This window comes from Oncorhynchus kisutch, linkage group LG4, assembly GCF_002021735.2.
Source record: "Oncorhynchus kisutch isolate 150728-3 linkage group LG4, Okis_V2, whole genome shotgun sequence".
NCBI lineage: Eukaryota > Metazoa > Chordata > Actinopteri > Salmoniformes > Salmonidae > Oncorhynchus > Oncorhynchus kisutch.
Genome location: NC_034177.2, coordinates 72,067,047 through 72,211,225, shown reverse-complemented (window position 1 = coordinate 72,211,225; position 144,179 = coordinate 72,067,047). Strand labels below are relative to the sequence as shown.

The 144,179-nt window shown below is 40.9% G+C and overlaps 2 protein-coding genes and 1 long non-coding RNA gene across 4 annotated transcripts; 2 read left to right on the top strand and 1 right to left on the bottom strand.

Annotated features, from left to right (window-relative positions):
• The first annotated feature begins 2,546 nt into the window (after positions 1-2,546).
• On the top strand, positions 2,547-5,510 carry LOC109888796 (uncharacterized). Its single transcript, XR_002255209.2, has 7 exons — positions 2,547-2,767; positions 3,828-3,982; positions 4,099-4,232; positions 4,401-4,539; positions 4,771-4,934; positions 5,024-5,139; positions 5,238-5,510. It is a non-coding gene; the product is annotated as an uncharacterized LOC109888796 (long non-coding RNA).
• A 21,388-nt stretch (positions 5,511-26,898) lies between these two features.
• LOC109888983 (VPS10 domain-containing receptor SorCS1) lies at positions 26,899-77,954 on the top strand. Its single transcript, XM_020480128.2, has 27 exons — positions 26,899-27,891; positions 34,416-34,483; positions 36,246-36,345; positions 36,731-36,889; positions 37,759-37,832; positions 40,570-40,634; positions 41,673-41,791; positions 41,993-42,082; positions 51,024-51,203; positions 52,303-52,449; positions 52,544-52,646; positions 53,307-53,383; positions 53,816-53,907; positions 54,305-54,412; positions 56,088-56,205; positions 56,549-56,682; positions 64,625-64,738; positions 64,874-65,045; positions 67,201-67,387; positions 67,567-67,700; positions 68,159-68,282; positions 68,785-68,897; positions 69,661-69,795; positions 71,471-71,570; positions 72,648-72,756; positions 73,762-73,916; positions 74,716-77,954. The coding sequence occupies exons 1-27, from the start codon at positions 27,112-27,114 to the stop codon at positions 74,772-74,774; spliced, it is 3,816 nt and encodes a 1,271-aa protein (XP_020335717.2). The 5' UTR covers positions 26,899-27,111; the 3' UTR covers positions 74,775-77,954.
• Positions 77,955-79,375: 1,421 nt separating this feature from the next.
• Positions 79,376-133,133, bottom strand: LOC109889959 (VPS10 domain-containing receptor SorCS3-like). 2 transcript variants are annotated; one of them, XM_020481822.2, is made up of 27 exons: positions 132,259-133,133; positions 111,140-111,207; positions 102,754-102,847; positions 101,867-102,025; positions 101,596-101,669; positions 100,135-100,199; positions 99,469-99,587; positions 97,077-97,166; positions 96,635-96,814; positions 96,223-96,369; positions 95,298-95,400; positions 94,473-94,549; positions 94,258-94,352; positions 92,856-92,957; positions 92,404-92,521; positions 91,989-92,122; positions 91,391-91,504; positions 91,044-91,215; positions 89,885-90,068; positions 89,461-89,594; positions 89,197-89,320; positions 87,765-87,877; positions 87,421-87,552; positions 87,083-87,182; positions 86,102-86,207; positions 85,762-85,922; positions 79,376-81,205 (listed from the first exon to the last, which is right to left on the bottom strand). In XM_020481822.2, exons 1-27 carry the CDS (start codon positions 132,970-132,972, stop codon positions 81,141-81,143), a joined length of 3,744 nt encoding a protein of 1,247 aa, XP_020337411.1. In that variant the 5' UTR covers positions 132,973-133,133; the 3' UTR covers positions 79,376-81,140. The 2 variants fall into 2 exon arrangements, with proteins under 2 accessions (XP_020337411.1, XP_020337412.1); XM_020481823.2 differs by having other exon boundaries at positions 87,427-87,552.
• Between the last annotated feature and the right edge of the window lie 11,046 nt (positions 133,134-144,179).

Genomic DNA, 144,179 nt, shown 5'->3' with positions numbered 1-144,179 from the left:
AATTTTGGTTTGGTCAGGGCGTGAGTTGGGGTGGGCATTCTATGTTTTGTGTTCTATGTTTTCTATTTCTGTGTGTTTGGCGGGTGTGGTTCTCAATCAGAGGCAGCTGTCTATCGTTGTCTCTGATTGAGAACCATACTTAGGTAGCCTTTTCCCACCTGTGTTTTGTGGGTAGTTGTTTTCTGTTTTGTGTCTGCACCAGACAAGTGGTGTGCACAAATTTGTTTACATCCCTTTTAGTGATAATTTCTCCTTTGCCAATATAATCCATCCACCTGACAGAAGAGCCATATCATGAAGCTGATTAAACGGCATGATCATGAAACAGGTGTGATGGGGGATAATAAAAGGCCAGTCTAAAATGTGCAGTTTTGTCACACAACACAATGCCACAGATATCTCAAGTTTTGAGGGAGTGTGTAATTGGCATGCTGACTGCAGGAATGCCCCCAAGAGTTGTTGCCAGATAATTGAAAGTTAATTTCTCTACCATAACCCACCTCCTACGCCGTTTAAAGAATTTGGCTGTACGTCCAACCAGCCTCACAACCCGCAGACCATGTGTAACCACGACAGCCCAGGACCTCCACATCCGGCTTCTTCACCTGCTGCATCATCCAAGATCAGCCACCCCAAAAGCTGATGAAACGGTGGGTTTGCACAACCAAAGAATTTCTGCACACAGTAAGAAACCATCTCATGGAAGCTCATCCTTATCAGGGTCTTCACCTGACTGCAGTTTGATGTTGTAACCGACTGCAATGGGTAAATGCTAACCTTTGATGGCCACTGGCATGCTGGAGAAGTGTGCTCTTCATGGATGAATCCCGGTTTCAACTGTCCCGGGCAGATAGCTGACAGTGTGTATGACATCGTGTAGGGAAGCGGTTTGCTGACATCAACATTGTGAACAGAGTGCCCCATGGTGGCGGTGGGGTTATGGTATGGGCAGGCATAAGCTACAGACAAAGAACCCAAATGCATTTTATCGATGACAATGTGAATGCACAGAGATATGTTGACGAGATCCGGAGGCCCATTGTCATGCAATTATTCCGCAACCATCACCTCATGTTTCAGCATGATAACGCATGGACCCATGTCGCAAGCATCTATACACAATTCCTGGAAGCTGAAGATATCCCAGTCCGTCCATGGCCTGAATACTCAATGTCACCAGTGACTATGTTTGGAATGCTCTGAATCTGTGTTCCCACCAATATCCAACAACTTCACACAGCCATTGAAGAGTGGGGCAACATTCCACAGGCCACAATCAACAGCCTGATCAACTCTGTGCGAAGGAGATGTCGCGCTGTATGAGGCAAATGGTGTTCAAACCAGAAACTGCCTGGTTTTCTGATTCATGCCAATACCTTTTTTGGTATCTGTGACCAACAGATGCATATCTGTATTCCCAGTCATGTGAAATTCATACATTAGGGCCTAATTTATTTATTTCATTTGACTGATTTCCTTACATGAAATGTCCCTTAGTAAAATCTTTGAACTTGTTGCATTTGCATTTACAGTTGAAGTCGGAAGTTTACATACACCTTAGCCAAGTACATTTAAACTCAGTTTTTCACAATTCCTGACATTTAATCCAAGTAAAAATTCCCTGTCTTAGGTCAGTTAGGATCACCACTTTATTTTAAGAATGTGAAATGTCAGAATAATAGTAGAGAGAATGATTTATTTCAGCTTTTATTTCTTTCATCACATTCCCTGTGGGTCAGAAGTTTACATACACTCATTTAGTTTTTGGTAGCCTTTAAATTGTTTAACTTGGGTCAAACGTTTCGGGTATCCTTCCACAAGCTTCTGACAGAGCTGGTGTAAATGAGTCAGGTTTGTAGGCCTCCTTGCTCGCACACAATTTTTCAGTTCTGCCCACAAATTGTCTATAGGATTGAGGACAGGGCTTTGTGATGGCCACTCCAATACCTTGACTTTGCTGTCCTTAAGCCATTTTGTCACAACTTTGGAAGTATGCTTGGGGTCATTCTCCATTTGGAAGAGCCATTTGCGACCAAGCTATGGCTTGGAATAGCAGATCCAGAGTAGTCAAGTGAGGTGATTGGTGGGAATGAGGAGGACCCATGATTGTACAAAAACAATACTTGAATTTATTACAGATCCAGGGTCTCAGGATACATGGCTTGTCTCGATAAACAGTTGTCAATACTCACAAAAATGACAGATGACGGCGAGTCTAAAGTTCAGCCCCTCAAGAGGGTTCATACTGCAGCTAAGACTAAACTTAAATGTTAAACAGCATAACTAGGGATTACCCCTTTTCCAGCTCTAAGCAGAACCTACTCTACCCTTACTGGTACTAAAGAGAGTCTACCAGAACAGCCTAAATAAACTGCCTGTACACACAGGACACAACAAACAAACTGCTATGGAGCACATCGTAAAATGATGTTCAACCCTAAGCTGGGAGAAGAGGACAGCATTTATCCCTTTGCGCCTCAACTCCACCCACACTTATTAAATTGACCAACGAGAATGAGCATTTTATTAGAATAACTTTACTTTGTTAATTAGACCATGTAAAATTGGCCAGTGTAAACAAATGTTAATTTTCTTGGTGTCAAATTGTTTGTGTTAAGAGGTGTTGATTTAAGAGTTGTTTTTACACCCTGTGCTAATATAACTCCCAATTGAGAGTTACTGTACAGAGGTTGGGCAGTGGCACTGAGCAGTCTTTTCATCTAATTGCCGATGATGCAAGGGCAGCTGGAATTGTGACGTGTGAAAGGTAAGTAATATGTTTATGTTTTAATATATTTTTTAATAAGTTAGCTGGTGGCCAAACTTGTTATATCAGCTAAGTGAATGGTCAAAATCTTTGTTTGTAAATTTGTCTACATCTGCGATGTTTAGATTTAGAAAGTTTATAGCTAGCTAATGTGGTTAGTTAACATTTGCTCTAGATTAATTAGCTATCTAGCTAAATGTTAGCGGGGACTTTGTCTCAACTTCATTAGTTCGTTAAAATTAGCAAACCATTCTAATTAAGACAATGAATCGAAATCAAAAAGGATCAGAGTTGGGCTGTACAGTTACTGTAGGTGATTTCAATCATGTGCATGTTGAGTTTTGGCCAGTTTCTTTCCTATATATAGGAGTGGTGATGGTAACTGTTTGTTAGCTTGCTAGTTTGGTTGGTTGATTTCACTGAAATATTGCCTTGCCAAGCCTGGGGTCTGTAGGCACCTGTTATATCATTAAAGTGGCATTCGGAAACAAAGGGTTGATCCACTGCAGGGAAGACAAAGGGTATAAGGGGTCATTTTGTGTGATTGTTTCTATATGTACAGCTATACCATAAAATGTTTGCAACCAAATTTAACTTAAATACGACATTGTGTGTAATTGCAGTGTAACAGGTTGGAGAATGTCCAATGCCAAAAAATGCAAGAAGTTCATGAAGTTGCAGCCTGGGTTCTCTTATGGAGATTTCATCAATCAAGTTGAATATATGAACTGTCTGATGTGTTTTCTTAATTGAACCCTTGGGCTTGATTTGGGTCAGACTCATTCTGTAGCCCCCTAGGTGACTTATCTCCCTGTATTCTGATTAGTCTCTCTTTTTGTAGACCAAAATAGGTTTGGACTGCCCTTTGCAGCACACATACACAATTTGATGATTCCCAAACAGAGGTGGAGGATGTCCTGCTGGACCTGATTGAGGCCAATCCAGACCTGTGCCTCACAATCAAATATCTTGATGAAGGCATCTTTCTACAGTCTCAAATAATGATATCAAATAACACGAATGTATAGATTGATTGCTTTGATCCATTGTTTGTGTTCAGACTTTTCTCCTACAGTCTGTTCGACACCGAGTGTGTGCACAGACACATTATCCCTCTTGTCAAGTGACTTAGACCTGAGATCTTCAGAAAGACTGTCTAAAAAGGCCCACTCAACATTAGGAGACGAGGCCATTGACTCCGCAGCAGCAAAATAGGTATAATTACAACTCATATTGGAGGTTGATAATCCCATTTTTGTGTTTGCTCTTCATGGAGATTCTGACAGCATAAACCAACCCTAAATTATTGAACTTTTCTCTTGTCTTAACAGAGGGTCCGAGATGCCCTGACTAGTAGACCTGGCGGGCAAGACGTATTAGAAGAATACCAGACAACTAAAACATTGGACCACAGAACCAGGAGAGAGATTGCCATCTTAGTCAGCCGCATGAAAGAGATGCATGAGTAAGCTTCTCATTAGCCAATCTGGCCACAAACAATGGATCAAAACAATCAAACTATACATTGTTATTTGGCATCATTATGAGACTGTAGAAAGATGCAGTACCGTCATCAACAAAACTATGGTTAAACATATATTTGCTGTGTGTATGCTTTATTGTTTTTGAGCAGGAGGCTTCCCACTCATCAACAGAGAGAACGTAATGCTCTTGCAATTCAGGAGGCCCAACCCATAGGAGGAAAACTGACCTGGACCATCAGCTTGTTGGTGATGCCTGCAAGGAGGCCATATCATTCCTTGTCCACACAGGTAATGAAAAACAAATCTATCAGAAGATGTAGGAGGTATTCCAGTATCGCCAGGAGCTAGTTTATAGTCCAGACAGAAGCACAGATGTCCTCAATCTTTCCCAGGTTTCTGGGAATCATACGATTGGTGAGTGATTTAGTATGTATTGGAATCAGAACTACAGACTATTTGTCTGACTGAGAACATTATTTTGTGTTGGTCATAAAGTTGAGTTGATCCACTTTGTTTTAGGTGAATCAGGACTTATTGCTGATGTTCGACGATGAAACGTCCTCTAAGCTCCTTGAAAAATGGGACACTGTATTGAAGCCTAAAGTCATCAAACTGGCAAAATCCCTAACTACCACAGCTCCTGAAGTCTGCAGAAAAACTGCTGGAGAATGACAGCAAAACCAGTTAGTGGATTCTCGTGGGTAGTGCAATATTTCAAATTCAGGATATTGTTTTATGTGATTTGGGGTTGTTTGCTTTTTCTTTCCCTCAGACTGTCACAATATGTCCTCCCTGATGCTGCTTCATCTCCTCCCTCCACCAGCAGGAGGGAAGAGGACCAAACTCAGTGCCAGTGATGCTGTCGGCAGACTAATGCACTTTCATAAGGTAAGATGATACAGTAATTGTTGTGTCATTTCTTTTTGGGTTGTCTCTTCATTGTCTTAACATGTGGAGTGTGACTTAAGACCCTTTGTGTGTTGCAGTCATGCTGCAGCATTGAAGACCATCTTGCTGGGAGCCATGGTCGACAGCCATACCTCCTTGGCGTCGAAAGAAGACAGAGCAAGATTGACAACTACTACATCGTGGTGGACAAGAGGCTAGTTCCCTGCCAGGCAACTAGTGATCTGTGTGCGTTTGATGAACTATTCAAAGTCCACTTTGTCTTTGTCTTTAACCTGACAAACTCAGTAAAAAAAGAAACGTCAACTGCATTTATTTTCATCAAACTTAACGTGTGTAAATATTTGTATGAACATAACAAGATTCAACAACTGAGACATAAACTGAACAAGTTCCAGAGACGTGACTAACAGAAATGGAATAATGTGTCTCTGAACAAAGGGGGGGTCAAACTCAAAAGTAACAGTCAGTATCTGGTGTGGCCACCAGCTGCATTAAGTACTGCAGTGCATCTCCTCTTCATGGACTGCATCAAGGCATCTGCAAGTTCCCAGACATTTCTGGAGAGAATGGCCCTAGCCCTCACCCTCCGATCCAACAGGTCCCAGACGTGCTCAATGGGACTGAGATCCGGGCTCTTTGCTGGCCATGGCAGAACACTGACATTCATGTCTTGCAGGAAATCACACACAGAACAAGCCGTATGACTGGTGGCATTGTAATGCTGGAGGGTCATGTCAGGATGAGCCTGCAGGAAGGGTACCACATGAGGGAGGAGGATGTCTTCCTGTAACGCACAGCGTTGAGATTGCCTGCAATGACAACAAGCTCAGTCCGATGATGCTGTGACACGCCGCCCCAGACCATGACGGACCCTCCACCTCCAACTCGATCCTTCTCCAGAGTACAGGCCTCGGTGTAACGCTCATTCCTTCGACGATAAACACGAATCCGACCATCACTCCTAGTGAGACAAAACCGCGACTCGTCAGTGACGAGCACTTTTTGCCAGTCCTGTCTGGTCCAGCGACGGTGGGTTTGTGCCCATAGGCGACATTGTGCCAGTGATGTCTGGTGAGGACTTGCCTTACAACAGGCCTACAAGCCCTCAACCCAGCCTCTCTCAGCCTGACGAGGACAGTCTGAGCACTGATGGAGGGGCTGTGTGTTCCTGGTGTAACTCAGGCAGTTGTTGTTGCCATCCTGTACCTGTCCCGCAGGTGTGATGTTCGGATGTACCGATCCTGTGCAGATGTTGTTACATGTGGCCTACCACTGCAAGGATGATCAGCTATCCGTCCTGTCTCCCTGTAGCGCTGTCTTATTGCCCATGCCACATCTGCAGTCCTCGTTCCTCCTTGCAGCATGTCTAAGGCACGTTCACGCATATGAGCAGGGGCCCTGGGCATCTTTCTTTTGCTATTTTTCAGAGTTAGTAGAAAGGCCTCTTTCGTGTCCAACGTTTTCATAACTTATCTTAATTGCCTGCCGTCTGTAATCTGTTAGTGTCTTAACAACTGTTCCGCAGGTGCATGTTCATTAATTGTGTATGGTTCATTGAACAAGCATGGGAAACCGTGTTTAAACACTTTACAATGAAGATCTGTGAAGTTATTTTGATTTTTATGAATTATCTTTGAAAGACAAGGTCCTGAAAAGGGGACGTTTCTTTTTTTGCTATGTTTATGATGATTCTCGTCAACTTCTACATTGTGCAGACAATCCTTTGTTTGACATGATTGAGTAATAGTCAGATTATTGCCAACTTTGTCAAGAAAATTGCAGAATTAGTCTTAGGAGGACTTCCACTTGTGTTAAATAGTAACTGCAAATACTTGTTCGCATATAATACATGTACTGATGTGTCTGTAATGCACTGATTTCATTCTGATGCATCCTCTCTTTGAAACCTAAATAAATTAAACAAAGCATTACTCTTGTAACAAATCATTTTATTGCTCATGTTTAAATCCCCTACAACTTGCAGGCTTGATTTGAGTGGGAGAGAACCAGACACAAAAAATGTTATTTCATAGTGTGAATATTTAGCACTTCCTGGTGTCAATTCAGCTACAGGATGACTTCTCTGGAGTTGATCCTCAACACTGAAAGGTGTTGCTTAATACTGAGGGTGTTGAAAAAACACTCCCATGGGTCATTTGAACAACAGTGTCATATTTTAACACTCCAAGTGTTTCAATATGAACACTACCAAAAGTGTTAAATTTACACTGATGGGAGTGGACCTATAAACCCTGGACAAGTGTATAAAATTAACACTTTCAAATTTGCTGTTTAGAAAACATGATTTAAGTTAATTGCATTCATTAGTTTAAATTACCATATTTAGCCTTTTACACTTTAGTTTAAAAGACAGCTACATCAACTAGAACATGATTAGAACTACTACTCATGGAGACTGAAAGCATGATGTGTGAACTACATGCTAATTATATAACTCCCCACAACTGGCTTAAACCTGAGCGACCAACTCTGTAGCAAACGATTAAGGACAAGCACACCTAAACTGGTATATACAGTGCATTCAGAAACTATTCACACCCCTTGACTTTTTTCAACAATGTATGTTACAACCTTATTCTAAAATGTATTAAATCGTTTTTTGCCCTTATCAGTCTACACACATAACAGGTTTTTAGAAATGTTTGCAAATGTGTATATTTTATAAATACAAATTAAATCTAACATTTACATACCGGTAAGTGTTCAGACTTTGTTGAAGAACATTTGGCATTGATTACAGCCTCGTGTTTTCATGGGTATGATGCTACAAGCTTGGCACACCTGTATTTGGGGAGTTTCTCCCATTCTTCTCTGCAGATCCTCTCAAGCTCTGTCTGGTTGGATGGGGTGTGTCGTTGCACAGCTATTTTCAGGTCTCTCCAGAGATAATCGATTGGGTTAAAGTCCAGGCTCTGGCAAACCCACTCAAGGACATTCAGAGACTTGTCCCAAAGTCACTCCTGCGTTGTCTTGGCTGTGTGCTTAGGATTGTTATCCCGTTTGGAAGGTGAACCATCGCCCCAGTCTGAGGCCCTGAGAGCTCTGAAGCAGGTTTTCATCAAGGATCTCTCTGTACTTTGCTCTGTTCATCATTCCCTTTATCCTGACTAGTCTTCCAGTCCCTGCTGGTGAAAAACTCGGCCAACTTCTCCCCCAATTGCTCAGTTTGGCAGGGCGGCCAGCTCAAGGAAGTCTTGGTGGTTCCAAACTTCTTCTATTTAAGAATGATGGAGGCCCTTGTGTTCTTGGGGACCTTCAAAGCTGCAGATATTTTTTGGTACCATTCCCCAGATCTGTGTCTCAACACAATCCTGTCTCGGAGCACTACGGACAATTCCTTTGACCTCATGGCTTGGTCTGACATGCACTGTCAGCTGTGGGAACTTATATACAATAGACAGGAGTGTGCCTTTCCAAATCATGTCCAATCAAATGAAATGACCACAGGTGGACTCCAAACAAGTTGAAGAGCTCAATTTCGAGTCTCAGCTCAATTTTGAGTCTCAGCCGAAGGGTCTGAATTCTTATGTAAATAAGGTATTACTGTTTTTATTTTCGAATTAGTTGTACACGGACACAGATCTGTGGTCACAACTCCCAGGTCAGTTTCTACCTGACACTGCATAATTTGTCATAAACAGACATCAATGACAGACAACCCCCACACACATCTCATTCACTCTAATTTATAGTCTTAATGAACATAATTAAAGCCCACAGCCACAGGAGAACAAATCCCTACCTAATTACCAACCCCCGACATCAGTCCCCCACAAACTGGATGTTTACAACCATGGGTGAAACCACATGGATGAAAAAAACACATTCTATTACCTCCTGCCAAGCTCCCCTCATAAATCATGAGGTGTGAAAAACAGTTTGTCAGATTAAACCCTACTGATATGTTTAAAGATGAACATCTCCACATGGTCAACCATCCCTATAGGCTTGGCCCATCTCCACATGGTCAACCATCCCTATAGGCTTGGCCCATCTCCACATGGTCAACCATCCCTATAGGCTTGGCCCATCTCCACATGGTCAACCATCCCTATAGGCTTGGCCCATCTCCACATGGTCAACCATCCCTATAGGCTTGGCCCATCTCCACATGGTCAACCATCCCTATAGGCTTGGCCCATCTCCACATGGTCAACCATCCCTATAGGCTTGGCCCATCTCCACATGGTCAACCATCCCTATAGGCTTGGCCCATCTCCACATGGTCAACCATCCCTATAGGCTTGGCCCATCTCCACATGGTCAACCATCCCTATAGGCTTGGCCCATCTCCACATGGTCAACCATCCCTATAGGCTTGGCCCATCTCCACATGGTCAACCATCCCTATAGGCTTGGCCCATCTCCACATGGTCAACCATCCCTATAGGCTTGGCCCATCTCCACATGGTCAACCATCCCTATAGGCTTGGCCCATCTCCACATGGTCAACCATCCCTATAGGCTTGGCCCATCTCCACATGGTCAACCATCCCTATAGGCTTGGCCCATCTCCACATGGTCAACCATCCCTATAGGCTTGGCCCATCTCCACATGGTCAACCATCCCTATAGGCTTGGCCCATCTCCACATGGTCAACCATCCCTATAGGCTTGGCCCAAAATTAAAATGCAAACAATACAGTTCTAAAAATGTAATAGTTTGGTTTATATCGTAATTTGTTTGTTTTATCTCGATTGCCCACTGGAGTATATATTTGACCCATTACCTACTTTTCTGTACCACTACATCACTGATTTTGATATGGAATAGTGAGTCGTATTCTAATGATTCATGTGAATGTGATAAGACAATCATCTGTGGGCTCCATCGATGTCTCTTTGTGCAGAAATGGATTAGTAATGCCTAAGAATACAAATATGAACGCTATGTAATTTGAAAAAATACATTTTTATGTAAAGAGTTCATGATTTTATGCAATTCATCATTACAACTGACTGAACAGTCACTGATGCTACGTGTCAGTGTGAATCATTTCGCATATTTCCCCCAGTTCAGGGGTATAACATTACAATTGTATAGATATTAGCTATGTGTTTGTAGATCTGAGGTGAATGAATCTACAGCAGCCAAGGTGATCATGGCTGGGGCCATTTTTGCCTGTTTTTGCTGATCTCCGAATAGAATTTGAACGTTTTTTTATTGTATAGAAATGCAGTAAATGAGCTTCAATATAAAACAAATCGTGGACCTCAATAAAACTCAAATGCTGGTTACGGCCCTGCACTGAACCATTAAAAATTAAAGTTGACAAACCTGAGAGGGAGTCAATGACCTTCCGGTTTGAAAAATGAAGCCAATGAAAACTGTGTGGCAAACATCAGTCTCCTGAGTTTGAACTACACTTAACTTTGGCCGCTGCAGATGATTTGGATGCACAGAAACAAGTTATTTTTGGCAATATAGTTCCACACACACCCAGGGTGAACTAGAAAATAGACTTAATGACTTTTGGACTATGAAAGGATTGTCTAGTCAAGTGTTAATCCAATGTGAAGATTCTGGATACATCCATTATTTAACAGGTAATTGTTGTTGCAGTTAAGTTGTCCATGGACAGAACATCCCAGCTAGCACATTTGGTTCCTTTGAAGTTGTGGGAATGCATGTTTTTGGCTTCACGTTAGTTGTTGGTACGAAGCCATACGTTTCTGAACGGCAAAAGGGAAAGTTTTTTAAATGTTCTGAGAACAGAAGTGAAAATGTTGCTTGTTCTGCAAACATTTATTTTTAGGTTGCAGGGATGTTCTGAGAACGTTTTACTCTGCTTCCTTGAAAGTTTTCCTGGGAGGTTTTATTAATGCTCTGAGAATAGAAATTATAGGTTATTAGGAGGTTTTTGAATAACTTCCTTAAAACTTTTACTGAATATTTCAATAAGATTTTCAAGCTGAAAACTGTAACTAGGCCACTTAGGAACATTCAATGTCGTTTTGGTAAGCAACTCTGGTGTAGATTTTGCCTTGTGTTTTAGGTTATTGTCCTGCTGAAAGGTGTATTAATCTCCCAGTGTTGTAAGGAAGTCTGTGTGTAGCTGATGTATAGGAGTCAGGCGCAGATATGACAGCAGACATGAGTAAATAAACATATTTTACTCAACATAATAATAAATGCAATACAAAAACAGAGCCCACAATAACAGACCTTTCTACATAGAAACAATCACTCACAAACAAACATGGGGGAACAGAGGGTTACATAATGAACAGGCAATTGGGGGGTTGAAACCAGGTGTGTAAGACAAAGACAAAACAAATGGAAAATGAAAAGTGGATTGGCGATGGCTAGAAGGTCGGTTACGTCAACTGCCAAACACCGCCCGAACAAAGAGAAGGACCAACTTCGGCGGATGTCGTAACAAGTGTCTGATGGAAAGCAGACTGAACCAGGTATTCCTTTAGGATTTTTCCTGTGCTTATCTCCATTCCTTTTATTTGTTATCCTGAAAAACTCCCCAGTCCTTAAAAGCATACCCATAACATGATGCAGAAACCACTATTTTTGAAAATATGAAGAGTGGTACTCAGTAATGTATTGGATTTGCCTCAAACATAACACTTTGTAATCAGGATAAAAAGTGAATTGCTTTCCCACATGTTTTACAGTATTACTTTAGTGTCGTGTTGCAAACAGGATTCATATTCTGTCCAGGTTTCCCTCTTTTAACTCTGTCAATTAGGTTACTATTGTGGAGTAACTACAATGTTGTTGATCCATCCTCCGTTTTCTCCTATCACAGCCATTAAACTCTGTAACTGTTTTCTTAAAGTCACCATTGGCCTCATTGTGAAATCCCCGAGTCGTTTCCTTCCTCTCCAGCAACTGAGTTAGGGAGGACACCTGTATCTTTGTAGGGACTGGGTGTATTGACACACCATCCAAAGTGTAATTTATAACTTCATAATTCTCAAAGGGATATTCAATATCTGCTTGTTTTATTGTTACCCCTCTACCAATAGGTGCCCTTCTTTGCGAGGCATTGGAAAACCTCCCTGGTCTTTGTGGTTGAATCTGTATTTGAAATTCATTGCTTGACTGAGGGACTTTATAGATAATGGTATGTGTAGAGTACAGAGATGCGGTAGTCATTCAAAAATCATGTTAAACACTATACAACTTGTTATGTGACTTGCAACTTATTATGTGACTTGTTAAGCAAATGTATACTCCTGAACTTATTTAAGCTTGCCAGAACAAAGGGGTTGAATACTTACAGACTCAAGACATTTCAGCAAAAAAAATGTAGTAATAAAATAAAGCAAAAACATAATTCTACTTTAAGATTATGGGGTGTTGTGTGTAGGCCACTGACACAAAATCTCAACTTAATCCGTTTTAAATTCAGGCTGTAATACAACAAAATGTGAAAAAAGTCAAGTGGTGTGAATACTTTCTGAAGGAAATGTGTGTGCTAGCTGAGCATGTCCTTGCATTATTACTATAACACAGGACCTAAGTAATCTCATACAAAGACAGAAATAAACTTTGATGACAACACATAATAAATGACATATGGAGCAAAGAGCATCAACAACACCTCTAAGTTGAATCTAGTTTTGTAGTAATTTTCATTTACTTTCTCCAGACTGTTTTTGTCTTTCTCTAATGAGTTATTTGTCTCATAGCCAAGCCTTCTCTTGCCCTGTAGGGTTCTATTCAAGTGTGTCTGCTAATGTTGTTTTGGAGTTACCTGAGGGTATGCTCTTGCCAAATCTATTCTCTCTTTCTGTGCCCTAGATAGGTTGTGACGTACTCAAGGGTTGCATCGCAATAGTTTAAAATGGCTTTCTCGCCATTCTTCTCTAGACAATGCACTTTAGATTGTTTAACTTTATTGGGAAGTAGGGTCATTGTAACACTTGATTTTAACACTTGATTCAAAGCACATGTCAAACTCATTCCATGGAGGGACGAGTGTCTACGGGTATTTCCTCGACCCTTGTACTTGGTTGACGAATTAAGGTCACTAATTACTAAGGAACTCCCCTCACCTGGTTGTCTAGGTCTTAATTGAAAGTGAAAACCAGACACTCAGCGGAGAGATTTTCACAACTCTGATTCAAAGCATATTGCTCAATGACATCAACAAGGTGTAATTCTAGCAGACACTCTTATCCAGAACAACTTATAGTAGTGCATACATTTTCTTACTGGTTCCCTGGTGGACACAAACCCACAACCTTAGCATTGCAAGTACTGTGCTCTACCGGCTGAACCACACAGGACCCGATTTGAGAAATAAGGGGATGCAACCTCAGTGTCTTGGCTACCGATCCCATACAACCCTAATCCCTGGGCCATTTAATGATAGTACTTTAGCCCTTTAGCCCTTTGACAAAATGGCTACCTTCAATCATCCTAATGAGAGCCTCCCATTGAGGGTGGATGAGATGTGATTGAGATCTGATGACAGGAGCTGTAGACATGCAATTCATCATGCTAATTATTGATTTGTCCCTTTTTGTCTTGCATTTGATTTAAGTGAACTGAGTCTATGGTATATTATAAACTGGCTAGTTTGAGCCCTGAATGCTGATTAGCTGGTAGCCTAAGAACAGCCCTTAGCTGTGGTATATTGACTTATATACCACACTTCCTCAGGCCTTATTGCTTAAGTATATCACACAGGCAATTACATGCCGTTTTAAGATCATTCAGGAAGTTTTAAAAGCAGTTAGCAGATTTCTGATGAGAGCAAACTTTTTTTTGCTAAACTCAGTACTTCGTTTATGACACATTTAATTTGCATTGCATTAGCAGCGGTTGGATATCCATTTCAATATTGGCATGGCTATTGCCATAATTGCGACATTTTTATGAAAATAATTAATGACATGCCCACCAGCTTTGGATGGCTTTATCAATTACAGACCTATCTAGCAAACAGAGAAATGAATTCTGACTGCATTATAGCTCAATCAAGTCATTAGGCATCCAATTCACAGCGCTTCTGTTGGCCAAACACACAGTCATCTCGGAAACTTCACTTTTGATTGATGTCAGAGCAATTTTATGAGGAAGTCTTGACCACTCTAGGGAATGTAATCATATGAGAATTTTTCATTTATTAAAATAAAAAAATATCCTAAACTAAAGCTCCATTTGAAATCGTTGACAGCTTCTCTTTTTGTTGTTTAAGCAGACCCATGTGAGGGCCATATTTTATTCATAAGTCTGGAAAGTGTGCCACAGAGAAGGCTTGTATGCTCAATGGGTGGATGGCGCTCATAAAAGATTTACCAGCTCCTCTCAGAAAGAAGAGTTCAGACATGGTATTTTTAATTATTTCATTTCACCTCGGAAGTTTGGGAAAAATGCACTTTGTATCCTAGAAATGGATTTTTATGGTGCACTCCACTGACCTGTATCTCCATTTATTAAATATATGAGCTAAGAGACGGTTTGTCACTTCTAACCTGGTCTGACTGGTTTGCCTCTGCAAGACTCCTTCCTGACATATTTTTGGACAGCATCCTAGGTAGCTAAAGGGAGAGAATCCCTGTGTCTTTCAATATGCCAGCAGCTTCAGATACTTTGCTTACAGGAACTATTATCTTCACATTGGTTAGAAAAAAACATGTCAGTGTTTAAACATCAGGAGCAAAAATGGACTGGTGTGTAGGCAGAAACATTTGGGCTTGGCACTACTGATAACGTTCTCTCAGAATGATCATGAATCTCTCCTAATATTCATATCAGAATATCCAATAGTATAAAAGGTGACTAGTAAGGTATAAAGCTGATAGGAATTTTGAATTATACATCAAAGTAAAACATTTCTTATTTAAATCTCATCCCACAGCATCAGGGACATGTTCTTTAAGTGATACCTCATTATTGTTGTACCATGACAAGCATATATTTTTTGCATATAGTATTTTTCTCAATCAGAGTTTCCAAGTTGTCACTTTCTGGAGTCTGAAATTAATGGTATTAGTTTTTGGTTTTGATCTTTACAAAAATACATTTTAAAAAGTGTTACATTTGATGTTAGCAATAATTCCAATGCAGTCACAACTAAAATGTACAACATAGATTAAGACTCTCTATACTTCCTCTGTTTTAGTGTGCCATCATTGGAAATAGCTGAGGCTATGACTCATAATTTACTTGATCCTGCTGTATATCTCAGAAACAATGTTTTAAGTATACATTATATCAATGCTTTTATGTTTATTTGTGTCTCTTCTGTTGTGACCTGATTAAATCCTGGGCAAATAGAGATGCTATATTAATTATATTGTAACAATAATGTCTGTGGATGACACAAAACATAGAGCTAATTTAAATCATATGCAAGGTTTTAGACTGCTATATTCTCATTGCCTTGAAAACTGTATTTTTTCCAAAGGCCAAAAAAGCTCCTTTATATACAATACTTTTCACAACAACAATTATCTAAGGAGAAGCAACTCTTAGTTTCTCTCTCTCTCTCTCTCTCTCTCTCACTCTCCTCAAAACAAGCAAAGACCTTCTAATTCAGAAGCGCTTTTGTGACAGCGACAGAATACAGTTTACAATTCACTGCTAATTTATTGACAATTCAGTCGCTGCTAAAATATTAGTGTGCCGTATTATAATCCACTCAATTTGAGGTAAGCAGAAGTGATGATTGAGGTGACATTGACGTGCCAAAGGTGGCCTCATCTAGTGAGAGCATCTGTCCACAGCACAATGGAAACTCAGCTGAAATGGTTGCCATGGTGCCAGGGATGTGTTGCAGTCATGAAACACAGGTGGCCATCGGAGGCTGGGCGAAAACCTCTCCAGCTTGGCAGTGGGCTGAACGGATGGGGGTATGGAGAGGTAAAGCGAAAGTGGTACTCTCCAAAGATGCAGCGGCCTCCAGGATTTTGGTGTTCAAACATGTGCACTCGGCAGAAAGAATGAATCAGCCTACATTAAAAAAACATATTTCTGTACAGTATGAGTTCCCTTCAGTTTCACATATTCAGCATCAGTTTATTGATTACCATAAATCAATATGAGTCACACTGTGAAGGAATCATTTACTTTTAACTTATCCAGAAACCTCAGGACACCCGTTTTGATTGAATAGGGCCCTAAATAAAAAGTAATTCATTGTACCTCACAGCCAGTGGCGTTGGTAGAAAAATAAGTATTGATTTCTCATAGTAGCTTTAATCTGAAAGGACTTCCCTATATGAGAGCCATTATGTTGAGGCTATACCAATGGACTCCATTGATTAATTCCGTCTTTTGAAACGGCAGCTCATGCTTTCAATCTATGCCGAAACTCTCAGTCAATTTGATAGCTTCTGCCACTGTTCCAGGTTTTATACTAGTTTTTTTTTCGTTCTGTCTGAGTGACGCCAATGGAACACTGCCTGAATGTCCGTCAGATGAATGTAGGGTGACATGTTCTCAATACTATCACGTCCTTTCTCTCTCAGTATGGGATTGAAACTGTCCCATCTTCTTTTCTCTGTTTCACTCAAGAAAGACAACTTGTTTACTTGCTCCTGCTGTATTCTGATAAAGGCAAGCACATAGCTACATATTATATACGTTATTTTCTATATTCAGTGTAACATTCAAACTAACGGAGGGTAACCACAGGCTAAAAGTATCTCTGTTGTGTAAAACAAATCTTTCAACAATAAAGCGTTTCAAACATTCATAACTGAAGATTGACACTTAGCCCTCACTGGCTATTGGCAGTGGTGTGTTCTGGCATCCTTGCAGCCTACTGCTGAGTCTCTGTCTCTGAGCTGCAGTACAGGGTCAGAGCTGGAGATGGCCACCTGAGCTGTGTGTAAAGTGGGCCGTAAATCACAGGGGTGTGTGTGTGTGTCTGTCTGTTCGTGTGTCTGTGTATTTATGTGTTGGCTGTAAATCACAAAATATTATATGTATGTCTGTGCATTGGTTTCTCTGTGTATGTGGGGAGGCACTTCCTTGGTGTCTATGCAGCTTTGTGTATTCTACATTATGTGTATGTGTGAGTAGGTATGGACCTGTATGCATAACTTTGCATGTGTTAGGGGCGATGTATGTGTGTGTGTGTGTGTGCGCACAGGTCACCCTGGAGCTGCCAGACCAGATGTGCAGGAGACTGGATTGGGTGGAGTGATGAGTGGCTCCCTCGCTGACTCTGCAGACTTGGAACAATGCACACAGGTCTCTCTGACTAATGAGCTCCTATAAAGAGAGTAGCCACTCTGACTAGATTTTCAATCAGGACCCCCATCATATCATGGGGCCAAGGCTTTTTATCCTCTTACTGGCATCGGACCAAAGAACCTGACATAAAATGCAAAACAGAATAGAGTACTGTGGGCGCCTGCAGCAGTGTTTGTGTCACAGGGTGAGAAGTGACAGGTTCCTTGGATCTTGGTGGAGCAGGCATTGTGAGGTAGAAGCCAGACAAAAGGAGCAGTTTGATCTATGCATGGTTTTGAAGAATAGGCTATTCATTTTCAGATTTCCATGAGACATTTCAAGGAGCAAGAGAATTATATAATTGTTTGAATTGGTTCACTGTTTTGGAAAGCCCTGTTCCCCCACGACCTACTGAAGGTCACTCAACACATTAAACATAGGATACTGAAACAGCTCACATACCTCTAAGAGCAAGGTACATAATCTGTGTTATTCCTTTCGCTACAACATTTTGAGTCTAAACAAAAACCATGCTTATCGCAACATGGACCAAAAATATAAAAGACAGCATCACTAGCTGTGGATGGTAGCCAATACTTAATCACAGGGAGTTACATTGGATGTTTATTTAATCATCCAGTTAAGCATAAATTAACAAGAATAGACTGACGAGTTTCAGAAGAAAGGTCTTTGTTTCTGGCCATTTTGAGCCTGTAATCGAACCCACAAATGCTGATGCTCCAGATACTCAACTAGTCTAAAGAAGGACACGTTTTATTGCTTCTTTAATCAGTACAACCGTTTTCAGCTGTGCTAACATATTTGCAAAAGGGTTTTCTAATGACGAATTAGCTTTTAAAAATGATAAACTTGGATTAGCTAACACATCGTGCCATTGGAACACAGGAGTGATGGTTGCTGATAATGGGCCTCTGTACGCCTATGTAGATATTCCATAAAAATCTGCCGTTACCAGCTACAATAGTCATTTACAACATTAACAATGTTTACACTGTAGTTCCGATCAATTTGTTGTTATTTTAATGGACACACTTTTTTCCTTTTCTTTCAAAAACAAGGACATTTCTAAGTGACCCCAAACTTTTGAACGGTAGCGTATATGGAGCTTGCCCACAGCACAATCACTACCATTTTTGAACATGGAGGAACATCCCACCCCTGAACAGCAGCTTCATGCTCGTGGAAGAGAAATAAGACGATGTGTAAGAATGTGTGGTAGTGGTGGTGTTAGTGGAAGACATAATAGAGGAATAGGTAGAAGACAATGAATAAGAGTCCCCATGGTCTTACAATGGAAGACCATCAATCTGGCCAAAGGCAGGAGGCGTGGCCGCAATCTCATTGGACACCGAGCCACAATTGGCACACCAGGCCAACGTGGGGGCAATATTACAATGTGTACTGCCATTTCTGAGAATGGTGTGAGCACACATGTTCCAGACATTGGGCCTAAGAACACCCAACTTCTCCTGGCCTTCCTAAATACACTAATACTTGTAATACCAGAACACCAAAGAGGTTTAGTTAGACCAGATTTGCCAAATTATGTAATTGTGTGGGATAATGTCAGCTTCCACCAAATCAGCATTTTTAGGGAAAGGTTTGCTGCGCATGAAAGGATAACAATGGAGTTCCTTCCACCATCCTCCCCAATCCTGAATCCGATAGAAGAGGTTTGTTCAGCATGGAGGTGGAAAGTATACGACTATCGGGCACTAGATCAGATGTCTCTGTTAGATGCCATGAATGCTGCTTGTGAGGACATCACAGGCGATCATTGCAGGAGATTTTCTGTTTACATGCAACACATTGCTACAAAAATAAATGTACTGTATACATACAAATGTGCATATTCTTTAACTGTGTACTACAGTATTGTACAGCATTGACTTTTCCCAGTAAACTTTTACCTACTGTTGAAATTGGGATCTAAAAAGCTCTGTGTGATACACAATAGCATTCAGCTCGACACAACTGACATTCTGGTATAGTACAGTAAGCAGTCAGTGTCAACAAAAAAGTAGAACAAAACTGACATTTGTATATAACAAACATTCCCAGGGTTGACTGCCATGGTGAAAAAACATCTTAACATTTTGACCAGTACGGCTCACACGATGACAACAAAAGCTTTTCCTTTTGGTGGCATTGGCCAATTTACTGACACAATAACTAGGTTTTGAAGCGTGAATTATATGTTTTGGGTGAGTTACTACATTTTGTGGACATGCAGTAGAGTTGTGATGTCCCATAAAACAGTTGTGACAATTGCACTTACAGTTTAGAGAATGTTAAGACTGTTTAAAAAAAATTGCCAAAGCGATTGAGAAACTGTAAAAGAGTGTCAATATTTTTGACCTGCCTTGACAGACAGTAACATGCTATTCTACAGCCCCTAGGAGCAGAGTAGGCATTAACACTGGCTGTTAAACTTAAAGGTTGATAATGATGAAAGTTCTGCTCAAGAGGCGGTTATGAATGCTAATCCGCTCATGCTTCCAATCATAGCCTGCTAGCAATATCATTAAATATTCATTTTCACAGGAACCCTATTCTGTGTGTTGGTGCAAAATCCTCAGCCTCTTGGAGAGGTACAAAGATAGATTCATATACCCTACAGTGCTCCTCTGCCATATTGTGTACCTGTCAGGGAAATTACAAAGGCTCTGTGCTTGTGTCAGATTTCAAACATCTAACCTTTCCATTTTAGATTTGTTTTGCACTTCACAGTGCTAAATATCAGAGTTGCCCCCCTGTATCTTACAAGAATGCTGTTTTGATCTCAAAGGTTGTGATATATGCTTTGTTTAATAATTGATGAATAGGAGGATGTTTCTTTCATGCCCTGTTCACAAGGCTAAAAAACGACAGTCCTGAAAATTTCAGGGGTCTCCTGGAAGATGAGATATTTTCCTTTGTGAATGACTGATGCATTGTGTGGGAGTTTTCCCCTTGTACTTGTGCAAACCTCAGTGGTTTAACTGTTGCCATGGCCTTTTGACTGCTCAGGATAAACTGGTATTACCTCATTAGAGGTCTAGCATATGGAGCTAGCAACCTGCAGGACTTTTACAGAAAAAACAACAAGAGTGACCTTCTCATTGTTTATATGTCTCATGACTAATTAGGCAGGAAAAAAAGTCTGGAAACCTCAACTGAGCCATGAGGAACCTTCTTACACCAGAGCTACACAAAACACTGAGACAATCGTAAACCTGATTCTAGGCCAGGCTAGAATTACTTCAGCTCCACAAGAAGCCCCCACCATAGTAGAATAGACAGAGCAACAGCAACACAAGCCCCGTGGCTGTTGATTTAAAGAATGGGACCCAGAGAGAGCAGAAAGGCTGGCGAACATCACACTATCATCATATAGAACTCCCACAGCTGCTACTACTGGGACACTAAGAGGGAGGGGAGAGAGTGACTGTGTTCTACCGGGAAAGAAGGGAATAGAGGGAGGACAGAGAGATGAGAGGACTCTGTCTAATCTGCGTGAAGGCAACAGACCAAAACTCAAAGACAGCATATGTGCGAAAGGCCACGATGATACTGTTAGTTTTTCTTGCATTACACTATCGCTAAAATAAGCTTCTCAGAAGTTCATATCATATTCCCTTTTAAATGTGACTGTATGTGCTGTGAAATTCATACACCTGTCTGTTATCTATTGATCCTAAACTGGTTCGACATTGATGTTTATATCTGTACAAACTGTATATCAACACATTTATAATTAATGTATCTCTTTGTGCATAGACTATCATCTCTCTGGTTTGTGATACCAACACCATAGCAGCCACTGAACCTGAAAGGCTTGCATTGTATATCCTTCTTCTTCAGCTAAATAGACCAGAGGATTTGTGCCGTCAATAGATATGGCCTATAGCATTCCACAAGGGTCAAAACACTTAACCCGCTGCCTGTATTGTCTTACAATTTATCTCTTAGTAATGTATTTGAAATGATTAGTTGAAAAGGCGATCGTCTCTTCAGCTGCCCCAGAGGTGTGCTGGGTACTAATTGAAGTGTAAGTCTCAAGCGTCCATCACTAAAATGAGCTAGCTGAAAAAACCCATCAACTCAACACTGATAGGAGTACAGTGCACGGCTGACCAAAACAGAATCAATCAACCCACACCGCAGATGGACTTTCTTTTCGTTTTCAATCAGGATTAGATAAGTAATAATCTGCGATCAAAAGGATTATCTTCCTGTGGGAGTGATATCTGTGAGTGTGGAGGTGAGGCTGAGTCTGATCCATTGCCACAGCTCCTACTGCAGTAAAGGCAGATGTTTGTTGGAGCAGAGGGGAGGCGGGGTGGACACTGTGCATAACTAATGCCCTGGCATTTCATCCTTCATTGCCTTTCTGTCTTGTCATCTTCTGTTTGGACAAATGCTATGTTTGTTTTCTCCTCTTTTGCATCGCCTTTGTTACAGAAAGGTGTGCGAGGGAAGCTAACAATTAAAGCTATTTCTAGACAGAGGAAGAGACCTTGAAAATAGGCTACAATTCTACAAAGGATTTCAAGGTCTGTTCAATTTAACTAACAGGGGAAATCAACAGCTAGGATCCATATTTTCTCCTAAGAGTGCATTCTGCAGGGCATGCTCCCAAGTCTGCAAATGAACAATTTAAGATAAAATAAAATAAAATAGTGTAAGTCATATGCTTCACAAACAACAGGTGTAGACTAACAGTTAAATGCTTACTTACGGGCTTTTCCAACAATGCAGAGAGAAAGAAAATTGAGAAATAATAGAAAAGTAAGCCGTTCTCTCCTCAGCAGCCTCCACTGATATATACAGTACATATAACTAGGAGGCATAGAGTGACTAGGCAACAGGATAGATAATTCCTCTGACACCGCCTGGTATAGAGCTACTAGATGTCAGGGAGCTCGACCCCAGTGATGTACTGGGCTGTACGCATTAACCTCTGTAGTGCCTTGCGGTTGGATGCCAAGCAGTTGACATACCAAGCAGTCATGCAGCCAGTCAAAATGCTCTCAATGGTGCAGCTGAATAACCTTTTGAGGATATGTAGGCCCAGGCCAAATCTTTTCCCCTGAGGAGGAAGAGGCGTGGTTGTGCCCTCTTCACGGCTGTGTTGGTGTGTGTGGACCATGATATATCCTTAGTGATGTGGACACAGAGGAACTTGAAGCTCTCGACCCTTTCCATTATAGCCCTGTCAATGTGAATGGGGGTATGCTCGGCCCTCCATTTTCTGTAGTACACAATCAGCTCCTTTGTCTTGCTGACATTGAGGGAGAGGTTGTTTTCCTGGCACCACACTGCAAGGTCTCTGACCTCCTCCCTGTAGGCTGTCTCACCGGTTTCGGTGATCAGCAAACTTAATAATGGTGTTGTAGTAGTGTGCAGCCACGCAGTGATGGGTGAACAGGGAGTACAGGAGGGGACTAAGCACACACCCCTGAGGGGCTCCAGTGTGAAGAGCATTTCATAGCTACAGATGTGAGTAATATGGGGCGATAGTCATTTAGACAGGTTACTTTGATGTTCTTGGGCATAGGGACTATGGTGGTCTGCTTGAAACATGTAGGTATTACAGACTGGGTCAGGGAGAGACACTTGCCAGCTGGTCAGCGCATGCTCTGAGTACACATCCTTGTAATCGGTCCTTGTGAATGTTAACCTGTTTAAAGTGTTTACTCACATTGGCTGCGGAGAGAATGATCACACAGTTGTCTGGAACAGATGGTGCTCTCATGCATTGTCCTGTGTTGCTTGCCTCGAAGCAAGCATAGAAGGCATTTAGCTCGTCTGGTAGGTTTGCGTCACTGGGCAGCTCACGGCTGGGTTTCCCTTTGTAATTCATGATAGTTTGCGAGCCCTGCCACATCCGAAGAGCATCAGAGCCGACGTAATAGGACTCCATCTTAGTTCTGTATTGATGCTTTGCCTGTTTGATGGCTTGTCGTTTGGTCCCAAAACGGGATTTCTTATAGGTGTCTGGATTAATTGTAATTACTTCGCCACTATGGCCTATTTATTGCCTTACCTCCTTACTCCATTTGCACACACTATATACAGGTTTTCTACTGTGCTATTGACTGCACATTTGTTTATCCCATGTGTAACTCTGTGTTGTTTTTGTCGTACTGCTTTACTTTATCTTGGCCAGGTCACAGTTGTAAATGAGAACTTGTTCTCAACTGGCCTACCTGGTAAAATAAAGGTGAAATAAATAAATAAAATAGTGTCCCGTTCCTTGAAATCGGCAGCTCTAGCCTTTAGTACAGATATTGCCTGTAATCCATTGCTTCTGGTTGGGATATGTACTTACGGTCACTGTGGGGATGACGTCGTAGATGCACTTATTAATGAAGCTGGAGACTGATGTGGTAAACTCCTCAATGCTACCCCCAATGTCAGGGAGAATTATGCAGTTTGTATTCAGTCTGTGTGTGTGACAGAAAGCCAGCCAAAGCTAGAGCGATCCTCTTTCTTGAAAGACAATCATACATTTTGCCATGGTGTGTGCACACCCACAGGTAGGCCCAATATGTAAGCAGTTATTAAAGCTTACACCCATATATGATAATGACACGATAAACCGAGATTGCAGTTAAATTCATGTTTCTTTTCATGTTCCCTTCAACTGTCCTTGGAACATAACATTTAATCTCCTGTTATGTATTCTTCTATAAATACTGCCAGTCTACATTATTTCACAACTTTTTATCGTACATTTAATAATACTTAAACACATGTGAAACCTTCAATACACTGATTCATGTTCTGTGGTATATTTCCGGTAATATAAAAAAAAACTTTTAGCAGTGGATCAAATGTGTTTTGTATACACACATAGGCCTAATCGTGATTGAAATTCCCAATCCACCATTCATCTGCATTAGGCAGGTTTCCTTCTTGTCTGATGCAGGATAACTGAAACAGATTGAGAGAGCTAGTGCACACTGCATTGCTAATGGCTCTGAATGAAAGACGGCCCTGTGCTGCTGACCCCTCCATGTAACAGGAACACGTCCCGGCTCACTGCAAAGCGATGGGGAGGACAGATCAATATAGAGACTCTCTAAGGCATCAGTCAAAACCAACCTCCTCCTATTGACTAAATGTTACCCAGGAATAGAATCAAATAGCTAGCATGGTGAGGATTCTAATGGTTTTCACCAATGTTGCATTCAATCCAAGAAGCCTATTGCACAGTATGAAGGATTTCATATACTGTATGCTATGGCCAATGTATTGCCATAATTTAGCATATTTTCAGCAACTTCATGCGTTACTATTCTGCTAATAAAGAGAATGATGTTGTATTACTTTCCCAGAATAGGAGGCTGGCGAAATGATTGGCCACACCTCCATTGCAACCCACTGAAATGTAGGTGAGTACCAATGCCAGCCAGAAGATAAAATTATAATATTAGCACCCCACACCGACAATTGTAACTCACAGCATGAAGGTTCTTAGAGTCTGACCTGCTCATTATTTTAGCTGTGTTGGTACGCTGACAGTGCATTGTTGTAGGTCCCTGGACACTCAATTAGATTGGCAAAAGGGACATTTTCCAAAGATGACAACAGGTCATGGGCCAATTTTGAAATGGCAACACAACAGAGCTCCCCACTGTATTTCACAGCAATATTTCAAACCTGTAATTCCTGATGGCAATAACGAAGGTGAAGGTTCAGAGAAAATGTCACGGTGAGAGCAGGATAATGTCCCAGAGTCATGATCTACATATCGCTGTCTGAGTGAATGTTTCTGCTGAATATCTGATGCTCTTTGCTCTAAGTTAACTCAGGCTCTTAGGTGGGCCTGGACCCACCTACTGAGCTCAATCAGATTGAGCAAAGAAATAAATAATTTATGCTCTCAACTTGTCAGTGTTCCAAATTGGACATTATTTTTCTTTTTACCGAAACATGCAAACACCATCAGATATAATTCATACTGTAGTCATAATCCAGTGCAATGGAATGGCATTCACTCCCATGGGATGGGTAGTCAGAAATAAGCAACTGAAAGCCACACCCCCAATAAACCACGAATATGACTGCATTGAGGCATATGTCACCGTGCTTCTATGGCTATATGCACCATGCCATTGCCTACTTCCTTTGTTCTTTTAGCAAACAAGACAGGTCATAATCCAGTGCCTTCAGCTTTAATTGGCTTTAAAAATGCAAAATGTTCTCTCAGCCTCAGGGCAAAATGTGTAGAATAGAATGAGATTAGCTATAAAACTGCACATTTTCCTCTCTACACCATGGCAAAATGTGTACAATTGCAGGAAATAAAATTGAAAACAGTAAAAGTTTTGCTCAGCCTCATGGGAAGTCATGTATAATAGCATGAGATTAGCTATAAAAACTGCAAAGTGTTCTCTTTGCCCCATGGCAAAATGTGTAGAATTTCAGGAAGTTACCCAGCTAGCATGGTGGATCTGAGCTGATTCCAGCTGAGTCGGTGAACTCGGCTGAGAAGTCACACTCGGCCGACGTCATGTGGCCCGAGTCTGGATTTATTGCTAGGATGCGGGGATTGAGCTCGGGCCAATTCCGGTGAGAGTTATCTGGCCCAAATGTATATATTACTTGGGGCTCGGCCCGATTCCGGTGTGAGTTATCTCGCCCAAATGTATTACTTGGGGCTCGGGCCGATTGAAGCTACTCTCTGGCAGATGACTTTATGGGCTGCTTTATAAAATTAACATTTCATGATTTATTTTTCTATATTTTCTCATTGTTTCTGTGAGCAAAAAAAATACAATTAACATCTAAATTAAATTATTTGATAAGCGTCCTGTGTAGTATTTTGATATTTTGTGCAAGACAATTCATAACCATTAAAATCTTTTCGCTTGAGCCTCCCCAGTGGCGCAACAGTCTAAGACACTGCATCGTAGTGCAAACTGCGTTGCAGCAGCCGCTGGTTCGAGACCCGTTCTAATGATTAGTTAATGGATTTGTAAGAAAGACATTGATCAGAGGAATGATGTTGAACAGCATTTTTAATATGTCATGTGAATATCGTTTTTATGTATACATGATATACTGTTAATTAAGATATGCCTTATAAATAATATGTTATAACTCTTACCCGTTTTTTATAGCTTACTTGCGTTTGAAAATGTAATGGGCTAATAATAAATACGAAATCATGAACACATGCCTTATAATTGGTATATTATTGACTTATTAATGACAATATAAAGTGTTACTCATTATGGACATATTTAAGGTCCCAAAGACTGAAATGTGCAAAAATAAATTCAAAAATTGCTTTGAAAATGTGGGCAACATTCATTCAGCATCATCATTCATGTGCATCAATTGGTCCTATTGAGGGCATTATTTACAAAGCATATATCAGTATGTTTTATAGGCTACTCCTTAATGAAAATATGACTGAAATAATACTCCATGTATCATTTTCCATGTTATTCAGAGAAGAACTTCCACTAAACAGTAAGACCACTTTATTATCAGGGTTGCTATCATGTTAAAGTACAGGGGATAGCTCCCTTTTCTCCTCTCTCCAAATGAACGTCTAGTCGGATTCTGGCTATTCTCTCTCCTATCATGACCGAATCCAACCGCCAGCTCCTCCTCCGGTGCATCGTTTGCATCACTACTTCTGTGAGCGCTTCTTCGCACACTGTAGCAACCTCCGTTCCCGAAGCGATTCAGCGGATAATAATCAAACCCTAAAAAGTAGTCTAATTATCTTCAGGTTATAATTCAAATCGGACTAACCTAAACTAGGGATGGAAACAACTGTCGGTTGCTGCCCTCATTGGCTCATTGCTATGTGGATGTGTCTTTTTACCTTAACTTCCACCCTGGACATGACAAAAACAAATATAAGGTGCATTCCATCAAGCCAACTCTCTGTTATCAAGCCGGCTCCCCGGGAACTCTCGAAAGTGGGATTTGATCCATTTGGAAAGGGACCAGAGGATGAAGCTGTGGGGGTTGCAGAGAAGTCACCAGGTTGTCACCCCTTTAAGAGCAGCTGTAAAAAAGCCAATGTTGCGGAATATTTAGCGCGCGTCTCCGGTGATGGCGAGGCAAGAAGTTCAGTCCCTGAATCCGAGCAACCGTTTGTAAATAAATCATACAGCCGTGGATTAGAAGAACGTCGGCTCGTGGACAGTTCTGAAGTGCTCTATCAACATAAAAGTGGCTCGGGCATCACCTCCAAACTCACAGATAGGCCTATGCCGCCACCTGCCACCCTCAATAAAGTAACCGTCAATAACACTAGACATAATACAATTAATCGTTTTGGAAGAGAAAATAGACTTAAACGACATGAGTTATCAATAAAGAAGGCCGGGGCAAGTTTGAGGAACCTTCACCGTCGACGAAAGCGCAGCTTCCAAACCGCGGAGAGCAAAACATCTTGGTCCGGATTCGGATGGAACGGTGAAGATGCGTCAAACCCCGGGCAACATGAGTTGAAACTTAGTAGTTCTACATTCGCACTCACGGGGGATTCAGCTCATAACCAAGCCATGGTGCATTGGTCCGGCCAAAATAGCAGCGTAAGTGAAACTTGGCTATGATGATTGCATCCTTGCATTATAGCGCATGGCATAATCATTTTGAATTTATAACAGTTAGCCTATAATGTTTTCTGCCTCTTAAAATTTCATTTTAGGTGGTGGACATGGTCTTCTGAAGGGTCTGATATGTAATTAATTAGTTGTGTGTAGGCCTCTAGTGTAAATCCTGGCACTTGGAAAATATTGGGAGGCATTGGGAGAGCAGTGGGCAGTGCAGACCAGTGCACCAGGCGGTTCAATGAGAGGATGCTGAAGAGCTAGATTGACGAAATAAGAAACACACATGTGCACACACACACGCGCACACACACACACACACACACACACACACACACACACACACACACACACACACACACACACACACACACACACACACACACACACACACACACACACACACACACACACACACACACGTTCACACTCTCACACATACACGTTCACACTCTCACTCACGATCAGTGTGTGATTTTTGTTATTTTACCTCTGCTGTACATGTTCAAGCTTCCATTGTTAGCCTATTTACATGCCACTTCTCACAAATCCATTTGTCAAAAGAAATGCTTAACAGCAACCCAGACCTGTATCCTCAAAATATCAGGCTAATGGGAGTTAATCCCTCATTAGATTGGCATCAAATGCAGCAGACCATTGTGGATTTCTCTTCAAAGACCGCATTTGTAGTGGAACAGTCTATTTCTTAAGGTGATGCTAGAACTGAAGCAGTGTTGTCCCCCTGGGTGTGTTATATAATTCAGTGCACATCTCATTTATATTGTTTCTATTTTGGATACTTTTGTACATACTTTATTGTTCTAATATGTGTATGATTTTCATCTTCATTTAGCAGTGGATTAGGATCATACAGAATGAGTGAGATCATACTCTACCTCCCATCAACTTTCCTTAATTGTCATGTGGATATTACAACCAATGCTTCATTATACAAGGGAGGCTATGCAACCTTTGCTTGTTCACCAGATCTGATCACGAACAGATGGCTGTCACTTACATTTGACATTTTAGTCATTTAGCAGACGGTCTTATCCAGAGCAACTTACAGGAACAATTAGGAGTAGGTGCTTTGCTAAAGGGCACATCGACAGATTTTTCACATAGTCAGCTCAGGGATTCGAACCAGCAACCTTTCAGTTACTGGTCCAACGCTCAAAAAGGGGTATGGCATTAGGTGTGATCCCAAAATACATTTCAAGGTGTAAATGGGATGTTATATGGGATATTATATTGACAGAAGCGAGGGCAACATTTGCACCTTTTTTTCCCCATCAGTCTTTACTTTCGCCTTTGCATTAGATGCATCATCCTCTTTATACTAGCTATTATAAGTCATCACCATTATTACACGATCAACCTGCATCAGCACTCATTCTTGCTTTTTCTCTTGCAACATCAATCTACCAGTCTCAACGTTACATTAGCAACACCAGAGTTGTTCAATTGACATCTTCAATGTTTTACTGTGACTCATATTTTGGAGACTTCTGTTGGACCTCAGTCCTGCACTGAGTGTGCTGCAGAGAGGGAACGCAGGCTTTTAGACCTCAGCATGTCGCCTAAGGGTCACTAGTAGGGTTGCAAAATTGAGGACATTATACAAGAGTCATTCTGACTACTACATTTGTCGTCACACAGGACCACGTGCTGACACAGAGTTTTCACAGGCTGGCAAGCTATGAGGTTAAGGTTGACTTAAGGTTGACTCTCTCAGGCAGGATGGAAACGACTACATCAACCATGATCCATTGCTAGTTACCACTTTCACCATGATCCTGAACAATGTTTTTGGTGCCATTCAGCCCCATTCAGCATTATGGCTTACTTTAAATTAAAATACTTCCGGCTTCATGCGCTATCGGGAGTTTTCCATAGGAATACATGGATGCTACTGTATCACTGTCTACTGGTTTTAATGTCTATGGTCATGGCTCATGTCCTAACCTCAAAACAAATTACGAAAGTAGATTTATAGCAGAGGTATTTCATGGACATTTGCTTTGGTTGCAGCTCTAACAAAATGTGCATCTAATTAGCATGAATTATATCAAAGTTAGACAAATGTCATTGCTGGTGATGTACAGTAGCTTAGAGTTTGTCAACAGAACACACACAACCCTGCATCTTTATCTTTAAGCATCCACATTTCAGAAGACATTTATATGAGTTAAAAGTGTTTTTTTTTAAAGCATCCTCTGCTCAGCGGGTGCTACTTTTGGGCTGGGTAGAAAACAAACTCACTCGATGTCTAATCTTGCCAGCATTGATCAGAGTTCCCTCATGCACGATGAAGTGTCTAGGCTCAGCAGGCTGCCATAGTCTGGCTGGAGAATACAGCTGCACTTCATTCTTTTTAAGAAGGAGTTACTACGGCAAAAGCATACATTCAAAGAAGAAGTGAGGGGCTTCTGATGATTTATCACGTCAAGAATCAACAACAAAAGAATGTCTGCCATAGGGGTGTTTGTAATGCCTCTTTAATTTAGGCTTTTCTTAATGGTATGATAGCATCAGGGTATCCCTAACATGGTGACTAACTATATATTCTTGGTACCCAATTAACATTATATGGTTCACTGAGATTCAGGGAAACATAGATCAAAATGGATATTCAATTGCAGATGCAGGATTTTAATTTGATCACCGTGTTGCAGAACTTTCCCGCAATGTAGGAAATTGAAAACTTGTTGTGTATTTGAGGTTTAAAAAGACTCCTGAATTCTGTAATTTCCACTTTGACAATTCAGCCTTGATTTTCCCCCATGAAAACAAAAGCCCATTAAAATCCACATAATACACATTTCCTGTCTCTGCAGGATTATGTTCCTGCTGTGGCAAACTGGCTCAAATGAAGCTCCTACATCTGTAGTGGTTGCAAATGTAATGATCGGTCATTTGGATTTTGGTGTGCAACATTATTTTAACATGTAATACATGTTTAGGGTAGATGTTTTCTTTTTATGTTAAGGCCAGTTTGAAGGAGTTTTACATGTATGTGCTGAATATCCAGCTAGTTTTACTGTATCCTGAGTAGCTACTCTCATATTTACAGATATTCAAATATCTTTTTGTTCATGATAAAGCTCACAGTTGACAGTAGTGAATGTCAGAAGATACTAATATGGTTGGAGGAGGCAGATATGACCGTGATCTAGAGTATTCTGCTGTTGTCGAGTAATCTTACCTTTAGCAGTCATGGTATGGCATGCTTTGGAAATCCTGGTGGTTATGAGAGTCATGCGAGTACATTAAATCATTTATCTTTGCAATATACAGTACTACTGTGATGTCACCTTAGAATTCATGATCCAGTTGACCTGTTATCCATGGGAGAGCAAATAGCTCTGACGTCAAACAATCCAGCCCTAGCTAACATCTGGTCTACCAGGAAACAATGTCTGTGTGGATAAAGAGATATAAATTGATGTGGCAGACAAAAGCAAGCCAATAATACATGTTGAGGTTGTATGGTTGAGAGCACTGAGCTTCACATGCTTTTGCTCGTACCAACAGACATAGCTGGAAACAGAAATGATTGTTTATGCATTTTATTCTTACAAAAGGAGGTTCACCCAGTAAAACACAGGAAATAAGTCAGATTTGAATGTATAACTGTGTGAATAGCTGATGATACGAAACTTTATACTTTCAAAATTCCTAGCTTTTAATGTTAATATCATTATGAACCAATAGAAACATCTGTTTGAAAGTTAACACCTGCTCCACTCCCAGGGAATCTGTCACAATTCTTTAGACTTATTGTGTTGGACTGCAAATGCTAATTTACATCTTATATTAATTTGCCAAAATGTACTGTACATTTCTAAGAATGCGGGTGGCTACTCAATTGCTATTAAGCACTAAATTGTATTGTGACTGCAGTGTAACAATTCACATCTGTACAGTAAGGGTTAACATGAGGGGAGAGACTTGAGCTGGCTTGTTTCATCAGCATCATTAGTGTTGTAGTAGTGGAAATAGTTTGTGAGATAAACTCTTAAAAGCCAAAAAGGGTAATGTGTTAGTTGTGCTTTTCCATTTATAGGGTACAAATAGAAAACGACCCTATTAATATTCTGATCAGTTACTTGGGTAACAATTGCTTTTATGGAGTCATCCATCTATTTAATTGCAGTGGGTAAATATGTCGACAGTTTTATTGATGATGTAACTTAATTCCTGAAGCTGATAAGGCTGGATCAGGGAGTCACTGAGTCTGGGAATGAATCGTAATGTATAGTCTGTCTTGCATTTAATTTGTCTCTTTCAGGTGCTCCTCATCCTTCACTAATAGAAAGTTCCCACCTCCACCCTCTATCCCTTATCCCTCCAACCGTCTTAATACAATGCCTTCATTCCACCATGGTAATCTCCTCATACTAAGCTCGTTTAATTCACTATAAAACCCCTTTCATGCCTCAATAATGATCAGATTCATACCAATGCATTCACTCTCCAACGGTTGAGATTTACACAGGGCTTGGAAATCATTTTTCTTATTCTCCTATGTCACATTATTTTTTTGGGAGACATTTGGCGCTAACATGGCATGATGAGTGTTCGACATGTTAAAAGCTTTCTAACATCTCATCTTTGTCAAGACGTGGAAGGGATGGATCTGTGCACTTATTTAGAAAACTGATAAAGTATAATTCCTGCCATGCCCTTTTTTATCTAGGAATTTGTAATGTATCTTTACCCCAACCAAATCCCTCATCTACACATTTTAGCTTCAGAGCATTGGTGATTTTAATAGGTTTGTATTGCTCTTGGGGGTTCAGAGTTTCTTCATGACTCTCTCTAACACTAATGTTTATGGCTACAGTAAGATAGCAAGTAAGCACCCAGCCCATACCCCCTGTTTAACACAGAACAATCTCCAAAATTAAGTATCTATGTATATTGATGCCTGGTACATTAAATATTGACAACATTTAGAGAGCTTCAGTGTGTACTTTCAACTAGCCTAACACCTCTAGTTTTACAGCTGGCACTTGAGTGGGTGCAAATGATTTGAGACTTCCACTGGACCTTCTCCAAGTAAATGGTTAAATTAATGACTATCCAGGAGACGGGAAGTAATTGGCTCTACTTTCCAAACTGCTCTAGGTCATTTTATTGTGTATGACAATGTCCAACAGATTGGGACTTTTGGAAGTTATAAAGGCCATGTTATTGGTAGACCATTAATCTCTACTTCCCAATCCGCAGGGTTCTATATTTCTTCCGTGTTTACAAGACACTGAGATTATTCCTCACTACACTTTTGCCAACCACAATATATACACGTTTTCATGAAAAGAACCATATTTCTTGGTTCATTGTATCAACTAAAAGGCCAAATAACAAAGAAAATAAATGGGTACAATTGGGAAGAAAAATGGTCCCAGAAGATAGGTCATCTCCAAGGAGTAGAAGACCTTTACACTGGTTTCTTATGCAGTGAACCATTGAGACCGTTGCATAATTTAGCATGTTTTCAAATGGCATTTTTCCATATTGTCTTCAAGTATCTAGTGCGGGAGGAAAGAGACATATCAATCCGTTAACATTGGCTGATATAATTTTAATGAAGTGATACACAGACTTTGATTTAGGTTCAAACAAACGCTGAATAGGAAAATAGTTTCTCCTTTCCAATTACAATGGGGAAAATAGACCTGTCCACAGAGAGCCATGCGTTAACATCTGGAACAATTTACGTGACGCCTCGCAATTTATGTGTCTTAATACCTATTAAGTAAAGGCTTGTATAACATCCATATAACAATGGGGTTCTTTACGATCTCCTCAAAAATGATGTCCATGATATTTACGAGGAGAGCCTTGCTGTGCCTAGGATGAACGATAGATGCATTGTTTACTTATTTATTCATTTATTTATAGACCACCGTTGGTAGTGTTTGCCATGGAAGAAACACGCTGAGCCCTAAAAAAGCACAACATAGCGCATTTTCCCTGATTTACCTTCGTACAGAAGATGCACCATCCTCATGCAAAATTATGCCTTGACAAGTCCTCAGAAGTTTGTTTGGGATTTGTTTATGTGTATGGCTGTTGACACAAGCGTCCATATTAAGGCTGATGTGTTGCTAGCTGCTGTTGTAAAAATGTATGATACACACTTCCTAAGGCCATCCTGCTCAAACCGCTTCCAATGATAAAAATAACAACATTTGTAAGTTTATTTTCTCCCTTATTTTGTATTTTAGGCTTATTTACCACCTCAATAGGGAAAGAATGCAAAATAGGCAACTCCCCACTGGGCACAGATGTCAATTCAACGTTTATTCCATGTTGGGGCAATGTAATTTCATTGAAATAATGTGGAAACAACGTGGATTTAAACAGTGTGTGCCCATTCACTCATTACTTCAAGTGCCACCATAGTGCCAGATGAAATGATGCACCTTAACAGAGGGTTGTCTATTACTAGTATTTTCTAAAACTGTACGCTGAGATGGGAACTTTGTTCTGTTTTGTAGGTGATTCTAATGCTGACTAAGTACTTTGACTTCAGCCTTGGCAGTGTCACAGAGAGCTCTCTATGGAGGTAAGGAGTGGTTCAATTAATCTCGGTCTGGCTTTGGTGTTCATGTTCAGGACCAAGAGTTGCTCTTGATCATGTGACCATGGGCCCGAGAGATTGCCTATCACATGCTTAGGAAAAACGAATGGCCCATTTGAATGTTGCATGTTGGTTATACAAGTGTATAAGAGACTGGGAAGCAGGGAGATAAGAAACAGAGACAGTACACTGGGAACATTGTGTTCAAATATTGCAAACTAGTGTTGTACTGTATGTTCCTGAATGTAACATATTAACCCTTCTGCTGTGTTCTGATCGAATTGGACCAATTTACAAGTTTTCTCTCTGAAAAATGTAGTTCATTTAATCTGATTGTCATAAGGTTCCATGACTTTGTCCACACAGAGCATCTGAACATTTTGATGATTTTCATTCAATTTTGGGTGTTTTATTTAACTTTTGTACACCTGTGTTGTTCCCAGTCAAAAATGACCAGTCATTAGAAATGAATGGGCGAGGCTACAATTAGTGTATAAAATTGAGTTCAGGCACATGCCCATTCATCAGATGGACACACTTCCTCTCCCAGACCCTCACATGCATGTGTGTTTGAGCACACACACACACCTCACTCCCCTTCTTGGCTTCCATGGCAACCCCCACGGGAACCTTTCCCCAATAGAATCTTTCCCCCACGGGAACCACACCTGTTGGCATTCTCACAAACAATCGCGACATTGTTTCAATAATATAAATACTTTTTCTTGCAGCTCTGGTATATAAAGCTTTTTTGAGGCCTTGATCACAATTCATTCTGTGGCAGCACAATGACCAAACGATATAATGTATTTATTTATTTTTATTTCAACTTTATTTAACCAGGTAGGCAAGTTGAGAACAAGTTCTCATTTACAATTGCGACCTGGCCAAGATAAAGCAGTATGTATTGATCATATCTTTGATCATGACACTGGTGAGGAGGAGAGAGTCCTTGTTAAACTTTGACACAAAGTAGTCTGTGATAAATAACACAATATGTTTCATCTCAGTATTTGTTATAGTCAAAATAATCCATACATTATGCTTTTTTTAAAACTCAAAAACAAGTTGTATGAGCTCAGTGAGGCCTACAGGCCATAAATAGCAAATAGAAGTTCAGAACTTGTAATGTTCACAAGAATTTAAGTTGATAAAAAGATCTAACACAACATTAGGTGATACTATATGTATTATTATGGATTTATAATGAGCTATAATGGGGCAGTCATTTTGGACTGGGAACACAGAATAAATGAACATGAAACAAACACAACAGGAGGGTTAAACTTGAAATATTTCTGACATCCAGAATATACCAGATGGCAATGTGAAATACACATTGCTTCTGGAGTAGCTTTTCTAATATCATTACGTAACTGTCTCCAACTCCAACACAGTTGTTTTCAAGCTTGGTTTTGAATATTAGCGAGAAGCAGGGTAGACATTTGTAATGTATATTGTGGTGTCAATGTTTTAGGACACATGTTTTAGATGAACTACAAATCATATAATTCCCTTGTGTAGTCTGTCATACATATATCCATGTTTATTATTATAATTGAACAATTCTCCATTAAACTAGCAAATTGCATCGTTCCAGTTCCAATGTTCTGCTTGCCTGCGAAAGCCTAATGATACCGTCACTGTACTGAACCATAGGTATTATTATTGATATTGCTCTGTGCTCTCAGACTCACGATTTAACAGTAGAATAACTCATTTAGTTAATCCCCTAATTGAATTCTAGGTCAACAGACTATGGAACCAGGTATGAGAAACTTGATGAAAAGGTTGGGCCAAAAACCATACTAAGCTACTTGTACGTGAGTCCGAATAACAAACGAAAGGTACGTACTCATACATGTACCTTACCATAACCATATCTGTCATGTCCTAAAAACTCTTAACAATAGTAGAATTATCAAGTTGAATCATTACGAACATGAATGGAGAATAAAAAATTATCTTTGCTAAATGTTGTGATTTATAAAACACATACATACATGCCTGTTAGATTTTAAAGATAATATCAATCTTATTCATACTCTCTTGTGTGGCAGCATTTTTATTTGAATTACTACTAATATCATCTCCGTTTATATAAAATGGTCTTCACCCTCAGAATATACAGCAGACCTAACAGACAGCACACCTAATGCCTTGTGGATGCTGTCAAAGCAGGAGGATAACTCTCCCTCCTCTCCTCTCCTGACCTGTCCTCTCTCATCTCAGATCATGTTACTGACCGACCCGGAGGTGGAGAGCAGCCTGCTCATTAGCTTTGACGAGGGCGCATCCTATCAGAGGTACCACTTAGCCTTCGACATCCTCAGCCTCCTCTTCCACCCCGAGCAGGAGGACTGGATCCTGGCTTACAGCCACGACCAGAAGGTAAGAGACTCCTGTCAATTAGAACTGAGGAGTGAGGACGGGGGAGAAAGCACACACACAAATTGATTGATTGAGCCAAGGGTCTTGTTAATGTCAGGGAGTCTATTGACTTTAACAAGATGTTTACTTCAATGGTAGCTGTATGCTCTACATGTATGCTTGTTCTTGCATTAGCATCACTTTCTCCCAGAGGGGAAAGCACCTCTTTCTATCTGTATATACATTTAGTTGTTTGCTGTATTGTACAGTGCAATAGCACTGTAGAAAATGATTGTATTGTAAAATAGTTCCTTATGTGCGATGTGCTCTCAGATGATGTAAAAGTCTTATCATTATGAATTAGGCTGAACTCTGAAAAGAGTTGACTGTTATAACAGGATGGATGACATGTCTTTCGAGAGCTTGGATAACAGCCCTACTCTGCTAAAAGAGGGAGCTCAATAGCATAATGCAAAGGGATTATACTGATGGTTAAGTGTGTCGCTGTCAATTAGGAACAAATCCTACGGAGGTAGAGAGGTACCACTGGGAGAAGCTGATCCAAACGAGCTTGTCATAATAAAAACTCTTTGAAAGTGTATTTCAAATATAAAGTACTATTTTCAAATCTTCTTTAAAGCTTCAACTGTACAGCACTCAACAGAAACATTCAAACAAAGTGCAAAAAGGGGGAGAAAAAAAATGTCAATATAATTAACATTTTGTATGGGCCTCCATTAGACTTACATGACAGTCCCTAAAATAGAGGGAAAGAGAATTCTCCAGGTCTGACATTTTCTTTGTTTTAAGTCTTAGTTTGAACTCTGGAATATTATTACATTTTTTTCTCTCCAGATTTTCTCAAACTCTGGGATGTTCTTTTCTTTCAGCTCTACGTCTCTGTTGAATTTGGAAGAAGATGGCAGCTCGTACATGACAGTGTGGTCCCCAACAGATTTTACTGGTGAGAGTATAAATGAGTCTTTTCCACCATCTTTGGACACATTCTTCAAGTAGTAGTACTACAATTTCATAAAAAGTACCAGTCTTTCCTCTACTGACAGTATTCTGAACTGATAGCCTATCAGAATTGTCGTATTGAATTTAGTCTCCTGCCGGTACCTGAGTTGAACTCAATACATGGCATATAGTATGTACAATTATGGTCCTGATGAACACATGAATAGTTGAAATAGATATTCTTACACTCTTTTATTAAGGTCCAACAGTTGTGCTTAAGAAATACTGTATTTAGTACTTGTCACTAATCTACATTATTTGCCATGACATACAGTATCTTAATGCAGTAGTCCCTGTTGCCAGATAACGATACTATGAATATGTGTAATCACTAAATCATTTATATTTACAAGGGGGCAAGGGAGATCAATACTTATTGGGTGATCGGGCAGCTTTTAACATTTTGATAAATAATGCCATTAGGACAATGTCATCTCTTAAAGTGGATGAGTCAATTAAAATACATGAATTAGGTCATATTTCACATTTACTAATATTGGGCCAAAATTTGACAAAAACTTTTTTCACAAACTGTATCACTTGGGAACAAATGATGATCAGGTGCTTTTTAGCCCAAGACAGGAGCCAAAGAAAGATGCAGTGGAAGCAATGTATCATCGAAGTAAAGTCATTATTGGTCTCTTGTTTTGAACAGTTCATATATTTGCCCTAAGATTTCCTGATGGAGTTGATACCAGAGTAGAGCTAGATTGAATATTGAGTAACACATTAGCATTTTAATTAGTTACAGGTATACGATGGATTGATACCAGTTTGCATGGAGGTTTTTGTACAGGTTGTACTGTATGGATTATTTAGAAAATTGTTGCATTCAATTCTATTCATAAAAAAAAAATAAAAAAAAATAAAGAGTTTTCCAATTGGTAGTTATAGTCTTGTTCCATCGCTGCAACTCCCGTATGGACTTGGGAGAGGCGAAGGTTGAGAGCCGTCCGTCCTCCGAAACACAACCCAGCCAAGCCGCACTGCTTCTTGACACCCGGAAGCCAGCCGCACCAATGTGTCGGAGGAAACACTGTACACCTGGCGACGTGTCAGTGTGCATTGCACCCAGTCCGCCACAGGAGTCGCTAGTGCGCGATGGGACAAGAACATCCCTGCTGGCCAATCCCTCCCCTAACCCGGATGACGGCGGGCCAATTGTGCGCCGCCCCATGGGTCTCCCGGTCGCGGCCGGCTGCGACAGAGCCTGGACTCAAACCAGGATCTCTTGTGGCACAGCTAGTACTGCGATGCAGTGCCTTAGACCGCTGCGCCACCCGGGATGCGCTCCTTTTTATATTATTGATTAAATATTTGATTTAGAGGTTTACTTTAGATGGCTTGGGTTTACGTATCTATTCTATATTTCTTTGTTGTTTACAACTTCTATGATCCTGCTATTATTGCCATCAATTATAAAACTGTCCTCTCTGAGGCAAACAAAGGTGTACACCCTCCTACCAAACATATATCTGTTTTGTTTGTGGTATGAATATTACATTCAGGTAGGGCATGCATATTTCAGCAAGGAGAAAATACAGCTCATATCTTCAGTTCATTTGACTTTTCATATGTTTTGCTGCTCCACATAACTGCAGTTTATCTACTGTTAACAGTAGACTCGCCTCGGCAGATTTACACCATCAACCTGTTAACAAGCCTTATAGATCACACAATGCAAGCATGTAGTCCATACAGTCCACAGTGATAGAGGAACATATAAGGAACCTGTTTAAGAACATGGGACTGCTGTTCTCCAATAGAAGAGGATGAAGTGTTTGACAGAAAGTCCATTAAAATAGATGGAGCAGCAAGGCAATTACAGAGTGCTGAGGGAAGCAGGATGGGACCTCTTTTATTATGGCTCAGACACTGACACAGTATAGAAAATGAGAAGGAACCCATTTTCTTCCACAATAGCTGCTATTTATACAACAAGTGGTCACTCTTGTCACTCCGCACTTAACCGCTGCCTCCCAGTTGAGGCTCAATTGAAAAAGCATGAAATGGCTCCGAGGCATCTTCCCTCTGAATTACCCCACAGGCCAAGTGATTGATGGGGCAATGTTTACGGGATTTTTTTGTTGTTGCTGTTCTTTTTTCGCCCATTTCAAGCAGCTAGGTTCCCTATTATAATTTAATTGAATCAAAATGGAAATCCCAAATATTGTCATCCTTCAAATGTCTTCCGACATGACTTTGTCCTCTCAAGGAAGCTGACGTTTTAATAGAAAGGTAGAACTAGCGTGATTGAACAGAGGGGTTGACATTTGTAAATTCATATCTCTGTTCTGAGTTCTGTTTTTGATTCATTTCTCTGTCTCTCACTTTTTTATGACTGTGAAGTACTGTTTTTGTTCACAGGATCCTTTTGGAATAGATGAGAACCAACAGAATGATTATTCATGTTTCCCATACAGTTTGATGTCAGCTTGCCTTTCTTCATCTTGTTGAACTGATTATTTATTTAGGCACACCTATGCTCTTCAATGAACCGATCATATCTAGCTCATGAGCTAAATGTACATGTCATTGATGAAAATGTTGAGATTCTATCATAAATTAACTGATACTATTATAAATCCAAACATAAGGTATTTACCATATAATGCACATATCATATTTGAAAAGATGTTCTGACTTGCAATGTTCCTCAGTTGTCTCTCCTCTCCCCACAGGTCAAAACTGGGTTTGGACAAAGAACCAGGAATGATTCACTTGGAGACAAGTGTTTCTGACAGACGTGAGTCATCATCACATCTAGGACATCACATTCAGGGATTTTATTATTGGGAATCTAGGGATCATTTACACACACAAGTGACATATTCCATCTGCGAAACAGCCTTTACAGGGTGCAAAATTGCAGAGACCTTACCTATAACCATCGTATTTCAAACAGACAGGAGGGAACTTAACACAAAATGAGTTTGGAATACTGCAGCTGTTACTATTGTTTTCAGAAGGGAATAGAATACCAAAAAAACAAAGCATAAAACACGCTTATCTATATTTACACTTATACTTATCAAATTAAATCAAAATGTATTTGTCACATGCACCGAATACAACAGGTGTAAACCTTACCGTGAAATGCTTACTTACAAGCCTGTAACCAACAATGCAGTTCAAGAAATGGAGGTAAGACAATATTTACAAATGAACTAAAGTAAAAAATAAAATATGAAGTAACATAATAAAATAACGAGGCTATATACAGGCGGTACCGGTACTGAGCCAATGTGTGGGGGTACAGGTTAGTTGAGGTCATTTGTACATATAGGTAGGGGTAAAGTGACTATGTATAGATAATAAACAGCGGTAGCATCAGTATTTACTTACAAGGGGGTGCAAAGCCCTAAGCCGTCCTCTTTTATACAATAGTCATCATGTAGAGAGGAAACTGATCTTCAAGTACACATAACTCTCACCCATGCAAATTGGCTGCATCTAGACACACTCGCTACTTTACAATTAAGTTTATTAATTTACTAAGGGACAGTTGGTCTGACTGGGCTCTTAAGTTGGACGGAGTGTTTAGAATGACTGTTCCATAAGGGCTCCAGTGTTAATGTCTTGTCCCTGAGGAGAATGGCTCATTTGGCTAGAGCTAACACAGAGGGACACATTCCATCTCTGTTAATAGTGGAAATAGAAATTGGCCTCCCTGCTCTTCTGCTTTCTACTATCAATGACATTAAATGCTAGTCTCTGATTGAATAGTCACAGAGCACTTCTTTTCTCCTGTTACATTGTAGCAATTATTTAACTTCTGTTATAGGATCCCAGTATATAACATGTAAGCTGCAGAACTGCACAGAGGCCAACAAAGGCAGGCCTTTCCCTGGGTTTATCAGCCCGGATTCCCTGGTGGTTCAGGACCAGTATGTATTCATTCAGGTGGGAATTTTGAATGTTTCTGAGGTAATAAAAAGGCACTAAAACTGCTGTGTGAAATACTATCTTAATGTAACCTTGTAAGGAATAATGACCATAAACCAACAGAGAATGGTATAAAAACGTAAAACTAAGACTGTTACATAATTAGTAGTCTGTCAGCCCAATTTACAGTGATTTACTGTAATAAATGTGTTTCTCTAGGTACCAATGGGTGGCCGGCCTGTCCATTATGTGTCATACAAAAGAAATGCTTTCTTCCCCATGAAGCTGCCTAAGTACACATTTCCAAAGGTGGGTTGGAAATAGTACTTTGACATGACAATACTTGTATTACTACTATCCTGTTATGAATCCAGTGAGCAACAGTTTCTTACCCTTTTGAACAGTTTTGATATCACAACACTGATAAAAAATGTTGTTGCTTTTCCTGCTTTCCCAAGGCCAACTTTAATGAAATAATCAGAAAGAAATTGAATAGAAAGTACACACAGAAAGAAAATATAATGTAACATGTAAAGTGTTGTTTCATGAGCTAAAATAAAAGATCCCAGGAATGTTCCATACGCACAAAAAGCGTATTTCTCTCAAATTTGGTGCCCAAATTTGGTTACATCCCTGTTAGTGAGCATTTCTCCTTTGCCCAGATAATCCATCCACCTGACAGGTGTGGCAAATCAAGAAGCTGATTAAACAGCATGATCATTACACAGGTGCACCTTGTGCTGGGGACAATAAAAAGCCACTCTAAAATGTGCACACAACACAACGCTACAGATGTTTTGAGGGGGCGTGCAATTGGCATGCTGACTGCAGAAATGTCCACCAGAGTTGTTGCCAGAGAATTGAATGTTAGTTTCTCTACCATAAGCCGCCTCGAACATCATTTAAAAAAAAATGTCAGTATGTCCAACCAGCCTTACAACCACAGACCATGTGTATGGCGTCGTGTCGGTGAGCGGTTTGCTGATGTCAACGTTGTGAACAGAGTGCCCCATGATGGCGGTGCGGTTATTGAATGTGCAGGCATAAACTATAGACAGTGAACTCAGTTGCATTTTATCGATGGCAATTTCAATGAAACATGAGGCCCGTTGTCGTGCCATTTATCTACCGCCATCACCTCATGTTTCAGCATGATAATGCACAGCCCCATGTCGCAAGGATCTGTACACAATTCCTGGAAGATGATCATGTCTGTGTTCTTCCATGGCCTGCATACTCAGCAGACATGTCACCCATTGAGCATGTTTGGGATGCTCTGGATTGACATGTAAGACAGCATGTTCCAGTTCCCACCAATATCTAGCAACTTTGAACAGCCATTGAAAAGGAGTGGGACAACATTTCACAAGGCCACAATCAACAGCCTGATCTATGTGAAGGAGATGTGTTGTGCTGCATGAGGCAAATGGTGGTCACACCAGACACTGACAGATTTTCTCATCCACGCCCCTACCTATTTTTTTAAGGTATCTGTGACCAGATGCATATCTGTATTCCCAGTCATGTGAAATCCATGGATTAGTGCCTAATTAATTAATTAAAATTCAATGATTTCCTTTTATGAACTGTAACTCATTCAAATATTTATATTTTTGTTTTATTTTCTTAGTATACAAAACATTAAGAACATAGACTGACCAGGTGAAAGCAATGATCCCTTACTGATGTCACTTGTTAAATCCATTTCAATCAGTGAAAAATAGGGGTAGGGTTGGGGAGAATTGAACCATGAATGTAATAAGAAACCTTAGGTGCTGACTTAAGGCCTGTAGCAACCACTATATACAGTACAATAGAAATTTGCCTAACACCATAAATTAGTAGTATAAATAAACGGCTAATCGCTAACAGTCATTTTTTTATTTTTTTTATTTAACCTTTATTTAACCAGGTAGGCTAGTTGAGAACAAGTTCTCATTTGCAACTGCGACCTGGCCAAGACAAAGCATAGCAGTGTGAGCATACAACAAAGAGTTACACATGGAGTAAACAATTAACAAGTCAATAACACAGTAGAAAACAAAGGGGGGGTCTATGTACAATCTGTGCAAAAGGCATGAGGAGGTAGGCAAATAATTACAATTTTGCAGATTAACACTGGAGTGATAAATGATCAGATGGTCATGTACTGGTAGAGATATAGGTGTGCAGAAGAGCAGAAAGGTAAATAAATAAAAACAGTATGGGGATGAGGTAGGTGAAAAGGGTGGGCTATTTACCAATAGACTATGTACAGCTGCAGCGATCGGTTAGCTGCTCAGATAGCTGATGTTTGAAGTTGGTGAGGGAGATAAAAGTCTCCAACTTCAGCGATTTTTGCAATTCGTTCCAGTCACAGGCAGCAGAGTACTGGAACGAAAGGCGGCCAAATGAGGTGTTGGCTTTAGGGATGATCAGTGAGATACACCTGCTGGAGCGCGTGCTACGGATGGGTGTTGCCATCGTGACCAGTGAGCTGAGATAAGGCGGAGCTTTACCTAGCATAGACTTGTAGATGACCTGGAGCCAGTGGGTCTGGCGACGAATATGTAGCGAGGGCCAGCCGACTAGAGCATACAAGTCGCAGTGGTGGGTGGTATAAGGTGCTTTAGTGACAAAACGGATGGCACTGTGATAGACTGCATCCAGTTTGCTGAGTAGAGTGTTGGAAGCCATTTTGTAGATGACATCGCCGAAGTCGAGGATCGGTAGGATAGTCAGTTTTACTAGGGTAAGCTTGGCGGCTTGAGTGAAGGAGGCTTTGTTGCGGAATAGAAAGCCGACTCTTGATTTGATTTTCGATTGGAGATGTTTGATATGAGTCTGGAAGGAGAGTTTGCAGTCTAGCCAGACACCTAGGTACTTATAGACGTCCACATATTCTAGGTCGGAACCATCCAGGGTGGTGATGCTAGTCGGGCATGCAGGTGCAGGCAGCGACCGGTTGAAAAGCATGCATTTGGTTTTACTAGCGTTTAAGAGCAGTTGGAGGCCACGGAAGGAGTGTTGTATGGCATTGAAGCTTGTTTGGAGGTTAGATAGCACAGTGTCCAAAGACGGGCCGAAAGTATATAGAATGGTGTCGTCTGCGTAGAGGTGGATCAGGGAATCGCCTGCAGCAAGAGCAACATCATTGATATACACAGAGAAAAGAGTCGGCCCGAGAATTGAACCCTGTGGCACCCCCATAGAGACTGCCAGAGGACCGGACAGCATGCCCTCCGATTTGACACACTGAACTCTGTCTGCAAAGTAATTGGTGAACCAGGCAAGGCAGTCATCCGAAAAACCGAGGCTACTGAGTCTGCCGATAAGAATATGGTGATTGACAGAGTCGAAAGCCTTGGCAAGGTCGATGAAGACGGCTGCACAGTACTGTCTTTTATCGATGGCGGTTATGATATCGTTTAGTACCTTGAGTGTGGCTGAGGTGCACCCATGACCGGCTCGGAAACCAGATTGCACAGCGGAGAAGGTACGGTGGGATTCGAGATGGTCAGTGACCTGTTTGTTGACTTGGCTTTCGAAGACCTTAGATAGGCAGGGCAGGATGGATATAGGTCTGTAACAGTTTGGGTCCAGGGTGTCTCCCCCTTTGAAGAGGGGGATGACTGCGGCAGCTTTCCAATCCTTGGGGATCTCAGACGAGATGAAAGAGAGGTTGAACAGGCTGGTAATAGGGGTTGCGACAATGGTGGCAGATAGAACAAAATGTTCATGCATTCAAATGCAAAATGCTAACGGTAGTGCTGACGCTAGCGGGAGCACGAGCTAGCTAACAACTAGTTAACAACTCAACACACAGTAATTATGCACAATAGACCAAAAAACGTAGCTCCACTTAATATGACACAGATGCACACACAATAAACATCAGACATACAGGTATACAGTCCACAGGAGGAAAAGTTCAGCAGGAGGGAAACTGTTGAAGAGCTCATCAGGATAGGGAAAGCACGTTTCTGACCACACAGCATGCTGGGGTCATAGACTAACTGAATCTGAAGTCCTGGGAACCAAGGCTATTGATAGGCTGAACTACATGTAGTGATACGTTTTTAGCGTGACCTTGACCAATAAGAAATTAACAAAACTGGAGGTCGTCTGAATAGGAGACTAAGTTGACCGACTAGAACTAACTTGAAGGGACAGCTATAATCAGCCAACTGAAGCTGACCGTTTTAACAATCAATGTAGATGAAGAGGAGGAGGAGACAGATTAAATAAGGATTTTTAAGCCTTGAGACAATTGAGATATGGATTGTGAATCTGTGCCATTTGAAGGGTGAATGCGCAAGACACAAATATTGAAGTGCCTTTTAAAGGGGTATGATAGTAGGTGCCAGATGCACCTGTTTGTGTCAAGAACTGCAACACTGCTGGGGTTTTCACGCACATCAGTTTCCTGTGTGTATCAAGAATGGTCCACCACCCAAAGGACATCCAGCCAATTTGACGCAACTGTGGGAAGCATTGGAGTCAACATGGGCCAGTATCCCTGTGGAACACTTTCGACACCTCCATTCTCCGACGAATTGAGGCTGTTCAGAGGGCAAAAGGGGGGTTGCAACTCAATATTAGGAGGATTTTCCTAACGTTTAGTATATATGAGAGAGAGAGAGCGAGAGAGAGAGAGAGAAAGAGAGAGAGAGAGAGAGCGAGAGAGAGAGAGAGAGAGAGAGAGAGAGAGAGAGAGAGAGAGAGAAAATCAGTCAAAAGTTTGGACACACCTATTCATTCAAGGGTTTTTCTTTATTTGTACTATTTTCTACATTGTAGAATAGTACTGAAGACCTCAAAACTAAGAAATAACACATATGGAGTCATGTAGTAACCACAAATGTGTTAAACAAATATATTTTAGATTCTTCAAAAAGTTACCACCTTTTGCCTTGATGACAGCTTTGCACACTCTTGGCATTCCCTCAACTAGTCTTGAAGGAATTCCCACATATTCTGAGCACTTGTTGGCTGCTTTTCCTTCCCTCTGCAGTCCAACTCATCCCAAACCATCTCAATTGAAGGTTGACTGATTGTGGAAGCCAGGTCATCTGCTGCAGCACTCCATCACTCTCCTTCTTGGTCAAATAGTCATTACTCAGTTTGGCCAGCTCTAGGAAGAGCCTTGGTGGTTCCAAACTTCTTCCATTTAAGAACGATGGAGGCCACCGTATTCCTGGGGACCTTCAAATCTGCAGAAATGTTTTGGTACCCTTCCCCAGATCTGTGCCTCGACACAATCCTGTCTCGGAGCTCTACGGACAATTCCTTCAACCTCATGGCTTGGTTTTTGCTCTGACATGCATTGTCAACTGTGGGACCTTATATAGACAGGTGTGTGCCTTTCCAAATCATGTCCAATCAATTGAATTTACCACAGGTGGACCACAGGTGGACTCATCTCAAGGATGATCAATGTAAACAGGATGCACCTGAGCTCAATTTCGAGTCTCATAGCAAAGGGTCTGAATACTTATGTAAATAAGGTATTTCTGGTTTTTTTCTGTCTAAAAACCTGTTTTTGCTTTGTCATTTTGAAAATGTAGTGGTAATATTTCATTCAGTACAGAAATTTGCAGGTGGCTTAAATGGATAGGGGAGACGCTAGCATCTCAAGTGGTCAATAGCGTGGGGAAATGCATAGCGCCAAATTCAAATAAAATGCGATAAAACTCAAACTTTCATTAAATCACACATGCAGGGTACTCAATTAAAGCTAAACTCGTTGTGAATCCAGCCAACATGTCAGATTTTAAAATGGCCTTTCGGCGAAAGCATGAGAAGCTATTATCTGATAGCATGCACCCCCCTGAAACAACTGAACGAGTTGTAAACAAAATAATTAGCATAGCCGGCGCTACACAAAACGCTGAAATAAAATATAAAACATGCATTACCTTTGACAAGCTTCTTTGTTAGCACTCCAATATGTCCCATAAACATCACAAATGGTCATTTTTTTTCGATTAATTCCGTCCATGTATACCCAAAATGGCCATTTATAAAGCAGGTTTGATCTGGAAAAAAACAGCTTTCCAAAACACAACGTCATTACAAAACATTTCAAAAGTTGCCTATAAACTTTGCCAAAATATTTCAAACTACTTTTGTAATACAACTTTAGGTAATTTTAAACGTTAATAATCGATCAAATTGTAGACGCGGCAATCTGTATTCGATAGAGAAAGTGAACAAAACATGCACCATTTTCCCTCTTGCGTAACTATCAACAGTGTAACGTTGTTCCAGGATGTGCCTCTTCTTCGTTTCACCAATGATTAACTTCAACCCAATTCCGAAGACTGGTGACATCCTGTGGAAGTCGTAGGAACTGTAAAATGGTCACTATCAAATTTCCCTTGGCAAAGACTTCCTAGAAAGGCCAGAACCTAGGAAGAAACCTAGAGAAGAACCAGTCCTTTTCTGGCTGTGCCGGGTGGAGATTATAACAGAACATGGCTAATCACCCATCTCATTTAAACTCAGCAAAAAAAGAAACGTCCCTTTTTCAGGACCCTGTATTTCAAAAATAATTTGTAAAAATCCGAATAACTTCACAGATCTTCATTGTAAAGGGTTTTAACACTGTTTCCCATGCCTGTTCAATTAACCATAAACAATTAATGAACATGCACCTTTGGAACGGTCGCTAAGACACTAACAGCTTACAGACGGTAGGCAATTAAGGTCACAGTTATGAAAACTTAGGACACTAAAGAGGCCTTTCTACTGACTCTGAAAAACACCCTGCTCATCTGCGTGAACGTGCCTTAGACATGCTGCAAGGAGGCATGAGGACTGCAGATGTGGCCAGGGCAATACATTGCAATGTCTGTACTGTGAGACACCTAAGACAGTGCTACAGGGAGACAGGACGTACAGCTGATCATCCTCGCAGTGGCAGATCACGTGTAACAATACCTGCACAGGATCGGTACATCCGAACATCACACCTACGGTACAGGTACAGGATGGCAACAACAACTCCCCAAGTTACACCAGGAACGTGCAATCCCTCCGTCAGTGCTCAGACTGTCCGCAATAGGCTGAGAGAGGCTGGACTCAGGGCTTGTAGGCCTGTTGTAAGGTAGGTCCTCACCAGACATCACCGGCAACAACATCGCCTATGGGCACAAACCCACCGTTGCTGGACCAGACAGGACTGGCAAAAAGTGCTCTTCAATGACGAGTCATGGTTTTGTCTCGCCAGGGGTGATGGTCGGATTCACATTTATCGTAGAAATGCGCGTTACATCGAGGCCTGTTCTCTGGAGCGAGATTGATTTGGAGGTGGAGGGTCCGTCATGGTCTGGGGCGGTATGTCACAGCATCATCGGAATGAGCTTGTTGTCATTGCCACCAGCCATACTGCTCATTCTGAGCGTGATTTCCTTTATTTCCTTTAGACAGGAATATCAGTGTTCTACCATTGCCAGCGAAGTGCCCGGATCTCAATCCCATTGAGCACGTCTAGGATCTGTTGGATCGGAGGGTTAGGGCTAGGGCCGTTCCCCCAAGAAATGTCCGGGAACTTGCAGGTGCCTTGGTGGAAGAGTGAGGTAACATCTCACAGCAAGAACTGGCAAATCTGGTGCAGTCCATGAGGAGGAGATGCACTGCAGTACTTAATGCAGCTGGTGGCCACACCAGATTTTGACTGCTACTTTTGATTTTGATCCCCCCTTTGTTCAGGGACACATTATTCCATTTCTGTTAGTCACATGTCTGTGGAACTTGTTCAGTTTATGTCTCAGTTGTTGAGTCTTGTTATGTTCATACAAATATTTACAGATTTTAAGTTTGCTGAAAATAAATGCAGTTGACAGTGAGAGGACATTTCTTTTTTTGCTGAGTTTATATATACTGTACTCTATACTATGCCACTTTATCTTAGTCCAATGCCACTCTGATATATATGACTCCACGGCGTCTCCAGACTCTGTCACGTCTGTCACATGTGCTCAGTGTGAACCTGCTTTCATCTGTGAAGAGCACAGGGCGCCAGTGGCGAATTTGCCAATCTTGGTGTTCTCTGGCAAATGCCAAACGTCCTGCACGGTGTTGGGCTGTAAGCACAACCCCTACCTATGGACGTCGAGCCCATACCACCCTCATGGAGTCTGTTTCTGACCGTTTGAGCAGACACATGCACATTTGTGGCCTGCTGGAGGTCATTTTGCAGGGCTCTGGCAGTGCTCCTCCTCACAAAGGTGGAAGTAGCGGTCCTGCTGCTGGGTTGTTGCCCTCCTACGGCCTCCTCCACGTCTCCTGATGTACTGGCCTGTCTCCTGGTAGCGCCTCCATGCTCTGGACACTACACTGACAGACACAGCAAACCTTCTTGCACAGCTCGCATTGATGTGTCATCCTGGATGAGCTGCACTACCTGAACCACTTGTGTGGGTTGTAGACTCCGTCTATGCTACCACTAGAGTGAAAGCACCGCCATTATTCAAAAGTGACCAAAACATCAGCCAGGAAGCATAGGAACTGAAAAGTGGTCTATGGTCACCCCCTGCAGAACCACTCCTTTATTGGGGGTGTCTTGCTAATTGCCTATAATTTCCACCTGTTGTCTATTTCATTTGCACAACAGCATGTGAAATTTATTGTCAATCAGTGTTCCCTTTATTTTTTTTGAGCAGTGTATATTTTGATTTGTTTCAAACTTTTTTGGTTACTACATGATTCCATATGTGTTATTTCACAGTTTTGATGTCTACACTATTATTCTACAATGTAGAAAATAGTTAAAATAAAAAAAATAAAAACCTTGAATGAGTAGGTGTGTCAACCGTTGACTGGTACTGTATGTAGAGACTGCATGTTTGTTAGAAAGAATACCATAATTCCCTTGATGGAGTGATGCTTAATATAAAACATGGCTTAACTTACCCCACTCTCCCCTACAGTTGTGTGCAGAATTACACCACTGGACACTAATGGGAATTCAACGTTAAAAAAACCCCACAAAAAAACATGTAGTTTGATTTAAGTTAAAAGTTGGGTGAAAAAAAGACAAACATCACAGAAATTCCCTTAAGTTGATGCATTTTTGCAAATCCGATCAGTTTTCAACATTGATTCAAAATCCTCACATTGCATTTTCTAAACGAAATAACCTGGAAACAACGTTAATTCAACCCGTTTGTGGTCATTGGGTTCCACTGCAGTCCTGAAACAAAATCCCTAAGGAAAATAACATTTGTAATTGTATGGTATAGGATCCTAACTAATAATTCATTTCCAGGACTTGCAGATAATCAGCACAGATGATAACCAGGTGGTGGCAGCAGTGCAGGATTGGCACCAGAATGACTCCTACAACTTGTACATGTCAGAGGCCCATGGTCTCTTCTTCACTCTGGCCCTGGAGAACGTAGTGAGCAGTGGGGGACCAGAGGGCAACGTTATGATAGACCTCTATGAGGTATGTAGCAACGGCTTAGTTAGAGTGCCATCCCTGTTTGTATGCACACTACCACTTCTGACAAGAGGTCTCAACCTTTATGGCACAGATGGTACTGGAGTGCCCTTGCCTTGTAACAGCCATGCATCTTTTTGAAGCCTCAATCCCGGCTGTTCCTCCTTATTTCATATGTTAGTAACTTAAGCGAACACATACTGTACATCAGTCATGAAGACCTGCCATATCCAAGTATGCAGCGTTATTAGAGTATATTAGCATACTCATACAATATCAGATCATTATAATCTACATCTATGATATATAGAGTTTTGTTAGCCATTAACTAGCAGGTCCATGCGTAACCAAGATGATCTAATTTTATAAGGTACAGTATGTAGCATTGTTACGTTAGCACATTTCCAGGTCTACACACAATAATTCTTGATTCACTTCTACTATATCAACTTCAGCTACTGTAGAACCTGCACCCATATCTGTCTTCACTGACCGCTAGGTATAGCGCTATTGACGACCTTACAAAGCAACGCCATCCCACACATGTAATCAGCGTTGATTACCTTCATCCTGAACTAGCAGTAAAAGCTACTCATATAATTATGTTAATACAACCATACAGCCTAGATAGCTATCAGCAACAATTATACTCATTGCTCATTGTCTCCATTAAAACCAGAATACTTGTTGAAGCTCACTGGACCAAACACACTGACTGTGAACCCTTTTTGTAAAGGCACTCTGAATATGTACAGGAGATGGCTTATCCAGTAATGCTACAAAAAGGTCATAGACATTTCTTGATACAAAAATGTGTGCACTCTGGATTGAGGAGCAGGATGTACTGGAGTGAGTGCTGTGTGAGTGCAGTGCATGCATCTCCGTTTGTAAATACAAAGAAATAGAAATGTCTTTGGGCTCCGCCATATGTTGTTTTCACTCTGCAGAGACCCACAGATGGTCCAAAGTAGTGCTCCCTGTCAGAAATGCTATCGCGTTCCACCTCAAAACTAAGGCTTCAGCTTTACTTATGTTTGAATCATTTACAGTTGTAGCTTTTGACCCTCGATATTTTTTCATGTCTCTGTTTCTCACGTGTTCCTAGGTAGCAGGGATAAAAGGGGTGTTCTTGTCAAATAAAGTTGTCGAGAACGAAGTGAAAACATTTATCACTTACAATAAGGGGCGAGACTGGCGTCTTCTACATGCTCCTACAACTGATCTGAGCGGTACCAGACTCTACTGTGTACAGGTGAGTCTGCATTTGCAAGTGAGCAATATCTGAAAACTTGTAACAGTTTTGTTTTATAAACCACCTTATGTCTTTTTGTTTTGGTATTTTTTAGCCCTATTGTTCATTGCACCTGCATCTCCATGTGTCTGACAACCCGTACACGTCTGGAAACATAGTCAGCAAAGAATCAGCTCCAGGAATTATAGTAGCATCAGGTAAGCACTATTTGATAACTTTAGTTTTTTTTTTAGCAATGCCCACAAGGACCTCTGCTCTCCCTCAGAGGGGTATAGAACAAAGCAGGATCAATGACTTAGCCTGCTAACTTTGATAAACAACCAGAAATAACTATAGATTTTCTGGTTCATTAAGAAAGATCAACTTAGATATGTATTTTAGGTTCTTGAGTCAATTTGACCATGCCAATTTCAAGCGTATCTTTCCAAAAAATAAAAGGTTATTTCCAACTAATTAGGCAAATTAACTGGATAACTCCTTGATCCTGCTTTGTAGTATACCCCTATGGTTCCCAATTAGCAGTTTTTACACAACTCTTTCACTTTGCTCTTTTTCCACCGTTAAAGACCCCTGTTATCTTGCTGGCATTCTGCCTTAAAACCCTTTGGTCAGATCTGGTTGCACTGTGAAATTGATCAGAGTATGCCTGCACATCTATTGGAGATTGGAATGTCTGAATGTCTCAGTAAATACTCACTTTTTAGGAGAGCTGTAGCCTGTTGCAGTGTGTATGCATCTTCATTTTTATTTAATTGTTCATTAAATATATTGTAATGTGGGTTGAGAAGGCATAAAATTAAAGTTCATAATTGTTCAATGTGTTTACACTGTAACTATGCTATACCTTCTACATCAAGGTACCATTGGGCCTGAGCTGACCGCCAATAATGTCAGCATTTTCATCACCTCAGATGCTGGCAACACTTGGAGAGAGGTACTGTGATTGAAAGAGACAGGCGCCACTGAAGTGTGACACAAAATCAAGACGACAGACACATAGAAGAAAAGATCAATCGGCTTATGACTCAATCATTTGGAGGAGGGAGCAAACTCTAAATGAATGATGCATGATATAGATTGACATTACCCTTGATCACGCGCCATGGGCAGTCATTATTATTTTCCTATACAGCTTCTTAGGAGCGTTTTTCATTTGATGAGCCCTCTTAATTTATTTTTCTATATAATATGTTGCATGTGCTATGTTGCTGTGTTTCATGTGCTATGTAGCGGTGTTGCATGATATAGTAGAATAGTAGTATAGTCATGAAATGTTATGGTCTATTACTCATCAAAAGTATACATGAACGTTATGTACATCTCTGACCTCTGTGAAAATGTGATGAAATCCTGTCCCTGTTTGTAGGTATTTGAGGAGGAGTATAGCATCCTCTTTCTTAACCAGGGCGGTGCCCTAGTGGCCATTCGACACACACCTCTCCCCATCAGACACATTTGGTATTGTTTCCTTTAACATTCAACTTCATGCACACTGTTAAATTATCAACATTGATTTACGTTTGTCTATTTAAATGTTTTATGGACTGTATTATGTACAGATGTTGGATCTTAATTTGAGCCAGTTTACTACAGCAGGAAAATAATCCTGCAGCAACATGAAATGTGAATTATTATGTGGATTGTACTGAACTTAGGTTTTTTTGTAGGGATTGATTCTTTTTCCATAAGGGAAAATCAAGTCAGAAATGACTAAAGCCTTTTAAAACCTCAAATACACTGCATTGCAGAAATGTTCTCCTGCAACAGGGTGATCAAATGAATTACAGTACAATCCTTTCTATGCACAGTGAGGGGTCCACATGTATGAGAGACAACATGTTGTTTCTCCATCCAGGTTGAGTTTTGATGAGGGAAGACACTGGAACAAATTCAGCTTTACCTCCTCTCCTCTCTATGTAGACGGAGTCTTAGGAGAGCCAGGGGAGGACACCCTCATCATGACGTAAGAATCAAAACAAATGCCATATGGATATAGTATGTATTATGCAATGCACTGAAAGTTGATTGGATGTTTGGAGAAAAAAAACGTTTGTTTCTATTTTCTCTTTGTAATCGCAAACATCCCTTGTGCCCAGCCATGGTAGCCTTTTTTCCTTGCACTTCTACAGTTGTGGCAAAAAGTTTTGAGAATGACGCAATTATAACATTTAAAAAAGTATGCTGCCTCAGTTTGTATGATGGCAATTTGCATATTCTCCAGAATGTTATCAAGAGTGATCAGATGAATTGCAATTAATTTTAAAGTCCCTCTTTGCCATGCAAATGAACTGAATCCCCCAAAAATATCTCCACTGCATTTCAGCCCTGCCACAAAAGGACCAGCTGACATCATGTCAGTGATTCTCTCGTTAACACAGGTGTGAGTGTTGACGAGGACAAGGCAGGAGATCAGTCTGTCATGCTGATTGAGTTTGAATAACAGACTGGAAGCTTCAAAAGAAGGGTGGTGCGTGGAATCGTTGTTCATCCTCTGTCAATCACGGTTACCTGCAAGGAAATACGTGCCATCATCATTGCTTTGCACAAAAAGGGCTTCACAGGCAAGGATATTGCTGCCAGTAAGATTGCACCTAAATCAACCATTTATCAGATCATCAAGAACTTTAAGGAGAGCGGTTCAATTGTTGTGAAGAAGGCTTCAGGGTGCCCAAGAAAGTCCAGCAAGCACCAGGACCGTCTCCTAAAGTTGATTCAGCTGCAGGATCGGGGTACCACCAGTACAGAGCTTGCTCAGGAATGGCAGCAGGCAGGTGTGAGTGCATCTGCATGCACAGTGAGGCAAAGTGGTGTCAAGAAGGGCAGCAAAGAAGCCACCTCTCCAGGAAAAACATCAGGGACAGACTGATATTCTGCAAAAGGTACAGGGATTGGACTGCTGAGGACTGGGGTAAAGTAATTTTCTCTGATGAATCCCCTTTCCGATTGTTTTGGGCATCTGGAAAAAAGCTTGTTCGGAGAAGACAAGGTGAGCGCTACCATCAGTCCTGTGTCATGCCAACAGTAAAGCATCCTGAGACCATTCATGTGTGGGGTTGCTTCACAGCCAAGGAGTGGGCTCACTCACAATTTTGCCTAAGAACACAGCCATGAATAAAGAATGGTTCCAACACATCCCGAGAGCAACTTCTCCCAACCATCCAGGAACAGTTTGGTGACGAACAATGCCTTTCCCATTGAGAACTTGTGGTCAATCCTCAAGAGGCGGGTGGATAAACAAAACCCCACAAATTCTGACAAACTCCAAGCATTGATTATGCAAGAATGGGCTGCCATCAGTCAGGATGTGGCCCAGAAGTTAATTGACAGCATGCCAGGGCGGATTGCAGAGGTCTTGAAAAGGAAGGGTCAACACTGCTAATATTGACTCTTTGCATCAACTTCATGTAATTGTCAATAAAAGCCTTTGACACTTATGAAATGCTTGTAATTATACTTCAGTATTCCATAGTAACACCTGACAAAAATATCTAAAGACACTGAAGCAGCAAACTTTGTGGAAATTAATATTTGTGTCATTCTCCAAAATTTTGGCCATGACTGTGTGCAAAAAAAATATTTTTAGCTATTAACCCTTTTTCCCTCCCTTTTTTCTCATGCCTGACTTTTTGTGTTTGCAGGATATTTGGCCATTTCAGCCATCGTTCTGAATGGCAGCTTGTCAAGATTGACTTCAGGCCCATCTTCAACAGAAGGTGCACCACAGACGACTATCAGACCTGGCAGTTACACAATGATGTAAGAGCAACCATTTTGATACATTTATAATGGCTTTGGGGACCTTGGTTTGATGGAATACATCTGCTAAAGCTTATTCTTCTACATGGACACAATGAAGATGAACATGTCCTATCTCACCCAATTGTCTATCTCAAATTTGTCTGAATATTATAGCTATTTTCTGTGTATTAACTTCCAGATAACAAAGTATAAGTTATACACATTTTCATGTGTATACTACTATAATGAATTTTTTTAACTCCATCAATCAGTGTCTTTCCTTTGAAGTCGTTAAATAAAAAAGGAAGTCAATTCTGAAATGTCATAGTTAATTATTCAAATAATGCATTATTTCTCACAGGGTAAAGTCTGCATCATGGGAGTGAAGAGAATCTTCCAGAATCTGAAGCCCGACGCCAGATGTGTCAAAACCAAAGATCAGTACATCTCCCAGATGTCAGATTCCTGTCCATGCACTGAGGCTGACTTTGAGTGGTGAGGAGTCTACTGCCTGCTACTGTCGCTTATTTAACATTCAATTCAATTCCATACAGTCTTTATTAATCCTTTTAGCTGCAAAAAAAGGCACCATTGGAGCACAATAACACAATTGCAGACTGTTTGTAACCATTTATCCCCATTGTGAAGGAGAAGTTTCACAACGTTCATCATACATTTCTGTGATCTGTTGGGTCTGTCCAGGTACATATTTGTAGTAGGGACACTCCCCATAAGAATGTTCTTATGGTTTTGATGGAAGGAATCGTGAAAGATCGTTTGGTGCTGCTAGTTGCATGGCTGGGTCGTTCGAGGGTACAAGCATCATGTTTATGGGGTTGTCCACATTTCCAGCACCGTTGTTTATCTTTTATCCATTTAACGATCTGTCCTGTGTTCAACTTCTTGGACTCTGGACATGAGATGAGATTTTGTTATGTGTTGTCACAGTGATGAGAGAATGGCTAGGGTTTGGAAGGGGTCTTGGCTTGAGCAGGCTCCTAGGAGCTTGGATATTCACTGATGTTAAGGATTGGCTCTCTCCTTTGGTCTAGTGGAGGCACGTTGGTCATTCTTAACTGTCACATTGGTAGAGGGCCACATCTCTGCTTGATATATGCTTAGCCTTGGACTTCTTCTGGATCCTGGCTGTCAAGTCAGGTAAGGCGTACATTTGGCCTGTCCGATACCGTGGTCAAAACTGTACTCCACAAATTAATCTCTGTAGTCCCGTGGCATCTTGCTCAAGAGCGGGTTGACATGGGAAACAAATCTGAGCTCGTAGCTGTTCTGAGTAACTCTCTCTTCCGCTCTCAAAATGGGGCAACGATGACTTTGAGATGCTGTATAATGAGGCAATTAGCTGTTTCATACCAGGTCGTGGGGCAGGTTGTGGAACCATGCTGGAGCGGGGTGAGTAACCAGTTGCTGGTCCAGGGTACCATGGATAGGCAGGAAGAAGTGGTGAGTCACCGTAGGCTCAACTTTCCTCAAGGTTGGTGTCTCGCTGTGCTACCTGTGGTGCCTGTTCTGCCTGAGGTTCCTGTGCTGTCTGTGGTGCCTGTGGGAAAGGCACAAAGTTGTCACAAGGTGTGTGGAGGGACCCGTCAGATAGTGCTGGAGAGGTGCTCCTGGAGGTATCATCATCTTCCTCCTCATCGTTAAGGAAAGATGTGGCGAGCTTGAATAGCTCCAGCTCATTCCCTATTTTATTTATGCTTTCTCGTGTAGCAACATATTTTGTTCCCTTTACTGCTGAGCTTTTCTGGCCTGGGAGTCTAATCCTTCACAATCCATGTCGGCACTGTGATTTTCATCCAGCTGAGGCTCCACAAGCTTTATTTTCTCCTCCAACATAGCTGCTTGGAGGTTAGAAAGGCCTGGGAATTGGCTCATCAAGTGGGCACTAGATCTGAAGCTGGGCAAACTGCTCTTTGTTAGTATATCTGCTCGACTACTCCATCGTCCTTGTCAGAGCAGTGCCTGTGTTGAGGCTAGGCATTGATCTTGGTGAGCGAGGTATTCAACTGCGTAGTCAGTCAGGTGTACTGGGGAATGTCTCTCTCTCAGAATACAGGGCCGCACAGATGGGCCAGGTGTGTCCATACGTGCTGCTTCCATATCTTTGCGTGATTACTCAATCCAGCTCTAAAGGAGCATGAAGTAGAGGATGGTGCCTCTTGAAATCGTGACTGGTGTGACTATGTGTACAGATGTAGAATAATGATTTAAATATGAATTCAGCAGAAAAATAATCCTGCGGTAACAGGACATGTGAATTATTATGTGGATTATACTTAATGGACAGTTTTGTAGGGGTTGATACATTTTTTGTTAGGGTAAATCTAAGTCTGAAATGTCAAAGTGAAAATTACAAACTTTAGAAGTTTGCATCAAATTAAGATCCTACATCTGTAGATATGTAGATTGTGTTAGAGAGCGTTAGCAGTTCCTCAGTTAACTTCTCTGGGATATGTGAGACGCTAGCGTCCCACCTGGCCCAAAGCCAGGGAAAATGCAGAGCGCCAAATTCAAATAAATTACTATAAAAATCCAACTTTCATTAAATCACACATGCAAATTAGAGCTACACTTGTTGTGAATCCAGCCAACATGTCAGATTTCAAAAAGGCTTTTCGGCGAAAGCAAACGATGTTATTATCTGAGGATAGGACCTCCATAAACAAAGAGAGAAACCATATTTCAACCCTGCAGGCGTGACACAAAACGCAGAAATAAAAATATAATTAATGCCTTACCTTCTTTAAAGTCGCTCTCACTACACTGGCGGTTAATAGGAATACGAGTTTTAGGTCGCGAAAACCTCTATCATACATGTCAGATTTCAATGCTGGCCGATGTCATAACATAAGGGAGGTCTCTCGAATGAGCCATTGATCATATTTTTGTTATATTCCTACCTTGAGAATAGTGCAATTTAACAGAGGGTATAGCACATTTTTCCTATTTGTCTGCCTTTTTAGTCCAGGGTGCATTGCATGGTGCCATTGCCTGAGATATTATAGAAAAGAGATAGGAATCCAATGAATTTAGGAACGTATAACGCCCCACTCAGCAGACTGTCGACCAATCACGTTCATGTTGTCATGCGGTTGCTAAGCTAATCATCACGCAATCCCTTCTCAAAGGCAGTGTACATATCGAGAAACGTGCCTATATTCCTCAAAAGTACGTAATGTCACAATTCCCAAAGCTATACGATATTACAGATAGCAACTTATCTCACATCTCAGAAAAGACTTGTAATGTTGTACTTCTTATTGACGAAATTCTTGCTAATGTTGGGTTTTTGAACTAGTGCACAATAGACTTGTATTCGCTATTTGAAGGAGTGCACTTCTTGTCCCAGAATCACCCAGAATGAACCGCATGGCCCATTGACATAGCATGGACAGCGTTTCCCATCTCCTCAAAAGTATATCTGCCATTGCGAATGTCAGACTCCACTCTGTGAGGCACATCAATCTGCAGGTTGAACATGGTGAGATTGTAGACTCCTAAATTGATTGTGCAGTTTGTTTAGGTGAAATTACAGCTAACTAGCTACTTTACATGCTGATATTGTATTTGGTATTATTTTATGTAGCTATGTTTGCTAGCTAGCTACCTAGCTAGCAATTCAATGCTCTCTCTATGGGCTGGCTGGTTGGCTAGATAGCTAGCTTCTTAACAGGTTTCCGCAAAGATTTTCCATGTTGCAACCGACGTTATTATAATGCCAATATGAAACATTTGTTCACAAAAACATATTATTCGGAAATATTAGTGTTATTTAACACTGTAAATTAAAGAAACAAGTGGTTTTGAGTGGATTTTTCTTTTAAGCTTCATAGCCAGCTGCTTTAAACACTAGTTACTTTCACATCGATTTCAACATAGGCAGCATGTCCAACAGGCTAAGGGAAGATAAGCTTCCCGTAAAGTAAATTGAATTATATTTGACAAAAATTGCTATATAATTAACGTAAACTCACGTATACTCGTACATCGCCTTGGTCCGTACAATTACCCTTATTTTAGCGCCCCAAAAACGTAATACTTCCAGATCAACTGTAATGTCAATACCATTGTAAGGCACAATTTCTCCCCTTTCCAACAGAATAAATTACATGACCTAAATGCTGCCCGTTTCTGCATGATTCAAGCAGGCAATGAGCCCCGTCGGATCTTAAAAAAAATGGCGGGTGGGGAAGTGAATAAATTAAATCATTTAAAATACTACACCAAAGAGCATGATTTGGCTCCAGAGGATCATTAGAAATTTGGGCAGAACGTGCGGCAAATAGCCTATTAAAATATCTTATGAGTAGCAGCTGTCAGTGAAAAGTAGTTAAATTGGCCTATCGCAATATTTCCAAATACAATCGTAGGAAAACATTTGTTTCGAAAGTAAATGGTTATTGCTAAAAAAAGAAGACTCTAATTTGTCTCTAGAATTCTCAACACCCAATTGAGCGAACAGTAGCCTATCTTATTGGCACCAACGGAGAGCATCGGCCATATCCCCGGTGAGTGCTGGAATATTCACTGTCTTTATCATTGGATCAGTACAACTGGTCACTGGGAAGTTTTTTTGGGGACAATAATTTCCTCCTCCGGGCTAGATGGACGTCATATTGTACAATTTGTGTCTCCCCTTTTCTTAGGCCTAGATTAGAAGGTTGTATTCAAGAAAGTGTTGTTTTTACTGTTTGTCAGTCTCACCAGAGTAGCCTACTAATTTGTGTCGTATAAAAAGAGATGTTGCTTGTGTCTCCAGTCATATTAAGCAGGGTTTCACAACCCTCTCCTCGGGGGCCCCCCAGACATTTCACATTTTTGTTTTAACCCTAAACTGGCACATCTGATTACATTTCGTCAAAGGTTTGATGGTTAGTTGACTAATTGAATTAGGTGGGCCAGTTTAGGACTAAATCAAATATTTGAAACGTCTGGGGGGGCCAAGGAGAGGGTTGGGAAACCCTGCTATAAACCCTGATTAGACCTACTCTGTCACTATGCGCTAACACATTCGTTGTTCAAAACGGTCTGTTTTGCTAACAGTGATTGAGTCATATTATTAGCCTAAATTCTGACTAAGCAATCTACTCATCACATTAGGAATAGTAGCCTACCTTACATTAGTCTGCAAATGCGATGATAGATGCATGTAATCCTTTATTATAAAGGTGCAGTTTTATGGTGTCAAAATAGCTTCCCCAAACTTGAAAGTCACTTGCCGCCTATGGATGTCAGCATCTGAAGGCAGCCTTTTTGTGACTTGATAGCGTGTATTATGCATCTATTTCATGTTGCGCTGTATGCAGCTTTCCACAGGTAAATGTATGAATTTATGATGAGGTTGAGCTGTGGTTGACATTGTATATGCCATTCCAAGGACCTTTAAACCTAATATTGCCATGATATAAGTAATGGCTGGGGTCAGTTTTGTTTTCGCTGTTCTCCAAATAGCATTTTAGGTTTTTTAAATGTGTAGAAATGCAGTAAATTAGCTTCAATTTCCAAAGAATGCCATACCCTAGGTTTAGCCGAAATAACGCCACTGACACTAATCAGCTAATAATGACAGTAAAATCTAACAATAGTAACAATGAGCTACATAAATGCTGTATAATGACGAAAAACGGACCAAATGAATAACAACTTCATCAGTAATCTTTAATAAGGAACAAATGCTGTACTCACCAGAGACAGATTTCTGTCCACAGCAGCAGGTCTCGAGCTGAACAGTAAACACTGGAAGTTTGTGACTTCCTTCATTACAGTGCCTTCGGAAAGTATTCAGACCCCTTGACTTTTTCCACATTTTGTTAAGTTATAGCCTTATTCTAAAATGGATTAAATAAAAAAAATCCTCAGCAATCTACACAAAATACCCCATAATGACAAAGCAAAAACAGGTTTTTAGAAATGTTAGCAAATGTATTAAACATAAAAATAAATACATTATTTACATAAGTATTCAGACCCTTTGCTATGAGATTCAAAATTGAGCTCAAGTGCATCCTGTTTCCATTGATCATCCTTGAGATGTTTCTTCAACTTGATTGGAGTCCACCTGTGGTAAAGTCAATTGGACATGATTTGGAAAGGCACACACCTGTCTGTGTAAGGTCCCACAGTTGACAGTGAATGTCAGAGCAAAAACCAAGCCATGAGGTTGTAGGAATTGTCTGTAGAGTTCAGAGACAGCATTGTGTCGAGGCACAGATCTGGGGCAGGGTACCAAAACATTTCAGCAGCATTGAAGGTCCCCAAGAACGTAGTGGCCTCCATCATTCTTAAATGGAAGAAGTTTGGAACCACCAAGGCTCTTCCTAGAGCTGGCCTCCTGGGCAAACTGAGCAATCAGGGGAGAAGGGCCTTGGTCAGGGAGTTTACCAAGAACCTGATGGTCATTCTCACAGAACTCTAAAGTTTTGAACCCGATCAAACATCTCTGGAGAGACCTGAAATTAGCTGTGCTGCAATGCTCCCCATCGAACCTGACAGAGCTTGAGAGGATCTGCTGAGAATAATGGGATAAACTCCCCAAATACAGGTGTGCCAAGCTTGTAGTGTCATACCCAAGAAGAATCAATGCTGTAATTGCCGCCTAAGGTGCTTCAACAAAGTACTGAGTAAAGGATCTGAATACTTATGTAAATGAATACGGAAATGCATTATTTCCATTATTTCAACAAACTAAAAAATTACAATTTCACCTGGATTCACCTGGTCAGTCTGTCATGGAAAGAGCAGGTGTTCTTAATGTTTTTTTCACTCAGCGTAAGTGTAAACAGACAAGATAAGGACAAGATCAGGACGAAGGACGCATTTAGCTCCAGGTATAAACAGGTTTTCAGATACAAACAATGCACCTCCTGTGTCATTACCTGATGATGGTCTCAGTGAGCTCATACTCAGTAAAGTAGAATCCATTCCACCCACAAAATAGGGGAGGCTTATGCATGTAGAAAGGTCTCAGGATGTTGAGTGTGCTTGAATGTCAGTATTTGAAGTGGTGTATGTGTGTGTGTTTTGTGTGTGTGTGTGTGTGTGTGTGTGTTTGTGTGTCTTGATGAAGGGTCTGCACTCCACTCATAAATATGCTGTCATTTGTTTACTGGAGCAAACCTTTTAATTCCAGCTAACACTGACATCTGACATCTGCCCATCAATCAAGTTTATACGATATTTGTTTATGTAACATTTTCTTACAGTGTTCCAAAGCCAGTAAACATACACTATATATACTGTTTAACAGTTGGTGGATTCGGCTATTTCAGCCACCCCTGTTGCTGACAGGTGTATAAAATCGAGCACACAGCCATGCAATCTCCATAGACAAACAATGGCAGTGGAATGGCCTTACTGTGACTCAGTGACTTTCAACTTGTGCACTGTCATAGGATGCCACCATTCCAACAGGTCAATTCATCAAGTACTGCCCTGCTAGAGCTGACAACTGCAAGTGCTGTTATTGTGAAGTGGAAATGTCTAGGAGCAACAACGGCTCAGCCACGAAGTGGTAGGCCACACAAGCTCACAGAACGGGACCGCCGAGTGCTGTAGCGTGTAAAATCATCTGTCTTAAGTTGTAACACTCACTACCGACTTCCAAACTGCCTCTGGAAGCAAAGTCAGCGCAACAAGTGTTCGTCGGGAGCTTCATGAAATGGGCTTCCATGGCAGAGCAGCCACACACACAAGCCTAAGTTCACCATGCACAATGCCAAGCGTCGGCTGGAGTGGTGTAAAGCTCGCCGCCATTGGACTCTGGAGCAGTGGAAACACGTTCTCTGGAGTGATGAGTCACGCTTCACCATCTGGCACTCCGACAGATGAATCTGGGTTTGGAGTTGCCAATAGAACACTACAATTCCCCCGTGCACAAAGCGAGGTCCATACAGAAATGGTTTGTTGAGATCAGTGTGGAAGAATTTGACTGGTCTGCACAGAGCCCTGACATCAACCCCATCGAACACACTTGGGATGAATTGGAACGCCGACTGCGAGCCAGGCCTAATCGTCCAACATCAGTGCACGACCTCACTAATGCTCTTGTGGCTGAATTGAAGCATATCCACGCGGCAACATTCCAACATATAGTGGAGAGTCTTCCCAGAAGAGTGGAGGCGGTTATAGCAGCAAAGGAGGGACCTCCATGTTAATGCCCATGGTTTTGCAATGAGATGTTTGATGAGCAGGTGTCCACATACTTTTTCATGTAGTGTATATAGACATTTTCATTTCTTATGGTGATATTGATGTCGAACACGTCAAACAGAATAGTATATCAAGCTAAGTAATGATTGGTGTTAAAAATCAAGGAAATAAAACAAATGAACTTTGAAAACAGACATCCACTTTCTATACTTCATCCATATTACTGACCACGACCTGTAGCTTATTGATTTTTCTCACCCACCCCAAACAGTGATTTTGGCTTTGAGAGGCAGAGTGATGGAGGATGCACTGCTGCCTTCTGGTTTGTTCCATCCTCCGTGTCCAGAGACTGCACCACCGGAGACAGCTTCCTAAACACTACAGGGTATGGTAAATCCTTCTCCATTTAATATAATTCAGTGAAGTAGACAGAGTATTTCCTTGTTTTATTTATTCGTATGTATTTAAGGGGGAGTACAGGTTGTCTAGTTATTTATGTCTGTATGTGTGTATGTTGTAGATACCGTAAGGCTCTGTCCAATAACTGCACTGCGGGAACCCTTGGGAAGTACCGTCTTAGGAGGCAGAGGTGTCCCCACCAGGCCCCCAGAGGTCTGCAGCTGGTCACCAGTGAGGGAACACTCACAGCCACCCTGGGGGACAACGTGACCCTCCTGGTGTTTCTGGAGGAGGTAATGGTCTGGCATATTTCTTAGAGATCTTATCAAACTATTAAAAGCTACACTCATAGAAGAACAGTTCCAAGAGGCTTCTTCAGCTCTCCCCATAGTAGAACCCTTTTGGTTTCCATGTAGAACAGGTTTACATGGAGTAGACAGAACCCAAAAAGGTTTCTACCTGGAACCAAAAATGGTTCTTCAAAGGTTCTCCTATTGGGGACAGCCGAAGAACCCTTTTAGGTTTTATTCTGAACAAAAATATAAACGCAACATGCAACAATGTCAAAAATGTTACTGAGTTAGAGTTCATATACAGTGGGGCAAAAAAGTATTTAGTCAGCCACCAATTGTGCAAGTTCTCCCACTTAAAAAGAAGAGAGAGGCCTGTAATTTTCATCATCGGTACACTTCAACTAAAGAAATCCAGAAAATCACATTGTAGGATTTTTAATACATTTATTTGCAAATTATGGTGGAAAATAAGTATTTATATTTCTCATTTTTTCTGTCATAGTTGAAGTGTACCTATGATGAAAATTACAGGCCTCTCTCATATTTTTAAGTGGGAGAACTTGCACAATTGGTGGCTGACTAAATACTTTTTTGCCCCACTGTATGGTAGTCAGTCAATTGAAATAAATAAATTAGGCCCTAATCTATGGATATCACATGACTGGGAATACAGATATGCATCTGTTGGTCACAGATACCGTAACAAAAAAAGTAGGGGTGTGGATCAGAAAAACAGTCAGTGTCTGGTGTGACCACCATTTGCTTCATGCAGCACGAAAAACGTCTCCTTCGCATAGAGTTGAACAGGTTGTTGTTTGTGGCCTGTTGAATGTTGTCCCACTCCTCTTCAATGGCTGTGCGAGGTTGCTGGATATTGGCGGGAACTGTAAACACTGTCGTACATGTCGATCCAGAGCATCCCAAACATGCTCAATGGGTGACATGTCTGGCGAGTATGCAGGCCATGGAAGAACTGGGACATTTTCTGCTTCCAGGAATTGTGTACAGATGCTAGCGACACTGGGCTGTGCATTATCATGCTGAAACATGAGGTGATGGCGGAGGATGAATGGCACGACAACGGGCCTCAGGATCTCGTGACGGTATCTCTGTGCATTCAAATTGCCATCGATAAAATGTGATTGTGTTCGTTGTCCGTAGTTTATGCCTGCCCGTACCATAACCCCAAATCCACCATGGGGCACTGTGTTCACAACTTTGACAACAGCAAACTGCACGCCCACATGACACCATACACATGGTCTGCGGTAGTGAGGCCGGTGGAACGTACTGCCAAATTCTCTACAACGACGTTGGAAGCGGCTTATGGTAGAGAAATGCACATTAAATTCTCTGGCAACAGCTCTGGTGGACATTCCTGCTGTCAGCATGCCAATTGCACGCTCCTTCAAAACTTGAAACATCTGTGTCATTGTGTTGTGTGACAAAACTGCACATTTTAGAGTGGCCTTTTAATGTTCCCAGCACAAGGTGCACCTGTGTAATGATCATGCTGTTTAATCAGCTTCTTGATATGCCATACCTGTCAGGTGGATGGATTATCTTGGTAAAGGACAAATGCTCACGAACAGGGTTGTAAACAAATTTGCATTTGCACAAAATACATTTACGTACACATTGATCTACACTCATTTGTCTACCAATGGAATGAAATGAGCAGCAGTGCATCATGTTGCACATTTTGTTGGTTCATAGGCCTTATCTAAGAGCCTTGATGTTTGTGTAACACTTGTAGCCATTGTCAGACAGTTATTACATACTGTACAGATGTAGGATCTTAATATGATCTGCCTGTTGCAGGATAACTTCCTGCAATGCAGGACATTTAAAGTTGTAATGTATTTGAGGTTTAAAAAGGCTTCTGAAGATTGTAATTTCCACCTTGAAATTTCAAATTAAATTTTCCCAAAAATGGCCATTAATTATGATCCACCTAACAATTCACATTTCCTGTTGCTGCATGAATATTTTCCCGCTGTAGCAAACTAGCTGAAATTAAGATCCTACGTCTGTATAACAATGTATTGCTACAGGCAGAATATGTGTAGGGTATAGAAATCAATATACTGTAAATAGTTCATTTCAATTATTATGTTAAACATATCTCGCCATAAACATCCATTTCCATTGGTAGGGTGATGGCTCCACAACAAGTATAACAGTGGACTTTGGAGACGGGACGGCCATATCCTACGCTAACATCAGCTCCATAGAGGATGGGGTCAAACATACCTACAGTAAAGTCGGCATTTACCAAGTGGCTGCCATGGCACTCAACAGCCTGGGCTCTGAGAGAGTCTTACTATACCTGCATGTTACTTGTAAGTGAAACTAAAAATGAAAGTCGGATAGAATTGCTTTGCTGTAGAGTTACAGTACAGGTGCTCTTTGCAGCATTTCTACCTGAAAATATCTTTCTGTAAATGACGTGTCTGCAGTAGAAAAGGACTACAATTCCATGAAAGAAACCACCTTTTTTTGCTGTTGTTTGGTGTTGTAGGTACACTTGAGCAAGTGCAGCTTTCAGCTCCCTCTGTGGTTGTTAGGAATAAAGCAGTGGATCTATCAACAGTCCTGAAGCCACGTTATGTTGGAACAGTCACCTACTATTGGTGGTTCAACAACCACACTGAGGTCAGTCAATCAAGATTTCCACTATATCTTCAAACTGTTTAGATTTACGGAAGCTTACTCGCCTCATTTACAGTATGAATTGTAATATTGTGTGCTGTATGGACAAACCTACCTATAGTGACACAAGATTGAGTTTTGATACAAAAAAATGAACATAGTCAAACATGCTACAGGCATCATCGATAATATAATCTATACACATATAAAGACTATACCCCCCCCCCAAAAAAAAATTACGCTAATAAAATGCGCTTGTCTTTTCCTCCTACCACTGACTTTGCTGATAACTACTTTATTGAGGGAAAATGTACTTGCTACCATTGTTATATGTGGTTGTCTCACCTAGCTAGCTTAAAATGAATGCACTAATTCTAAGTCGCTCCGGATAAACACGTCTACTGAATGACTAAAATGGAAATGTATTAAAAATGTATGCATTCATTTTCTATGTCTGTAAGCCTGTCGTGACTTTAGTGGGAGGAATGTCCTTCACCTTCTACAAGGAGGGAACTCATACTGTCACCGTGCAAGTGTCAGCAGGCAACACTGTCCTTCAAGACAAAATAACTGTTGCAGTCTATGGTGAGGTCTTTGAAATGACTCATCTCTGTATTACTGAGGTTTAGCTAGGTTTCTAACAACCAGGTGGTAAATGATCGGTGATATAAAATATTGATTGTGATGTTCATCCACTTGATCAGATGTTCATCCACTTGATCATTATCATAATTTAGATGTTTAATGTTTAATTAAGCAATAAGGCACGACGGAGTTAAGGGCTGTTCTTACGCAATGCAGTGCCTGGATACAGCCCTTAGCTGTGGTATATTGGCCATATACCACAAACCCCCGAGGTGCCTTATTGCTATTATAAACTGGTTACCAATGTAATTAGAGCAGTAAAAATGTATGTTTTGTCTTACCCTTGGTATAAGGTCTGATATACCACAGCTGTCAGCCAATCAGCATTCAGAGCTCAAACCACCCAGTTTATAATCATTTATATCTCTTATGATCTATTAACAGTTTCTTTCTTATTATCTGGTATCCATTAGCAATTAACATGTCTTGTATTTTCCTGTAGAATATTTCCGGTCACACGTTTTAGCATTCTCGTCTAATCTGGACGCCTTCAATCCTGCTGTGGCTGAATGGAGACAGGACATCAGTAGAGTGGTCAAGGACTCCATGGTCCAAGTGAGTCCTTCTTTAAATATTCTACAGTGCTACTACTGCACTTTTTACCAGTGAATTACTGGGATTACAGTGACTAATTGGTGATCTCTGATGATTAATTCACAAGTAATTTTAACAGCATTGCGAACAATTTGGTAGCAAATGGTACACTCTTTGAAAAATCTAGAACCTTAAAGGTTTTTTTGGCTGTCCCCATAGGAGAACCCTTTGAAGAACCCTTTTTGGTTGCAGGTAGAACACTTTTGCTTCCAGGTAGAACCTATTGGGTTCCATGTAGAACCATTTGGCCTATTGTAAATAACAGGTAGAGTACACCATATAAGGAAAAGTGCTTCCAGTCAGTCCCCTTCGTCTCTCTCAGGATGTCAAGAAGCGCATTGGGTTACATAACGGACACTGAGCTATATATACCCCTCACAGTGGGAAACATTCACTTTGACCTTCTGTCTTGTCAGATATTACCACGTTTTATACCAGGAAAGTGACAGGGGACCTCTGGTTACAGCGCAAATGCACTTAAAAGACCTGCCCTTTACCAAAGACTGTCAAATGGAACTTGCATGTTTGGGCTGATTTGTGCATTATATCTTGACAGTGACTGGTACTTAGTCAAATGAGATCTAAAGCAGAAAACTGGGTGGATTTAGCCTTTTCCATGCTTAATTACAGTGCAATGCTATACAGTAGAACACAACCTTATGTAAATAAAGAAGAAACTGAGACCCCAGAATTGTATTTATTTTTCCTTACTTTTTAATTGAAGGTCACAGGGATCAATGGAGAGCAGCTTCTGGTGTCAGTGCTTCCAGGGTTGCCAACGGCAGCAGAGTTGTTTATCATCCCAGAGAAAAGGCCAACAGAGGGGACGATGAATAGAAAAGGGACACATTTAGAGCAGGTAATGTGTCACCAGGCTTCATAGTCAAACACATCCACATTTTTTGAATTAGTTATTTTTGATTATTATTGTTATTCTCATTTACATAGTCCCATTACTTGAATCATGCCAAAGTTAGGCCAACCTCAACATTCAATACAACCAAATAATAACAGCATCACTAGCAGCACAATGTAGAAACACATCTCCTCTTGATTATATTATTCATATCATGGTGGCTTCATGATTTGCTCATAATGAGTTTTTCTCTCTTTGCTGCTTTAATCACACGTGCATGTGGAGCCTACTGTTATTTTATTCGGAATATAAGCGCAACAAAATGACATGTCAGAACACATTCTCACCACTAGAGGGCAATGTCTTCACATCAAAATAGTAGAACCTCAGCCTTGAAAACCTGCATTCATCTCAATACAGCATTGTAATCTGCATCACAATTTATTTCACATAACTCAATTCTAACCATGAGAAGTGGATAGTTCTAATACATACTATACTTCACCATTCACTCCAATATCGAAGGGTTTGTTTAGAAAATAACCACATTGAATAGAATGACTAAGATGTTGGCACTGCGCTCTAATTGTTAAACAGCTCTATAATCCTTGGCATTCTATAGAACTGATAAAACACACCACGTTTTCATCCGCATTTCAGCAGCTCAAGCTTATAGTAAAATGGATATCCATTTCAGTCCGTCATCAGACACTTTTATTCTGCATCATCTGTTACAATCCCAGATGCACGTATTTGCATAGGACATATTTGCATATGTTGCAACAAGTAAACACAATTCCAGTGGATCAGTTAGCCTTGAACTGAGTTAATAGGTATTTAACAATGATGCATCGTGTAGTAGGACACACGTAGAGAGGATACTAGTGGTGGGGCACCCTGAGTTGGGAATTAGGGGGATGTATTTATCTACAGCCTGTCTGATTACCTGGCAAGACCTTACAGACAATGGGGTAATACATCTCAGTTCACTGTTGCACGTCTTCTTGTGTCGTGAGTGGCATGGGGTGTGTGCGCATGTTTGTGTGCCCATGCGTGTGTGCATGAGTGCTTGCGGGATGTCTGGTGCAGCTTATTAAAATGTGTAATAGATTTACTGACCCTGATATGCCACTAGAATAAAAAAGTAATTATTCATACAGAGTAGAGCAGTCTAATTTTAACCAATGGGAAGAGTTTAGAAAGAACGAGATGGAATAAGTGAGCCATGGCTAAGGACTCAAATGGGCTTTGGGAAGGCTTTCTGGTCTCTTGTTAAATGACTGCTTCATCTAGGTGTGAAAAGCAGGGGAAATCATAGAGTATTGGAAAGAAAAGGAGGAGAAGGTTACTTATTTTATAGTGGCCTACCATATTATTAATCAGAAAAAACATCCAAAACAAAAAAAGTATTCGAAAAGCGACATACTGTACAGTATACACTTTTCAAATGCCACTCACTCTTGCCTCATAAGGTAATTTGTCCTGATAAGATTTCAATTGCTATTATTGGTTGGTCAGCCTTTCGACAGGAATTGAATTACAGTAGGCCTTTCCATGTCATATCAGCACGTGCCCTTTCTTTAAAACGAAGCAGTATTTACTATTCATGACTGAAGTTTAAATATTGATGAGTGTGAAATGGTGCTGGTAACCAGAGCTGTGTTTTATTCCTCCACAGCTTTCTCAGGTCCTGCTAAGTGCCCTGAACCAAGACCTCATCCAGTTTACTCTGCGGCCCGGGGTTCAGGTTAACGTTTACCCCACACGACTGTCTCCAGGTCAGCCAGTCTGCTGCTGTGTCCACAGTATAGTCTGATGTCTGGTTATAGAACAGTTACCGATATAAGGTCCTACCTACAGTACTACTATATAATTAGAATGAAGAGTTATGGATGTTGGCCATTTTGGAATGATGCTATGTATTAGAATGTAGTAGAATAAAATAGTAGAATATTCAGTAGGTATTCATATTTGTTGAAACAGTCTCAACACCCCGAAGACAACACACGCACACACACACATTCTTGAGAGGTTGTTAGCACAGGGTCAGCCAAAGAGCAATACAGCTGAGCAAATCTTTAAGTTAAAGGGATACTTCAGGATTTTGGCAATGAGGCCCATTATCTACTTCACCAGAGTCAAATGAACTCTGTGCTAGCATGCTAGTAGATATACAAATGGTATCCAAGAGTTTATCTGACTCTGGGGAAGTAGATAAAATATCTCATTGCCAAAACCCTGAAGTATCCCTTTCATGTGATGCTCCAAAGGTTTTGTATAATTTCAGCCAGTAGTTTTGAAAGTAGTGCTTACGAGCCAAAACGGGTCCCTGAAAATTGTACACAATTGTGTATTACGTATGATATGTTACAAATTTTCACCCCAAAAAATTACATGTATTTATTTTTCGCAATTTGTAAGATATGTTACGAATTCTAATTCATAAGATATGTTATGAATTCTAATTCATAAGATATGTTATGAATTCTTATTCGTACGATATGTTACAAAGTCATGAGAACTTAACATCCTGCATCTTTAAGTGCTTGCATCTTTAAGGCCAAAACAGCAGGATATTGCACCTGGGATTTGAACCAGCATCCCAGAGAAGTCTAGTGCCACAACATCTTCATGAGAACAATATAAGAAAGACATAACTCATTTTGTTTTAATCATTAAGGTCAAATTCAGTTACACTATGGTGGTGAAAATGTCAAAAACTTGGACCAGATATCACCCCTGGTAAAAAGCCTCACAGCACCTGGGAGTTTGATGCCAGAAGTAAAAGACTAAAAGATGTATGTCTCTCTTTGTCTGATGTCTATATTCTTTTTTCTCCTTTATTCTTTTCCAAGCTCCTCTCGTGGACACCAGTGAGAGTGGGCACAATGGTGCTGCAGTCATTATGCTCGTGTCTGTAGTATTTGTGGGTTTGGCAGTTTTCGTTATCTTCAAGTTCAAAAGGTAAGGTATCCCGGACTTCATTTTAATGAAGCTGATTCAAATGAGAGTGATATTGTTATTTCAGGCCATTCTCACACACCAATCATTAAGAAAATTCATCTGTACATCTTACTACTCAAATCCAATAGCTAAAACGAGCCAAAATATAATGAACTATCTTTAGGGTAATCCTAACAATTGAACTTCTTCGAAGCCACTCTTCTCTTTCCTATCCTCTTGAATATTCCTGGGAATTACAGTTTAATCAATTCTCTAAGTTCTGAATGGGTGTCAGTATTCTGCAGTTTATCAATATTAATCTATCTGACAATGTGAAAGTTGACCTTTCTGAAATGCTAAATAGAGCCAGTGAGGCATTCAACAGAATGGCAGCAATGGTTGAAAAGTTAAGACCTGAGACAACATACAATGCCATATGAAATGGATAGTATCCTCTGCTTCCATTACATTGCAAAAGACCACACTCTCCCACAAGTTAAAGGTGCATTATGCAGAAATCGCAGCGCCATTTCCTAAAATTCGAATAGCTTGCCTAATTTCAGTTTATGTGACAAAACAAGAAGTCATTGTGCCATCTAGAAATAGCGCACATAGAACAGATCTCCAGCTTCTTAGACTTGCTTTCATTGACAATGACAGATCTATAACTCATTATGTAACTATGTGAATTTGGTCGGGTAGCCCAAAAAGTTCAATATTGCAGCTTTAAAAATGATTACTACTCAAAGTGTTAAGTGTGTGAATCTGTCACTTTTCAAGACATAATGAGGGTAGTTCATAGTTTAACATTTATCACCACAATGAAAAGGTACTGTAAGTGCCCCATGAAACCCAGAATTATTAGAAAATGAAACAGGAAAATGAAACAGGGAGTGTTACTCCATTTTCCCTCATTCCCTCATATTTTATGAGATATATTACAGAAGGGAATAAGCAGAAAACGATGTATTTACTATTCCTTTGCTGTTCCTCTTAACTCTTTTGTACAATGTATATTTCCTATAGGAAGATCCCTGGCATCAACATATACACAGAGGAGAGGTCAGAGAAACAACAGGAAGTGATCCCTACGGTGGCGTCCATAGCTGTCCCAAATCCTGAGGGAGACATGGTGACCTCTTTGGAGCACTTGGACACAGGGCCAGATGCACGTGGCATAGGTAAGGTATCCTTCATAAAAGGGCAATTACGGATAAGTAATCAAGAATAACTCATGCCTTATTGATGAGATATTGCTATAAATTCACATATTTGACCTTTTCTATAGTGGTGTACTGCTCTATTAAAGGAATAAGTGCGACATTTTGGCAATCAAGCCCTTTTTTCTACTTACACAGAGTCAGCTGAACTCATAGATACCATTGTTATATCTCTGCTTAGAGTTTGAAGTCAGTTGAAGGTAGTTTCTGGAGCCATTGCTAACAGCTAACATGACACCAGAAACGACCTTCAACTTCTTTCAAACTGCACACAGAGACATACCAATGGTATCCATGAGTTCATCTGACTCTGGGGAAGTAGAAACAAGGCCTTAATTGCTAATTGTTGTACTATCCTTTTAATGCTTGGCTGATTTAAAAAATATAAGTTCACAGGTAGATCAAATCAATTCATTGAAATGAAAATATCCTTACGTTCATCATTTAAGTTGATACGTTCCCATAGGTTTGCATTGGTACTGTAAGACGGCCTTACCATGCCAATACACCTCATTAAATTGAATTGTGTACAGCAGTTTATTTTTGTGTTCATGAATAAATTAGTGTCCTGAATAATGTAGCAGTGCTGTGATAAGCGACTCTGTAGAGCTCTAGTGGTTGATATACTCCTTTCCATTGTCAAGCAAGATTTGTTGGTATCGAAGATGGATATGCTTGCATGCTAAAATAGATATGCTAGTGTGCTAATGCTGATATATCATTTCTGCTCTGTCTCTTGTGTCACTATCTCTCTGGCTAGGATACCTGCCATCTCTCACAGACATCAAACTCTCCGATGAAACTCCCCATGTGTTTTAATTCTCCGAGTCTACAGCCGACTTGTAATACATCTTTTTGGCAGTTACTTCCAGCAAACTCTGAAGTCATGGAACCAATGGATGGTCTCGGGTGTTTTCTACCCATGCATGGACAGACCAGCTTACACTATTTTGCCTGTACTCTGGGGGGGAGGGGGACTGTACAGATTTTTACATGTGTCTTGAAAAAGGACATTTTTGATCGAATTACTTGTATTTTTGGAAGAACATTGAAGTTGTTTATGGGAATTGTGTAAATACAGAATTGCTGAACTAAAGATGATTTGACTCAGATGGTTACAGTTGTGTATATGACCTCAAGACATAAAACAGTAATGTACAGTAATCTATTTAATTTGAGTGTTCCATTTATAGTTCAACTCTAGTGGTAGATGTGTGGAGGATATGTAAGTGAAGTGTACTTAGTGACTAACTACATGGAAATGCTGTATTTGAATGAGATGTGAAAGAAATGTCTGAATGTTTGGTTTTATCACATTGGCCTGAGTTCTAACTTGAGATTCATGCACAAAACTCCGCACTTGTTTCTCAAATTTGGTTTCAGCCCATAAGGCATGCGCTAGTTCAATCAGTGACCTGAGACCTGTCATATTGACTGTGTTATGCCATTCTTATGACAACGTTATGACAGAACCTATGTTTTATCTGCTGGTTGTAAGAGAATGGAACTTTTCACTTAGTACATATCAATATCAGACGAGATCTTTCCCACTGGGCAAAAACTGGTTGAATCAACGTTGTTTCCACGTAATTTCAACTCAAATTGTGATGACATTGAATCAACATGGAAAACTGATTGGATTTGCAAATGGTTACCAACGTAAGAGCATTTCACCCAACTTTGAAACTAAATCCAATGATATGGTGTCATTTGTTGTTGATTTCTCGTTGAATGCATGTTAGTTGACAAGTCAACCAAATGTAAATCCAAACTAGACGTTGAACTGAAAGTCTGTGCTCAGTGGGTTGGCTCTGCTGGAATCTGCCTGAATCAGAAGTTGAGGGCACACTTAAATTGGAGTGCAGTCCTTGCAGAAAGAAACTGGTAGACCCCAGGGGCTTGCATGAGAAGGTTATAGTTCACGACTTACCATGCAGACTTCATGTCTGTCAAAGCTAGGATTTTCTGAAGAGGTTTTGCACATAAGAAAGGGACATACAGTATCTGCATGCTTTTTTATTTACGTTTATTCTCACACTAGATATGTGTCATGGTATTAACTCTGGATGCTACCACTCAACTTACAGTATTGTTGCACACATTGCCATCGGAACTTCTTTACTTGGGCAAAGCGTAGGGGAAAGATTCAATTCCAAATTGGGACTGAGAAATGGAAGAATATTCCTTCTTGTCGACAGTCTGCTAGCCTGAGATGACTGACAGTTTTCGGTTGGTTGGCTGTCTCTTTGAGAGAGGCACAGAAGTTCTGAATCAAACTCTCTTTTAATGTATTGTCAGCATAACATGTCAGTTAGACAAATTAACTAGACGCTATCCACTTGCCTCCACACTCCTTCAATACAGACTAACACATAAATGAACTCAACAACTCAAACCAGACATCAGCAATTCCGTTTTTATTCATAGCTTGGTATTTCTAAAACAACACTTTGTTACGCTTTGTTAAGCATACTGTGCAAGAAAACTGTACATATTTGTTTTCATGTTATTTGTTTTTCACCTCACATAGAGTTACAGCTAATATGTATTTGGAGAAATGTAAAAGTACTTTCCATTTGCAAACTGGCTATAGCTACAGTAGGTCCTCTACAGCCCCGTTTATACCTGGTGCTAACATATGTCCCTTTTCCTGATCTTATCCACATTCTAATTGTGCCCTTATTGTAGCCATTGTGTAACCTTTATTTAACTAGGCAAGTCAGTTAAGACCAAAATCTTATTTACAATGACGGCCTACGCTGGCCAAACCTGGACAACACTGGACCAATTGTGTGCCGCCTTATGGGACTCCCAATCACAGGCGGTTGTGATACAGCCTGGAATCGAACCACGGTGTCTGTAGTGACACCTCAAGCACTGAGATGCAGTGCCTTAGACCGCTGCGCCGTTGCATTTACACATGGTAGTAAAATGTGTCTTGTAGACATCCACTGTGTACCTATTGCGACCAGATATCCTGGTCTGTCTCTGTATGCAAATTATTTAACAGATATTCTTTCAAAATAATATTTACTTATTGTAGGACACATATAGATTCCATAAGTCAATGGTGTCACCTGTCAAGGACTTTAGGGGATGGGATAGTGATGATTTCACAGTCAATATCCGTCTACACTTGAAAGATATCCAGACACAATGCATTTTAGACTACCTCCGGAGGTGGTCAGGAAGATCTGATCACAATCAGATCACAATGCTTCTTTTAATCAACTACACCTATCTAAACATGTGGGCACAATCAGAATGTGGACAAAATCAGGACAAAGGACACATGTTAGAATCAAGTATAAACGGAACTTACGGTTCATCAATTCAGATGTCTTTTTGGGTGATATCCTTCCATACCAGACAATGTGAGTTGAAAGAATACATGTCAAAAATACTGGCAATATTAAGATCTAGAGGGTCAAACATAATGAACATGATCTTTTTTGGTTCAAGATTATCTGCAACTATATTTTTATTTTTATTTGTTTAACCTTTATTTTATCAGGGAGTCATAGTGAGACCGAGGCCGCTTTTACAGAAAATGCACACATCAATATAAATACTAAATGTAAGCTGGAAGAAAAACACAGTCATAAAAAACAAACACGTTCATCAGTAATAAGATCCTCAATCAGCTTTCTAAACTTGCCCTAAAGGGACCAGATCATCACCTTTAAGAATATTTTGAAGACTGTCACACAAATAACGTGCAAGAAAACTTAAAGCTGATTTACCTAACTCAGTAGAGACCAAAGGATTTTCCAGAGTTAGCCATCCCTGAGACCGGGTGTGGTATCTCATATGTGTAATGTTTAGTAAGGATGTTCTGTATAGAGGTACATTTTGTATAGTGGTACAAAAGGGTTTTATAAATGAAAACATAGCAATGCATCAATTTACGTGACGTCAAAGAGGGCCAACCAACTTTCTGATAGAGAATGCAGTGATGAGTACTAAAACTGTCTCCCTTAATAAAGAGCAGTGCGCATCTAACGGCTTTAATGAAGTGGCAGCTGTGTTCATAAAGATGTGGCTATAGTCTAGGACCAATAGGAATGTTGACTGAATAATCTGCTTTCTACTATTTAGCTAGAGGCAGGACCTATTTCTATAGACATTCTGTTTGATTAGTTCATGAAAGTAATTATTCCAACTGCCCCTAACAGTTGGTTGTATAACAGTTTGATTTAGATGCTGATAAACCTGAGTTAGTTACAGTAGATCTGAGATCTTATTAAGATGAGTAGGAGGAGAACTGATCTTGGAGAAAACGGACTGGGATTAGCTCATGATAAGGATCTTTAAGATAACCATCCACAGTTTGGTTTTTAACTGTAACAAGTGTTATTTAGCATACAATGTGTTCTAAGGTTTCATTTGCATATACTTGGGGGCCGACTGGGAGGACAATGAAGCCTGGAGTGTATCTAATGGACTAGTTTCACATTTTCCCCGCTGCTCAACAAATTAATTATCCCCTCTCCAGGATATCAACACATAGTCAAGCAGGATTTCCATAAGTGGAATAGCGCCTTGAATGAAAATATCCCACAATAGCTTGCAGCAATATTGTTAGACCCAGTGTAAAATTGACGTACGTGTTTCCTTTCATTGAGTACTGCATTATAGTATCTGTCCCTGCTACAGGAATGCAGTGCCAATAATTTGGAATGAGAAACTGAGGTAGAGTGAGACACCCAGGGTCATGGAGCTGTTTGGCAATGATGCAGGTTGGTGACTGACATCATGGTGTTGAAATATTGACACAAAAAAGTAAAGAGAGAGAAATAGAGACGGGGTGGGGGGAGAGAAAAAAATGCACTGGTTCAGAGCCAAATATTACTTCAATGTCAGGGGAATGAAATCTCACACAAACTTATCATACTTCTGGCAAAAAGCGATAACTTCAGGGCCTATGATGAATAACAAGGAAGTGTTTGTGTGTGTGTGTGTGCATGTCCATGTGCGTGTGTGCATGTCTAGCCTTAGTTGGCAGATATAAGGAATATGTGTTCCAGCCATGATTCACTCTGCAATACCTTTGGGGGTAATAGTGAAACAAAGATTCAGGAAGCTGGGGGGTGTTTGTGTTAGAGGCTGTCCCCATGACACTTCAGACAGACAACATGCATACATTATTTAATGGAAATAGCTTTGTTTCTCTATCACTTCTGTGGCAAATAGTTATTACAAGGTAGACTATCCCCGAACCATGGTGAATAACATGAAGCATTGGTCATGATAATTATGCTGGTTTCGTTAAAGTCTTGCGAACCCAGACACTTGATTCTCAGAATCCGTGCTTATGGAGAACGTAAAGCTTGGAACTTAAGGTTAGTTTCCTTTAAATATTTGTTTTCATCTCCATCAATATATGTAAAAAAAAACACACACAAAAAACAACAACATACTTTCATAGAAAAATACATTTATTTTGAACAATTTGAAAATTGTTTTTTGTTTACAGTAAGAAATGTGAAGTAAAAACTAAAATATTAGCTCAGCTAACAAAATTAACAATACAGTACAGCTCATGCGCTACAGCAACGTTTGCTACATGTTATACAAGACCATCAGACAAATGTTTTAGAAACAGTTTAATAGTTTGACTAACCTTAAAATCACCATGATCAACACTTGCTTACTTCTTCGTATTATCTTACATGTTACTGCTAAAAAGTGAATGATGACATGCTAGAAAAGGTGAACAATTGTACTTATTGTAAAATGAGCAGTAGGCTAATAAATAATACAAACTCTGTTCAATGTACCAAGATTTTTGATTGGTCAGTTTAAGAAAAAATGTAGGCCTACATGTTTTGTATCAACCTGTACACATCCTAACAGCCTCAACTGTAGTCCGGAGATTGTTTAGCAAGCAGCCACACTGATTTGTACACTGAACAAAAATATAAACACAACATATAAAGTTTTGGTCCCATGTTTCATGGGCTGAAATAAAAGATCACAGAAATGTTCCATAAGCACAAAGCTTTTTTTCTCTCACATTCTGTGCACAAATTTGTTTATATTCCTGTTAGTGAGCATTTCTCCTTTGCCGGGATAATCCATCCACCTGACAGGTGTGGCATATCAAGAAGCTGATTAAACAGCATGAGTGTTACGTAGGTGCACCTTGTGCTGGGGACAATAAAAGGCCACTTTAAAATGTGCAGTTTTTCACACAAAACAATGCCACAGTCTCAAGTTTTAAAGGAAGCGTGCAATTGGCACGATGACTGCAGGGATGTCCACCAGAGCTGTTGCCAGAGAATTTAATGTTCATTTCTCTACCATAAGCTACCGCCAACGTTGTTTAGAGAATTTGGCAGTCTGTCCAACCGGCCTCACATCTGCAGACCACCTGTAACCACGCCAGTACAGGACCTCCACATCCGGCATCTTCACCTGTGCTGAGAAGTGTCTGGAATAAAGCCCTTTTGTGGTGGAAAACTAATTCTGATGGGCCTGGCTCCCCAGTGGGTGGGCCTGGCTGCCAAGTGGGTCGGCCTGTGCCCTCCCAGGCCCACCCATGGCTGCACCCCTGACCAGTCATGTGAAATCCACATATTAGGGCCTAATGAATTATTTTCAATTGACTGATTTCCTTACATGAACTGTAATTCCTTATAAGTACCGTAATTTATTGAACTGCATTATTGGTTAAGGGCTTGTAAGTAAGCATTTCACCTGTTGTATTTGGCGCATGTGACAAATAACATTTGATTTGAAACTGTTGCGTGTTGCATTTATATTTTTGTTCAGTATAGTATGCCTTTTGTCTTATTACCTACATTCCACCTCCCCTGTGCAATAGAACAATAGATGCAGTTGTCATTATCAAGAGAACATCCGTGAGATAATCATGTTGAGCTAAATAATTAATTAGCAATGCAATCTGGCACTTAAGAACACAATATATTTTTTCAACAATGGCATTTTCTAATGCCTAATACAACATCCATAGATGTCAAATTACAATTCTTCAATACTGAAATAATGTATATACACAAAATAATATATTCTCCTGCTATATAGTAGATTTCTAAAGTCTTGTGAAATACATATTTAGTAGCAGTTCTCAGCGACCAAAGTAAATGGTGAAAACAAAGATTTTTTAAAATTGGCACATTGAAACACCACAATCTGTACATACAGTACTCATAATCTAATTTCTTAGACATTAGTACAAGTAGGAAATTCTCTTGTGATCACTCTCTCCCCATTTCTTCCATATTCTCCTGGTGATAGAATACAGAAATCAAAGTATAATTATTATGGATAGTGCCCCCAAAGACCCTATTGTCACCAACCCCCCAATAATAGAATGTTTTGATGTTGGCAGCATTTTGTGGATCTTTGTGTCACCTACCAACTAAACTAGCATAGGAACCACTGCAGGCATCAGAGTAATCATGGAATCTTAGCAGACAGACAACAGGTGGTCAATTCATTGAATCTAATGGTACAAATAAAATTTCCTGTATTGCTCTGCCAATTGAAAATAAAAAGTTGGAAGGCAACAGAAGAGAAATCAATCTGTCTCAGATCACTAAGGTCTGCTGGAGGAGAGACCTGCTGTGAGATGAAGATTGGCCAAAGTGCTGACCTCCCAAAAAGCCTCCAGCCCAAATGTCTATCAGGACCACTGCAGTGCCACAATTGTCAAAAACAGTTAGCAGTCCCCTGCTTTAACAACCCAAAATGGTTTCCCTATGTCAACCTTTATGCTTCATGCTTACAGGAGCTTATGGTGCAGATTGAATTGGAAAGTAGGCCTATACCGTAAATCTTTCTGTATCTTGTAGTGGCTTATGATAATGCCTTCATGACACTTGAGATTGACACAATGCTTGCCATTGCAATCCATAATTCTCACAGAACTCATAACATCTGACACAAATCCCAGAAATGTTCCATAAGCACAAAAAGCTTATTTCTCTCACATTCTGTGCACAAATTTGTTTACATTCCTGTTACTGAGCATTTCTCCTTTGCCGAGATAATCCATCCACCTGACAGGTGTGGCATATCAAGAAGCTGATTAAACAGCATGATTGTTACATAGGTGTACCTTGTGCTGGGGGACAATAAAAGGCCACTTTAAAATGTGCAGTTTTTCACACAAAACAATGCGAATTCTGATAGAATATAAGGTAAAACGGATTTCTAGAGAGTGCTTCACTGTGGTTTTTATTACAGCTTGCTTGATGCATTAGCCATTTCTTTGAAAATGTGTGAGTTAGCTGACTAGCTAATTAGGGCTTTTTAACTTGCTGTCCAAGCAAAGATGAAAACATATTACAATGTTTCAATTATACTTTTTGTTTTACCCAATGCATTTTGCGTGATTAATTGATAAAAATGCGTGCTTGACTGGGTCCGAACGAGCTTGATGTATATTACGGCATTTTACAATACAACTTTATTGTCCATATGTTACATAGCATGATGGAAATGTGTCTTCTGCTCTGTACGTTGTGTGGACAGCTGATTTACATACAATACCAGTCAAAAGTTTGGACACATCTACTCATTCTGGGGTTTTTCTTTATTTGTACTATTTTCCACATTGTAAAATAATAGTGAAGACATCAAAAGTATGAAATAACACATATGGAATCATGTAGTAACCAAAAAAGTGCCAAACAAATCAACATGCACTACCGTTCAAATGTTTGGGTCACTTAGAAATGTCCTTGTTTTTGAAAGAAAAGCAAAATTGTTGTCCATTAAAATAACATCAAATTGATCAGAAATACAGTGTAGACTTGGTATTTTATTAGGATCCCCATTAGCTGTTGCAAATGCAGCAGCTACTCTTCCTGGGGTCCACACAAAACATGAAACATAATACATAATGACATAACACAGAACATCATAAAACAAGAACACCTCAAGGACAGAACTACATACATTTTTAAAAGGCACACGTAGCCTACATATCAATGCATACACACAAACTATCTAGGTCAAATAGGGGAGAGGCGTTGTGCCACGAGGTGCTGCTTTATCTGTTTTTTGAAACCAGGTTTGCAGTTTATTTGAGCGATATGAGATGGAATGAAGTTCCATGCAATAAGGGCTCTATATAATACTGAACGTTTTCTTGAATTTGTTCTGGTTTTGGGGACTATGATAAGTCCCCAGGTGGCATGTCTGGTGGGATAAGTGTGTGTGTCAGAGCTGTGTGTAAGTTGACTATGCAAACAATTTGGGATTTTCAACACATTGTTTCTTATAAAAATATGTTGTAAATTACTATTGTAGCTCTAAACGGGGGATTTTTAATGGAATATCTGTCACGACCTCCTCCGAAGTCGGTCCCTCTCCTTGTTTGGGCAAAGTTTGGCGGTCGACGTCACCGGTCTTCTAGCCATCGCCGATCCACCTTTAATTTTCCATTTGTTTTGTCTTGTCTTCCCACACACCGCACAGAACTCGCTTCGCCATTCCTCCACTAACCGCTTTCCCTTCCAGTGCGTACTGGGGTACCAGCCGGTTCTGGAACCTTGGCATCAGAGTCAGACCGAGGCTTCTGAGGTGGACAACTGGTTTAGGCACGCGGAGGAGACATGGGAAGCTGTCCGTGTTCACCTTCATTGGGCCATGCTGCGTCAAATGGAGAACGCAGACCGCCACCGCAGTGAGGCCCCGGTGTTCGCAACGAGCGACCGGGTCTGGCTCTCAACCCGAAATCTGCCCTTCCGAAAGCTGGGTCCGCGGTTTGTGGGGCCATTTAAAGTCCTGAGGAGACTGAACGAGGTTTGTTATAGGTTACAGCTTCCTCCCGATTACCGTATTAACCCCTCTTTCCATGTGTCCCTCCTCAGGCCGGTGGTGTCTGGTACGCTCCAGGAGTCTGAGGTGCGGGAGGTTCCTCCGCTCCCTCTGGACATTGAGGGGGCCCCGGCATACCTCATTCGCTCCATCCTGGATTCGAGGCGTCGGGCGAGGGGCCTTCAGTATCTCGTGGAGTGGGAGGGGTATGGCCCGGAGGAGAGGTGCTGGGTTCTGGTCGAGGACGTGTTGGACACTTTAATGCTGCAGGTGTTCCACCGTCTTCGTTCGGATCGCCCTGCGCCTCGCCCTCCGGGTCATCCCCGAGGCCGGTGTTGAAGCGCTGCTGGAGCCGCGCGTCAGGGGGGGGGGGGTACTGTCACGACATCCTCTGGTGACGTCGGCGGTCGACATCACCGGTCTTCTAGCCATCGCCGATCCACCTTTCATTTTCCGTTTGTTTTGTCTTGTCTTCCCACACACCTGGTTTCAATTCCATCAATTACATGTTGTGTATTTAACCCTCTGTTCCCCACATGTCCTTGTCTGGTATTGTTTATTGTAAGTGCTTGTGCACGTTATGTCTGAGCTTTTGTCCCATTGTATATATATTGTTTTGTTCACTGTAATTTTTATCATTAAAAACGGTCTTTTCTCTCCTGCACCTGACTTCTCTACCACCAGTACGCACGCCTTACAATATCTACATAGGCGCACAGAGGCTAATTATCTGCAACCATCACAGCTGTGTTCCAATGGCACGTCGTGTTAGCTAATCCAAGTTTATAATTTTAAAAGGCTAATTGATCATTAGAAAACCCTTTTGCAATTATGTTAGCACAGCTGAAAACTATTGTTCTGTTTAAATAAGCAATAAAACTGGCCTTCTTTAGACTAGTTGAGTATCTGGAGCATCAGCATTTGTGGGTTCGATTACAGGCTCAAAATGGCCAGAAACAAAGACCTGGTTCTGAAACTCGTCAGCCTATTCCTGTTCTGAGAAATGAAGGCTATAAATTGCCAAGAAACTGAATATCTCGTACAACGCTGTGTACTACTCCCTTCACAGAACAGCGCAAACTGACTCTAACCAGAATAGAAAGAGGAGTGGGAGGCCCCAGTGCACAACTGAGCAAGAGGTCAAGCACATTAGAGTATCTAGTTTGAGAAACAGACGCCTCACAAGTCCTCAACTGACAGCTTCATTAAATACTACCCGCAAAACACCACTTTCAACGTCAACAGTGAAGAGGCGACTTCGAGATGCTGGCATTCTAGGCAGAGTTCCTCTGTCCAGTGTCTGTGTTTTCATTTTATTGGCCAGTCTGAGATATGGCATTTTCTTTGCAACTCTGCTGGTGACACTTTGCTGGTGACACTGTCTGTGATTTATTTAGATTTCAAGGCACACTTAACCAGCATGGCTACCACAGCATTCTGCAGCGATACGACCTCCCATCTGGTTTGTTCTTAGTGGGACTATCATTTGTTTTCAAACAGGACAATGACCCAAAACACCTCCAGGCTGTGTAAGGGCTATTTGACCAAGAAGGATAGTGATGGAGCAATGCATCAGATGACCTGGCCTCCACAATCACCCGACCATGGGATGAGTTGGACCATAGAGTGAAGGAAAAGCAGCCAACAAGTGCTCAGCATATGTGGGAACTCCTTCAAGACTGTTGGAAAAGCATTCCAGGTGACTGCCTCATGAAGCTGGTTGAGAGAATGCCAAGAGTGTGCAAAGGGTGTCTACTTTAAATAACACTTTTTTGCTTAACACTTTTTGGTTACTTCATGATTCCATGTGTTATTTCATAGTGTTGATGTCTTCACTATTATTCTACAATGTAGAAAAGAGTACAAATAAATAAAAACCCTGGAATGAGTAGGTGTGTCCAAACGTTGACTGGTACTGTAGGCTACGACATGTGATCATTTTCTTGGGAGCCTGGCTCTGAAGGCCTAGGTCCAATAGGCAGGTCTGTTACTGTTCTAGACGCTACATCAAACTTACCTCTGCTCCTGGTCTTCAGTTCTTTCTCCATGAGTTCCTTCTCTGTGGTGAACTCACTGAGCTTCATCTTGGACATGGTATTGTTCTGCCCGACCGTGCCAATCATCTCCGGCTCCTTTTCCTGGTTCTCCTCAGCCTGGACATGGATCCAAGGGATTTTCCTAACAAGCCAGACACCACTCGACTGACGTCATGCAAACTTAACCTGCAGTACTGTAAGAACTTCACTTATGTGTTAATAGTTGAGAGTATAATGTGGCTTTCCGAATGCCACTAAGACAAAATAAGACAAAATAGGTTTGACTATAACCAACCAATGAATATTATAATGAGAACATACCTTTTCAACTTGAAGATAAAAAACGCAGCTAAACCAACAAACACCACAGACAGCAACATCAGCATGACTGAGCTACTGTGAATAGGGTTGGAGTAAACCAGAGGTGCTGGGGAAAGACAGACAGACCAGTTTCTGCTTTAGCCAATTCCTTTGTTGATATCATTTATTTAATGTAGTATTGTCTTTGTAATACTCTTGTCTATAACTGTTCTGTACTGTGTCATGTACGTTTTGTGTGGACCCCAGGAAGAGTAGCTGCTGCATAAGGGATCCTAATAAACTAAAATAATAAATAAATAAACACACAAAAAAGAAACCAGCAAATATTCATTTTTTCACGTAGTATGAGCCCATTAGGTCTGAGCGGTTCAGAAGGAGCGGTATCTGTCATGTTCCATTTTAAGGAGGCATACAAAGAGCCTCCATACATGAGGTCGCACTCTATCTCCCCATGCATCTGAAAGGTTTGTGCTTAGTCATGGCTTTAAGTGCTGAGGCGTATTATTCTGAGTATGTATTAACCCACCCCTCCCAAACCATATTTCTCTCTTCCAAGATGAGACCAGTGAAGTTGATGACCTTTCCATAGCATTTTAAAGGCTTCTCAGACCTTTCCATGCAGACACAAGTGAAGACAGATCAATCGCTGGATGAAAAGGGTAAAGTAATGTGGGCTTGATCGACACGTTTTGGTGATATGCTAATATCCAAATGACCCCACTGATTTCCAAGGTGCATACTAAAGATACCCGTTGTTAATCGTATTATTGATCGCAATGACTCCAAGACACTCTACTGTAATAAGATAGTTGTAAAAGGGATTCAATGGAAAATGTCCATCAACATCTGCTGTTGACATTAGTTGACATTGTCTGGTGAATTGAGTGTCAGTACAGTACTTATTATAATATTTTGAATTGTTTATGTATTGTTACTTTGCACTTTATACTGTGAAAGAGACAAAGAAAAACTGCAACTTACCCAAAGTTAGCTGTGTGATGTAAACAATTATTTGAGTGTCAGCTTTCAACTCAAACTGGACCAATCCGTGGTTCAGGGCATTTATAACAAGGTTTGATATCTGTTTGACATAATAGACAAATGACTTGGCACCCCAAAATGTGCATTTGCAAAGATTATTCTTTTCAAATTTGAATAAAGGTTTATGATAACATTATCTTGGAAAACCAATTAAGTCAGTTAAACCCCATTGTTTATACAAATGTGGATTTTGAGCAGATGAATTAGACGATTAGATCTGTTCTAGAAGATTTCCAAAAAGACAAACTCTTGTAAGAAGTCAAGCAAAATATGCTTACACTCACTAAGTCCTCTTTGTTCCGCTTCCCATGTTCAGGCAACTGTGTCTCAGGCAGGATAAATAGTTCTGCTGTTGTTGGAACACCTGGAAACAACGATACTAACAGCCGTTCCTCTGGAAATCCAGAAACCTGTAATAACAGTCGTACATTCAAACATACACACTGCTATTGTGGGAAAACACATGATACTAAACATCTATGTTCACTTTACTTCTTTAATATGTCACATTGAATGAAGTAATCCTCATCATGTCTCATGTTTTGAAATTGCTAAGACCATAAAAGACATTGCGTGACAACCTCATGTTGACTGTCGTCCCAGAGGGAACTTCTTCCTGTACCTGTGATACAGCTGTCCTCACCACGCGGCCCACGTCCTCTCTCCACTCCGGGATGTCAGGGTTGTGCTCGTCCAAAGCCGGAGAGAACGATAACAGCAGGGATTTGAAGAAATCTGTGATACATGGAGGATGCTGCCATGAACCCTCTACCACAAAGTGTTTCCGTGTGGCACTGTACCATTTAGAATTATTTAGTTTGCTCAGAATTGCTTTTGATCTGACATGAATTTACAATTTATTCTTGTTCCTCATGGCATGGAGGTGACTAGCTGGGAGTAAAGGTGACTAGCTGGGAGTAGAGGTGACTAGCTGGGAGTAGAGGTGACTAGCTGGGAGTAGAGGTTACTAGCTGGGAGTAGAGGTGACTAGCCGGGAGTAGAGGTTACTAGCTGGGAGTAGAGGTTACTAGCTGGGAGTAGAGGTGACTAGCAGCGAGTAGAGGTTACTAGCTGGGAGTAGAGGTTACTAGCTGGGAGTAGAGGTTACTAGCTGGGAGTAGAGGTTACTAGCTGGGAGTAGAGGTGACTAGCAGGGAGTAGAGGTGAGTAGCTGGGAGTAGAGGTTACTAGCTGGGAGTAGAGGTGACTAGCAGGGAGTAGAGGTTACTAGCTGGGAGTAGTGGTTACTAGCTGGGAGTAGAGGTGAGTAGCTGGGAGTAGAGGTTACTAGCTGGGAGTAGAGATGACTAGCTGGGAGTAGAGGTGACTAGCTGGGAGTAGAGGTGACTAGCTGGGAGTAGAGGTGACTAGCTGGGAGTAGAGGTGACTAGCAGGGAGTAGAGGTTACTAGCTGGGAGTAGAGATACTAGCTGGGAGTAGAGGTGACTAGCTGGGAGTAGAGGTTACTAGCTGGGAGTAGAGGTGACTAGCTGGGAGTAGAGGTTACTAGCTGGGAGTAGAGGTTACTAGCTGGGAGTAGAGGTTACTAGCTGGGAGTAGAGGGTACTAGCTGGGAGTAGAGGTGACTAGCTGGGAGTAGAGGTGACTAGCTGGGAGTAGAGGTGACTAGCTGGGAGTAGAGGTGACTAGCTGGGAGTAGAGGTGACTAGCTGGGAGTAGAGGTGACTAGCTGGGAGTAGAGGTGACTAGCTGGGAGTAGAGGTTACTAGCTGGGAGTAGAGGTGACTAGCTGGGAGTAGAGGTGACTAGCTGGGAGTAGAGGTGACTAGCTGGGAGTAGAGGTGACTAGCTGGGAGTAGAGGTTACTAGCTGGGAGTAGAGGTGACTAGCTGGGAGTAGAGGTGACTAGCTGGGAGTAGAGGTGACTAGCTGGGAGTAGAGGTGACTAGCTGGGAGTAGAGGTGACATCCACATTGTCACTAACAAGGAGGCAGTGTTTACATGAACATAGAAGATGTGTGATTAAAAGGTTGCATAACTACGTTACATTCATATTACCAATAAAGACATTCGAAGGACTCCTTCCCACTCACCTTTGACAATGATGACCTTGGTATCCTGCAGTATGTTGCACCCAGAAGACACTTGGACCATGATCCTGTTCATGCCCTCCTTCCAAAATGTGTACGAGATGCTTCCATCCAAGGTTATTAAGGGCTGGGTTTCGCAAGATAAAGAGAATGGCATAGAAAACCGCACAACCTTGCCTTTTCCAGCACACATGGAAAACACAAAGGACAAAAATATCTTTCCGCAAATAAACTCAAGGTCAGAGTAATTGGGTGAAGGAACCTCACCTCGGAGCTGTTTTCAAACCACCAGAAGAAGGTGAGTGTTCTGTGGTGGACAGGCCAGACCACAGCCGTTAGGTTAGCTTCTTTCTTCCGGATGGCAACAATAGGAGCTGAGAGATACACACGCTCCACTGGGCCTGAGACACACCAAAGCACACAAGAGAACCATATTGGCCAATATAAACTGAAAGCAGTCTTTTTGGGAACAGTAAATTGGTTAGTTGACCAATACAACCAAATCAAACAGCTTCATAAGCACTTAACAGTCAATCCATTAAAGGTTGTTGTAGGTCAATCTATAGTTGGTGACATATGATCATCCGTAACCTATGCTGGTGTCAGTAGTTTACTGTGGTAACATGCTTGGGCAGGAAAAGTCATTAAACCACATTAGACATAAGAGAACCAGTGTTTCTCATTGACATACTGGTGATGTGTAGGAACAGGGAGCTAATGTCATAACCCTGGCTGTTCTCTGCATGTGCTGTCACTCTGAAGATCCCATCTTCTCTATAGCTGTGTTTGATTCCATCGCCTCTCCGGCTCAGGTTGTACATGAAAGTGATGCCGTCCCCAAAGTCTAGCTGGATATAAGTCCACAGCGAGTTTCCCTAGAGACAAGAAGTAAGACAGGCATCATTAGTCAAAACAGATTATGTTATGACACTGCATTATCTTTCACAGGGAAGAGCTGTCTATGGAAATACTTGGGATGAGATTTGAGATTAGACATTGGAGAAGTACAGGGCCCAGTTTTTCTAAACTTTTAAATCAGAATCAGAATGAGCCGGATGATCTAATCCTCTTTTTTTGTTATCCAGGATCAGATCAATCTGGCCATTTCTTTGACATTTTTTTCAGAAAATAATCAGATAGGATCATTCTGATCCAGATACCACAATATCAAGATCACAGAATCTGTCATAGGGAAACAGAGATGAGTAAACTACATGAACAAATGTACCTAGACTACAAATAATAGAGCCTGCATATCACTTATAAGTAAGTACATTTATTTGAAACTTCTCAATATAACAACATATCTATACTGCGATCAATTAAACAAAATTCAACTTTGGTTACAGAACAGAACGTTTTTAAAAACCTTGTCACCTTCGTTACATTGAATCCACCCTTCATGTGGTGTCAAAATAATCCCGATTTTGGGCATCAAAACTATCCTAATCACTATTTTTGAGTTTTGAAAAACACAAACATTCAACCCCGATTAAAGGTGAGATTGGATGACCAAATTTGTATCCCTATCAGAATCACCTTTTTCAGTTTTGTAAAAACCCAATTCTAACATTTAGTCCTATTTGATTGCCGAAATATGATCAGATAACTTTTGAAAAATGGAGACGGGAAAGTGAGAGATAAAGATAGAAAGCCAAACAGACACAGACAAATGTAGTGAGTCATAGTGCTTTCATCCCAAAACCAGAAGAGAAAAGTTCAGGCTTTGGGGACGTCACATCAACCAACACAAGATAATCCAGGACAAACATCCACAGTTTACTGATGAAATAATAATAATATGTCTAGTAATGGCACAGTTTCAGTTGGTGGTGGGAGAGGAAACTCACATCGTCCAGATACACCAGGAAGGTGACATTACTGCCCACGGTGGCGGTGAGCTCTCCCTGGCTGGTAGTCAGTCTGAGGCCTCTGGGAGGCCTGGGGGAACAATGCTGTTTCCTGGGGGAGTACACATCCTTCCCTCCCTCTTTGCAATTATTGGACAAAACCTTTCTGTACCTGAACATTCACAGCATAGATGTAATTTTAGAATGGAGAGTGAGACTAGCTTTGACGTAATCTCACAATGCAGAGAGAGTCATTTGCTGAACAAAGGGCCCTATCAAATCACAGCACATAGTGTTATTTTGCCCAAGGAAGGAAGGAATTAGGGACAGTACTACAAGTTACCTACCCTGTGCTGTTGAGGTAGTTATGGCTAGTGCTACAGCTTCTTGTCACAGTGCTTGGGTTGAACCAAAAAGCAGGGGTACACTTTCCATCGGCTTGACGTTCATACCCATAATCACTGTAAAACATGAGACATTTCAGTCTCCTTTCCCCTATCTGTCATGGAAAAGTATTTTTAGTTGAACGATAGGTAAGACTGAGTGCTAGTATGACTACATGGTTTAAAATCATATCTAGAGACATGAGTATTGTCAGATCAAAGAGAATTTCAGACAGAAAGATAAGACATTTAGAATTAATTTAGCAATTAATTACGTATTAATTGGATGATGATAAATCATTTGACATTATGTAAATTAGACCAGCCTGTTAGTCACATTCACAATTTTCTAACTATAATTGGATTGTGTGTATGCATGAACAGTGGCTATATGCAATAAACTAGAGAACATCTTGGGAATTGAAGAGGTATAAAGTTGAGCAAACTAATATTTGTGGTTAGATGTGTGATTAGGAGGGCTGAGTGTTGGGGGATGGGTTACACTTACAATGCCCTTGCCTATTCACTGACGTAAAAAACGAGGAAGTCTACCATAACTTGCCATTCAAAATCATATGTCCTGCAGATGCATGGTTCTGAGGATATGACTCGGGAGTAGTCCTGGGCCAGCATACAGCGGTTACCCGGCCTCCGTTTCATAAAGGTCTGCTTCTCTCCCATCACACATGGCTCTCCCTATCAAACAACATGACATGTCATTCCCTGTGGGGAATTTCATTACATTGATTCAATGTTTTTTAGTGCCCAACAGTCTGAAATTATACTGTATGAATATACAATGTGATTCAGCGTGTGTATGTATATGTGTGTCTGTGTGTGTGTGTGTGTGCGTGCGTGTACGTGTGCGAGTGCGAGCATGCGTGTGCATGCATTTATGTGCTGCGTTTACAGTTACATTAAACCAACATGCCCATCTTGATGTTGGCATCAAAACAATAACTTTCAATGTCTTTTACCTTGTTATGTAGGTGCCAAGTCTGATAATCTCCATCCATGCATCTCCTGCTAAAGATGGCTTTGTAGTCAATCTTTATCAGCTGCCATTCTGAAACACGGCTTAAGTGTCCAGTGAAACTTAAATCAACAAAACAAAACATTAGGTAAGTTGTTAGCCTTATTGTCTTTTTCGCTTGAAAAATTAAGATGCTGGGTCTGCTCAGACCAGTATTTTGCTGTGGCTGAGGCGCACAAACTAAACACAAACAAAAATAATATATATGCCAACACAATTACGTGTATCACACCTCTGGGCAAACAAAACATTGTAAATTGAGAAATTAAGTGTAAACGCTATTTACCCATTCATGCATAATAACAACAATATTTTACTCTCATCACCAGATGAGCTGGAATCTAGAATATGAGGTCTGTGTTTACTTAATGTTGGCCAAATCCCGACTCCACTTACGTGATGATGTGATTCTCTGGCTGCATGAGAACTCCATCCAGAAACAAAGGAGCCAGAGAGAAACTGTGGCGATCCCATTTCTTACCCTCATCCAGACTTACCCTGTTTTACAACACAGGACAATAACTATTAACAAATTATTGAATACATAATGAGGTTTATTAGTTTCAAGTTTTAATGTCACATGCATAAGTACAGTGAAATGCCTTTCTTGCAAACTCAAAACAATGACTATGTTAGTAATGGTATAATTACAATTATAAACTGGGTGGTTTGAGTCCTGAATTCTGATTGGCTGACAGCCATGGTATATCAGACCGTATACCACGGGTATGACAAAACATTTAGTTTCACTGCTCTAATTACGTTGGTAACCAGTTTATAATAGCAATAAGGCTCCTTGAGGGTTTGTGATATATAGCCAATATACCACGGCTAAAGGCTGTGTCCAGGCACTCCGTGTTGCGTTGTGCGTAAGAACAGCCCTTAGCCGTGGTATATTGGCCGTATACCACACCTCTTCTGGCCTTATTGCTTAAGTACACCACAATTCCAAAAGACGTAACTCTATGGCATCTTTGTAATCTTTGTAAGGTGTGACAATGAAAAGAGTTTAACAGAAAATATTTCTAACCATTTCTACAAACAGAGGTCAACAAACGGTGTCCAAATTCCTGGTGTTACTGTTCTTCAGACAGTGAGATACATTCTCACCATGACGTAGATGAAAAATAAAGTACTCTTATCAGCTTGTTCTCTATGTGGGAAATTATCCCAACTACACACTCAACAATGGAACCAATGTTTCACGGGTCTAGGTAAATATCGAAGGTAACAAAACATAAAAAAAATTATATGACTCATGCTCTAACAATTGAGGGACTTAAATCACCTTTCACAGATCTTAATTGACTGTGACACTATTTCAGTGCGGGGGACATCAAAGTATCTGGTGTGACAGAGTTCCAACAACACAAGGACCCAGGCCAACAAAGTCCCTCGATACTTCAAACCTCTACTTGGCTACATTTGCATAAAAGCTCTCGAAAATACCCACGAACAGTACAAAGCGGTAACAGCCATTTTTTTGTTGAAAGGATTCTGACAGTTTTGATGTGGAGAGAGAAACAGTTGCAGTTGCTGGAGATAGACATCCCATGCAAACGTACCTTGCCAATCAGCATTTCAAAGGCTAAATATAATCGTATGCAACAACAACACCAAAGCTGAAATCAGAATGAAATGAATTGTGTCCTGAAATACGAACTTCAGCCATTAGTCTCAACGTTTTGCACACCAGTTTCTGAAATCAACTGGTAAGTTACAGTGTAATGCATCTTTACATACAGTGAATATCATTATTATACTCCCATACGCTGTAGTAGAATTACAGTGAACCTACCATACATGCCGGATGGGTACTGTTGCAACTAAAGAAACTGCAACTAAAGCACCTCCATTGTCAAGAAACCAAACACCGAGTTCTTCTTCAAAAATCTAAAGAAGGTAGAAGATAATAAACATGATTTACATCAGAAGTTGTTCACATTCAAAATGCAAATTTTAGACAAAACTAACTGAAGTTGGAGTCCATTTTGAGGCACAGATCAGTCTCACCTGTCTCCAGCTATTTCCAGCATCAGATGTTATAAACATTCCAAGGTTAGTGGAGGACAGCTCTGTACCAATGTTGCCTGAAAACAAAAACAAATATATGAATTTATATACTGATATATTTGCATAGTAAAGACTCATATTTTCAAAGGAAACAAACCTGCATAACAAACCTGCATATTTTTTTTATAAATTGAAGGACCTGATCTCATTATAAACACGTTTATTGATCTGTATTCCGTTAACAGATTCTTTACATTTCTACCACATATAACAGTTTGCACAAAAAATTTTTTTAACAGCTGTGCCTACCTTTACTAATTTGTTGGTTGAACACAGAAACAGGTGTAACAGTATAACTTTAAACCGTCCCCTCGCCCATCCCCGGGCTCCTCTGCACACATCAACAACAGTCACCCACGAAGCATCGTTACCCATCAATCAAAAGCCGCGGCCCTTGCAGAGCAAGGGGAACTACTACTTCAAGGTCTCAGAGCAATTGACGTCACCGATTTAAACAGTATTTAGCGCGCACCACCGCTAACTGAGCTAGCGTTTCACATCCATTACACTCACCCCCCTTTTGACCTCCTCCTTTTCCGCAGCAACCAGTGATCCGGGTCAACAGCATCAATGTAACAGAATAACTTTAGGCCATCCCCTCGCCCATACCAGGGCTCGAACCAGGGACCCTTTGCACACATCAACAACAGTCACCCACGATGCATTGTTACGCCATCGCTCCACAAAAGCCGCGGCCCTTTAACTAAGCTAGCGTTTCACATCCGTCACACAGGCATTATCAACCTATTTCTACTTCTGTCCTACCTGTAGCTACAATGATCCCAGGTGCTGAGTCCATGCTAAAGATGCGTCCAGGTAGGTAAGGGTTCACTGGCGTATCCAGGTGCAGATGCAGAGAACAAAATGGCTGCCAAAACAAACACAATGGATTCAATTTAGATATAGACCTAAACCAAGACACCAAATCAAACATCTTATTCGGATCCATATCTGACTCATTTATATTTGACTCTGTATTCAAACTGCGCAAACTAATCTCTATTTAAAAAGGACGTTTACAAAGACCATTTATGGAACAAATACACTTTTTTAATCTTTTCCACCAACAGATTGAAACTGGCTGCAGAGGACATTGGAGCTGGCATTTCCATTTTAAAGCCATGTAATTAAAAAAGATGTAAAGATGTAAGATGTAAAGATAAATCTGACAAACTTGTTTCATTTACTGATAAATCTGAATCACTCATCTTTCTGATTCAGCCACTTTGTGAAACATTAATAGAAGCTTTTACACACCCAGAAGGGAGGCCAGAGTACAACAGGCATTTGAACGACACAGGAAAAAACAGTGTTATATCAATAATTCCTCTAATTATTTTCTTAATGCATAATATGTGCGTATTATGTTAACTCGCTTTTAACATTCAAAATGATTGTATCACTTAAATTAATATCAAACATATCTAACCCAGAACACCACTAACTGCCATTAACTGTAATGTAACTTTCATTAGGGTGATGTATCTGAACAGTGATTACTGGAGGCAAATTGAACTAGTTGAGGTTGATGGAGATTTTGACACACTTTGTGGACTAGCAACTGCCATGAACAACTCCAACTCTTAAATCAATGAGCTTTGGTTGGATTGGAACATTTGATGAATGAATTTGTTCAGAAGCCAAATTAATTTGGTCATCATCCACCACGCCACCCATAACTTCAACTCACCAGGATGCAGTGCAGACTGTTTCCAGCCACATCAGTGTTGGGGGCTTGCAGCAGGGCCCAGGTCTGACCCTTGTTATAGGTGATGAATGTCTTCACTTCATGGCCCACCAATTTGTTGGCTAGAAATATGCCATTTATTCCTTCTACCTAGAATGACAATAAGACAAATGGATAAAACAAAAGAGGTATCGCATTGAGAGAGAGAGTGTGTATGTAATTATTTTAAACAATAACTTAATGGTTCTGAAAAATCTTTGCTCTGTGCGAAACTACACTGGAGATGAAATCATACCTTATCTTTCAGAGGTACTAAACAAACGGAACTTAACATAGTAATATGGTACACCTAAGAACACCTTATGGAAGTTGTTCCACAGGCTGAGTGTCTTACATACACATACAATAGATGTACCTTATACAGGTCGACCAGTACATTTCCGCCTGGCTCTCTTCTGGTCCGGAGGTTCTCTAGAGACAGAGTGAAGTATACCCCTGGAGAGTCTGAGATATACAGGCTGTAGGTGTCATTCTGGTTCCACTCCTGTACAGCAGAAAACACCTGCTTCTCATTTGTACTGATGATGTGCATGTCCTGTTAGAGGAGTGAGAGATGGTGAAAGGATGAACATATGGGCAGGTAGGTAGAGACAAATAGATAGACACACAGACAGAGGGAGAGAAATATGCTGTAGAGAGAGCAAAATAACAAGTGTGCTTCAAGATGAGCAGCTTACGGCCCCCACAACATGACAGCAGTCTGAGTAAAGTGAGGCTTCAGAAATGAAAATTGTCTCACGTTCCTCAAACTGTAGCTGCATCTGTCGCAAGGTGTATTTGGGTAGTTTGATGCTTACCTTAGGAAGACAGTATTTGGGTAGCTGAATTCGCTTAAATGATTCCCTCATATAGGACACAAAGTAACTCGCCTGCCCTGACTTGGTAACCTGTGGAAGAAAAAAAACATCTTGCTTCAAGAGCTCTTGTGGGCTAATAAGCGTAACGCTAGCTTGTCAAGTTCATATTTTATTGAGTATGTTAAACTCATCGATGTTTCAGGCATGCTGGGCTTCATTAGAATGAATCAATTTGAAATGTCAATGATTTTAACACACTCATTTTTTACTGCACCTTGACTTGAGGTCGTGGAAGGACTGACTTACCCCACAGAAGAACTCTGTTATTTTTCAAATATTCTAGAAGTGAAAATGTAGGTACAACTTCAATCCAGTTTTGGAAAATCGAGTTTAGCCATTTCAATACAAGAATTTACAAAAATTCTAATGAAGAAATACATTTAAAATCAGAATTCTTTTGTGTAATTCAGGGACTTTATGCTACAACACGGTAGGCAATACAAGTTTATACACCAACATCCCAATTAAATACTACTGTATTTACAGTTGCTGAACAAATGGTTTTGTCCTTCTCTACATGTCTTAGATGTACCACTACCACCCCTCCACTCTATGGCCCATACCACTTGATTTCTTATTTTCTAATCAACTAGAGGGATGGCGATTGTCTCCAAACAGACTACATTAGAGCTCTAATGGAATAATCTATCGAAAATCAATGGGCTACATTTTCACAGGCCAGATTTCTGAGGATGTTGCACTTGGCTGTTCCTTCTCCCCCAAGAGACATTCGAGAGGTGTTGAAGACTGCTTATTTCGTTGTAGCCCAATCGATAACCTCATTACTCTTTGTCAAGTTAAATCCAACTGCCCGAAGCAATGAAAGTCACAAGAAAGTCATCTGTACCGCCACAGCTCCCTGCACAACCTGGTCTCAGAGAATTTCCTATTATTCTGTACAGAAATCCAAGACACTCCATTTAGTATAAGATGTTACGTTTCGAATGGTATGTAGCAATTTGTGGATGTCCATCACCCATTTTGTATGATACGTTAAGAATTACAATTTGAATTATATGTTACGAATTTGCTAAATGTATGATAGTTACGAATTGTAGCTAGGTGGCTAACATTAGCTAGGCTAGGGGTTAAGGGTTATGGTTAAGTTTAGGAGTTAGGTTAAAAGGTTGAGGTTAGGGTTAGAGTTAGGGGAAGGGTTAGCTAACATGCTAAGTAGTTGCAAAGTATCTAAACTGTAGTAAGCCATTGAACATTTGCTAATTAGCTAAAATGTTAAAGTTGCCCGTGATGTGATTCACGTTATACACCCACCATCCACCCCGACCAACCAACCTACTTTAGTTTTTGCTTTTTAGTAACCATCTGTCTTATGTAACCATACCCAGCATAACATATCATACACATTTGAATGTCCGGAATTGCATTTACTATGTTACACCTAGTCTATGAGACCAGGCTGCCTGCAACAAGCCAGCTGTGTCCAACTAGGCTATTTTCACCAAAATCTATGATGATGGGGTCAATTCCATCTCAACTCCAATTCGATTCCGACATTGTATTGGATCATTATTTATGACCCAGACAGTTACTAATTATTTAGAATGAGAATTATTTTGTTCATTAATCGCATTTTCAATTAAATCCCTGAATTGACATAGTTGAAACAAATCAACTTACCACTGTACAATCTACCATTTATCTACATACTCACAAAGGTGATTTTTATAGGCAAGACGCAGCCCCACATAACCATAAACCCCACATTACATGTCTGTCTCATTCTAAACCAAAAGAGAACACTTGAAGAGCACTTACTGTATGTCGTGTAAGTCTTAGCAAACCATTTCTACATCATATTATTAAACACTGTTACACAATAGGTGAACCTAAACCCTCATTAGTGCTGCAAAACTGTGTAAATGGAGGAAGAGCAAAGCTGACAGAGAAAGACAGACATCTTCTGCTGTAAATGGAAATCAATGGCAACAGGAGGCAGTAGAAATCAAATCAGTCATAATGACACACAATGTCATTGCCTAATGCGAGCCAATGTCATGTCAACCTAGTTGGCAGTAACAACCCAAACTCCATACAGATTCCTTGCCCAATTATAAGAAAAGCCTTTCAGCAGATGTGATGAAAAAAACACTTATTTTTTTCAGCAGTCACAGAATCCTTCAACATCATAGGCAGCTTGGACAATAGATAATCAAGATCTAAGTGTAGCAGGTGTTTGGAAAGAAAGACATTTTGTAGACTTCAATGGTACAACACTGATTGGCTGCAGCAGAAGAACAGAGTTCACAGAAAAACACAAGCCTTTTGTGAACGTATAAAATGTACCGAAGATATAGACAGATACGGTACACACCTGAACAAACACATAGTTGTCCTGAACAACCAGAGAATTTTTGTCTATGTATCCCGGGAACAGGTATTGTCTGTTTGATTCTGTGCATCGTTGAGCTCTGCACTTAACATACTGAGCACCTAACACAGAAGAGAACTAGATTAGTTGTCAGTAACAATCCTAGAAAAAAACAACCAATGAAGAGAAATCACAAATGAATGGACTTCCGTCTATCTTTAGTGGGCACTACTCTTTCCAAACCATTTCTACATTTTCTGAGGACAGGATACTAAAAGCATTCCTCTTGCACTGTGACAAAAACAAAAAAAGTGTTGATAATTCAATCATTGTCTCTCACATCACACAAGTAATAATATTTTGTCCCACCCCGGAATCTCAGTAACTGGTTTGATTGAATAAAGTCAATAGTATTAGTGTTTTTGGAGAATCAAGGTTCTGATATGGGGCACAAGGGTCCGATTAAAGGGAAAAAATCTCTATCAATCTATTATATAAAGCTCTATATTTGTCAAGAGACTCCTACTCTGCTTTACAGTGCTTCTGGGGCCTATCCTGCAGCCCAGAATGAGCCTTATATTCCAGTGACCTCGCTCTAAATGGGAGGCAAGGGGTCCTTGGGGTCCTGCTACTGTGGGGGAGGGAGGCAAGCTACAGAGCAGCACTCACGTCCTTTGGCGATGTGGGTCTCCATGTGGACCACATCTGCCTCTCTGTCTAGCCCAGTTTGTGCCCTGCAACATAGGAGAGAGAGTTGATGGAAAACAGAGACGAAAGAGGACAAGAGTGGGGGAGGAAGGTGAAAGGTGGAGGAAGAGGAGGTAGAGGAGGAGAATGAAAAGGGGGAAGAGGAGGACAGCAATTTAGAGGAGGACTAAGAAGAAGAAAAAGATGGGGAAGAGGGGGTGGAGGTGATGGAGGAAAAAGAGAATGGGGAAGGGGAGGACGAAGAGGAGGGGAAGAGGAGGAGGATGATGAGGAAGAGGAGGGGAGGAGGATTAGGAAGAAGAGGGGGCGGAGAGGATGAGGAAGAGGAGGGGGAGGAGGATGAGAAAGAGGAGGGGGCAGACGAGCAATTTAGAAGTAGGGGGATGGCCTTAAGAGGACAGTGGTAGCCTGTGATGGACAGCCTTATTCTGTGTTTCGCTTTACAGCACAGACAACACATCTCCATTTCCTGTACGCCAACTTCCAATTTGCGCCAGCCTCAGCAATTCATCTTAATTTGTGATAGCGTAAACAAAGGGAGACAGAAGCGGGAAAGCCTCCACACTACACAATTACTTAGGTTTGTGGTGCTCTCTCTCTCTCTCTCTCTCTCTCTCGTTTTTAAGATGGCATAAAGGAAAGGTAAACTCTATTATATGTTACTATTCTAAAAACATTATATAGAGGCAAAAACATGTAATGCATTCAGTAAATACAAACAGTTAAACAATTCATCCGTGAAACCATATATTTTCCAAGCACATTATATCTCTTATATATCTTGTGTGGGGTGCTATTAGTCCATTCATGCTGTCCTTATTCATCAATTGCTTTGCTGTTCATGTGAGGAGGGTGTCCTCCAAACAATGTCCTTTCTTTTTCAGCTTGAGAGGCACTTGGGTTTGACACATAACATGACTGACTGTGGTAAACTGCATCACATCAATTTGCCTTGTGTATGTGCACTTGAAATTACAGAATGACAACTAGCAAAAACAACATGTTATTCTTGGGCTTTAGAAAGAGGAGTCCATTATTCCCGGCTACGTGATATGGGTTCAAGTACTGTAGGTTGGTTGTCATAATCTGTCAAGACCTGTTTTGACAGACACTAGTAAATCCATCTGACAGAGTTCGGTATGGATCCATACATAACCTCCATTTACTAATTAGGAAAATGACTTTGACCACACACTGCAGTTGGTCATTCAATTTACATTATGATTTAGTTTCTGTTTTTATCCTCACCAATTCGGGGCTAAAAGACAATGTGCTTTACATAATATTTTTCAAGATAGCTGCAAGATAGCATTTCTAATTTGCATTTGAGATTCTATATAAGATACAAATGCTAAAGGAGTGTTTCCGAAAGGAGTGTTTCTCAATGAATATTGACAAACATGGGCAGGAATGAAATCATACCAGAAGAACCGGCCAGGAGTTACATTCTCACTAACCAACTGCCATTTTCTTCCAAAATCCATTGTGCTGTACACCTGACAAAACATGAATTTGATCAAACATTGTTACATCAAGTCTGTATATTCAACCTTTACAATTATGTTATGCAGAACAAGTGATGAAAGCGCAAAATACAAAACAGAATTACTATCTTTCAACTTTGGACTTCTTTCAACTTGAAAGACTTATTTTCCATTCAACATGGAAATAAAAGTCCTGCTGCTTAGCCTACCTTGTTGTCAGGACTGCTAGCCAGTAGCCAGTTTTCCTGAGTTGGATGAAACAGCAGACCGTCCATGTAGAAGTTAATGGGATACTTCTCGAAGCTGGCACCTTCATCTGAGCTGATGAGTACACTTTGCTCCAGCTCTGGGTCGCTAAGCATCATTATCTAAAGTACAAAAGGAAGAGAAACAGAGTATAGATTATAGTGCTCAACGGAGGATATGATGTCATTGTGCAGCATTAGGAATAAACAGCAGCATTAAAGCAGTTTTGATTAAAGTAAAAACGACATGATGCACCAACATCCTTTTTAATAATAAACTGATCAACAGAACATCACAGCTTGTTGTAAACTATCTTAGTGGTTTTTAGTATGGTCGTTTTAGTGAGGTAGTTAGTCATTGTGGGGTTGTAGTGAGTGTGGGGTAGTTATAGTAGGGTAGTGTGGGGGTATAGTAGAATAGTGTGAGTGTGGGGTAGTTAGTAAGGTGAGGTAGCAGAAATCTGCATAAACTGGTGTCTGGGTAGGATTATCAATTGGCACTAGGAACTAACCTGGGTGTTTTGTGGTCTTCAATGTGAATATACCAACAATGACAATGTTGAAATATACCAAGAATGATGCTGATACTAAATGTTGAAATGTTCTTTGGAGTCCTTGTCCTTGTCCATAAACGTCAGTCTTTACTCAACAATAGTCCATAAACTTTACTTTAACATGGTCCTACAAGCCACCATCAGTTGACTTATTTCACTGGATGCCAGAGTATTTCTGGTTTAGCCAACGCTACTGAGACAACAAAGGTGTTTATTAAAGCAGAGAGAGAGACCCAGGCGAAGGAAAAGCTGAATAAACATGTAGCTTTCTGGTTTTCACTGGAATGTCATACAAACCTTTCTCTTGTTGGTTGGGCAGACGTATAGGCAAGCCAAGGTTGACCCAACCTTTTTATTCAGTTTTATATAAGTGCTCCCATAGTCCACTGATCTGTGAACAGTAAAGAAGACCATGTAAGGAACACAGTATGAGTTGTTCTCCATTGATATGGCTGGAGTAAGTCTAATACTTAGATATCTTTTTAAGTGCAGAGCCTGTGGTTTAACAGAAACTTGCCCGGCTGCTGCTCTTACCACATACAGTGCATTCAGAAGTATTCACACCCCTTGACTTTTTCCACATTATGTTACGTTACAGTCTTATTCTAAAATGTATTAAATAATTTTTTCCCTCATCAATCTACACACAATGACCAAGCTACACACAATGACCAAGCATTTTATTTTTTACAAAAACTGAAAGAGTACATTTACATAAGTATTCAGACTCTTTCTCAGTACTTTCTAGAAGCACCTTCATCAGCGATTACAGCCTCGAGTCTTGTGGGGACGATGCTACAAGCTTGGCGGACCTGTATTTGGGGAGTTTCTCCCATTCTTCTCTGCAGATTCTCTCAAGCTCTGTCATGTTGGATGGGGAGCATCGTTGCACAGCTATTTTCAGGTCTCTCCAGAGACGTTAGATCGGGTTCAAGTCCGGGCTCTGGCTAGGCCACTCAAGGACATTCAGAGACTTGTCCCGAAGCCACTCCTGTGTTGTCTTGGCTGTGTGCTTAGGGTCGTTGTCCTGTTGGAAGGTGAACCTTCACCCCAGTCTGAGGTCCTGAGCAGGTTTTCATCAAGGATCTCTCTCTACTTTGCTGCTTTCATTTTTCCCTCGATCCTGACCAGTCTCACAGTCCCTGCCTCTGAAAAACATCCCCACAGCATGACGCTGCCACCACCATGCTTCACCGTAGGAATGGTGCCAGGTTTCCTCCAGACGTGATGCTTGGCATTCAGGCAAAATAGTAAAATGTTGCTTCCATCAGAACAGAGATGTGTCTCATGGTCTGAGAGTCTTTAGTTGCCTTTTGGCAAACACCAACCGTGCAGTCATGTGCCTTTTACTGAGGAGTGGCTTCTGTCTGGCCACTCTACCATATAGGCCTGATTGGTAGAATGCTGCAGAGATGGTTGTACTTCTGGAAGGTTCTCCCATTTTCACAGAGGAACTCTGGACCTCTGTCAGAGTGACCATCGGGTTCTTGGTCACCTCTCTGACCAAGACCCTTCTCCCCCAAATGCTCAGTTTGGCCGGGTGGTCAGTTCTAGGAAGAGCCTTGGTGGTTCCAAACTTCTTCCATGTAAGAATGATGAAGGCCATTGTTTTCTAGGGGACCTTCAATGTTGCAGATGTTTTTTGGTACCCTTCCCCAGATCTCTGCCTCGACACAATCCTGTCTCGGAGCTCTACGGACAATTCCTTCAACCTCATGGCTTGGTTTTTTCTCTGACATGCACTGTCAACTGAAGGGCCTTATATAGACAGGTGTGTGCCATTCTGAATCATGTCCAATTAATTACACTTACCTCAGGTGGACTTTATTCAAGTTGTAGAAACATCTCAAGGATGATCAATAGAAACAGGATGCACCTGAGCTCAAATTCAAGTCTCATAGCAAAGGGTCTGAATACTTATGTAAATAAGGTGTTTCTATTTTTTCTTTGTTATTATGAGTTATTGTGTGTATATTTATGAGGATTTAAAAAAAATGTAATCTATTTTAGAATTAGGCTGTAACGTAAAGAAATTTGGAAAAAGTCAAGGATCTGAATATTTTCCGAATGCACTGTACTTACCCCAACGAGTTCAATCCCTGCGTTTTCCCTTCTGACTCTCTCTCCAACATACCTCTCCCCCTCTGTTACATTGCTGTCTAAATCAGGGATGGGCAACTTTGATGGGGGCCACAAAAAAGCAGGTCAGCATACCCACATCCATACCCACACATGTAGCCATTTTAACGGCCGTCTTCTTGACAGCAGAGAGAAAAACATTTTAGATTTGATTTCCTGCAATTTTACACATTTTGCCATGGGGAGGAGAGACGATTTTGCAATTTTATAACAAATTTCATGCAATTCTACTCATTTTACCATGGTTTCTATCCACAGTTTTATGTGAATAAAGTAATAGCATATGAAAAAAAATCACAACAACTTGTGATGAAAACGGGAAGTTTCGGTACAATTTTATAAAAGCCGTCTGATAGGCCTCAGGAGTAGCGCAGCGGTCACTACAGATTCTGGTTTGATCCCAGGCTTGTCACAGCCGGGCAGCGATCGGGGGACCCATGAGGCGGCGCACAATTGGCCAAGCGTCGTCCGGGTTAGAGGAAGGTCCATATGGGAGTTGCAGTGTTGGGACAATACGCCTTTATGCGCAAATATTGATAATAACCATCATATCGAAGTATGAGTCATATGAGGATATGGTGTGTGGTCCTCCCACTACGACTTTGGAAACAATGTGGTTTATTAGGCTGAAGAACATTTTTATTATGATGAACTTCACAGGGTGGTGAAAGTGCACAGTGACCTTGATGCTCCTTTCCAATACATATTAAAGGTGTTATTCTGGTGACATGATTATCGATGCTTGACTGCTGCTGACAAAAAAATATATATTCCATGTACTGTATAATATTATCCATAATAATCCCATAATGTAGAGTAGCCTAGCCGCACAGCCTCTCTTTACTATATCTGCCAGCTGTTGAGCGCACATTCGCAGACCAGAGAAGGCACATTTGCTATTTAACGCAGTTCAAGCAGTTTTTGTGACAAAGCTATTGGTAAATGTTGAAAATGCGATGGAAACACATTGAACTTTACATTTATATTCGGTACATGAAAACGTACACGAAAAAGTACATTTTGTGTCCATTAGTCATCATGTAGTAATTTTTATCTGCAACAAGTCAGTTTGGTGGAAACATACCACTGGTGGGGAAATTTGCATATTTTCTTCATGCATATTTTAGAATATTCGCATGAAAATCTGTTGCCAATTGGATGTGACTAGCTAGTGACTGAAATAACAAGAGAACAACTGCTGATGCACAACCACATTTCTAAATTGCGCCTTGTGTGTAAAAAAAAAAGATGTAAGGACAGTCTCTTTACATTTGATTACATTACATTCTTTCATATAATGAAGTACCTTTCAGAATTCCGTTAAACTCTGTTGTGCTTCAACTTGGTGAATTAAGTGTATTTTGTCTGGTAATTTATTTAATTGAATGAGTGTACGATTGACCTAAATCCCTGAAGCGCTTTATGAGATAACATATTTAAGCTTCTATGTCCACACAGTAGGCTATGCTGAATTGCCCCCCAGAAACAAACAAATGAAAGACATTAAAAGACATTTGCTTCTCTGAACGTTCTCTGTCCCTTATCTACAACCACCAGTGTTGTTCTACAACAAGGGTAAATATGTCTCCCTCCCTCTCTATTCTACATAGCTCTATTACCACTCACCAAACACACAACCCACTCGTCTCTCTCAGTTCTACCTGAGCGCCTCCAAATGTAATTTCATTGCATAATTGGATAGAAACCCAGGGTCTGCTATCGCTGCTTTTGCATTAAGCTGGTTCATTCCATTGGCTGTTGAGATCATTTGCAAAGGTTTCCTCCTCAACTCTTTTGTATTTGTGTCTTAGAGCTCTTCATTGCGGTTGACAAATATCCTCAACTGTAGCTGGAAAGACGGCATTGCATATGAAGCTATTACAGTGGGAAGTTCCTTCACTAAGGGAAGCAGTCATTACTTTAAAACATGTACTGCAGGAGATGCTTGTTAAGATACCTTTCGCGAGGCACCAATTGATCTTCCCATTGCCATCCAGAGTGCCCAGGGGCTATATCCATAAATCCTTTATCGTATTATTACAGATATCATTTACTCTGTTTCTTTTCATAACATTCAAATGCTTTCCTTTTTTAATATCATACTAAGAGCCTTGCCGCATCCCCCGAGGTACAGTCTAATTTACTGGCGGTGCTATTGTTAACCAGACACCTTGATGATGGAAGACCTGTACACAATATGGGCCTTCAAAACGTGTCAAGTCGGGTGTAAATCTTAGCGGTGCCTCTAGTGAAACAGAAATTAATTTGAGTCTCTCTGCTTGGTGAACTGATGGTCTTTTTGTCAGGTGTATTTTCAAAATGAAATGAGTTTCCTGTGGGCTTAGGAAAAGGTGAGAGGAAGAAATACAAGAGCCTGTATCAGCCTCCATATAATCCTTAATGAATTCCATTCTTATTTATGATGTGACAGCATACAGTAACTCAACATACGATATAGGGTGAATGGATTGGTAGGCCTGCAGTTATTGCATGTACTGTGTGTATTGGCTCTGCAACAAATGGTTAGGGGCATTATTCAATCAAAACCAACATCAGGGAATTTCCTGGATGAGGAAAATCAACATTGACCAATAGCAAAGTAGTTAAGATAAGGCAGGTAGCCTAGTGGTTAGAGAGTCGATTTGAATCCCGGATCCGATGGGAAAAATCTGAGGGGAAGTGAGCTAGCAGCCGGAGGGTTGCTGGTATCTAATCCTTGATGCCGTTGTGCCCTTGAAGAAGGCACTTAACCCCCCACAACAGCTCTCTATGGGCGCCCAACAGTGGTGTAGTGGAGGGTAAACACAAAACACAGTTCACCCACTTTTCCCCCCAATAGTTTACCCACCTTTTGCGGAAAAATGCATTGAAAGAATAGGAAGAGTTACTTTTTTCACCTGGACAGGCGATCACAGTTTATCCAGCTATTTTATTACCGCTGCTTCACTGGCGCCCAGGGTGGCAGCCTCCTGCCCCCCGCACCTCTCCAAAACATGTACGGTGTATTCGGAAAGTATTCAGGCCGCTTGACTTTTCCACATTTTGTTAGGTAACCGCCTTATTCTAAAATGTATTAAATTAAACGTTTTCTTCATCAATCTACACACATTACCCCATAATGAAAAAGCAAAATCAGGTTTTTAGAAATGTCTCCTGTACCACCCACGTCTGAGTGATGGAAGCGGGGAGAACAGGCCATGACTTGGGAGGTCCCTGAAGATCTTCTTGCAATACCTGATGTTGTAGGTGTCCTGGAGGGCAGGCAGTGTGCACCCAAAGGTGCGTTCGGCTGAGCGTACCACCCTCTGTAGTGCCTTATGGTCAGCGACAGTGGAGATGCCGTACCATGCTGTGATACAGCCCGACAGTATGCTCTTGATGGTGCCCCTGTAAATCACTGTGAGGGCTCTCGGGTACAGAACACATTTATTTAGCCTCCAGAGGTTAAAGCGTCACTGTCGTGCCTTCTTCACCATGGTGTCCGTGTGGTTTGAACATTTCAGCTCCTCGGTGATGTGTATGCTGAGGAACTTTAAGTTTTTGACCGCCTCCACGGCGGCCTCGTGGATGAGGATGGGGACGTGCCCAGCCTGATTACTCCTGAAGTCCATAAACAGCTCCTTTGTTTTGCTGATTTTGAGAGAGAGGTTGTTTACCTGGCACCACACCATCAGAGTGCCTACCTCCTCCCTGTAGACCACCTTATTGTTGTTAGTAATCAGGCCTACTACTGTCGTTAGAGTGATGGAGTTGGAACTGTGTGAGACCACGCAGTCGTGGGTATACGGGGAGTACAGGAGGGGGCGCATGCTTGTGGGGCCCCATGTTGAGGATCAGTGTGGAGGAGGTAATTTTGCATACCACCTGGGGGTGGCCCGTCACAAAGTCCAGGACCCAGTTTCATAGGGAAGTGTTCAGTCCCAGGGCCAAGAGCTTTGTGGTGAGCTTAGAGGGCACAATGGTATTGAAGGCCGAGCTGTAGTCGATGAACAGCATCCTTACATATGCATTCCTCTTGTCCAGGGGGTGAGGGCAGTGTGCAGTGCAATGGGACAGTAGGCAAATTGGAGAGGTCGAGTGTGTCAGGGAGGAAGGAGTTGATATGGTCTTTGACTAGCCTCTCAAAGCACTTCATGATGACGGAAGTGAATGCTAACGGTTGGTTGTCATTCAGTTCAGTTACTTTCCCTTTCTTGGTCACAGGGATGTAAGTGAACATCTTGAAACAGGTGCGGATAACGGCCTTAGTTAGCGAGTGATTGAAAATGTCAGAAAACACAACAGCTAGCTGGTCTGCACATGCTCAGAGGACGCGGCTAGAGATGCTATTTGGGCCGAGAGCCTTGCAAGGGTTAACACATTTGAATGACTTACATATGTCTTCCATGGAAACGGTAAGCACGTAGTCCTCGTTGTCCGCAGGGACTCTCCTCGGCAGCTCAGAATATTCTTGCTCAAAGCGTGAGAAAAAGGTATTTAGCTTGTCTGGTAGGGTGGTGTTGGTGTCTGTGACGTGCCTGGCTTTCTTTTTGTAATCAGTGATTGTTAGATACCCCTGCCAAATATGCCTCGCATCCAACCAGCTGAATTGCTCCTCCACTTTGACCCTATACTTGTTTCTCGCCATCTTGATAGATCTGCGTAGGTCGTATTTGTACTGTTTAATCATACAATTTTCCACGTTCACCTTGCCATGTTCATAAGCAGCATCTCTCTCCTTCAGTTTCCCGACAAGGCTGCCATCAATCCACAGTTTTTGATTCGAATACATTTTGAAAGACAGCATCGGTATCACATTGTCTATACATTTTTTATGAATCCAGTGACTGAGTTGGTGTATTCATTGATGTTATCCCCAGAGGCAACCCGGAACATATTTCAATGCACGTAATCAATGCAGTATTGGAGCATGGATTCTGATTGGTCAGACCAGTATTGTACAGACCTGAACACCGGAAAATCCCTCTTGAGTCTTTGTTTGAAGAAGAAAAATGGAGTCATGGCCAGATTTGCTGAAAGGAGGATGGGAGATTATACCCATGTCCAAAAGCCATGTAGCAGTGGACCAGCATAGAATCTCTGCTAGTTGGACAGTAACAGCACGGTTCTTAAATTATTTTGTTAAAGTCCCCCACAATAATGAACGCTGCCTCCGTGTACCCGGTCTCCAGTTTGTTCAGGGTCCAATGAAGATCTTTGAGAGCATTTTTGTTGCAGTCTTGTGGCGGGATGTACACATTTGATGACCAAGGATTCCATGTCGGGAGAGCGTAAGCTCTCAAGTTCCTTCACGTTTTCCCCCGTCGCACCACTTGTTATTGGTCATAAAGCAGAGCACTCTGACTCTGTTCTTGCCAGAGAGTCCTCTTCCTATCCGCTCAATGAACTGTAAATCCAGCTTGTTGTATATAATTAATTTGGATGTTGGAGGAAAGACAGCTCTTTGAACAACAGAGTATGTTGAAGAATCTGATGTTCCTCTGGAAGGAGATCCTCGCACTGAGTTCATCAAGTTTATTTCCCAATGATGAAACATTGGTGAGTAGTATGCTCAGTAATGAAGGACGAGTCGCCCAGTGTCTCAATCTCACTAAGCCCCCCACCTCCCCCCGTCTCCCTCTCTTACAGCGTCTTCATTTCCTATTCTCCGGTAGGACTCCCAAGCAACCCGGGGCCTCACAGGAGAACCATTGTTCCACTGTCTCCGGTAATTCGGGAAGATCGGGTAGACGGTGAGTACCGAGCTGTGTGCTAGTCGTTTGAACAGACAGCTTGGTACTTTCAACATGTCAATACTTCTCTCAAAGACAAGTACTGATACAGTCAATCTCTCCTCTACTTTGAGCTAGGAGAGATTGGCATGCATGTCATTGATGTTAGCTCTCTGTGTACATTTAAGGGCTATCTGCTATTGACCATGACAGTTTACAACCAGGGTTATTCCAAGAAGTTTGTAGCCTTATCACATATTAAATATATAAAATGTATAAAATAATACATTGAAATGAAATTATTTTTAAAATAGAATGATAAAGCTGTAAAACATTATGCTAAATATAAACCATCAACTTAGTGAATAACATTGATGTTTATTATGAGAGTTTCAGCAAACAACATCCTTTTTTTTTTTTACACACTTTCATTTATTTTACTATGTCAGTATGTCTTTTTTGTAAATGTTTCGGCTCCAAACTGGTGGCAGGTCTGGAAAAAGTAAATAGTTGGAAGAGATGCAGTTAATTGAAAATAATGCCATTGATAATTACATGCTTTTTTAATTAATTGCACTACTTTATCTTGAATCATATGGTCTATCCAATAAAAAAGTATGGACAATATGGACAAAGATATAAAAAATAGTAATATTATATGTGAATACATAAATGACAAAATTGACCCTAGATTACCTGTTAATTACCAAAATTACAGACGATTCTGGTAACTTTGGTACATTACCAGTAACTTTGCAACCCTAATTGTTTTAGAACAGAGCCCTACAGTAGGTTCAGCACATATGAATTACAACATGTTCATGAAGTCTTACCTCCACAGAGAACTCTCAGTGAAAGCACCCAAGTTAAAGTCATACTGCTTCGTCAAGGTCAGGATCACCTAAAAATAACAACAAAAGCACTTTAATTATATGCAATTGCAGGCACATCTACTGTACATCAATCAAATTCACTTACAACATTTATTACCTGTGTCTAACAGCACGGAATATGCACTATGATTGCTACATTACCATAAAATATAATCTTCGTAAGACAGCACAATGACAAATGATCCACAAGTTGTCTAGATCTGCCAGTCTGTTGGATGCAATGATCTGAACAGCCATGCAAGCTGTCAAGCCTTGTGACAGTCCCTCAGCGGATTCAGAAAATTGTTCAGTGAACAACAAAATGAAGTACAGCCAGTCCTCCCACCTTTCTTTCTCTCATTCGCTCAATCTCTAACTCCCCTCTCTTTCTCCTTCTCTCTCTATCCTTCAAATATATAAAATCAGATAACTTTTCATAGTGCAGACTGCAACATAAAAATGTGAACAGTCCGTATTCAACCAATAATGTGTTGATTTAGGTTTTCTAGTTCTACAAGCATTCAATTGCTGTAGTACTAGTTATGGTTGTACTCTACAAGTACATTATTTTGCTCTTATGTTGTTTTGTCTTCACAGAGGATGGGCACACAAAGTTTTTTTTATTTATTTTATTTTATTTTATTTCACCTTTATTTAACCAGGTAGGCTAGTTGAGAACAAGTTCTCATTTACAACTGCGACCTGGCCAAGATAAAGCATAGCAGTGTGAGCATACAACAAAGAGTTACACATGGAGTAAACAATTAACAAGTCAATAACACAGTAGAAAACAAAGGGGGGGGTCTATATACAATGTGTGCAAAAGGCATGAGGAGGTAGGCAAATAATTACAATTTTGCAGATTAGCACTGGAGTGATAAAAGATCAGATGGTCATGTACAGGTAGAGATATTGGTGTGCAGAAGAGCAGAAAAGTAAATAAATAAAAACAGTATGGGGATGAGGTAGGTGAAAAGGGTGGGCTATTTACCAATAGACTATGTACAGCTGCAGCGATCGGTTAGCTGCTCAGATAGCTGATGTTTGAAGTTGGTGAGGGAGATAAAAGTCTCCAACTTCAGCGATTTTTGCAATTCGTTCCAGTCACAGGCAGCAGAGTACTGGAACGAAAGGCGGCCAAATGAGGTGTTGGCTTTAGGGATGATCAGTGAGATACACCTGCTGGAGCGCGTGCTACGGATGGGTGTTGCCATCGTGACCAGTGAGCTGAGATAAGGCGGAGCTTTACCTAGCATAGACTTGTAGATGACCTGGAGCCAGTGGGTCTGGCGACGAATATGTAGCGAGGGCCAGCCGACTAGAGCATACAAGTCGCAGTGGTGGGTGGTATAAGGTGCTTTAGTGACAAAACGGATGGCACTGTGATAGACTGCATCCAGTTTGCTGAGTAGAGTGTTGGAAGCCATTTTGTAGATGACATCGCCGAAGTCGAGGATCGGTAGGATAGTCAGTTTTACTAGGGTAAGCTTGGCGGCTTGAGTGAAGGAGGCTTTGTTGCGGAATAGAAAGCCGACTCTTGGAGAAGTGTTTGTGGAAAGGGAAATATGGGCCATAAATGTCTACACATTCACAGAGGGCAGTGTGAAATGGTTTTCAAATGCATTATTGTCACTCCAATGGCATTATACATTTATTTTGGGAATGCTTAAGGTGCATGACAGATGATAGAGGGGTCAGACAGGAGAGAGGAGAAGGACTATACAACGGCAATTACATAAATCATACAAACGCGTGTTTTCTACTAGAAATGCGGTGTTTGAATTCAAAATTATATTGTTTTTAGTACTTCACAGTATCTGAAATTATGTTTTCTTGAAAGAAGAATTCATTCCGGCCATTTTACAAAAATATATTTAAATAAATCATATTAGTAGTCATGCCAAAATGACTGAAGAATTACAGAAAATGATGCCTTCCTTGTCTCTTGCCTATGACTTTCAGGTCCCTCCCACTTGAATTGTAGTTTCACAGTTGAGCAATTTACTAAAAACAAATTCCATGAACATTTGGTTTAATGTTGAATAAAACTCTTCATTTACCAGAGATTGAGTTTCCATTTTTTATTGAAGGAGAAATGTACAGATTATTTAACGACTTTCTGAGCATTTAAGTAGCTAGCTCTTAGCTTTCCTGCATGTGAGGGAAAGGGAACCACACAGAAGAGTTGCATGTGATGTGACTTCACCAAAGCACATCATTGGCTCCTCGAAGGACCCCCCTTCTGTAAAAAGTAATGATGGTTTGTATTTTTCCATTTAGAAAAGCATGGATGTCTCAACATTTTCTGATAAAGGTATACATGGAATGATGTACTGCAGTTAACCCACTGTTCATAGGCCGTCATTGAAAATAAGATTTTGTTCTTAACTGACTTGCCTAGTTTAAAAAATAATAATTAAGTAACCAAAAATGTGTGAAACAAATAAAAATATATTCTGTGTTTGAGATTCTTTAAATGAGCCACCCTTTGCCTTGTTGACAGCTTTGCACACTCTTGGCATTCTCTCAACCAGCTTCATGAGGTAGTCACCTGGAATTTATTTAAATTAACAGGTGTGCCTTGTTAAAAGTTAATTTGTGGAATTTCATTCCTTCTTAATGCGTTTGAGCCAATCAGTTGTGTTGTGACAAATTAGTGGTGGTATACAGAAGATAGCCCTATTTGACAAAAGACAAAGTCCATATTATGGCAAGAACAGCTCAAATAAGCAAAGAGAAACGAAAGTCCTTATTATTTTAAGACATGAAGATGAGTCAATGCAGAAAGTTCAAGAACTTTGAAAGTTTCTTCAAGTACAGTCGCAAAACCAATCAAGCACTATGATGAAACTGGCTCTCATGAGGACCGCCACAGGAAAGGAAGACCCAGAGTTACCTCTGATGCAGAGGATAACTTCATTAGAGTTACCAGCCTCAGATTGCAGCCCAAATAAATGCTTCACAGTGTTCAAGTAACAGATATATCTCAACATCAACTGTTCAGAGGAGACTGAGTGAATCAGGCCTTCATGGTCGAATCACTGCAAAGAAACCACTACTAAAGGACACCAATAAGAAAAATAAACTTGCTTGGGCCAAGAAAGAGAAGCAATTGACATGAGACGTAAGATGGCGCTGGAAGAAATGGCAGCAGTTTTATGGGCGCCCAACCTATTGTGCTATTATGTGGGGGGTTTTCTCGTTATTTGTAACTTATTTTGTAAATAATGTTTCTGCAACCGTATCTTACGGCAGAAAAGAGCTTCTGGATATCAGGACAGCGATCACTCACCTCGGATTAGACAAAGATTTTTTCAACAACAAGCAAGACTCACGTGATATTCTCCAAACACCCGGCAGGGCCGACATCCCAGTTATTCGCAAGAGGAAGCGATGCAGGTACAGAGGACGAAGAGCCGGATGCCTCGTCTCGTCAGGACCCGTAGAAGGCAAGTAGGAAAGCTGCCATTACCGTCAATATTACTCACCAACGTGCAATCATTGGACAATAAGTTAGACGAGGTACGATCACGAGTATCCTACCAACGGGACATCAAAAACTGTAATATCCTATGTTTCACGGAATAGTGGCTGAATGACGACATGGATATTCAGCTAGCGGGAAATATGCTGCACCGCAGGATAGAACGGCATACTCCGGTAAGACGGGGGACGGGGGGTCTGTGCATATCTGTAAACATCAGCTGGTGCACGAAATCTTAGGAAATCTCTAGATTTTGCTCGCCTGAAGTAGAGTATATTATGATATAGTGCAGGCCACACTACTTTGCCTAGAGAGTTCTCAGCTATATTTTTCGTGGCTGTTGATTTACCACCAGAAACAGATGCTGGCACTCGGTCAGCTGTATAAGGAAATAAGCAAACAGGAAACCACTCACCCAGAGGCGGCGCTCCTAGTGGACTTTAATGCAGGGAAACTTAAATCAGTTCTACCAAATCTCTATCAAAATGTAAAATGTGCAACCAGAGGGAAAACAATTCTAGATCACCTGTACTCCACACATAGAGACGCGTACAAAGCTCTCCCTCGCCCTCCATTTAGTAAATCCGACCACAACTCCATCCTCCTGATTCCTGCTTACAAGCTAAATTAAAGCTGCTTCCTCACCAGTGACTCAGTCTATAAAAAAGTGGCCAGATGAAGCAGATGCTAAACTACAGGACTGTTTTGCTATCACAGACTGGAACATGTTCCGGGATTCTTCCGATGACATTGAGGAATACCCCACATCAGTCACTGGCTTTATCAATAAGTGCATCGAGGACGTCGTCCCGACAGTGACTGTACGTACATACCCCAACCAGAAGCCATGGATTACAGGCAACACTGAGCTAAAGGGTAGAGGGTAGAGCTGCCGCTTTCAAGGTGCTGGACTCTAACCTGGAAGCTTACAAGAAAACCCGCTATGGCCTGCGACGAACAATCAAACAGGCAAAGCGTCAATACAGGGCTAAGATTGAATCATACTACACCGGCTCTGACGCTCGACGGATGTGGCAGGGCTTGCAAACTATTACAGACTACAAAGGGAAGCACAGCTGTGAGCTGCCCAGTGACAAGAGCCTACCAGACGAGCTAAATCACTTCTATGCTCGCTTCGAGGCAAGCAACACTGGGGCATGCATGAGAGCATCAGCTGTTCCGGACAACTGTGTGATCACGCTCGTAGCCAACATGAGTAAGACCTTTAATCAGGTCAACATACACAAGGCTGCGGGGCCAGACGGATTTCCAGGACGTGTTCTCCGGACATGTGTTGACCAACTGGCAGGTGTCTTGTTGTGAGGGAGTAAAAGATATTAGGGACAATATACGATGATTCACAATAATTGTTTGCTAATATAATAATTACTTGCCATAATGTAAATTTGCTAATGGCGAGACTGGTGAGAGGTAAAATCTTTTGCATAAATTGCCCATATTACTACAAATATGAATAGCTAATTATGGAAAATAAGATAAACAGGATTAAAAATATATACATATACTGTATAAATATACAGTACACAGATATATTTTTTAATTACTATATGTAATACAAATCAAGGTGAGGGCGATGGGAAATGCATTTGGCGGTTGATCTGCTTCTGTTCTGTGGGTAGCACTGTGTGCTCTTTTCAAAGGATGCGTCCTGGTCTATCCGGGGCTATGGGATCCGAGGTTGGCTACCGGGCATTGGGATGACAACCCAACTCGGGATGAGGAGGGCTTTTAGCGGGTGGAATAGTGGGGACCAATTGGAGATTTACTTAGTAGCAATGTAAATATCATGGTACAGCTATATAGACACTCAATCATCATGTTACTTTTTAATGGTATGTATACAAACATATTTTGATAAATAGAATGGAAAGTTGTGTCTCATTATGGTAAGTGGTGACATAAGTATAGCCAGTTACAATTGTAATGGCTTGCAGATAATACGAAAAGACAATCAGTATTTACCTGGCAAAAAGAGAAGGAATATAATATTTATTGTTTACAGGAAACTCATTCAACAATTTTAGATGAAGTTTTGTGGAAAAAGGACTGGGGGGGGGGGGGGGGGGTGATACTAATTAACAGTAAGTTTGATTCAAATGTTTAAATTGTCCAAACAGATCATCAAGGTAGATGGATTATTTTAAATATGTTATTGGACAATAAACAGATATGGCTTATTAACCTATACGGTCCAAATGATGTTGATCAAAGCTTCTTTGAAAATATATAAGAATTGATCAACTCTACACTATGGTGGGGGATGTTAATACCTCTATGGACCGTAAAGGAAATCACACTACAAACTATCACCCTCAGGCACTTAAGGAAATCAGGAATGTCATGGATATATTAGAATTAGTGGATATGTAGGCTTACATATCCTGACCTAGTGAGATATACATGGCGGAGGCTTAATCAAGCTAGTCGTCTTGATTACCTTCTTATGTCATTCTCTCTGGCATCAAAAGTTAAAGTGTTGATAGGGGACAGAATGCGGTCGGATCATTACATAATTGGCATATATATTACTCTTACAGAATTTCCACGTGGGAGAGGATATTGGAAATTAAATCAAAGCCTACTGGATGATAACTTGTTTATAACTAGGACAGAATAATTTAGACTTTTTCCCGACATAACATAGGTACAGCAGATCCCTTTATTGTATGGGACACTTTTAAATGTGCCTTTAGAGGCCATGCAATTCAGTACTCATCTGTAAAACAAAAGCAATTTAGATCAAATTGAGTCCATATTAACAAAGGAAATTGAAGGACTAACAGTCCAGTTAGATAGCAATAAAAACAGTACCATAGAGGCACAGAATAAGTCAGAATAAGTCAGAGGAAAAATAAAAATAAATGGAGGAACTTATTCAAGATCCAGTGTAATATTATAAAAATAAAGCAAACTGGATGGAATATGGGGAAAAATGCACCAAATTCTTTTTCAATCTTCAACATAGAAATGCTACCAAAATGTATTGAAACTTGTTACAAACAGCGCAAACTGTCTCGAACCACAATGGAAAGAGTGGGAGGCCCCAGTGCACAACTGAGCAAGAGGACAAGTACATTAGTGTATCTAATGAGTTGCCTCTTCACTGTTGACATTGAGACTGATGTTTTGCGGGTACTATTTAATGAATCTGCCAGTTGAGGACTTGTGAGGCATCTGTCTCAAACTAGATACTAATGTACTTTTGCTCAATTGTGCACCGGGGCCTCCCACTCCTCTTTCTATTCTGGTTAGTATCAAGGCGAGACCCAGATGCAGACACAGGAGACAGATGGTTGGAGTCTTACAATGTTTATTAATCAAAAAGGAGTAGGCAATAGAACGGTCATGGACCTGGCAAAAGGTCCAAACCAGATCAGAGTCTAGGAGGTACAGAATGGCAGACAGGTTCGAGGTCAGGGCAGGCGGAATGATCAGGTAGGCGGGTACAGAGTCCAGAAACAGGTAAGGGTCAAAACCAGGAGGACTAGAGAAAGGAGAATAGCAAAAAGCAGGAGAACGGGAAAAACCCTGGTTGACTTGGAACATACAAGACAAACTGTCACAGAGAGACAGGAAACACAGGGATAAATACACTGGGGAAAACAAGCGACACCTGGAGGGGTGGAGACAATAACGAGGACAGGTGAAACAGATCAGGGTGTGACAGAGCCAGTTTGCGCTGTTCTGTGAAGGGAGTAGTACACAGCATTATACAAGATCTTCAGTTTCTTGTCAATTTCTCGCACGGAATAGCCTTTATTTCTCAGAACAAGAATAGACTGACGAGTTTCAGAAGAAAGGTCTTTGTTTCTGGCCAGTTTGAGCCTGTAATTGAACTCATAAATGCTGATGCTCATGATACTCAACTAGACTAAAGAAGGCCAATTTTATTGCTTCTTTAACCAGAACAACAGTTTTCAGCTGTGCTAACATAATTGCGAAAGGGTTTTCTGATCAATTAGACTATTAAAATTATAAACGTGGATTAACTAACACAATGTGCCATTGGAACACAGGAGTGATGGTTGCTGATAGTGGGCCTCTGTACGCCTATGAAGATATTCCATAAAAAATTGTCATTTACAAAATTCACTCTATTTCTGATCAATTTGATGTTATTTTAATGGACCAAAAATTTGATTTTCTCTCAAAAACAAGGAAATGTCGAAGTGACCCCAAACTTTTGAAAGGTAGTATATATGGGGGATACAACCTTCTCAGCTCTGCAGATTTTTCTGCAAGGAGGCAGAGCCATTAGATCATGTATTCTGGTACTGTCCATATGTAGCTCGTTTTTGGTCACAGGTCCAGGAATGGCTGAAGAATTGCAATATTTACCTTGAACTAACATTGCAGATAGCAATACTGGGTGATTTGAAAAGTCATAGTCAATCAATCAATAATATAATAATTATTTTAGCAAAAATGTTTATCTTTAATTTACAATCTGTAGAAGCTATGAGAATAGAAAGGTTCAGTACTTTTGTGAAGCATCACAGCACAGTTGAAAAATATATGGTAAATAGAAATCCAAAATGGATGGTGTTAAGAGATATAGTAGATGGGAGGGGTTGAATGGAGCTGAAGGGTGGGACTAATAACAACAACATAACCAATGTAAAATGTATATAGGTTCAGCAAATAGAAATCAAACTGGATGGACATCAGAAATAGAGGTAGGACTAAAAACAAACAAAATATAACTATTGCAAAATAGATTGTGTCTGTAAAATGTGTATAAACTGAAGGTAGAAGCTTAAGTGTTATTGTTTATTAGTTTACTCCAATTGGGGGAGGGGTGGTAGGGTTTGCAGGGAAAAGTGAAGGTATATTAAAAAACATCTGTGGGTATGTACATATCTATGTATATGGATATATATATTTACCCCCCCCCCCCCAGAAAAATGGGGGATTGGAAATTATGCAGACAATTACATTGATGGAAGCAACAATCTATCCGCAATATCTAGCACTGAGATGCAGTACCTTAGATCGCTGCGCCACTCGGGAGCCCTAAATAGATGAGTGAGTGTGAGAGAGAGAGAGAGAGAGAGAGAGAGAGAGAGAGAGAGAGAGAGAGAGAGAGAGAGTGAAGGGGGATAGAGTGAAGGGGGGATAGAGAGTGAGGGGGGATAGAGAGTGAAGGGGTGATAGAGAGAGGAAGAGAGGGTAAAAGGGGGGATAGAGAAAGAGAGAGAGTGAAGGGGGAGATCAAGAGAGAGGGAGAGAGATAGAGAGAGTAGAAGATAAATATCAAGAGAGGAGCAACAATGTGCCGTAGCATCATGAATAAAAAATGGGGACTGAAAGAGAGGTCGAAAGCTCAATTACAGTGAGTTTAAACACATTAACCTTATGGGACCCATAGAACGAGTCATTAAACCAAAGAAGCCACACAAGAGTTAAAGAACAATGCCATGCCTCCAGCCCGACACCAAAATGCTAAAAACCCAATTGACCCACAATTTACCCATCAAACGACGGCTCTGCTAGGCATGGACTATCTCCATTCCAGGTTAATTAACCAATCAAGGAGAAAGATAACCATTTGCATAACTAAATGCACCATGTCTGCAAGGACCAACACCAGAGTCAGAATCAATTTGGAATATAGATTTAGTTAAATGGCTCTGATGTTCGAACTAATTGCCTCTGAAAAACACGAGGAGGAAAAAATGTCCACCAAACAGTGTAGCCTACACTCTTTGAAAAAAAGGTTCCAAAAGAGTTCTTCGGCTGTCCCTATAGGATAACCCTTTTTGGTTCTAGAATGGATAGTACATGAACCCAAAAGGGTACTACCTGGAACCAAAAGTGTTCTACCGAGAACCATCAAGACTTATTCAAAGGGTTCTCCTATGGGGACAACCGAACAACCCTCATCCCAAAGATTCTAGGTGTAGTATTCGTTTCTTCATGTTTTGCTGGTTATGATGGGTCAGTGGCAACGGAGCCTGACACTTCACATGGTAAATTACATCTGTCTGTAATAAGATTTCAACTGCCAATTAAACCTCTTTCTGGAGGGAATATAAAGACACCATATCATATCATACCAAAAGGCATTGGTTGTCCTTCATTTTAACAGCTTATGTGATGCCAGAGGCATGTGTGGTGACAATTACATTGTGACATCATTGTCATAAGTTTCATGATTTCACCCACCATTAGCCTAATGAAGAACAAATCATACAAATCCATGTGAGATGATCTGTTGATTTGGGTGTAATTGACCCTCACACAAGTGTCAGGCCAAGATTTGGGTTCAGGCTAAGCATCCATTTAGTCAATGCTGTCTAAATTGTGAGAGAATTTTCCACATATCTGTTGTTTCTCCCCATTGGCTTCATGACTGTTAACTATACCGACCCATAGAATTGGGTCAACAGCAATCCACCGCAGGGCAGCATGCTGCCCAGGCAGATAACTAGAAGGAGAAATTGTCGCTAAGTGGATTCATCACGGGTACATCATTGGAGACAAAATGTTCCTACGTCTCTCTCATTATTGGTAGGCAGCGCAACTGCAGTTCATGTCAATCGAGAACAACTACTATACATGCAAATACTGCAGCCACCAGGGACCGAGCAGCAATGAACCTCTAACATACTGTATCTGCAATGCTTGACTATTGATGTCGCAAAAGGCACATACCAAATTCAAGAGTTTTTATGATGCATTATTGCATTTATGTAAATATCCAAAACGAAACAAACAATAATGGCAACTAAAATTATTTTGAGCCTTCTAGGTAAATACACATTTCAATGCATATCATCACTCACTTGCATACATGAAATTAAGTAAGGACCCGGGAAAGGCCGAAAGCAGTGCATTTATTCATGTTTATGTTTTATTGATGTGGGGAGAACTTTGCCCCAGGAAAGTCAACCAATCATTTTCAGATTGGCTCCCACTCTCTGTGGAGATCAGTCATTCCTTTATCTTAACATTCTATTCTTGTTTTTTGTTTTGTTTTAATTGGCTTATCCAAGTGCCTGGTTTTGTTATGGAACCATGAATTCCAATCCTGTATGTTTTGTGGAACGTGAAAGCAGACAGAGACATAAAAGGTATACCAAAGAAAAGAGCTGTTTGCAGAGATTTAGATTCTTTGGAGATGCTTGAATGGACAGACTCCATGGCAACAGAGGTGTTCTAGCCATAATTTAATTTTGATATACATTGTGATACCAGCTGGACACATCTCTCTCGCTCTCTCTCTCCCTCTCTATCACACACACACATACATACGGACAAGCACACTTCTGACAAAATCAATTCTCTGTGCTACTAGATCACTATTGGTTTCCAGCCAAGGACGAAAACTCTGAAATTCAAAGTGTTCTCTTTGCTTGGATGAGGCAACACAAAGCTGCAGAGGGCAAATTGAGATTATTACTTGGTCTCACAGAATACCCCAGCCTATACACTGATTTCTTACATCTTACAACACTTCACATCATCAAAAACAGAACAGAACATTTCCATATTGGCCGATTACAGTCGGCTCTTAACTTGGATTTGCGTTTTTAGGACAGACGCTTTCCTTTAAAATGATTTGAATCACTACATTCAGTGCTAATGGAGAAACATCCTGGTCCTGGAGATCTATAGGATGCCCAGGTATTTGTTCCAGCCCAGCGCTAACACACCTAATCAGGGGCATAATGATTGATTGAAGAAATGCTGGTCAATAGTATTCTCGCCCACCAGCTGGCTCTCTATCTGTTGAACTGGTATGTGCAAGAGCAATTATCCTGGGGATGAGGTTAAGTCAAGAGTAACTCATGTAGCTAGAGTTGGCCAAGCATGGACTGCACCAGTAAATACCAGGGTATTTCATTTACAGATACAGGATCTTAATTTGAGCATCCTGTTGCAGGATAACTAAACATTGGTGTGTATTTGAGATTTAAAAAGGTTTCAGAAGTTTGTAATTTCCACTTTGCAATTTCAGACTTGATTTAGTCTTACTAAGAATCTATCAACCGTCACAAAAATGACCATTAATTATAATCTACAAAATAATAAAAACAATTCTGCTGTAGTAAACTGGTTCAAATTATGATCCTACTTCTGTAACAGAGGTAGAAAGGACAGCCTGTTTCCTGCTATTTCATTAAAACTAGAAACAATATGAGTGATAGATCCAGGTCCTAGACATTCTCCCTCCCTAAGGATCATATAGGACTTGTCATGCTTTCCAACTACATGCCTCCAATCATACTTAGTTTATCCTTCTCTCTCCCACTGGATCGTACTGTAAGAAGATTGCATCCCTCAAATATCACTTCATTCTAATGGGATAGGTAGGGGAGCGATATGATCATTCATCTTAAAAAGGGCATTTTGTATGAGAAATGTGGAACACTGTGATAGAAGACTGCAGACACTTTTCTGTTGGACTCAAGAGTATCCTGAGGGGCCAAACATACCATTTAAATTAACTTCCTGTGACACCCAGTTAATATCAGTCAACTATCAGGTTCTTTGTAATATACTTCGCAAAAAATTCACTTCAGAAGCAATACCACATGTAAGTTACCTTTCAAGTTCCCTGAAAAGTTCAACGTAATGGGAGCTAGTGTACTGCTACTCTGCATACTCATGAATATGTACAGGATTTCGCATATCATAACAAATACATAAGCCATATCTTGGGAGAAAAAGCATACTCCACTAGTAAAAAGAGTCCACTGGGCCACCGTGGTGTGTGTTTACCCACCTCCACTAGCATACTCCACTAGTAAAAAGAGTCCACTGGGCCACCGTGGTGTGTGTTTACTCACCTCCACTAGCATACTCCACTAGTAAAAAGAGTCCACTGGGCCACCGTGGTGTGTGTTTACTCACCTCCACTAGCATACTCCACTAGTAAAAAGAGTCCACTGGGCCACCGTGGTGTGTGTTTACCCACCTCCACTAGCATACTCCTCTAGTAAAAAGAGTCCACTGGGCCACCGTGGTGTGTGTTTACTCACCTCCACTAGCATACTCCAATAGTAAAAAGAGTCCACTGGGCCACCGTGGTGTGTGTTTACCCACCTCCACTAGCATACTCCTCTAGTAAAAAGAGTCCACTGGGCCACCGTGGTGTGTGTTTACTCACCTCCACTAGCATACTCCTCTAGTAAAAAGAGTCCACTGGGCCACCGTGGTGTGTGTTTACCCACCTCCACTAGCATACTCCACTAGTAAAAAGAGACCACTGGGCCACCGTGGTGTGTGTTTACTCACCTCCACTAGCATACTCCACTAGTAAAAAGAGTCCACCGGGCCACCGTGGTGTGTGTTTACCCACCTCCACTAGCATACTCCACTAGTAAAAAGAGTCCACCGGGCCACCGTGGTGTGTGTTTACCCACCTCCACTAGCATACTCCACTAGTAAAAAGAGTCCACCGGGTCACCGTGGTGTGTGTTTACCCACCTCCACTAGCATACTCCACTAGTAAAAAGAGTCCACCGGGCCACCGTGGTGTGTGTTTACCCACCTCCACTAGCATACTCCACTAGTAAAAAGAGTCCACCGGGCCACCGTGGTGTGTGTTTACCCACCTCCACTAGCATACTCCACTAGTAAAAAGAGTCCACTGGGCCACCGTGGTGTGTGTTTACCCACCTCCACTAGCATACTCCACTAGTAAAAAGAGTCCACTGGGCCACCGTGGTGTGTGTTTACTCACCTCCACTAGCATACTCCACTAGTAAAAAGAGTCCACTGGGCCACCGTGGTGTGTGTTTACTCACCTCCACTAGCATACTCCTCTAGTAAAAAGAGTCCACTGGGCCACCGTGGTGTGTGTTTACTCACCTCCACTAGCATACTCCACTAGTAAAAAGAGTCCACTGGGCCACTGTGGTGTGTGTTTACTCACCTCCACTAGCATACTCCTCTAGTAAAAAGAGTCCACTGGGCCACCGTGGTGTGTGATTACTCACCTCCACTAGCATACTCCTCTAGTAAAAAGAGTCCACTGGGCCACCGTGGTGTGTGTTTACTCACCTCCACTAGCATACTCCTCTAGTAAAAAGAGTCCACTGGGCCACCGTGGTGTGTGTTTACTCACCTCCACTAGCATACTCCTCTAGTAAAAAGAGTCCACTGGGCCACCGTGGTGTGTGTTTACTCACCTTTACTTGTATATTCATTCCTGGTAATAATTGTTGATTTGTTTCTTTATTACCTTTAAATATCCAAGTTGGTAAATGTTGAAAAGGTCTGAAAGACTATCTGGTGTATGGTAACTAAATATCCTGATTTCACATATATTAGCTTTCCCAGCAGGCATAGCCTTGTTTCACTGTAATAGGTTAATTCATTAACAATTAAATCAATCCATTAACGTACACCAGCTAATGGCGAGGTTTTAAACACCACCGCATTTTCCCCAAACTACGTTTTACTCTATAGCCATCAACATCTCCACTAAAGAAAAACAGACTTGATCGTGAGAGAGGCCAGTCGTGACCTGATTCCTTAAAAGATGAGGTAGGGAGGAGTCTGAATGCATCAAAAGATTGAAAAAATATGTCTCATAGGTCTAGACCAGGGGTGTCCAACCTTGTTCCTGGAGAGCAGAGGAGGCTGCTGAGGGGAGGACAACACAAAATAATGGCCAGAATGGAGTGAATGGAATGCGTTTGATACCATTTCTTTCACTCCATTCCAGCCATTATTTTGAACCATCCTCCCCTTAACAGCCTCCACTACGGGAGAGCTACCCTCCTGTAGGTTTTCACTCCAGCCGCAGTTGTAACTAACCTGGTCCAACTTATCAACCAGCTAATTATTAGAATCTGGTGTGCTAGATTAGGGTTGCAATGAAAACCTACTGGATGATAGTTCTGCGGGAACAGGGTAGGAGAGCCCTGGTCTAGACATCGTGGCAAACACATTCATTTAATTGGGCCCCTGATGCACAACACACTAGTTGGATCTGCAGTGCCACTGAGAAAGACTTGTCAAACAGCACAAAGCTGGCAGGTAGCAGGAGAAGAAAGACTGTGACTGTGCCTCTGTTGTTCTCTCCAGATTGCAACCCATTTCACTGCACTGGCAAGCACAGGCAATTCAGAGGCCACTGAAATACATCTCAAGTTGATTCATTGTTAAAACTGGTACATTGCCTTCTCGGATTGGAATAGCATAAAAAGAGAGGCAGAAAATAAGTCATTTAGAAAAGCTGTATTTTCATTAGCTGAACACATTTGGTGATGCTCACTCTGATTACTGTTGCTGTTTCGAGGCACCCCTCAAACTTTTCAGAGATTTGAATTTTGTGGTAACCTAATAATCAGGCACACATTAATAACAGACTGTGAAAGCAAGTTGTGCAATCACGAAGATAAACACCTATGACAGAACAATATGTGACAAGTTTTGCTCTCATGAATAAGGATGAATGTATTCATATATTCATAAGAAATAATTTTCATCAAACACCTGCAGTGAAATATTGATTGGTTACATTTAGTTACCTAAAAGCCCACCATCTTGATTGTAATCAAAAGGACATCTACAAAAGGACATCTACACAGTAGCAAATGACAAACAAAAAATATATTGCTTAGCTATAGAAAGACCTTGGTCTTTCCTAATCACAAATATGGATTGAATTGATTGTTTGTCTTCGTGAGTGATGACAAGTTATTCGGTGAAGTACCAATTTCATCCAAGCATAACTCTGGTGAAAGCCCTTATGCATTGATTGAGCTTGGCGAACAACATTAGTCTTTAAATGCTTGCTGTAGGCCAACACTCCATTATCCCCAATCCACACAGCCATGCTTGCTATGTTTAAAACGTCAAAGTGTATGAGGATTCCTTACTCCATAATAAGTCCCTTGCATTCCAAGCACCTGAGAAATAATGGATGTATGAATGGCACTACGAGACATCGGCTGAGTAGTGTTTCACGACCTCGCTCAGCTTAGAACATGATAGCATTATCTGTTTTGCTTCAGGCAGGTGCCTGTGTGTGGCTCATGCACCATTGTAAGGGATGCCACATGACAACATTATATTTTAGTTAACAAGGTTCTGTAGATTCTGGCATCCATAAGGTGTCAGTACAAGAATTTGGTATATGTAGTACCTGTACATTCAAACAGTTGCATTTTGAGATTATATAATGTCAAAACCTGCAATTTTATGTTGAAAGGATCATGATTTAACTGAAGGTGAGATTTGAGTGAAAAAAAGATGGGGAACATCATAATATCACCTGCCAATGAAAATAAATAGATAAACAATAACAACAAATTAGGCTATACTCCTCAATATTACTATGCTGTGACAGTTATTCATAATTCCTGACATGCAAGCTTGTCAAATTTGATTCACCGCCTGCTTCATCTCTGATTAAGTCCATAACATAATGAGTGTGTGTGTGCCTATGTGTGTGTGTGTGTGTGTGTGTGTGTGTGTGTGTGTGTGTGTGTGTGTGTGTGTGTGTGTGTGTCTGCGTGCAACAGAAGTGCAGCATTGACTTTAAATGCACTTTGTGTAGCCAAATGAATCTGAGTGCTGTGGAAGTGCTGAGGCCCCACAGTGATGTTCTGCATTATGGTCCCTTCACACAAATCATTCATGATAAAAGCAAATAGAAGTGTCATTTGGAGGAGTACAAATATAGTTATAGGAGTGGAAGGCTAACACTCTAAGTGCCCTTATTACTGTATAAGTATTCCTGTAAGTACAGTGTAAAAAGTATTGTAATTACAAATTGTTACACTGCACTTACAACTGTAATCCTTACCCTTGTCCTTACCCTTACCCTAACTCTAATCTTAGCTCTAACCCTAAACACATGGCAAGTGCAGTGTAACAATGAGTGAGTAATCACAATATTTGTTACACTGTACTGACAGGAATAATTGCACTAACACTATTCAATAACCGCAAAGCAGTCTGTCATCAACCCCACAAACGTATAATACTGTCATTAAGACATTGTGGGGGAACATTCACAGAGTAACATGGTCTTCATTACAGCCTTCCACTGTGGTGTATGATGTAATCAATCAGGTATCCAACCCCCGGTTGTATGTGCGCCTCAATACCACGGTAGCCCACTGAGCTATGGCAATATCCCTGAGCTCTAACATGAGTCTTCAGCTCTCTGGCAAAGTTACCCAGGCAAGGTATAGTTCACTGAACTACATCTGCTACACATAGTCCCCATCAGCAACAGTGAATTTGCGGATCTCATGAGACTACAGAAAGTGAAATGTTCCAATAGACCCCTAAACAGTTTGGACTACAGTGTCAATGACTGCCACACTTACATACTGCGGTAACCTATTATACACTGAGTAGACTTAAGAAATAAGGCACGAGGTGGTGTAGTATATGTCCAATATACCATCGCTAAGAGCTGTTCTTAGGGAAGACGCAACGCCATTGACTGTGGTATATTGGCCATATATCACAAACCCCCAAGGTGCCTAAATGCTATTATAAACTGGTTACCACAGTAATTAGAGCAGTAAAAATAAATGCTTTGTCATACCCGTGGTATACTGATATACCACGGCTGTCAGCCAATCAGCATTAAGGGCTCAAACCACACAGTTAATAAAAAAAACATCAAAACATCTTAGATGTGATGTCCCGTTTTGGGAACCTGCATGGTTCTGGTACCGGTTCTGACCAGCATCTTTGCTTATAAATCGTCATATATCTAAATGGATTGCATTGAGCGATAGCCCTGATTCTCACGGACACAGGCGTATGTATATTTGGCCTGTGTGAAGCGGACTGTGAAATCTGACACCACTTGAACCTGGGATGTCCCTTCTACCATTTCATTAGCTCTTCCGACTGTCCATCAACTCCTGGCTGAACACTACTCACATGCTCTATTTAACCTTTGTTTAACTAGGCAAGTCAGTTAAGAACAAATTCTTATTTACAATGATGGCCTACTCCAGTCAAACCCTAACCCGGACAAAGCTGTGCCAATTGTGAGCCGCCCTATGGGACTCCCAATCATGGCCGGTTGTGATACAGCCTGGAATTGAACCAGGGACTGTAGTGACGCCTCTAGCACTGCGATGCAGTGCCTTAGACTGCTGCACCACTTGGGAGCCCACTAGCAAAGTATTACAGCAGGAGAGAGTGGTTTTGTCGCAGTAGCACATTCATAAATCAATTTATAGCCAGTAATCTAAGATAATTCATATATTTTAAACATAAAACACTTTTTGTTTGTCATAGAGGGAGAATACTAATATGTGATGAAAGGCGAGTTCCTAACGAGTACAGCTATGTGAGACGTTCACTGCGATGGGGGCAGACGTTTTCATCAAGAGAGATCTTTAGCAAATATGCACATTTTCCCTAACACTAAACATACAAATATGTATTTTACAGTTATAAGGAAGGTGATATATTTAGAAAGCATATAAGTAATTTCAGGCCTTAATCATACAGTTGTATTGAATAGGAAATACATCAAATAAAATATTTCATATTTGTATCATATTTTTACTGTGTATTTGAGCGTGTGTCCTCCAAAGTGACTACACCCCCAAAAAGTGTACCAGAAAGGTGAAATTTTAACCTTTCTTGGAGTATGCAGCATTACTAATTATTGTTTATGGCCCTCTCAAGATAAATAATTACTTTGGGGGACTATGTAGATTACATTTTTGATTACATTTAGTTACATTTAACTGGTTTTAAGAACACCTTCCTAATTTTGAGTTGCACCCCCTTTTGCCCTCAGAACAGCCTCAATTCGTCAGGGCATGGACTTTACAAGGTGTCAAAAATGTTCCACAGGGATGCTGGCCCATGTTGACTCCAACTTCCCACAGTTGTGTCAGTGTCAAGTTGGCAGGGTGTCCTTTGGGTGCTGGACCATTCTTGATACACATGGGAAACTATTGAGCATGAAAAACCCAGCAGCGTTGCAGTTCTTGACACAAACAGGTGCGCCAGGCACCTACTACCATATCCCATTCAAAGGCACTTAAGTATTTTGTCTTGGCCATTCACTCTCTGAATGGCACACATACAGTACATAATTCATGTCTCAATTGTCTCATGGCTTAAAAATCCTTCTTTTAAACTGTCTCCTCCCCTTCATCTACACTGATTGAAGTGGATTTAACAAGTGACATCAATACTGGATCTTAGCTTTCACCTGGATTCACCTGGTCAGTCTGTCATGGAAAGAGCAGGTGTTATTCATGTTTTATACACTCAGTGTAGATTAGACCACACCTATTTCTCCTACTATTGCCATACCTTACTGATGTTGACACTTGGACTAATTTTGAAATTACAAAAGTGGGCCAAATGCCATGGACAAAGGAGGCATTAAATAAATTGTATAAAGCTGAAATACTCCGCAGAGTATAACCTGGGTAGCCAACAGTCCAGGGGCGAACTGGTAATTTGGCATTTTGGGCAAATGCCTGACAGGCTGCTTCATTTTTAGCCCAGTGGGCCTGTGTAACTTTGATTTTTTTGCACAAAATGATTGTTTGTTGTCTGTGCAGATTGTTGTTTATACGAGTATTTAATCTATTATGAATATGTTTTTCTCTATAATGGAATGAGATAGAATAGTCATATCAGTGCCAAAAACGGATTAATTTGTCTCTGGTTTGGAGGAAGTCCTGCATATTTCCCGCCTATTTCATTCGCTGAAAGGCCTGTCACTTCTTTGCAGAAAGATACGCATACATGGGAAATCTATCCGCATCCACATAAACTAGTTCCGGCATCACTCTATGACAAACATAGAAGGTTTTGTATTGAATTCAATATAATAAAATAGATAAAGAGGGAGGGAGAGAGACAGCCAGGTCCTTAATGTAGCCATTGGCTGCAGCCAAAGCATTAAGGATCTGTCTCTCTCTCTCTCTCTCCTCGCTCTCGCTCTGTTTTCTTCTATTGAATGATATGTAGCCTAATATTTAAACACTTAGCAAAGTAGGCAGGGGGGAACGCGTCAGGCACTAATTTGAAATATGAATTTATACTGTTATAAGGTAGTAAATAAGCCAATGGTGATCTATAAGGTATTCATTCTGTGATTTTGTTCTTTGACTAATATTTGTGTTTATTCATTCACAACTAGGATGGGTAACACTTTATTTTAAAGGTCCAGAATAAACCATGTATGAGGATTTATTAACTGTGTGTTCATCATTTATTAATTATTACTACCACATGAGTATACAATTTACTAATAATTAGTCAAATATTTTTGCAGCCCCTAATCTAAAGTGAGTGCTATTTACACTGTTTTGATTGACAAGTGTAATTTCTCCCCAAAAGAGCTGCGCATGCCATTGGTAGACATTCCTGCGGTACTTGGTAAAAGAATAAGCACAAAACACAGGATGTTTAAGGAAATATATATACATGTGTGAATAACTAGCATACTAACATTTACAAATGTGGGAGTAATGGTCAATGAGTGATGAGCAAACGGTTTGCAAATGCCTTATAATGCCTTATAAGTGGTTTAATATGGACCTTAAAATAAACACAGGCAGTGTTGTCCCCTGGTCTTCTGGTCCCAGTGATGCTAGGCTTACAGCACAGACATCTCAGCTGCTGCAGCAGTCATGTATAGTGGAGGTAGGGAGAACAGAGAGAGTAACACACACACTGACACAGATGTCCTGCCAGTTTATTGATAGTTTGGCTCTGTATTATATATGTAATAGTAATTAAACCTTAGCATGGGGGGGTGCTTTCATAAGGTATTATGGGCCAATAGTCATCTATTAGGCATTTATTCAGTAATTGTTCGTCTTTATCTAATAATTCTGTTTATTAATTCACAACCAGGATGTTGCTGGGCCCAGTACAGGCAGTGTGGTCCCCTGGTCTTCTGGTACCAGTGATGTGAGAAAGGATGCTTAGCAGAGACAGCTCAGAGGTGAGTGCAGTGGAGGTAGGAAGAAAACAGAGAGACACAGATGTACTGCCAGTTTTTTAATATGTTGGCTCTATATGTAATAGCCATTAACACTTAGGAGTGACAGACAGAGTACAAGGTGAAGCAAAGACAGACAGAGTGACAACAGAGGAGAACAAGGAGAAGCACAGACAGACAGACAGACAGACAGACAGACAGCAGAGATGCTGCAGACATATGGCACAACAGGGATGCAACAGATGCCCAATTATAGTGGGGAGTTCTATCACCAGCAGAGTTTTTACATGTTGTATTTGTCTTAGACATGAGCTGCTGAAAAGAGAAAAGGAGGAGGACCGGTCTCATCCCCTTCATCTGCCCCTGTGCACTAATAATTAATTAGCCATAAAGCAAAGTAACCTCAATCACGAGACAGACATGTTATACATGAATAATCTCATGTCTTTAAATGATTCAGAGAAATGCTCCCTCTGAGTTTAATTGACAATAAAAACCATGCATTATTTCGCGCGGGGTGAAAAAGCCGTGCGTAATGATGCGCAACTTGAACGCTAGGCTTTTGAAATACACCGCAGGTGATACATTGAGTAAAATACTAAAATGTTGAGTTAAAAATCGTCTTTAGAGATGCACACCATTTCTACATTATTAACTTTAATTTTAACTCACGCTGCTGTTTTCTCCAACCCAGTGCCCCATTGCCTGGTTGTGCGCAGAGTCTCCGGACAGAGGGAAAGTGGAGGTAACCAGAAGCGGCTCACTTTGCCTCGGGCTAGTTCTTGCGTCCTCCCCAGTTCGTCGGTATTCTGTCCTCGAACTGTAAACGCCTTGTAAAGGCTCCACAAGCTTCTCGGCTGAAAATGCGTCACCAGGACCTCCAATTTGACTCCTGTCCGAATATTCGCCAAATGATGTGCTTCGCTTTGTCCTCATACGGTTACTTGAAGCAAATGTACCGTCTTTAACTTCAAAGGAACTGACAGACCTTTTGCTGTCAGCAGTAAAATGCTTGGAACGGTTTGGCGCCTTTTTATCTCTGACAGTAGATACAGCGTCTGGTGGCACTTTCCCAATAACTCCGTCCAAGTCCTTTGGCAATTTCTCCTCACCTTTTGGACCTACGGCTTTTCCATCAATTGTTTCCATTCTAAAATCTCTGGAAAATGTGGATTCCTTGTCGATATACTTTGGGACTTTGACCCATGCGGATTTTAGGTTTGCGCGCAGCTCCAGAGGCAATTTATCCATACGGTTAAACCAAACGTTCGTCGTCGTGGAACTCGCTGGCCAACTTATTTCAGCGTATGCCGTCAACATATTGTAAAAAGAGATTAAAATGCAAGTCAAAAGAGCACAACACCAAACTGACCCCGAGACGACCATGGTTTTCAACTGTTGCCAAATGTGTTAAAAAATAAAAATACGTTTGAGGGTGGTAGTAGATTGATCAACTTGTGAAATATTGACTGCGTTACCGTTACAATCAAGAGTCGCTTAAACTGATCTGCTCACGTCCAGGAATTTGTCAAAGTGACCAACAACCAGTTGGGGAGGCGCTGCACAGCAGACAAAATGCGCCCGACAGAAAGTGATTGTGGCAATTGGAGGGGTGTGTAGGACAAGAATTACGTTAAAAACGCATTAAATATCTAAACTTGTCTATTTATTTTTAATCAACATGAATTAGTGGCAGTATCATTATTTGCCAAATCCATATGGAATAGTTATCCGGCCAACTGGATAGCCTCCTCCAGTGCGTCATTGGTTCACCCGACAAAACATGAATCTCAGTATACGCAATCTTTACCATTGAATTTCCTTCTGCAGAACAGGTGAGTGTACAGCTTTAATAGACAACCAATAAGCCATGTGGATATGCACATAATAGGCACATTTTGGATATATTTTGTAGATTTGAAGGAAGAAACATCTAGAGTATGTTGCCAATTTTCTGACATGTATGTGTATTTAGGCCTACATTTGGAAGAGTTCACCGAAAATACAAATGTACATGATTTTCTTCTAACCTTGACTTAGACAGTTTATATGTTGTGCATATTTAGGTTATTTCATTCATTTCAGCAGCCTCTGGCTGGCATTAGCTTCCTCGGACCTCTAATAAATGGCTCTCAACAAAGTATATCCTAGCATGGAAGTTCCTTCCAAACCTCTGCAACATAAATCGAGTAGAAAATCATGTAAATGTTTATTTTGGGTGAACTATGCCAGGAAAACAATAGGACCGCCTTGGGTTAAGAAGTATTCAAGAATGACAGTATTGTCATCGGCTCAAACCAGCTCAGAACATGGCAGTCTAGCTGTTCTTCAGAGGTGGTGCGGAGTCATGGAAAACTCTCATTGTTGTGTATCACTGTGCTACAGAAAACTGAAAACTGGAGAAGAAAAAAAACACAAAAAAACAGCAGTTGATCTTTATCCAACTTATCTGTGCATATTTGAATGTACCATTTTTTTTAATAGGCCAAACAAACAATGTGCTTTGAAATTATATTGAGTCTGTATGGTTGCTGTATTTTTCAAGAATATCTATGCCCTCTAGCAATACTATATCCTATTCTGGTGTTCTAAATGTTCTGTTTGTAAGTCCAGCCATATAGCCTGTTTTTGAAAAGTATGGTAATGTGCATACACTTTCCTTATCAAGTAAACAATGTATTAATACCTACTTACATACATTTGAGGCGAAGTAGCATTCTTTATAATGATATGCTAATTGAAAATGATTAAGTTCAATTAGAGGTGCACAGCAAATCAAGAGTCATTTCCTTTTGTCAGTGTCAGTCAGCGCTCCCTATAATTGTATCTCAATCTTTGAGGATATGGCAGAGTTGATTTGAGAAACAGGAGAGCAAAGTGGGGAGGAGGTCTATGAAGAACATAATTATGCAGGAGATAGTGACTGAAATGTATGTGATATTTACATCACCTGTCAATCGCGCTCTGATAGAAAAAATTAGAACAAAGATTTCCATTTCCTTCAAGGCCAAAGTGTCTTTGCATCAAAGGAAGGAGACCGTTACATAGAATAATTAGGCTATGCAATTACTCCCACTTTATCCAACTTGGATCTCTTATGACTTCTTTTTACAATTATCTTTCTATCCTATTCTTGCTAATGAATGACAATAATGTAGCAAAACCTGCAATATAAACTGTAATATGCTAGTTATGAAACTCACGTAAGAAACAATTCTTGCCACTTACATGTAGACTGAGTGTACAAAAGATTAAGAACCTGCTCTTTCCATGACATAGACTGACTAGGTGAATCCAGGTGAAAGCTATGATCCCTTATTGATGTCACTTGTTAAATCCACTTCAATCAGCATAGATGAAGGGGATGAGACCGGTTAAATAAGGATTTTTAAGCCTTGAGACAATTGAGACATGGATTGTGCATGTGTGCAATTCAGAGAGTGAATGGGCAATACAAAATATTTAAGTGACTTTGAACGTGATATGTAGTAGGTGCCAGGCACACCGTTTTGTGTCAAGATCTGCAATGCTGATGGGCTTTTCACTCTCAACAGTTTCCCATGTCTATCAAGAATGGTCCACTATCCAAAGGACATCCAGCCAACATGTCACAACAGGGAAGGATTGGAATCAACATTGGCCAGCATCCCTGGGGAACGCTTTCGACACCATGTAGAGTCCATGCCCTGGCAAACAATATCAGGAAGGTGTTCCTAATCTTTTGTACACCCAGTGTATACAGTATGTAACAGTATAGCTTCCGTCCCTCTCCTCGCCCCAACCTGGGCTCGAACCAGGGACCCTCTGCACACATCAACAGTCACCCTCGAAGCATCGTTACCCATCGCTCCACAAAAGCCTCGGCCCTTGCAGAGCAAGGGGAACCACTACTTCAAGGTCTCAAAGCGAGTGACGTCACCGATTGAAACGCTATTAGCACGCACCACCACTAACTAGCTAGCCATTTCACATCGGTTACACTCACCCCCCTTTTGACCTCCTCCTTTTCCGCAGCAACCAGTGATACGGGTCAACAGCATCAATAGTCACCCTCTAAGCATCGTTACCCATCGCTCCACAAAAGCCTCGGCCCTTGCAGAGCAAGGGGAACCACTACTTCAAGGTCTCAAAGCGAGTGACGTCACCGATTGAAACGCTATTAGCACGCACCACTGCTATCTAGCTAGCCATTTCACATCGGTTACATATATCATGATTGTTCTGTAGTTACTGTATATGACCAACTTGCTATGAAATACACTCTGTATAAGCAGCTCAAGGCATGTTTTAAATCACATGTAACACTCACTCAGTGTCCTTGAAAGTTTAATTTAAAATCACAACACACATGAGTTGTTGACATAATGGCTGAAAGTGACAGCAAATCAATTTGTGGCTGATACAACCTATGACAGTGCCACAGGAGATCCCTATAGAGTGTAATGTACAAAAAAGCAAAAGAGAATCCAGTGACTCCGTGTCTCAGGAGTTTTGCATTTGGCCACTCCTTTCTGCACGGCTGTACAAACAAATTGAGATTCATGGAACTGGAAGCTTGGGCAGCAGGTGCTACTGTTGTGGCTCTCAAACTCAGCCCCATGCAGACGCCGTACACGCGCAAGCACGCACGCCACACACACATGCACACTCACACACAGAACCACACACACACTATGTGGGCCAATCCTGCCACCACAACCCCTCTGACATGGAAGTCTAATTGGACTGATGAGACTCTGTTTACCGATTATTCACCTGAAATGAAGTGGCCAGTTCCCAAACTGACCATGGCAGATCAGTAAGGGAAACCTCCTCCATCAATGACATATCTTTTAATCTATTCTAACCTTGAGCCATTCCAAGCATTTGTTGTTGTGTGTGTGTGTGTGTGTGTAGGAGGGGGGGACTGAGAGAGAGAGAGAGAGAGAGAGAGAGAGACAGACAGACAGACAGACAGAAGGAAAGAATAAGAGGGAGCAGAAGTGTGTGCGAGCGTGTGTGTGTGTGCGCGTGTGCATGTGTCTGCGTGCGAGACAAAGAGAGAGATGGAGAAAAAGAGTCTCCCAGACTCCAACTCTGCGTGTGTGTATCTACGCTTTTCACTCCCCTCCCCTGATTAGATGATTAATTCGATTATCAGATCAAATCCTCTCATTTAAGTAGGTTTGCCGAGTCGAGCCCTGAAAACAGCAGCTCCTCTCAGCCTCCAGCCAACCGAGCCTAGACAAGGAGGAGCAGCCCAGAAGCTCTCAGGATAAAATCACATTTGTGCATCCACTGTCTGCATTCCAAGCTTGCTAGCTTCAACACTTCCTTGATCCTAACAGAGCAGACACACTGGAAGTAACAGTAACAGTAATGGCCGTCACACAGACAACTCACAGTCCGGCACTGGAGATGAACAACAAGGTGCACTCTCTCCATGCCATTAACCCTTATGTCTTCCTTATGCTTCGGTTCGGCTGGTGCTGACATGGAATTGTTTAACCATGTATCCTTTAGCTAATTGATTTGGAATTTTAGGACCCCTGTAAGTATCAAAAAAGTATATACAAAAATGATTTGACAAAATATTGAACTTGTCCTTTACTACTATAGTCCATAGAAATACATTGAATAACATAAAAAAATGGCAAAACCGACAGTCAAAAAATGTACATTTGGATTCAATTTTTTTTTAAATCTTCAGCAATCTACACACAATACCTCATAATGACAAAGTGAATAAAGGTTTATCGAAATGTTAGTAAATGTATAAAATAAAAAAAATATGTATTCAGACCCTTTGCTTTGAGACTCGGAATTAAACTCAGGTGCATCCTAATTCCATTAATCATCCTTGAGATGTTTCTACAACTTGATTGGAGTCCATCTGTGGTAAATTCAATTGATTGGACATGATTTGGATAGGCACACATCTGTCTATATAAGGTCCCACAATTTAGACTGCATATAAGAGCAAAAACCATGTAATTATGAGGTCGAAGGAATTGTCTGTAGAGCTCCGTGACAGGATTGTGTCAAGGCACAGATCTAGGGAAGGGTAGAAATATATTTCTGCTGGTTTGAAGATCCTCAAGAACACAGTGGCCTCCATCATTCTTAAATGGAAGAAGTTTGGATCCACCAAGCTCTGGACACCCAGAGCTCTGGAGTTCCTCTGTGGAGATGGGAGAACCTTCCAGAAGGACTCCACCAATCAGGCGTTTATAGTAGAGTGGCCAGATGGAAGCCACTCCTCAGTAAAAGGCACATGACAGCCCGCTTGAAAATAAAGGTGTGCCAAGCTTGTAGCGTCATACCCAAGAAGATTCAAGGCTGTAATTGCTGCCGAAGGTGCTTCAACAAAGTACTGAGTAAAGGGTCTGAATACTTATGTAAATGTGATATTTCTGTTTTTCATTTTTAATAAATTAGCAAACATTTCTAAAAACCTATTTTTCCTTTATCATTAGGGGGTATTGTGTGTCATTGAAAAAACAATGAATCAATTTTATAATAAGGCTGTAATGTAACAAAATGTGAAAAAAGTCTGAGTACTTTCTGAAGGCGCTGTATATTACATTTCTTGGACATACTGTATATTTAACTGACAACCAGCGCTGTTGCTCTGCCACTTTCCAACGTTGATGTGGAAGGTGGACATAGGCTGTTGATTGAGCCCATACAAAAGAGCTCATACAAAAACAAACTTAAACAGATGGATTTTGATGCGTATTTTGTTATTTGGTTAATTAGATGGACAGACGTGAGTCAATCGATTAAAGACAAAAAAAACTACCTACGGCGGATGGAGAAAAAAAACATGGTGGGAGAAACAATTGAAGAGATCTTCCAAATGAGTCATGACCTGGTTTTAGAGGGTTTCCTTGTTGACTGCGCACTCTACCACTATATCTCCGATTTGTATCGTATCATGTTTCTGCATCATTCTTTGTATGTCTGTATGAACAGCAATGTAAACCTTTGTTTTTGTTTACTTGTACCTGGCTGTATTGATAATAAATTCCTCTGTAAGATCATTGAAGTCTATCTTTCTATATCCTAACTGTCATCCTCTCAGTTTATATGGGCGGGCACTATATTGTAACTCCTCTTATCCATGTTGAGTATTCAAGAAGGTTCTTCTTGTTCCCGAGAAAATGTTTGTCGTTTTTCTTTCCAGCATACATCAATCCCATTTTAGAAGAGGAGGACCATGTGTTCCAGCATTAAACAAAAACCTTAATGTGATTGATCAAAATACCTGTACATGAGACATAGATCAAAGTATACGATTCCTCCTTCATTATAATCTGTCTTCCAGAGTGAGGCTACAGTATGTATTTCCTTTAAATGAAGTCTAGATATTTCTCTATTAGCTTTATCATTTCTAATCAGGGAGGATTATCGTGATTAGCAGGGGACCACCCATGCATAATACCACTACTGTAGGGCAGGAGTATGTGTCTCTACATAACACATTTGTTTATTGCCACTGGAAAGCGAACACCATCTGTTATCAAAGGAAATCTCTTTGACCCACTTAGAAAAATAAACTTCAAGGCAGAACTTCAGCTTTATCCTTCTTTAATGTGTTAGATAAAGTATGTCTATAGGTCTACCTATTGATTCAAAAACCAAACACTACTAGGCCCTATTCAACCAAAAGGTTGTGGATGGGAGTTTCCAAGATGAGACTAAAAACATAATACATCCATGTTAACTGTGCAAAGCAAAACAGCTATAAAATGGATATTGGAATTACCAAAAACAGACAAAAGAAATTCCCTTTAACGGTTCAGAATATCTTCCCATTTGACTGTACAACAGCTCAGTTCTACAGTGCCTTTTCCTGTGTCTTTCCTTTCAACACAAGCTGAAAGGAAAAATCGATACTTTTTAAACCTCTGGCAACTATTTCAGATTTTTTTAATGGGTACTTTAGTACTGGTCAAAGGGTGATGTGTTATCTCTACTCTCTTGGTTTTCTGGTCTAACAGATGCTTTGCCTTTTCTCTCTCTCTCTCCCTTTCTCTCTGCAGTTGTACAAAACATGAAAACACAATCATATATTTTGATCAACCATGGGTGCCCAAAGTGTAAAATGGCCCAAATTTCAATTGTAGTTGTTAATCATATATATTGTGCTAAAGCTACGTAGAGTGACATGTTGTAAAAAAAAAGACTTTGCATTAAATCTGTCACTGCTGGCTGATTTATGCACGCTTCTATATGAAGATATACGGTCCACATTTCTCTATGAATAATATGTAGTAGGGCATTTGGAAACAAACACCAAAGGACATGCAGAATGAATAACAAACCATAATGTAACTCCAGCTCATGGAAACACTAGATTTGCATTAGTGGACCTAAAACCGAAGCCACAATAGAAATGGATGACTTCTTCTGGGAAAATATCTAGTCATATTACTGTAAATTATGTTACCTAAAACAGTAGCAGGACTGATGCATTTAGGCAAAATTGTCTGTTTATATGAATCAACTGTTGGGCATAGATTCAGAACTCCTTGATCATGGAATCAGAGACACTTGTATGGGCAGATGGGAAGAATAATTTATTTGTAGCAACGGATCCAATTCCTTTGAGACGAAGATTGTTCAAAGGTCTTGTTCGCACCTTGTTCAGGGTAAGAAAGGGCACTGTCCTGTAATTCTCTGAGGGGAAAAGCATGCATGGAAGTTTAATGCCTTGCTACAGACTGTCTCAGAAATAGGGGCTGGCCATGTCTCTCATCATCCATCCTATAGTGCCCTGTGGTACCATGATGACTGGAACGCAGCTCTCCCGAAACGGACACAGCATTTCCCACCAATGGACCTTGCTCCAGACAGCTAGCGCTGTAACTGGGGTCAACGCAGGGCCTGGTAGTGGCAAGAGAAGGTGGAGGAGGGTATGAGAGACTGGATGAATACATTTGAGATAGAGTGAAGGAGATAGACACATCAAAATTGGATATGCAAAAACATGCCGAGTACCAGCACGAGGCTGGAAGGTTCCCTTTTATGTTGGGTTTCCATACTTAGATTAGAAATGTAAATGCGGTTTCAGAGTCATATATTCCCGGTTGACGAGGGTAATTGATTATTAAAATGGAAACAAAGGATAATTGTGTGGCAGATGTATGTAGGCCTACTACTCTGAGTGTACAAAACATTAATAACACCTTCCTAATATTGAGTTGCACCCTCTTTTTCCCTCAATTCATCAGGGCATGGATTCTACAAGGTGTCGAAAGTGTTCCACAGGGATGCTGGCCAATGGTGACTGGTGGACCAGTCTTGATACACACGGGAAACTGTTGAGCGTGAAAAACCCAGCAGCATTGCAGTTCTTGACACACTCAAACTGGTGCGTCTGGCACCTACTACATAACCCTTTCAAAGGCTCTTAAATATTTTGACATGCCTACTCACCCGTTGAATGGCACACATATAAAATCCATGTCTCAATTGTCTCAGGGCTTAAACATCCTTCTTTAACCTGTCTCCTCCTCTTCATCTACACTGACAAAAGTGGATTGAACAGGTGACATCAATAAGGGATCATAGCTTTCACCTGGATTCAGCTGGTCAGTCTCTGTCATGGAAAGACCAGGTGTTTATAATGTTTCATTCTATGGCAGATAGTGTTTTCAACAGCTCAGCCTATTTGCAATTTCACATTAGCACCTGGTGTGGTAAAGTTATGGATGGTAACAACAGTGACTGAAAAGGCAGCTGATTGAAAAGCCACGTCTGTACCATCACCACATAGTATTAATAGCATCTCAACAATCTTTGCCAGCAAATGCTATAAATAAATTAGGACTTTTATGTCTGTATGTCTGTATTCAACAACAAACAGTACCCCCAAAGTACAAAGTACAAGTAGATATCAGATCATGGAATAATATATAGCGAAGTGCTTTTTTGAAGTGGAGTCAAACATGGCCTTAAGAGTCTGGCCATTTATAATTACTAAAACTTAAACTGACTCATGTAGAATGTGAGGCTGAGTCTAATCCAGAATGACATGAGTTGCAGTATACTCCCCGAATCCCTGAACTACTCACCATTACTCTCATGCAGTGAGGATACTCCTCTGTGTCCGATAGGGGGGGAAACAAACCCGTGGCACAATACAGCTAGCGTAACAACATCAACAGCAAAAAATGATTTATTCACACTCATGAACAGTCAGTCCCCATCATAGGATAACATGGATGTGATTTGGGTAAACACTTTCAGGCGACGGGGTGGTTCATGATGCTATTCTTCCCTGCTAAGATGGAGGCTGAGACAATTCCTGGGAGACTAAATTAAAGGCTGCTCCTCTCTGCGCCCGGATTTACTCGGCTCCTCTTCCTCGATGCAGGGTGGCTTACAACAGCGCCACGGCAGTGTAACAGACTTGCACAGACTCCTGACTGTGCCCTAAACAGAGTGAAGGAGGTGTGACACATTTCACAGCGACTCCTAGCTGTTCCCAGAGCAGATGATGAGGACTGTCGTGACAGCTCTCCACAGAGAGGGCGAGGAATCTTCCTACCACAGCAACTTCCATCTCATTTTATGTCAACATTCTTCTTCTTCTTTTTTTTAAAGCTTTTCACTCGGTTGTCAGTCGGCAGTCTAGATCACATTTGTGATGCTGTGAAGGATTGAGCATGTTTTTTTTTTTGAACAGCATATGCCAAAAATAATTGATATTTTCCAAGAACTAGTATCAGGAAGCATGGCCCCTGAATGTTCTTACTAGCTTCGCCTAGATATGTGAGAAATGCTCTTTGATCTGTCATAATCTCTATCCGTCTTTTCATGTAACTTTGACAGCACTTTCTATTCAAGGTAGTGCCTTTGGACACAGCTGGTATCAGATAGAGATATATTAAAGCGAAAGGACTGCAGCAGACAGTGTAATTGCCTTGTGATTTCCTATTTTCTTTAGTCGGAGTACTCTAGTTAATTTAAAAGGCAAGGGGGAGGAATAACTTTAGTACTTTACCTGAACTCTGGAAGAATCAGGGTAATTTCCACTCGGAGTGTCATGGTTAACTCGTTCTTTAAATGGACAGCTGTTCTCCATATAACAGCATTTAACAAATTCTGTTAGAAACAGAGTTTTTTTTTTGTTCCCACAAATTGAAAAACAATTGCAAAGGATCCCCTCTGTGTTTCCTGTTAGACATATTAAAGACAAGCGGCATACTTAAAAAAAAAATCTCTTTGAACAGACGACTTTCATGTTGCGCTGATACTGTCTAGCTCTGGGTAACACAGTTGAAATATTCATATGCTGTTGCATATATATATGAGTGCAGATGAATGAGAAACTAAAAAACAAAACAGTCAACTATCAAAATAACAGTCAGTCCTGAGTGGCTTTTTCTCTGTCTTTAGTCGCTTCTATATTTCCACCACTTTGTTTTGTGCCTCCATGCCTCACAGCACTAGCGAGCCAGCCTCTCTCTCCCCTGCACGCACCAGCAGGATTTAGATACCCCATGTATTATGGATGGGAAAAATAAACGAAATGCACAAACCATTTATATGAAACACTACAGGATCACAAGACAGAGAGATTAAAATGGTCAAATAAAGCTTCTCGCTGCATTGGAAAATAAAGCAAGCAAAACAAAGCACTATAAATTTGGTTCATTTTTCTTGACGCCTCCCTGCGTGTTGCCCTGTAACCAATTACATAAAGCTACCACTCCCCCACTTGCTGGGAGTCTATTAAAACGGGCCTTAATCTAATAGAAGGCTTATGAATGTGTTGTTGTGATAATCATTCCTCTCATTCAGGGTGATAGCGCCTTAATCAAACAGAGGCATGCTGAGGAGAACCTCCCTTCGCAACACTAAATTAAACTAACTGTGCATGCAGAGTTGTTATGCACTGCAGTTTTATTCTTATATGAATAATTACACCAAGGTTACAAAAGGGGCAAACTGTTAACTTTTTTATTAAATGTTTTCTAACTATTTAAATCTGGTTTTATTGATGTCAGAAACCCACAAGGCATTCAGTGTGGTAATTGTCATACATAGCCTACAGAAACCCACTGGGCATTGAGGGTGGTAATTGTCATACATAGCCTACAGAAACCCACGGGGCATTGAGGGTGGTAATTGTCATACATAGCCTACAGAAACCCACTGGGCATTGAGGGTGGTAATTGTCATACATAGCCTACAGAAACCCACTGGGCATTGAGGGTGGTAATTGTCATACATAGCCTACAGAAACCCACTGGGCATTGAGGGTGGTAATTGTCATACAAAGCCTACAGAAACCCACTGGGCATTGAGGGTGGTAATTGTCATACAAAGCCTACAGAAACCCACTGGGCATTGAGGGTGGTAATTGTCATACAAAGCCTACAGAAACCCACTGGGCATTGAGGGTGGTAATTGTCATACATAGCCTACAGAAACCCACTGGGCATTGAGGGTGGTAATTGTCATACATAGCCTACAGAAACCCACTGGGCATTGAGGGTGGTAATTGTCATACAAAGCCTACAGAAACCCACTGGGCATTGAGGGTGGTAATTGTCATACATAGCCTACAGAAACCCACTGGGCATTGAGGGTGGTAATTGTCA

Coding starts and splice junctions, on each gene's coding strand:
- LOC109888983 (XM_020480128.2), top strand. CDS start 27,112: ATGGAAACAACTGTCGGTTGCTGCCCTCATTGGCTCATTGCTATGTGG. Junction 52,647..53,306: donor AGGAATTATAGTAGCATCAG/GTAAGCACTATT, acceptor TTCTACATCAAG/GTACCATTGGGCCTGAGCTG. Junction 56,683..64,624: donor ACTGAGGCTGACTTTGAGTG/GTGAGGAGTCTA, acceptor CACCCCAAACAG/TGATTTTGGCTTTGAGAGGC.
- LOC109889959 (XM_020481822.2), bottom strand. CDS start 132,972: ATGGTCGTCTCGGGGTCAGTTTGGTGTTGTGCTCTTTTGACTTGCATT. Junction 97,167..99,468: donor ACAACTATGTGTTTGTTCAG/GTGTGTACCGTA, acceptor TTTCTTCCACAG/GTTACCAAGTCAGGGCAGGC. Junction 92,958..94,257: donor GTACCCATCCGGCATGTATG/GTAGGTTCACTG, acceptor GTTGTAAAACAG/GGTAAGTCTGGATGAGGGTA.